Source organism: Caretta caretta, chromosome 1 (assembly GCF_965140235.1).
Source record: "Caretta caretta isolate rCarCar2 chromosome 1, rCarCar1.hap1, whole genome shotgun sequence".
NCBI classification, from domain to species: domain Eukaryota; kingdom Metazoa; phylum Chordata; order Testudines; family Cheloniidae; genus Caretta; species Caretta caretta.
In genome coordinates, this window is record NC_134206.1 from 137936102 (window position 1) to 138080280 (window position 144179).

At 40.9% G+C, this 144179-nt stretch overlaps 4 protein-coding genes and 1 long non-coding RNA gene across 10 annotated transcripts; 2 read left to right on the top strand and 3 right to left on the bottom strand.

The window, feature by feature from the left end:
- Positions 1-9907: 9907 nt before the first annotated feature.
- CLTRN (collectrin, amino acid transport regulator) lies at positions 9908-51300 on the bottom strand. Of its 2 annotated transcripts, none has more exons than XM_048861618.2 (6): positions 51189-51300; positions 36745-36803; positions 28974-29059; positions 23353-23469; positions 21402-21596; positions 9908-18227 (listed from the first exon to the last, which is right to left on the bottom strand). In XM_048861618.2, exons 1-6 carry the CDS (start codon positions 51298-51300, stop codon positions 18071-18073), a joined length of 726 nt encoding a protein of 241 aa, XP_048717575.1. In that variant the 3' UTR covers positions 9908-18070. The 2 variants fall into 2 exon arrangements, with proteins under 2 accessions (XP_048717575.1, XP_048717568.1); XM_048861611.2 differs by lacking the exon at positions 51189-51300 and adding an exon at positions 37200-37307.
- On the bottom strand, positions 40393-50722 carry LOC125641562 (uncharacterized). The gene is made up of 4 exons (XR_007358085.2): positions 50642-50722; positions 46320-49367; positions 45813-45961; positions 40393-41456 (listed from the first exon to the last, which is right to left on the bottom strand). It is a non-coding gene; the product is annotated as an uncharacterized LOC125641562 (long non-coding RNA).
- On the top strand, positions 49999-50377 carry LOC125641556 (large ribosomal subunit protein eL34). Its single transcript, XM_048861670.2, has one exon. It carries the CDS (start codon positions 50002-50004, stop codon positions 50353-50355), a length of 354 nt encoding a protein of 117 aa, XP_048717627.1. The 5' UTR covers positions 49999-50001; the 3' UTR covers positions 50356-50377.
- ZRSR2 (zinc finger CCCH-type, RNA binding motif and serine/arginine rich 2) lies at positions 51205-77857 on the top strand. 2 transcript variants are annotated; one of them, XM_048861579.2, is made up of 12 exons: positions 51205-51333; positions 52469-52548; positions 53060-53135; positions 54648-54756; positions 57557-57643; positions 60716-60754; positions 62571-62686; positions 65210-65423; positions 68935-68990; positions 69269-69378; positions 70310-70793; positions 77456-77857. In XM_048861579.2, exons 1-12 carry the CDS (start codon positions 51287-51289, stop codon positions 77457-77459), a joined length of 1422 nt encoding a protein of 473 aa, XP_048717536.1. In that variant the 5' UTR covers positions 51205-51286; the 3' UTR covers positions 77460-77857. The 2 variants fall into 2 exon arrangements, with proteins under 2 accessions (XP_048717536.1, XP_048717554.1); XM_048861597.2 differs by lacking the exon at positions 77456-77857 and adding an exon at positions 72081-72261.
- Positions 77858-77966: 109 nt separating this feature from the next.
- AP1S2 (adaptor related protein complex 1 subunit sigma 2) lies at positions 77967-115010 on the bottom strand. Of its 4 annotated transcripts, XM_075131497.1 has the most exons (6): positions 114769-115010; positions 113203-113381; positions 107507-107615; positions 106545-106682; positions 94764-94855; positions 77967-81219 (listed from the first exon to the last, which is right to left on the bottom strand). In XM_075131497.1, exons 2-5 carry the CDS (start codon positions 113379-113381, stop codon positions 94811-94813), a joined length of 471 nt encoding a protein of 156 aa, XP_074987598.1. In that variant the 5' UTR covers positions 114769-115010; the 3' UTR covers positions 77967-81219; positions 94764-94810. The 4 variants fall into 4 exon arrangements, with proteins under 4 accessions (XP_074987598.1, XP_048717589.1, XP_074987594.1 ...); XM_048861632.2 differs by lacking the exon at positions 94764-94855 and having other exon boundaries at positions 114769-115005; XM_075131493.1 differs by lacking the exons at positions 94764-94855; positions 114769-115010 and adding an exon at positions 114357-114376.
- Between the last annotated feature and the right edge of the window lie 29169 nt (positions 115011-144179).

The window sequence follows — 144179 nt, forward strand, 5'->3', positions numbered from 1 at the left end:
AGTCAGTGTAGGACTAGTGATCAATGGCTCCATGTCTAGTTGGCAGCCGGTATCAAGTGGAGTGCCCCAAGGGTCGGTCCTGGGGCCGGTTTTGTTCAATATCTTCATAAATGATCTGGAGGATGGTGTGGATTGCACTCTCAGCAAATTTGCGGATGATACTAAACTGGGAGGAGTGGTAGATATGCTGGAGGGGAGTGATAGGATACAGAAGGACCTAGACAAATTGGAGGATTGGGCCAAAAGAAATCTGATGAGGTTCAATAAGGATAAGTGCAGGGTCCTGCACTTAGGATGGAAGAATCCAATGCACCGCTACAGACTAGGGACCGAATGGCTAGGCAGCAGTTCTGCGGAAAAGGACCTAGGGGTGACAGTGGACGAGAAGCTGGATATGAGTCAGCAGTGTGCCCTTGTTGCCAAGAAGGCCAATGGCATTTTGGGATGTATAAGTAGGGGCATAGCGAGCAGATCGAGGGACGTGATCGTTCCCTTCTATTTGACATTGGTGAGGCCTCATCTGGAGTACTGTGTCCAGTTTTGGGCCCCACACTACAAGAAGGATGTGGATAAATTGGAGAGAGTCCAGCGAAGGGCAACAAAAATGATTAGGGGTCTAGAATACATGACTTATGAGGAGAGGCTGAGGGAGCTGGGATTGTTTAGCCTGCAGAAGAGAAGAATGAGGGGGGATTTGATAGCTGCTTTCAACTACCTGAAAGGGGGTTCCAAAGAGGATGGCTCTAGACTGTTCTCAATGGTAGCAGATGACAGAACGAGGAGTAATGGTCTCAAGTTGCAGTGGGGGAGGTTTAGATTGGATATTAGGAAAAACTTTTTCACTAAGAGGGTGGTGAAACACTGGAATGCGTTACCTAGGGAGGTGGTAGAATCTCCTTCCTTAGAGGTTTTTAAGGTCAGGCTTGACAAAGCCCTGGCTGGGATGATTTAACTGGGAATTGGTCCTGCTTCGAGCAGGGGGTTGGACTAGATGACCTTCAGGGGTCCCTTCCAACCCTGATATTCTATGATTCTATGATAGTGTAATGTTGCTGCTTGGCCTCTTAGGGTATGTCTACACAGCAAAGAACCCCACCCCGCAGCTGGCCCATGCCAGCTGATGCAGGCTCTCGGGGCCCAGACTGTGGGACTGTTTCATTGCTGTGTAGACTTCCGGACTTGGGCTGAAGATGGGGTTCAAGGACTCTGCTGGGTGGGAAGGTTCCAGAGCTCAGGCTACAGCCCAAGCCTAGACATCTACACAGCAGTGAAACTTCCCTGCAGCCAGAGCCCCTCAAGCCTGAGTCTGCTGGCACAGGCCAGCCATGGGCTTTTCTTTGCTGTGTAGACAGACCTGTAGGCCCAGATCCTCAGGGTTTGCAAGGGAGGAGCCAGGTATTTAGGTGCCTAACTCCTACTGAAATTAATGGGAGTTAAGCACCTAACTTGCTCATGTGCTTTTGAAAATCCCACTAAGTACCTATCTGCATCTTTAGGCACCTAAATATATTTGAAAATCTGGCCCTTAGTCAATGGGACTTACGCTTTTAAGTGACTGAGTCACTTTTGAAAATGATACTTAGGCTCCTAAGTCTCTTAAGCATTGCAATGCCTTCTTTTCTATTTGGGAAGGGCTTAGCACAGTGTGAGCACTACCAGAAACAAAGAAGAAAAAGAATAAGAGTTCATTGTTATTTTATTGTTTATTATTTGTATTAGGTCAGTGCCTAGAGAAAGGCCATTTGTAACGGAATTAAGAAGGATAAACCTGGGACATTCTAAGTGATAATATCTTGGGTTTTCCAAGGTAATTTACCAAGAGGCAGCTCAAGTCTCTTTTAGCTGAGGATCTATGTAATGTGCCACATGCAGAACATTACATATACATTTTGCACCTTGTTCTCAATCTATCAGGTAGAGTTCTGAATTATATCACAAAATGACTTCATTATGAAATCCTTTAAACTTTCTGACTTATTTATAGGATACGAAAAAGTGCACCAGTAAGTGAAAATATTTCATAATGTAGACTATTATTTGCAATGTAGACAGGAATTCCACTTTGCACATTCTACAGTATTTTCACAGAGGGTAAACCTTTATTGTGATATGAATTAGTAGAGGTTTAAACTTGAGCTTTCCCTACATTAGAGAAATTTGGCCTGACAACCACCACATTGTGACCACCCAAGATGCCTGTCCCAGATCTCAGCACCAGCTTCTTCCGCAGCATTGTTATTTACCAACAATTCTCAGGAGAAGGATTCCTATGGCTGTGCTGCCAGCTGTCCAGAGGCAGTTGTGGGGGAATTGGTGACCATCTGGGACAACAAGGAGATCCAGTCATAGCTGAAATCTGTAATTCAGAACACCCAATCTGTCACCTGGTTCCAAATCCCTTGCTGACCAAGGCATCACTCAGTTCAGCAAGTAATGCAGGAAAATGTTAAGGGCAGGAGTCAGGAAGGGATTCCGCCTTTCAGTGTATTCTGGGAACTTTTTTTCTCTCTTACTCTGAAAATTGAGGGATGGCCATGGCTGGAGATGGGACAGTCAGCAGGGTTGGCCAGGGCTTTGAGGTGGCACCGAGCATTCTCTCTCTCAGGTGCTTGGCTGCCTGGTTCTTGCTGACATGCTCAGGGCCTAACTCAGGGGTGGGCAAACATTTTGGCCCGAGGGCCACACCGGAGAATAGAAATTGCATGGCGGGCCATGAATGCTCACAAAATTGGGGTTGGAGTGTGGGACCGGGTGCGGGCTCTGGGGTGGGACTGGGGATGAGGAGTTTGGGGTGTAGGAGGGTGCTCTGAGATGGGACCGAGAGGTTCGGAGGGCGGGAGGGGGATCAGGGCTGGGGCAGGGGTGCAGAAAGGGGTGCAGGTTCTGACTGGGGGTGAGGGCTCTGGGGTGGGGCTGGGGATGAGAGGTTTAGGGTGCAGGAGGGTGCTCCAGGCTGGGATCAAGGGGTTTGGAGAGCAGGAGGGGGATCAGGGCTGGGGAAGGGGGTTGGGGCATGGGGAGAGGCTCGGGGGTGCAGGATCTGAGCGGCACTTACCTCAAGCAGTTCCCGAAAGCAGTGGCACATCCCTTCTCTGGCTCCTACGCGGAGGCATGGCCAGGCAGCTCTGCACGCTGCCCCATCCGCAGGCACCACCCCTGCAGCTTCCATTGGAGTGCATAGGAGCCGGAGCAGGGCCATGCCGCAGCTTCCAGGAGCCGCGTGGTGCGGCCCCAACCGGAGCAGGCCTGAGCTGCGTGGTGTGGCCCTGACCCAGCACTCCCCAGCCAGAGCATCGGAGCGGGGTTGAGCTGCTGGTGCTGCCCCCGCCCCGGCTGAAACACTGGAGCGGGGCTGAGCTGCATGGTGCGGCTCATAGGCCGGCTTAAAACAGATCACGGGCCAGATCCAGCCTGCGGGCCTGTCATAAATATAAAGGGAAGGGTAAACCCCTTTAAAATCCCTCCTGGCCAGAGGAAAAATCCTCTCACCTGTAAAGGGTTAAGAAGCTAAAGGTAACCTCGCTGGCACCTGACCAAAATGACCAATGAGGAGACAAGATACTTTCAAAAGCTGGGAGGAGGGAGAGAAACAAAGCGTCTGTCTATATGCTGCTTTTGCCGGGGATAAACCAGGAATGGAGTCTTAGAACTTTTCGTAAGTAATCTAGCTAGGTATGTGTTAGACTATGATTTCTTTAAATGGCTGAGAAAAGAATTGTGCTGAATAGAATGACTATCTCTGTCTGTGTGTCTTTTTTGTAACTTAAGGTTTTGCCTAGAGGGATTCTCTATGTTTTGAATCTAATTACCCTGTAAGGTATCTACCATCCTGATTTTACAGGGGTGATTCCTTTACTTCTATTTACTTCAATTTCTATTAAAAGTCTTCTTCTAAGAAAACTGAATGCTTTTTCATTGTTCTCAGATCCAAGGGTTTGGGTCTGTGGTCACCTATGCAAATTGGTGAGGATTTTTACCAAACCTTTCCCAGGAAGTGGGGTGCAAGGGTTGGGAGGATTTTGGGGGGAAAGACATGTCCAAACTACGTTTCCCAGTAAACCCAGTTAGAGTTTGGTGGTGGCAGTGGTTATTCCAAGGACAAAGGATAAAATTAATTTGTACCTAAGGGAAGTTTTAACCTAAGCTGGTAAAAGAAAGCTTAGGAGGTTTTCATGCAGGTCCCCACATCTGTACCCTAAAGTTCAGAGTGGGGGAGGAACCTTGACAGGGCCGTAGTTTGCTCACCCATGGTCTAACTGATCACCATTGGTGGGGTCAGGAAGGAATTTTCCTTCAGGTTAGATTGTAGGGTTTATTGCCTTCCTCTGCAGCATGTGGGTGCGGGTGACTTGCCAGCATTATCTGGGTGTATCTCATGTAATCATTTCCCTGCCTGTGGTACATAATAGTCTAGTCTACCGTGGGCTGTAACACTTCAGTCTAAGTTCCATTGTTGGATTTAGTGTGTGGGTGCTGGGTGGGGTTGATAGTTTGCGATACATAGGAGGTCAGACTAGATGATCGGGAGGTCCTTTCTGGCCTTGAACTCTATGACTCTATAATATGGCCTGAAACAATAACAGCATATCCAGGGCAGGGAGGAAACCTGCCCATTCTATGGCGAATTGGACAGATTTCTTGGTGATTGCTCTTCAACTTAGTTTGGGATGCTGTTCAAGAGTAAAAACACAGCTTGGCCTGCTCAAGTGAAGAACAGCAAGGGGATAGGGAGAATACTAACTTGGAGGCTCCAGCAGAGATAAGGACATGGAACATGTGATACCTGAGACCATGCTGAGATCCCACAGCCTCTTCAGAGGGTCCCAAGCTCTGGAGATGGCAAGGAGACAGCATCCAAGCAATTTGGGAGGAAGAGGAGAAGCAATTGGGTGAGAAGTTCTCTACATAACACATATTGTTATATGGAGAAATCAGGGCTGATTTTGCTGGCCCTGGGTAAGGGGGGAACATAGTGAACACGTCATAATTGTTGTGCAATGTGCAGATGAAGCCTTATATAATAGCAGATGTCTCTTGCTCCTCCAGGTCTGCCAGTTCCCCCTCACCTTCCCTGCCTGGGCTGCTACAGCATCAGTGGCAGCTCCTGGCTCCTCCCTTGCAAACCCTATTTTGTTCTCGCAGAGTCTGACTTGTCTCACAGCCCCTTCAGTAGCTCCTCGCTATAATCAGCTGAGTGGCTGCTGTTGCCATTCTTAGTGAAGTGTCCGGCTTGATGCTTACAGCGTTGGCTGAGCTGTACCATGTAACTTGACTCATGCTGGCCATCAGGCAGAGATTTTTACTTTGTATGTATCAAACAGCACCTAAATATAAACAAAATATGAGATTCTGATTTCAGTCAGCTACCTATTGGGCATGACAGAGATTCTGATTTCAGTCAGCTACAATGTAAGCCTGACAGCTTACACTGTAGCTGTCAGGCCGCACGCCAAACCAGGGCATCAGTCCAGCTATCTGCTCTGATATCTCTGCAATCACTCTTCATTCTGTCTTTCTGCTTAGTGCATGAAACACAGGCATACACATTATTAGATACTGAACTGATCTGCTGCTACCACAGGCTAGGGTAGGGAACATGGAATAATAAGGGAGAGGTCTCAGAAGTTTCTAATGGGCATGTGTCCACACATCATAGTTTGCAATATCATTTAGATACAATATCACAGAGAATGTTAATTCAAAGTTCAAAATTCCTGTTGGTCCATAGCTGATAAGAGCTACATACTGTACTAAGTGGGAATCAGAAACCAAACGGACAGACAGGACTAGTACAAATTCATAAAATAATAGCAAGAGGTAAACATTTTTCATCTTGATTTTCCAACGGATTTTTTTTCTTTTTAATTATTATTAAATCAGAGTAAATAAAATGAGCCAGTAAACCTTCAGTGTCAGCCCCGAAGAGTCATGCACCAGGTAACAAAACCCACCTAACATGGCACATAAAACAGGTAAGAGGAAAAGGCAATTGTGAGGGAGAGGAGAGAGAGAGCAGAAAAACTGAACTTTCCTCTTATGCACTCTTGAGACAAATCCAGTTCCCACTGAAGTCAACAGGAAGTTTGCCCTTGACTTTAATGGAAGGTTTTGCCCTCATTGAAAAGGGTGAATTTTCACTTGCCATCCTACCAGAGTCTAAAATGCATATTTATATGGCTACAGAATATTCAGTTATGAAACCTAAGTATATTATTATCGTCATTTTTATATGTGCATCCACAGGGTGTGAAGGCATTTAATGTACTTATACAAGTGAACATATCTGCACCATGCATAGGCACATGTGACACTAATAATCACTCAGTCACTGTACCTGTTCCACGTTGTTTGAAAACTACCAAGTTCAATCATTTAAAATAACAAGTGTATGTAACTGCTTAATCATTAATTAGCTAATGATGTTCATTAGTAATTAGTTATTAGTTCATTAGCATAATGGTTTGTTAGTTTTGAAAGTTGGAACATAATTAAACTGCACAAATCCCTTATTACCTGTCTGTTTTAAAGAAATCAAAAATACTAGAAACAAATAAGAGCAGTTCATAGAAAGGTGAGCAACGACTGCTCCCAGCTAATGGGCTGGGGACAGCCAGTTGATACATGACCTAAGTAAACTTGACACATTTAAAACAGATTACTTCATAAGCAACAGGTTATTGCAGTGAAGAACTGACCAAAAAATCCTAGGTTTTTGTTGTTTTTATTCTTCATAGTGCTCCTGTCCCAAGCTTCTAAGTGTATATTCTTTCTGATACGATGGGTTGGAGTTTTTACCACTCAAGATATGAACATGACACTAGGGTGGCTGCCAAATAGTTTTCCCATCCCAAGAAAAATTTCAAGATTTCAAAATATTATCCCGTTCTGAATTGGGACAAAAAGTTGAATATCTGAAAAATTGTTGTGAATCAACAAACTGAAAAATGTTTTGGCTAATTTTGTTTGATTTTGACCTTTTTATACTATGTTGTTTACTATAATTAACTTACATTTCTAAATGAAAAGTAGTTCTGAAGAAAAAAAAATCCAGAATTTTTCATTTTGAAAATGTCACAATGTCCAATTTCAACAATTTCAAAACATTTTTTCCAAAAAAAATTTCAAAACATGAAATTTGTTGAAACTGATCCTTTCCCACGAACAGTTTCCTAGAGCCCCAAATACAGATCTCTCCCTCTTCCTTTGCAGATAACAATATGTGAGAGAGAAGACCTAAACTGCAAAATTGTTTTCCCTCAAATTATAGAGCAAACAATGACGATGAATAAGGAATATCCAGGACTAAAGTGTTTCATCATGAAGTCCAACACGTAACAAGGAAGTTTCTTTCCCCTAGTGATGTGATGAGCAGCTCCAACAAAAATTGCTCTCTCTCTTTTGCAACTTCAGTACTGCTAGTGACATTGCTGAAGACCAGCAGGACCTTAGTTCCTTGTTAGGTATGGTGCTAATCCCCAACCCTGGTGCATCCATGGAAAGCAGAGTATTGGAACTGTGCCACCCAGCCAGGTTCTGAAACCCTGAGGTCTGTACATATTCCAAGGGAAAAAATTTTGCCCTCACAGATAGCTCTACAAGGCTTATGCAACTCCCCAACCGGTTCCCTTGCCTAGGGATATAGGTACAAACTCTGACCTGCCCATATGCACTAAAATGCACGCACTATCTTACTGACTCAATACAGAGAGCAAATTCTTTCCCAGAGGAAAGACAGCCACAGAGAGAGATTGAAAGGAGCCATTGAACCAGAGCTGTCATCTGGGAGCAGAGTCCAGGGCCCACTGGGCCAGACCTCCAAAGTGATCAAGTGGAGGGGGACATAATGTTAAAGAGATTCCTCAGCACCTGCACTATGATTATTTTGTTCTCATGGTGGGGAGCCCATTCTTGAACATATCTTTTCCCCGCAGTAGATGTGCAGAGATGAAGGACTGGAGTTATAACCCTTTTAACCGAAACTGGGGAAGAGAGAAGGCCCAGGATCCATAGAGGTCTGATTGTGGGGGATAAGAAGCTCATTTGCATAAACACCTTTCCCTCTGAGTAGCTTTGCACCTTGTTCCAGCAGAGCAAGTGCAAACCCCTTCACTCACCCATACATACCAGGCCGCAGGATAGGTCAGACCAGTAGAGAGGCACTATAAATTGTGGTAAGGGATTACTACAAACTCCCACCCAATTCAATAGCAAAATTACCTGACTAAGCATTTCCAACATCTGGTCCCTAAGTTTACACTTTTTCCTATAAATTGTTACATTTGTGTTTCATTTAAAAGTAAAGAATGTGTCTGGTGCTGCACTCACAGTTCTCTACAGATTTAATCAGTAAACATTAGCTTGTTCTCTAATTCCAGGGCAGATATCTCCAAGTTCTCAAAACTCTTCTCTAAACACTCTGAAGTAATGAGTGACAGAATAAACCATAAACTCAGTCTGTTTATGCATAATCTATGCATAATTTGCATTAGTGCTAACCCACAGGAATCAAAACTCTCCCTGATAGATGAAATTGTGACCAACTTTGGTAATGAAGTTACTGATAAACTTTGATCAACCTTTGCTTTATCTAGAATCTCTCTGAATTTTATAATTGCTTTGTTTAACTGTTTTATTTCATTTATCTGGAATTTAGGTAATGATCTATAGCCTCAGATCAAGCTCTTAGAAAAGCAAAATTCTCCTCCCAGTCACATCAGTGTTACTCCGTTTGTACCTCATGGCACTGCACTGATGTGATGCATCAGCATAATTGTCTCACTTGTCTTTAAGGAAGTGATTGAAGGCATATTGCCTTTCACTGAATTACCTATATAAAGCTCAACATTCTATGACAGGTTGCTGGGAGGAAAAACAACAGCTGCAAACAAACAAAGGTTATATAAGATAGTTGGGCTAGCTCCTCGGCTGGCGTAAATCAGCATTGTGCCACTAGTGGTGTTTAAAGGGCAGAATTCACCAAGTCGAACTCTTTGTTTTCTAGAGTTTGCAATATGAGAACGCTAGAACACAGACTGGTTTCTTCCACAGTAAATATGTTTTTGTGGAACCCAGTTTCTGATTACTATTTCAACCAGGAATCTTAAACCAAGAATAACTTTTAATGGTTGTTACGAATGATACAAGCCCATTTGCTTTATATCCCACAGGCTGTTCACTCACAGCTCCTACGGGCAACAAAATGTACTCTCTGTCTTCACCTTACGTAACTACTAAGGAAAATCATGCCAAGCCACTGTTACTTAATCTCACTGCTGAAGATCCAATTCAGGAGGAGGTTAGTGATTAACCATTTACTACCAATAACAGGCTACCTCACATAAAATATTCAGAAGAGAACCACTTTCAAAGTGCTGGCCATGGCTGAAGGCTCAGACAAATCCCCATTAAAGTTGTGTGTGGTGTAGAAAGCCTTGCCAAGGCCTCTTTGCACTTTAAGTGAATTTCACCCACACTGTAGAACTGCCTCTTTTCATCTGCACTTCCCATTTGCCGTTGTGCTATTAAGCCATTCCCCCAAAGGTCCACACTGTAGAAATCTTTCCGCAATTTCTGAAGAGATGTCACAGTACCAGCCATTCAGCACAGATCACATTGCAGTTCACTCCTAGCAATATAGAGTATGGCACCTACGAAGGTAGCCAGCCACCTACATAGGTAACAAAATAATACTGGGCTTAATCCTGAGTTCTTTAAATAAGTCAGTGCCTGAGTTAAGGACCTCAGGATGGGGGCCATGAATAATATTCTGTACTTCTACTGCATCTTCTATCCAAAGATCTCAAAGTGATGTTCTAACACTGATGGACTAAACCTTGCAATATCCTTGTGACGCAGGGGAGTATAATTATCCCCATGTTACAAATGGAAAATCTGAGACACAGGGAGATTATTATTCATTTCCATTTTTTTATTTTATTAATCCATTGCCCAAACTTGTGCTAGGAATCTCACAGCACATAGAGAATCCCTGCCCTGAAGAGCTTACAGTCTAAATTGATGGGACACACAACAGATGTGGGAAGCGGTCAGAGATGCAAGCAAAACTGAGAGCATCCTAGGCATATGTCTTGTTAGCTCTATGATTTTATTTTTATTAATTGCCTCCTTCCTCCCTTCCCTCTTCTCATGTCTCTCAATCCCCCATTGTCCTTGTTACATGTGTTGTTTCCTCTGTTCTATACCCTGGTCCCTTCTCACCCCATACCTGAGATTCAAGGATGAGTGGGAGAAACCAAAAAGGAAAACACAGTCAATGAAGGTGGGGTTGGTCTCCTGGGGGCCAGGATCAGCATAGCCAGTCCGGACCTTGGAGTTTTTGCCAGCTCTTTTCACTTTACACCTGCTCCTGTTGTAGGTAAAGAGTTTGAAAATATGCTGTGAAACACTAATGCTTAAATAATGGTTTAAATGTTCTCTTGAAATAAGAAATAATAAATGTAGTGACACTGGCCAAATTCTATCCTCAAGTGTATTACTGTATTTTTCAAAGGAATTGCGAGGACAGGACAGGACGTAGAAGTAAGAAAGCAGATGTTTATGCAGTCATGTAGATATAATTCCTCACCTCAGCATACTCATATCCTCTTTTTACAATATATATAATTCTTCTCTGCTTAGGGCCCAATTCTATTCCATTGAAGTCAATTGGACTTTTACTATGGATTTCAATGGGAGCAGGATAGTGTCCTTAATATTAATTTCTACCATGGATTATGTGTGAATGGCTCCCATTAAAACTGTCCAAGGGCAGAATTCAGGGCTTGAACCTTTAGGTGCCCTCAGCTTCCATTCATGTCAATGGGAGATTCACAGATATGAACAGGCCAACAGCATGGACCATTATGACCATCCAGTCAGATCTCCTGCATAACACAGGCTATGGAATTTCACAGTGATGCCTGTATCAAGCCCAATAACTGGTGGTCAAAGTAGAGCATATCTTTTAGACAGAAATCCAGTCATGATTTAAAGAGTCCAAGTGAAGCAGAATTTACCACATCCCTTGGAAATTGTTCTATTTTCACTGTTAAAAATTTGGGGGGAAGATTTCCAAAGGCTCAAAGAGCAGTTAAGTGCCTAGTTCCCATGGATTTTCAATGACAGTTGGGCATTTAATTGTCTTTTGTGCCTTAGCAAAGTTTGAGCTGGAAAATGAGATGCCTTGGGGATATTTTCTGACTTTCATTTCCAGACTTTGGATCCCATGCCCTTGATTGCTAGATTAAAAGGGCTTCTAGCACTAGATCTTGTCTCCCTGTTTAATACTTACAAGCTGTAATTAAGTCACCTTTGAACCTTCTCTTCCATAAGCTACAAAGGCTGCCAGCACCTTGCAGGATCAGACCCTTGGCCTTTCGCTTTTTCACAGTAAATAAAAACACCACATATGAATTCCTGTTCAAACCAAAAACACACTGCATTTCTGCATGTATTTGCAAAGACATATTCATATCCAACTCAAGACTAGTGCCAGTGAAAAGTGACAAAAAGAAAAGGAGTACTTGTGGCACCTTAGAGACTAACAAATTTATTTGAGCACAAGCTTTCGTGAGCTACAGCTCACTTCATCGGATGCATTCAGTGGAAAATACAATGGGAAGATTTATATACATAGAGAACATGAGACAATGGGTGTTACCATACACACTATAACCAGAGTGATCACTTAAGGTGAACTATTACCAGCAGGAGAGCGGGGGGGCGGGAAAAAACCTTTTGTAGTGATAATCAAGGTGGGCCATTTCAAGCAATTGACAAGAACGTCTGAGGAACAGTGGGGGGGGGGAATAAACATGGGGAAATAGTTTTACTTTGTGTAATGACCCATCCACTCCCAGTCTCTATTCAAGCCTAAGTTAATTGTATCCAGTTTGCAAATTAATTCCAATTCAGCAGTCTCTCGTTGGAGAATTGGAATTAATTTGCACCCATGGGGGGACACATCTTGAAGAACCTCAGTTACTGCACAAGATGAGTCACCCTCTTCTTCTTCGAGTGATGTCCCTGTGGGTGCTCCACTGCAGGTGACTATAAAGCAGTGTCCCTAGTTGGAAGGCTGGGGCTTCAGAGCGACACGTATTGCCAAGGAGAGGACAGCCTGCCCTAGGAGAGTGTCTGTTGAGATGTCCTGCGTAATAGCATAGCGCTGGATGAAAGTGTCTGTCGGAGCCCATGTAACAGCCTTATCAATGTCATCAATGGGGACATTATTAAGAAAGACAATCGAGATAGATAACGAATATGTGGAATGTGTACTGACTGAGATAGGAGGTTGTCTATCGTCAACATCATAAGATAAACCCATACACTGTGAGATCCACTTAGAGAGGCGTTGTTTAGATATGGCAGTGCCTCTGGAACTTTTGGTGGTAAAGGAGAATAATTGTGGAGATTTCTGGAAGGGTTTAGTCCTGTCCAAGTAGAGGCTAATGCGCACCTTATGTCTAGGGTGTGAAAAGTTGCCTCCTTTTTATTACTCTGAGGCTTCGGGAAGTTCGGTTGATTGCGATAAAAAGATGTTGGGACCTCAGGTAAGCATCTTGGGTGTGGGCACAGTGTAACTTTATCTTTATAAAACACTGTGTATGGTGGATATGCCATGAGGGCCATGATTTCGTCTACCTGTCTAGCAGAGGTGATGGAGACAAAAAAGGCCATTTTCATTTATAGGTGTATGTAAGAACAGGTTGCCACTGGTTCAAATGGGGGCTTAGTCAGAGAATGTAGGACTGGCCTGGGGTCCCAGGCCGGGGTCTGCTATCATATATGGGGATAGAGATATTGAATACCCCTCAAGAAGCACTTTGTGAGCAGATGTGCGAAGGAGTGGCTGTCAAAGGGGGCGTGAAAGGTAGTGATTGCTGCCAGTTGTACCCTAACAGAACTATTGGCCAATGCTGACTGTTTAAGGTGTAGAACGTAGTCAAGAATAAATGGCAACGGAGCGTGTGCTGCATCTACCTAATGTGAGGCACACCAGCAGTGAAATCTAGTCCTTTTGTGAATGTAAGTGTATCTGATTGTGTCACGCCTACTAATCAATTGTATCTGTTTGACAGTATCTGAGCAGATTATTTCTGGACCCTGGAACCACAGAGGAGCCAGGCTCTGAGTAGAGCATCTGTGGATTGGGATGGAAAATGTGTCCTGTGAGAGGAGCCATGGTGTTAGGTGGAGAGAGATTCGTCGGCATACCATCATGCATAGAAGGTAAGTATACCAGACCTGTAGTGGCCATGTTGGAGCTATTAGTAAGACATGAGTTCGGTCCTCTCTATTTTGCAAAGTACTCAGAATAGGAAGGAAAAAGGAGGGAAGGCATTAAGGAGTGGTGCGTCCCAGGTTATGAGGAATACATCTCCCAGCAATCCATGCCCCAGTCCCATTCTGGATCAGAATTAAGGGAAGTGGGTGTTGTGTTGAGTGGCAAAGGGATCTATGGTGGGAAGGCCCGATCAGCTGAATATGGGTTCAAGTGCTCACATATCCAGCTCCCACTCGTGATCGTGTGAGAATGTCCTGCTCAGTGTGTCCTTGGTGGTGGTCTGGTGTCCCAGGAGGTACATGACTGAAATGGAGATGTTCTTGTGGATATACCAGTTCCACAGTTTGATCGCCTCTGAGCATAAAGAGTGGGACCTCACTCTACCCTGCCTGTTGATGTAATACATGCAGGTGAGATTGTCCATCATCATTCTTTATGTTATGATGTTTGAGAAGAGGTAGGAAATATCGGCAGGCACTGCAGACCACTCGTAGCTCTAGGACATTGATGTGTAAGATGACTTCAGTGGACAACCATCTACCCTGCACTGAGCGTTTGTGTAGATGCACCCCCTAATTGATTAGGGAGGCATTGGTGACTAGGATCATAGTCGGTGATGGTTGTACGAAAGGAACTCCAACACAGATGTTGCTGGGCTGTGTCCACCACAGCAGTTAATCTTTGACTCGCCTCAGCACAGATAAAAGTTTGTGAATGCTGTGCTTGTGGGGGAAGTATACAGTACGGAGGCATGCTTGAAGACACAGCATGTGCAGTCTTGCATGCCTGACCTCAAACGTAGCTGCTGCCATGTGACCTAGAAGCCGGAAGCACATTCGTGCAGAGATCTGGGGGCAGATCCAGGCAGCAGATACTAGATCTGTTATCGCTGAGAATCTGAGAGATGGTAGGAAGGCTCTGATTATATGACATATAACTGCACATCAATTAATTCCAGCTGTTGTACTGGTGTTAGGGTGGACTTTTCTAGGTTTACGAGGAGACCTAGCTTCATGAACAGATCTGTTTTTAAGTGGGTGGCTTGTAGAGCATAGATTTCAGATGGGGTCTCCAGGAGACAGTCATCAAAGTATGGAAAAATGATAATTCCTTTTTTCCTTAGTAGGTTGAAACTACCACGAGGACCTTGGAGAACACCCGAGGTGCTGTGGATAGTCTGAAGGGCAGTACTTTGTACTCACAGTGGTCAGTGCTCACGACAAACCAGAGGAATCGTCTATGGGCAGGATGTATAGAAATATGAAAGGATGCATCTTGGAGGTTGAGGGCAGAGAACCAGCCCCATTGTTCCATGCTGGGATAATAGTAGAGAGGGTAACCATCTTGAAACATTGCAGCTTGATGAATCTGTTTAGATTGTGATGGTCTAGGATATGATGCCAGCCACCAGGCTTCTTCTAAATCAGAAAAGAGTGGGAGTAGAAATCCTTTCTCATGTGTTGGGGAGGGACCTGTTCTATGGCTCCCAGTTGCAGAAGGTGATTTATTTCTTCCCGTAGAAAGGACTTATGAGAGGGGTCCCTGAAGAGGGAAAGCGGGGGGGGGGGAGGGGGGAATTGGAAGGGGAAGGAGTATCCTTCCTTGACTATCTCTAGAATCCATTTATCTGAGGTGCTGAGACTCCAAGATGGGAAAAATTGAGCTAGTTGGTCACCAAACTATTGGAACATCAGAGATGGTGGGGATGACTGGAACAAGGGAAGGCTTCTTGGGGCCTTGACCACACCTTCAAAATTGTTGCTTTGGTGCCAGTACATGAGAGAGAGCCCCTTGAGAAGTGGGCCGTTTACATTTAGACGGAGGCCTTTGTCAGTGGCGTTGGGTGTTGTAGTGGCATTGAGAGATATATTGTTGAGTTTGGGATTGCGGTGGGAGTTGGTACTTCCCCGAGCGTCTCTTTGGTGCTGGTGTGCATATCCTGAGAGAATGAAATGTAGCTCGGGTGTCTTTAGGGGAGTGCAAAGAGTCATCTGTACACTCAGAGAATAGTTCTAGCCTTTTAATTGTAAGTCCTCTATTGTGGTTTGTACCTCCTTAGGAAAGCCCAAGAGGTGGAGCCATGATGCATGCCTCATGACCATAGCAGTTGCGATGGATCGAGCAGCTGTGTCTGCAGAGTCTTAATGAGGCTTATAGGCTGTACAGGCTAGGAGGTATCCCTCCAATATCAAGGACTGGAATAGCTCCTTTTTGGTCTTTGGTAGATCATAGCAAAGTTCCTCCAATTTGGAGTAGTTCAGATAATTATACTTGGCCATGAGAACTTCATAATTTGAAATCCTAAACTGGACTGTGGCTGAAGAGTATGTCTTGCATCCAAATAGGTCCAGACATTTCCAATCTCTGGCTGGCTGGCTAGATCAAGATTGGTACCGACGGCTCCTTTCCTACACCGCATTGACCATCAACAAATTTGGGGTGGGGTGTGAAAATAAAAATTCAGCATTCTTTGCCGGAACATATTTTCTGTCGGTGTGTTTGCAGGTTGGAAGGATGGAAGCCAGGGTCTGCCACAGAACTTTTGCAGATTCGAGACAAGCCTCATTGATTGGTAGTGTGATCTTTGAGAAAGAGGATGCGTGGAGGATATCAACAGTTTATGCTGTTGGTCTTTGACTTCCTCCAAAGGGATCTGTAGGGAGTTTGCAATCCTATGGAATAGATCTTGAAAGTGCCTGAAGTCATTGGCAGATGTAGGGGATGGAACATAATTGCCTCATCAGGTGAGGAGGAGGAAAAATGTAAAGTTGGGGGAACCTCCTTTTCCTACTCTTCCTCCTGAGTTGGTATCAGTCGTGGTTTCACTTCCTAAGGATGAGAGATTGATGGAGAAGGAGAAGTGTAGGTCTCTGGCTTTGCTTTCTGGGACGGTTCCCAAATTGTGCCCTGTACCTGGCCGAAGGGTCCCAATATGGTCAGTTTGGTGGGAATGGCACATGTGGTTGCATCCACAGTGACCCTGCCAGGACGGGGGCCAGAGGTAGTCTGCATATAGTGAGGATAAGCTGGTGCAATTTGTCCAGTAGTCAAGGGAACAATGGAGTCCTCCTTCTCCTCTTCCTCCTCCTCACTGGGGAAGGAAGGTGTTGTCCTTGACAGAGAGAGGGAGGAATGTCGTAAGTCCAGAGAGGAGGGTAGAAATGGGGGGAAGAAGCCGAGACTCGGGAGTGTCAGATACCAGAGGTCTTTAGGGTATCTGAAGTCTTGTGGAAGGGGAAGGAGCATTATCAGAGCCGTTGTAACACACAGTGATGGAGAGAGAGTGTATGTCCCTGAAGTTTCAGAAGATGGCACCAGAGATTTGGCTGGTGCCAGTGACTTGGCCGGTACCGATGACTTGCCTGATGCTGACGATTTTGGTATTGATGATTCGGTCGGTGCTGGTGACTTGGCCAGTGCCAACTATTTTGATGGTGCTGAGGACTTACTCGGTGCCAACAGCTTTGTCGGTGCCAGAAACAGTGTTGGTGCCATAGCTCCTGCAAGCGGGCTGCTTCGCTCCCCAGAGCTGGGAAACGGCGTCGAGGGCTGAAGGTGCCCAGACAATGTCTTTAGACCATTTCTTTAAGCCAGTACCAGAGCTACCTGGATGTGCCCTGGAGCTATGTCTTTTGTTGGATGAGGTTGAAGCCACCGATATAGCCAGGAATGGTGTTCTGGAGGGTTGAGAGTGTGAGGAGAAGGAAGCCTGTCTCTTGTCATCTGCATGATCACGGATGACTTTCTCTTCAGAGGGCATGGAGAGTGGGGGTCGGCAGACAATCTGGCAGAGCATTAAGGCCTCTCTGGGGAAGAATCCGGGCCCAGGTCCAATCCTGGATGTAGCGATTTCTCCATGAGGAGAAGTTTCAATCTAATATCCCAATTCTTTCTAGCTCTGGTTTCAGGCTGAGGCAGTGAGAACTTGAGGGACGTGTCCCTCTCCCAGACAGTGGATACACTGTGGGTGGATGTCCATTATCGAGAAGGTGGCCCAACAAGAATGCTCTTATACCTGGGAGAGCCGGGCATAAGGGAAAAGGGCTTCCCAGTCTGGAAGGCAGGAAGTGGGCAATACGGAAACCTAAGCTATGAGAATAATTGTAAAGATAAAGTTAAAACAAAAGAAAAAAATTTTTTTACAGATAGAAGTTGAAAGAAGAAGAGGAAAATACTAACTACTCTATCAGGTAAGGAACTATCTATGAGGAGCAGCAGGCTCTGCTAGCGGCTTCCGTCCCAGACCAAAGGTAGTAGAAAAGGAACTGGGGCTGTCTGTCTGACCAAACAGCGCTCTCTCTCTCTCTCTCTATATATATATATATATGTATATGTCCTGTGTACAGTGTGAGAGAGACAAGATGCGCATGTGCAGTCCTACAGGCACTTCTGGTGAAGATCTCCGATCCCAGGTGCAGGAGGCCCTGCCGCACCTACAACTGAGCACCAACAGGGACATCACTTGAAGAAGAACAATGAACGAGTCATAATGATGTCTTTAAATAATCGTTAATAACTAAGCATCTGATGTAAGACAGCCTTCAACCTCATTCCACCACACACTTCTTGAAAATGTTTAATGAACAATTGAGTGGATGTCCTCACATTTGCTTTAGCTTTGTAATACAGATTTGTGTGTTTGTATTTTATCAAGGAAAGTTTCTCTCAAGGGAAAATAATTGACAAGTCATATTTTTCTTGCCTTGATGTTTGAAATTCATCAGTCATGACTAGATAAAGTTAGCACAGTCTCTCTCAAAGAAGCCAAAAAGAAACTGTGACATTTCATAGTGGTGTGAACTGTTCATCATCTGCTGCGTAGACTCCATTAATCTGGCCTGCTTTTAAATCCAGTATATCGCAAGGAATCCCATTTTCTGTTGTCACTGGTGTGTCACATTTGTCTTCTAAATCGCCTATCTCTACAGACTCATTGTTATTTCTAAAAAGGAATAACAAAATTACATTACTGCAATCAAAGTGTACCATTCAACAAAGCCTGGACATAAGAAAAATAGTTTAGCATGCACTTTTATTAAGAAGTTTACAACACACTATATACAAAGAGGCATAGTCTAGTCATCTGAGGATAGGAATGGGAGACAGAAATTCCTAAGTTATTTCTAATATCACTTTCACACTGGCACCCTTCTGTTGCCTAACTTAACTTCTATACCTCAGTTTCCCCTTCTGTAAAATGGCTTGGAGGAGGGTGCAAAATAGAAAAGGAAAATAAAGAATAAAATACACATTCATATACTTAATAGATTTCAAGGCTATAAGGAGCCACCATGATCATTTAGTCTGACCTACTGCATAATACAGGCCATAGATTTCACTCAATGATTCCTGCATCTATCCCAACAACTTGTGGTTGAACTAGAACAGATCTTGGCATCCAGCTGTGACTTAAAGACACATGTTAGATGTTACAGAATATACGCACCACATTTCTTGGTAATCTATTTCAATGGTAAGTTTCTCTCACTGTTCTAAATTTGTATCTTATGTCCAGTTCAAACTTCACTAGCTTTAACTTCCAGCCAATAGATCTTTGCCTGCTAGATTAAACAGCAATATGTCTTGCATACTTTCACTTTTCCAGACTCAAACTCTGATACCAACCATACTAAAATAGCTGCTGAAGAAATGATCTAAACTGACAAACTGTAAGCAAATTTAGTCAACAATGTCTATATAGTACCTTTAATTTCCAGATTTATTTTGACCTTGATATCTGCTGATTCATAGCTGAAGAACCTGCTGTACTTTACAGACTGTAGCATCAGCAACTTAGAATGATAAGAAACTTACAGGTTAGCTACAGTATTTCTTCCAATCCCATAACACATTGTGACAACCTGACTCAGACTTATACACCAGTAATATTAACAATAATAAAACTTTATTGACCTGCGAGAGATACCTGGACTTTAGAGACCTGCTTAAAATAAATGAGAGTGACTAATCAACTCCTCTCCTCCTGCTTGTGACATGCTTTTAAAGGGAGAGGGTGCACAGTCACATGCGCAGTATGAGACAGTCCCTGCCTTGAAGAACTTACAGTCTAAGTAGACAAGACAGTCAGAGGCTGAGATACAGGAAGTATTATTATCCTAGATGTACAGAAGGGGTAATTTCTGTAAGAGTAACAGAGAGATTAAGGCTCAGATCCTCAAAAGGATTTAGGTGTCTAACTCCCATTGATTTCAGGGGAGTTGATTGATGCCCAAGATCACACAGGAAGTTTGTGGCAGAGCTAAGAACTGGACCCAGATCTTCTGAATCTCAGGTCAGTGCCTTAACCACAAGAACAAGCATTCATTCACTTGTTGGGTTTTGTTCTTGTTGTTTAAAACCTGGGATGGGATTAGATAGGGAAGAGTTTCGCAAATTCATACTAGTCTTCTGAATACAAAAAAATAATTTGAAAGCCTCACCAAACCTCCAACTCCATGGGGTTCACTCAACACTAGCAGTAAATGTTATTTTTACCCAGTTGTTTCAACCTCTTTGCCTAAAATGAGGCACTTTTATACTGGGGCAATCTCTGCAACATCTCAGTCTTCACACATAAATCCATTTACATTGGATTATTCATCAGTATTTTTTTTGCCACTGGACATTTGCTAATTTTTAAGCTATCCAGCTGTCCATAAGAGTTTGTACTTTCCCAATGTATCTCCGATTCCTGTTTGAGCCTGTAATGAAATCATAATGCTTGTGACAACATATCAATGTCCATGATGATCCAAGTCAAATAAAGGATGCTCTCTTCACTGTATGGTCAAGCAGGAGAGTCTCAGATGAGCTTACAGATGTCCTTATCTAAGTACAACTATCTGAAATCACAGCAAGTAGGAACATAATGGGAGCCGGGAGTCAAAACGAAGGCTCCATCCACTCCCTTCCCCTCTCCATCCCCACGAACTCATGGGCTCACAGCAGTAAGTATCAAGTAAGTAACCCTTACTATGACTGCTATGACTACCATGCACTCAACACTATGACTGGTGCTGCAATATGAGCAGGGTAGTAACGAGAGGGGAGACAAGTACTCCTTACTCTACAGCATAGCTGTGATAATTTAGTCTCAGGGCGAGTCCAATCTGGAATTGACCATGTGAGATGCTGAGCTCCTAGAACTCCTCATGAAGTGAATGGGAGCTGAGGCCATACACTGACTTACAGGATCAGGCCCCTTTAAAATTTCAGTCAAATAGCCCTTTGGTCATTGGTCTGGCTTGCGTGTGGCTCCTGAATCTGCACAAATCAGGAGCAGTGTTTTATATCTGCCAGTCTTAAAAATCAGTAGCCTCAATCATTGCCAGCCTTTTCCCCTCTCGCATGCCTTATCTCTGACAGGAGACCTACCTGCAGTGCGGGGCTAGTGGCAAATAAACTCCTTGTAAAGCAATCATCTTTATTAACAAGGCCTCCAAGATCACATTCCTACCTTTAGTTAATAACTCCACAGTCCAAAAGAACAACACCTGCCCTTTGAAAGGACAGATATCCTCAGCTGGGGAGAAAAGGCTGCTATTGTTTCTTTAAAAAAGAAAAGGAGTACTTGTGGCACCTTAGAGACTAACCAATTTATTTGAGCATAAGCTTTCGTGAGCTTGATTATCATACACATTGTAAGGAGAGTGGTCACTTTAGATAAGCTATTACCAGCAGGAGAGTGAGTTTGTGTGTGTGTGTGGGGGGGGGGGTGAGAAAAACTGGATTTGTGCTGGAAATGGCCCAACTTGATTATCATACACATTGTAAGGAGAGTGATCACTTTAGATAAGCTATTACAGCAGGAAAGTGGGGTGGGAGGAGGTATTTTTTCATGCTTTGTGTGTATATAATAAGATCTTCCACACTTTCCACAGTATGCATCCGATGAAGTGAGCTGTAGCTCACGAAAGCTCATGCTCAAATAAATTGGTTAGTCTCTAAGGTGCCACAAGTACTCCTTTTCTTTTTGCGAATACAGACTAACACGGCTGTTACTCTGAAACCTGTTATTGTTTCTTTGAAACCAATGTGAACTGCAGAGTGACCCAACTCTAACAATTCTAGTTCACTTAATTCACTAACAGTTGGTTAAAACAAAAGCACAGCTTACTTTTTGCGTTGTCGGATTCCTGACACAACAAGAAAAAGAATTCCAGCCACAACGAGGCAAAGAACAACACTGAACACGATAAGCCAGACAGGCACAGTGGGTTCAATGGGTGGTGATAAAGTGGAGGAAATTTTCAAGAACTGCAGCGTGTTGTCTGTCAGTAGGAAGGCACTGTTGATTCTGTTTCTGTTCATCCTTTAAAAAAATACAAAACACAACACAATGATAAACACATTTATAAATGAAAAGACAATGAGGAAAATATAGCCCTGATATAGGCAGTACAACTCTGGCAGGGCTGAATGTGGCCCAATATGAAGTTTTTAGACTGCATATATTGCATAGCCACTGTCACTGATCCATATATATCCTGTGCAGGGTGTTAGCCACAGACTCCCATATGCAACTTTTGAAAGCTCAGAGGATAAGGATGACAATTGATATTATCACTGTTTATGTATTTATTATAGTATTAATTGTTTCTACTTTGGGTCATGCATAGACTCTCATGAGATGGAATATGTACAAAACAAATGGAATCGTTGCTAAAACAAATTTTATTATTATAACTATTAGTGTAATTATTATTAAAGGAGGAATCTTGCACTTGTGAGATGTTGATTTTGATTCATAAACACTGAACAGATTTTGCATGTCATGTCCAACTTAGATTCAGAATACTGTCAGCAAAAGTAGTTGAGTACTGAGCACAGGAGTTCTCATTCTGCAGAGAATTTTGTTTCTTGTCTCTAACCTACTGATAGGAATGTAAACATTTTTAAAAGCGTATACTCTTCTTTAGTAGGTGAGAGACAACGGTTAAAAACCAAACATGCTATAACAGCATCCAATTTCTGTGGCAAACAGTGCCTATAAAAGACTTACTGTAAATCAGCTTATGCTACTGAATGTATCAAAGAACAACAGAAATGAATTTTTAAAAGGTACATTCCAACACTCTTAGCAAGTTTCAGTGAATAAATAACCTCCTTCGCCCACTAATGCACTGAAGTTGTTGCTGGGTATCTCTGTAAGAAATAGTTTAATCTGCTCAGAAGCTTAAAGTTAATCTTTCCAAAAGAACGCATACTCATTCATCAGGAATTAGGTATTATGCCTTTGCAAAGATAACATGATTTTTAAAGACAAAGTGCAGTATATTTAAAAACAATGGGTTTATTTTTCGCTTGATGCTTGGGAAACATATGTGGGTAACTCTATTTATGGGAGTTACCCTTGCAAAGCCCTTGTGAACACATCCTAAACTGTTGACGTCAGATAACCTATTTTTCTTCTCTTCCTATGCAGCTCCATATTATTGTTTTTCTAACTTCAGAGCATGATTTTTAATGGAAAAGTGGGATAACTTATGCTACTCTGTATTGTGTGCAAATGGTGCTCATCTACTACAGTGAAAGGCTTCCTACAAAGACCTAAGATAAAAAGAATATGAGCATTAGATTATTTGCTTGGTCTGACAGTGCAATATGAAACTGGAACATTCAGCACTAAAAGCACGAGCCTCTGTTCCTTGAATTAAAAGTACTAAATCTCCTGTCTGGGAGCTGTAGCAGACTCTGTGGATCAGCCATTAGAGGGGCATGTGCAATGCACACTGAACAGTGGGCTACAGTCAGAACTCATCATGTCTAGACATTGTAAGAACCCACCGTTTAAAAAAAGGACACCTTTCAAAGTTGCAGTCAACCTCCCAAAGGCGTACACGTTACAAGAGTTCAAAGAAATTGTTCTCCCTCAGCCACATATAATTCCTTTTAATCTCACATGCATGTAGGAAGAAGAGTATGGACTCCACTGTGTTTATCTATAAACTAATTGATGTAATTAAAAGACACAGAGTGCTAGTTCATACGGCCTGAGACACAGGCCCACATTAAGAAAGCATCTTTGTTTACTGAAGAAGAGTCAGAAGGAGGGCCAATTACTTTACCTTATGGCTGCCTCTACTTCACTTCCAGGAACAGTTGTCACATTTTTGGCAGAGTCTGTGACCACAAACCAAAATGACACCCTCTCTGTCATATTGCAAAGCAGCACATTGGAAATTCTGTGAACATTTAAAACAAAATGAAGTCATTGGAAAATAAGTACAAAACAGAAGTACATACTGAAGTGGTACATGTTGTCACCATATTTTGCAGTGTTTTAGTCTAAGGAGAAAAATCTTTTAGAAAAGGAAATTATTAGCTTCTGTTAATCTGACTGAGAAAGAAATACTGGTCATATTTTCAAAAAGAAAAGGAGTACTTGTACTACAAGTACTCCAAGTACTTGGACACTGGTCGCCGCTCCAGGCCAATGGGGGCTGTGGGAAGGGCGGCCAGCACGATCGGCCGAACCTGAGGATGCGGCAGATAAACAAACAGATAAACAAACGGGTCCGGTGCGCCAGGGGCTTTCCCTGAACAAGTGGCGGACCAGCTTTGAGAACCACTGCTCTACTGGATCATAGGAGAATCACAGAATTTGGGTTCTTCTGAGCCCCTTGCTCTGACATTTTGCAAGGCAGCAGACCTTTCTCCTCCCAATAGAACCTTCTGGACACTATGAGGATTTTTCTGTGAAGAGTAACCAGCAGGGCTAAAATACTCATCTTGACATAATCAGTTCAAATCTGAGAACACACGAACACTTGTCATTCCATTTCTAAATGGTCAAAATATTTTAAATACGGATGTGATCCTTGTGTGGAAGATACAGAACAAAGTTTGGTTCTGTGTGGCAGGTCAATGAAAGATACTGCAGATTTTTAAATATAGGTGTGATAAAAGATACAGCAACAACTGATTCTGCTATTTGATTGAAAGTAAATGTTCTCACATTCTTTATGTGCTAAAGATTAACTTGTCTCCAACACAAAAGAGATGCACATTATTTCAAACAAGTCACAGATTAGGGAAACTAGGGTTACCAACACAAATTACAGAGGATCAATTTTTAAGACTGCACGATCAAAGGTTGGTTTATGTAGTTCATGAATGTCTGTATTTCAGAGTGCCCTATTAAGGCCCTATTAAGCAGGAAATCAAGGATTTGTGCCTCTGTTGGAAAAGTTAAACTTTTCAATAAACATTCATTTTCTGTCTATTATTAGAGAATACTCAAATGGGTAGCGTGATTTTTCTGTCTCACACAACTTTGTAAATTTAATGTCTTTAAAGTGTTAAGCACAAATCAGTGGTTTATTTTTAAAATTCTAGTTTGATACATTTTAGATTGAAATTTGAATTTAATGGGAACCTATTCTGACATCCTGACATAAAGTAAGGTCTAAACAGGGCTTAGTAGTAACAGAGGGACAGTAATGGGCACCTACTGCTGGCCTATTGCCATCTCCTACACCAAAAGCTGGTCACTGTAGTGAAGAAAATCCTCTATTATCCCTCCTCCAAGAGTCTAGCAAGGGGTCACTTTGAATCCTAGCAGGTAGGGGGTTCTGTCTATGCTGATCCATCCACTATTCATCTCTCATGTTCTTGAAGAGTACAAATCAGGTGTGAGGGTTAATGAAGCCCTGAAACTGCTGTAGGAGCTATGGAGCATCTCTCGTGCTGATCAGTGACTTTGTGGCAATGACTCTTTCCACTCCCAGATCATCCCCCTCTGTGCACAGCAAGAATTTGGACCTATACTTGCAAGGGGAACAAGGATTTGGACCTTTATGCAAAAATGTAATCCTTCAAGCATTCTCTGGTTCCTGTGATTTCATAAATCTTTGATCAATTGTGTATGTCTCATATTGTTTAAATCTAGACCATAACATGCCTCAGTGGTAATCAGCTAGTTTTTCTTTTATGATACTGAGTAACTCATGGTGAATCTTCTACAACCCCTAATGAAAATTCATTGACATTTTGCCAGTAAAATCACTGATACTGTAAAAAGGGAATGTAAACAGGTTACCTAATCAAAAAATTAACTGGCACAAAAGTTACATTGCTAGATTAAAACAACCCTACCCAATAAAGAAAGTGGAGAGGGGAATGTTTCTGTGACTTCAACTCACAACATTTTAATTGGTCTAATATGACACATTACAATACACTGATTCTCCTTTGACAATGTAGCACCAAAGAATTATTCCTTTTCCAATGATACACAAAACCTCACCTCCAAGCAAGCAATAACACTGGCACAAAATGTCACACACCGGGGTGTCGGCAGTACGACCTCGTGATCAGAACAAGAGCCCGGCCTAGTGGTTGGAGCAGAACCAAAGGATAGAGTTGGAGGCATGGTCAGGAGACAGGCCACTGGCCAGAGCCAGAGTAGAAGCAAAAGGTGGTCAGGAGACAAGACAGTGGTTGGGGTCAGTTCTGAGGAATGGAGGGACCAGGGCTGGAGCAGGGCAGGCAAGGTTTGGAGCAAGGGCTGGTGCAGGAAGCAGGTGTGGCACAGCTGTGGGCATTGAACACATTGTGCAGCCACTGTGCTGTTGTTGCTACAAGGCTTAAATGGTGGTCTGTTGGCCCTTCTGTCCAATAAGGGAGCACAGTTACTTAGTAAGGGTTTTATTGGGCTCAGCCAAGCTCGCTGGATTCCTAGGAGGCCACACCTGGAGCCAGGTAGGTCCTGACAAGCAAATATAGATTATAATAGTTTCTGTAGGCCTTGATTCTTTTTTTCACCTACACTGGTATAAATGAGCAATAATTCAACTGAAGTGAATATGGAATTTAATAGAGAATGACAACTGTTCTACCAAGTATATAAATTAATCCACAGGACTCCATAGCAGAAATTCAATTCTGTATTAAAACTGATAGGCAGGTTTAAAAATGTCTATGGAAAAGATTTTTTTCCACAAGGGGAATTATGTTGGTGTCAAACTGGCCTAAGTGACAGGAGAAACTGTCACAGTATTTTCCTACAGACAAGCTAGAAGGGCATACTGAGTGGGGTCCCGCAGGGATCAGTCCAGGGTCCAGTTCTGTTCAATATCTTCATCAATGATTTAGATAATGGCATAGAGAGTACACTTATAAAGTTTGCAGATGATACCATTCTGGGAAGGGTTGTAAGTGCTTTGGAGAATAGGATTAAAATTCAAAATGATCTGGACAAACTGGAGAAATGGTCTGAAGTAAAAAGGACGAAATCCAATAAGGACAAATGCAAAGTACTCCACTAAAGAAGGAGCACTGAGCTGTACACATAAAAAATGGGAAATAACTGCCGAGGAAGGAGTACTGTGGAAAGGGATCTGGAGGTCATAGTGGATCACAAGCTAAATATGAGTCTACAGTGTAACACTGTTGCGAAAAAAGCAAACATCATTCTGAGATGTATTAGCAGGAACGTTGTATGCAAGACATGAGAAGTAATTCTTCCACTCTGCTACGCACTGATTAGGCCTCAGCTGGAGTATTGTGCCCAGTTCTGGGTGCCACATTTCAGGAAAGATGTGGACAAATTGGAGAAAGTTCAGAGAAGAGCAACAAAAATTATTAAAAGTCTAGAAAACGTGACCTATGAGGGAAGATTGAAAAAATTTGGTTTGTTTAGTGTGGAAGAAGACTGAGGGGAGACATGATAACAGTTTAGTTCTCTTTAACCTCTGAGGATAGGAGAAGAAGCAATGGGCTTAAATTGAAGCAAGGGCAGTTTAGGCTGGACATCAGGAAAAACTTCCTAACTGTCAGGGTGGTTAAGCGCTGGAATAAATTGCACAGGGAGGTTGTGGAATCTCCGTCATTGAAGATTTTTAAGAGCAGGTTAAACAAACACCTGTCAGGGATGATCTAGATCAGTGGTTCTCCAAGCCAGTCCGCCGCTTGTTCAGGGAAAGCCCCTGGCGGGCCGGACTGGTTTGTTTACCTGCCGCATCCGCAGGTTCGGTCGATCGTGGCTCCCACTGACCGCGGTTCGCCGCTCCAGGCCAATGAGGGCTGCGGGAAGGGTGGCCAGCACGTCCCTTGGCCAGCGCCGCTTCTAGAAGACGTCTCAAGGTCCCTTCCAGTGCTACATTTCTATGATTCTATTTGAGCAGTAGGATTTGTAAATTCCCAAGGCAGATAACTGGGTTAATATTAAAACTTAAGCCCATTTGATATCAGCATAATAATTTTTCTGCTTCCAAGTCAACTTACTATTATTTCTATTGCTATTAGCATGCAAGTAGCATTGATGTCAGCAGGGGATGGAGCAACTCCCCTGTTTTTTCCCCAGGTGGGTGAAATTGCCACAAATTTGAAGAAAAAAATTATGAAAACAGGGTTTCTATCTAAAGTAAGTAAGAAGTGAATCTTCATGGATCATAAGCTGAAAAAGTGAACAATCTTGAAAAAGCTTTACAGGTCACCTTTAATGATTTGTTTACTTCAACTCATTTTCTCTGAGAAGCACTCATGTTGTTTGCAATGACGTAAAATAATAGAAGCATGCTGTCACCTGACTTTTTCCTGTGGAACCTGAGGAAAGCAATGGTGGTACATACCAGATATGGCTCTCTAGCTTAAAGGACAGCTTCTTACAAATCAGAATGAAATGGTAATGAACCAACATCTCAGTTATGGATGGGGTTGTTCTATTTAAAACTCAGTACTGTAGCTGCAATCAAATATCATATGACTCAGATTAGTTAATCTCTTTGCAAATATGGAAAATGCTTCATCAGACTCAGTGCCAGCCAGGGCCAGTTTTGCTTAAAAGTAAATCTAAAGCCTGGTCTCAGTAAAGTAATAGACCTGCAGACATTTCTATTTAAATTCATAAACAAAACAATACAGGATACCAAAATATCTTTATATTGTTTTCATCTCTAAGGAGGAGGTGAGCATATTAAAGACATAGGAACTGCCACACTGACACTGACCAAAGACCTATCTAGTCTAGTAGCCTGTCTTATGACAGTAGCCAATACCAGAAATTTGAGAGGAAGTTATAATACTCAATAACATGGGGGAGATTTTCTCCTGACTTTAGCTGGTAATCAGTTTATGCCCTGAAGTGTGAAATCTGAAGCATTTTCCTGATTGAGTGTAAGGTAATTAGGCAGTTGTACTCTTAGCGACAGATAACCCTCCAAATTCTGATAAGTGTGCCATTGTAGATCACTCTTGTCTTCTTGCATGCTGGCCCTTCTGCCATCTTGTCTATGAGATGCAGAGTGGAGCACAGTTAACCAATGACAAAAAAGGGAACCGAGCCTCTATCATCATGCCTACCTGAGAAATAACACTGCATTTCTCATTACTGCCACCCTTGTCCTTTCTTTCCCCTTCCTTCAACTCTTGGCTGTTCAGAACCTTCACTTATGGTGTCATATATTACATTTAAAGCCAAATTCTCTGCTAGTTTAAATAGGTGCAGGTCCCCTGAAGCCGACTAACTAATTTACGGCAACAGAGAATTTGGCCCATAGATTGTACACTGCTTAGGGAAGAGATTATAAGCCGCCTAGCCCATATCAGGATGGCAAAAAAAAAATAACAGCATTGCAGTATGCTGGTTCTACACAGTGTTTATTTTTATAACTTCTCTATATCAAAATAGGTTCCATCATAAGCAATATTGTAAACAGGTATATTGGAGGACTGAGTGTGCACTTACTGAGTTGTTTCTTTGTCGGAATATCTTCGCATTGCAAAAGCCACCATTGCCTTGAACAGGTATTCTTCACTTGCATCCCAGGCATACTGTAAAGAAAGACAGAAAATTAACAGTTCTAGCACCAGTACTGGCAGGGAGGGGGTTATAAGGAGCACTAACCCTGAAATAGTCCATCATTCAAAAAGAAATAAACCTCCCTGATAATGCTATGAAAATAACTTCTTGAATATTGTTTGTTGTGCACAAAAGATTTTTAAATGGCTTGTCAGAAAGTTATAACTTTTCAAAAATCTGAATGGACTGAATGCTTATGAAAGTTGCCAGACTGAGAGCACTAGAGATCTAATTTTACTCTTCATCAAAGACTAGGAATACAAACAGAAGCTTCCCCAAGCTCCACCAAGGTGCCTGGGCCCTATCCTGGTCAGATCACCTCTATGAACAAAAGTGAAGTCTACACGCCATGCCCATTCAGTCCTTGGCCTGAACAGGCAGAGAGAGTAGTCTTCACCGTCATTCATAGAGGTAGTCTGAACAGTACAGGGCACAGGCACCTTCATTAAGTTTGGGGAAGACGTGCTAGTTGTGATGCTGGTTTCTAAGATATGGACATCTGTACATCATGAAAAGAACTCAATTCATGCAGGCAAGTGAACAGTAATCAGACAGTAGCAACTTTCAGAGAAAACAGAACAAGGCTAGATAGTGACATAGAAACGAAGGACCATTGTCTATACCTCTTTTACAATGAATACATTACTATCTGTATATACAGTTTCCCAAATATAAGTGTGTGTGTGTATATATATATATATATATATATATATATATATATATATATATATATATATAAAAACTCAGCCCTTACATAAGCTCAGCCCTTACATAAGTTATATATACCAGTTATATTCTACCAAATTAATCTTTGGCACAGGTAGGTATAATTCTAAATTAAGTTGAATGGAGTTGCACTTGCTTATGTAAGGGCTGAGTTTAACACATTGTCTTGACACCTGACAGAAAACTGCACTTAACATAATTAATGTTCTAAGAGCTAAAAACTGAAAGCTTCTAAAAACATTCCTATCTCTGAGTCCATATTAAGCAATAATTGTAACAACGTTCATTGAAACTATAGAACAAAGAGGCTTAAAGTGCAGTTAAACTTCGCAAAATGACTTTGTAAAAAAAAAAATTGTGTGGGTCCATGTTTATTATTCCTAAATAACTTCATATTGTATTTGTTCAGTTTGCTAGTACAATGATTTTTTCCTCTAACTGCCCACTTCTGCGTACCTATTCTAAGATCTGAAAGTCAAGCTGTGTTATTTTTGTTCACAAATTATCAACATTGGTTATAAAGATTCTGCAACTGGAATATAGGGCCAGATTCTCAGCTTGTGTAAAGCGGCATACCTCCACTGACTTCCCTGGAGCTATGCCCAACTTACACCAGCTGTGAATCTGAGCCGTCTTTATTAATTATTGATTGTGTGCCAAACAGAAAAGAATTCAGCTAACCCTTCCATGGGTGTATTGGCTGAATAGTGGTAAAGGGTATAAAAAGTAGTAAAAATTAACTTTGGGTAAGAAGATGTCATTTTATATAGTCAATTTGCTGATTATAACTGCACTTTGAAATGATTGCAGAATTAAAGTTAAAGCAAAGCAAATGTTAGGACAGATTAGGATATTCAGCTAAAGGAAAACATATTTTAACCACTGGGCATATTATTTTACATTTCGATACAACCACAAAGTAACCACAAGTACATTCCTATACAGTGGCTGAAATCCTAGCCCCATAACATTCAATGGCATACCTCCCAATGTTTCCAGTGGTATTGGACAGGTCTTGCCACAGGAGGGGGTGTCAGGTGCTGCCCTGAGGAGTGGAAGGCCGTGGCTGGAGGGAGTTGAGTGCTGCCCCCAGCAGGTCAGAGGCCTGGGGAGTTGCAGGACAAGCCCACCCTGCACTCACCCCGCAGCAGCGGCTCCTGTCCCACAGGTCTGGACCTGGCTCCCTTCACCATAATAGGGTAGTGGCCAGGCCAAATTTGAGTGGCACTGCGATGGGTGCCATGCTGCCCGTCACCAGGGAGGCAGGTCGAACCTGAACAGCAATGTGACCCCGTGTGCCAGGACCCAGGTCGCAATGCCCGGAGTGGGGAGCTGGGCCCAGCCAGCCCCTTGGGACAGGAGTCACTTTATCCATGACAGGAGGCTTTGGGGGTCAAAGTAGGACAATCCCAGGAAACCTAGGATTGTTGGGAGGTATGTAGTTGGAGGTTTGCTATTTACTTCAATGCAGCCTGGATTTCACCAAGGTTTTCTATATGCAGAAAGAGAAATATACTAGCATGACACAACACTTATATATATTTTCATTCACAACTACGTACAGGATAACAGTTCTTCATAGGAGTAATAGCAGACCAATGTGGTGAACGTAACATCTCTGAAAAGGCAGCTTTCAGAATCTGCTCTGGAAATACTGCTTTGCCTTCAGTGTATGATCGGTCAGTGGCTTCTATTATGATGATATAATAATGCTTCTCACTGGGTGTTTTAATGGTTGAGGCCAGAACACTGACAAACTTGCATGGACTGGTCATTGAAAGGGTGTTTTGGGTCCTATGGGCATTTCTGGAATTTTCTAAAAGGAATATAAGCAGTCACTGAGGGCTGGCAATACCAAGTTGAGAGTGGTGAACAATGAGGCAGGATCGGAACATGGTTAAGGGCATGTCTGCTAGTATTTTCAAAAGGCCTTACTGGGATTCCATACACTTACACAAGTCCTGCTGGTCTAGACATGCCTTGGGAATGACAATCTCAGCACTCACCACACACATCCCTTGGAGTAGGCTGATTCAGCGCACTTGACACTTTCGCACTGATTATAGCCTGGTTACAAAAAGCATCAAATACACTGCAGATTATTACTGCACACAGAGAGGGAGAAAAGAAAGAGGCACTCTGGCTGCTTCAGTAAGTACAAATGCCACCAAAATATAGGCTCCATCCATTTATTTTGGTTTAGTCCTCTGCTATCCTGATGAAGAAATGTTTTCACAATTTCAGGTTTTCAGGCAGCTTCAACAAGTCCAATGGGCTTTTATTTTTTGTATTTAATTCTAATCAACCACAAGGATTGCATCTATTGCCATTTCTATGACAGGTTGATTTAACCTTCTTCCAGCAGTTTGCTGGAAATTAACAATTTGTTGGAATGATAATATTGGAGGTCAGAAACTGCTTTCTACACCTAATTTGTAGCTTTCAGTATAAAATGAGCTTTTCAAAAATCCACATTATAATTGTCCCAGCAGAGCAGATACTTAGCTCTGCTGCACAGCTTGCAACTGTTTGTTTGTTTGTTTTTCTGAGGGGGCAATTTCAGTGCAAACATAAATAATAATACAGATCCAAACATAATAGTGAAAATGACCAATTTTGATTTTTAAACCCTGACAGCCACATGAGCAGGAGGAGGAAGGGTACCTCTGTGCAGGGATTTCACTCCTGCACATAAACAAGGATGTGAGCCACATGCATGATACCATCCTCACCTCCCTTGGGGCCTGGGATCCACACAGGAGAAGAGACAGGGGCTAGGTGGGTTATATAAACTATGGTATAAACTACTCATCACCAAATAAGGAGACCTTACATAGGCCATTTGAGATAAGGCTGAACTTGGACATGGAATCTGTAACAACTCAGAACTTAAGTAATGTTCAAATACAGATCCACATCTGAATGTTAGCATTTGGGCCCATTGCTAACATCTAGGACAGTGGTTCCCAACCAGGGGGTACAGCTACTCATCTAGATATTTGCCTAGTTTTATAACAGCCTACATGAATAGCACTACTGAACTCAGTACAAACTAAAATTTCATACAATGAGTTGTTTATACTGCTCTATATACTATACACTGAAATGAAAGTACAATATTTATATTCCAATTGATTTTATAATTATATGGTAAAAATGAGAAAGTAAGCAATTTTTTCAGTAATACTGTGCCGTGCCCTTTTGTATTTTTATGTCTGATTTTGTAAGCATGTAGTTTTTAAGTGAGGTGAAACTTGGGGGTACACAAGACAAATCAGACTCCTGAAAAAGAAACAGTAGTCTGGAAAGGTTGAGAGCCGCTGGTCTAGGAAATAAGAATGGTGCTAACATACAGTGGTGATGCATGCCAACATAAGAACATAGAAAGACGGAATGGTAGTCTGAATAAAGGACTCTGTCCCAAGGCCTAAACTTTCTTCCTACAGAACTGATGAAGATGTGAGACAGCAACAACAAAAAGGCTGAGACTTAAAAATAAAAGATATAGTATAAAAGAACACTGAATGTAGATGAGAACCACAAACCTATTTTTCATCATTTTAAGGACATCCGCATTCAAACAACACAGCACTGTTCACAGTGCTAAAAGAAAAGATCTTCCTCTTATTTCTTCATGGAATTACTGATTGACTCATGACTCACCATTGTGCTTTTTCAGGACAGCTCCAAGAGGAAGAAATCCCTGTTCTAGTCATCATTATACCTATGTGCCCAGCTCTCAAGACATCCACATGAGGTGCCTTGAAAACAGATGACTATATAAGCTCCAGTGCACGCTAATATAGGTAATGGGCGTAGCGCAGCATTACCAAATACATTTATTTTTAAATAGCTGTGGAGTGCAAATTTGGCTTTTTTACATACTATTTATGCACATATTGCACTGCTTTGTACAAGAGATATTCTGAACACATCACCTGCAATTCAGAAATCAATAGCACACTATCAGTGAAAGAGAACTGCAATATTTAAAACTACAGGTTCTGTGCTGATCAGAGAGCCATTGCACATACCATCTTCTGTATTCTGTAAGTAGCAGAGTTATACAGGCAGATCTAGCATTCAGAAGGCAATGTGATGCTTCAGAAGTCTGACTCTGTGGGTCAAACTGACCCTAGACCTAAGAAGGCATAACAATCATTGACTTTAACACATATTGTATTTATTTACATCCTGGCCAGTATGGTCCTGTTAATTTAACTCTGTCACTCTAAATACCTAGGTGACTGGCAGTCATCAAAAGGATTTGAGTAGTACCAGAGTTCTCAAATTATTTCATCATGTTAAAACCATTTTAATGGATTATCTTGCAGATCATCTCCCCTTCACTGTGTGATCACATTCCCTCCATTGGTGATGAAATAACATCTGTGTGTCAGTTACAGCAACTGCTTACATGGAAAAGAAATATTAGTAAAGCATTTATTGTATTTTCAGCTCCCCTTTAGTGTGATTTAGTAGCTAGAAATACAGAGGATATACAGTACCATGTGATCAGAGGCTCTCTGGGATCACCAATGGTCTAGACCAATGGTTTTCAAACAGAGGTACGTGTACACCTGGGGGTACAGAGAGGTTTTCCAAGGGCGAACAGCAACTCATCTAGATATTTGCCTAGTTTTAAAACAGGCTACATAAAAAGCATTACTGAAGTCAGTACAAACTACAATTTCATACAATGAGTTGTTTATACTGCTCTATATACTATACGCTGAAATGTAAGTACAATATTTATATTCCAATTGATTTATTTTTAATTCTATGGCAAAAATGAGAAAGTAAGCCATTGTTCAGTGACAGTGTGCTGTGACACTTTTATTTTTATTTCTGATTTTATAAGCAAGTAGTTTTTAAGTGAGGTGAAACTTGGGGGTACGCAAGATAAATCAGATCCCTGAAAGGGGTATAGTAGTCTGGAAAGGTTAAGAGCCACTGGTCCAGACAACAAAGTTTAGGAAACTCAGTAATAACCTATAATGATCTGAACTAAAGAAGTAACAATATTATCATATGTATATTACAGTAACACCAACAGGCCAGCCAGGTCCGGGCTCCATTGTGTGAGGTGCTGTATAAACATAGTAAATGACGGTCCCTGCACCAAAGAATTAACAGTCTTATTCTTGAACATGATAAAGAATGGTGTCTGTCTTTGCTACCATTACAAAATAGGCAAAAATCATTGATTACATTATTCGCTATTATTTGTTAGCTCTACAGACCTATATGCTAAACCCCTGGATATATACACCTTTATGGGTGATCCTACTATCCAAGATTTAAAATACCAGTACTGCTTATAGTCTTGTATCACTGTATATTGCACATTCATTTGGAAATGAATAAAAGAGATTTAAGTAGCAGAGCATCTAATCAATGATGCAATAGGAGACTAAGTATTTTCCATCTGAAATTTATGTGATTGTACTATCTCTCCTCCATGTTAAAACTGGAAAGATAGCATTGTGCCCCAAATTATTAAGACTGAATTAATTTTAGAGTATATTTATAAATATTTGAATGTAATTTATCTGCAGATGGCATTAGAAGTACTGTAAAAAGGTAACCATTCGTTGTGCATCTAGAGAAGAAATTATTGACCATCTGTTGATACTTCTGTGTGTCAACAAACTATTCTAAAAAGGTTGTTGATGTAAAAACTATCCTAAATCAGATTGTTGCAGGTCCTAGCTTTATTCAAACCTCTCATACTGTGAGAAATAAGCTACAATTTATTCTGTGTAAAACAACTAGAGGAATACTTTATTGTAACAAAACCCAAAATAAGGGGTACCTTTTTGGGCTACTGCTTCAGGTCTTAGGTGCTTTATGATGCAGAATTTAGTAAAACAGTAAAGAGTGATGTAACTGAAAAAATATTTATTTGACTACAGTCAGAGAGATGATGTTATTCTTAAGGGAGAAAACACTGTGAACTGTCATTTTCATTCTTTGCTCAGAATGGAAACAGTTGTAATCAAGGTGAGTGTCAGGTACAATTTCATCATATTTTCTGTTGCAGGATTATGTTATTTTAAATATATTTTAAAACAATCCAATTTAATCTGTTTTTATTAAAGTTTCTTAGCCAAGGAAAGCTGATTTAAATATTGATTTTCAAAGACAAATACTTTAACATATATCCTGAGAATCTATTCCCTATTTGTTCTGGCTGTTGCACTTTCTATCACAATCAAGTCCCTGCTCACGTAGATTTAAATTATTTCACATTTCAGTTTTATTTGGGAATAGTTTCCTGTGCCATAAAAAGAGCTTGCATATCTGAAACAAATACCTCTTACAACATGTTACTGTGGCAGTTTATTTCCCAGGCTTCTAGCATAACTGGGTTCTTGTCTTCCAATAAAGAAAAGTTCAAGACATTTCATATCTAATTCAATGTTGAACCCTGTAACATACAGCAGATATACTGTAAGTATTTGAAACTGGGGATGAATTGATGGGTTCTGTTCACTGATCTGAAGTCTGAAATAAAATAAAAACTAAAGAAGATGTAAGTCTTTTCCTGCTTATCTGCCAAAACTTGCTTGCCTTTACATTTAGCATTCTCAAGCAGAGCAGCTTTAGCCAAACTAGGAGAGACAGAATTTGTATTTACATAGCACTTTTCATACTGAAGGTACAATATCTCAAAGTGCTGTCTGAAATAATGTACATGGAACATTCTCTTTATGAAGAGGTATGCTTTATACTTACTGTTAAAGGACGTTTGTTTTAGACAAATGCTATCCTAACCTCAAGAAACTAATACCTGAATTATGACTTGATGGGCAGTTTATTACAGTGAGGACATCAGTGCAAATTGTCCGCTCAGAGATTTTACCGTTTAAATTAGCTCTACTTAGTCAGTTATTCAGTCAGAAAGAATACATGAAGATACTCTACTTACTGCATTATCTCCCAAAGCTGTTTTGATACTAATCCGTACTTTGAAAGCATTCTGTGCATCTGAGACAAAGAAAAAGAAAGCAATAAACAGAAAAATAATCTTAGAAAATTGGTTTTTAAATTATTTACTTTTCCAACTGTATTACAGATCAGAGCATAAAAGCTTCTAAATGTATCTTATTACATGATTAGGAGACCTCAACATTATTAGTGTGAACAAGCCTGGACACCGTGGATTCTCAATATGATTTTAACCATGATCTCTTCAAAATAGAATAAGGTTGGCTTTAGCAACCTATTCACAAACTCACAAAAGAGGCGAAGGCTCAGAGTATACACCCTCAAACTCTATACAGAAGTGTTACAGTCTAATAAGTCTAAGTGGCCAGCTTTGAAAGTGTTCACCAAGTTGAGACATTTAACTGATAAAGGATGAGGCTCAATTGCAAAACTTACCTGGCCTGCAGAAGTCAGAATGAGCAATGGTAACCAAGGAGAAAGCAAGCAGCAAAACCCCTAACATCCTTTCAGACTGGAAAACTTGTGGCAAAAAGAAAAAAGTCACCACAGTAAAGCAGTCTTAAACTTTCTGTGACCCAGGATTAAAGCATCAGCAGAAAAAATGAGCAACTAAGTAAAAGGTTTAATAATTAACCCCATTATTTTAGCTAAAACTGTCATTGGAAAGAACCATTTTCTATTTACTTTTTTCTCTTTAGCAAAGAGAGAGAGAAAACACATTTAATTTTCTTCCTCCAAGCTATTTCCTAAAACAATCAAAAAACTTCATATGCTAGCCATAGCTATACTTTCTGGTCTTTTTGGTCATGATCTCCAACACATACCAAAAATGTCTGAGATCATAAGGTACTTAATTCAAGGTCTATCTGCAGGTCTAGTACCTGTGTGATGTGCTATCACTCACAGGATGTGAAGTTGCATTGTGCTGCCATTGTGCAACGTTGACAAGTTCTGAGAGAAAATGCAACCAAGTTTAGCTAGAAGGTTCGATTTGCCTGACAAATGGCCTTAACATAAACAGAAGAACGGCCACACTGGGTCAGACCAGTGATCCATCTAGCCCAGTATCCTGTCTTCTGACAGTGGTCCCTGCCAGGTGCTTCAGAAGGAATGGACAGAACAGGCAATCATCTAGTGATCAACTCCCAGCTTCTGGCAGTCAGAGGCTAGGGACACCCAGAGCATGGGGCTGCATCCCTATCTTGGCTAACAGCCATTGAAGGACCTATCCTCCATGAACTTTTCTAGTTCTTTTTTGAACCCCATTATATTTTTGATCTTCACAACATCCTCTGGCAATGAGTTCACCAGGTTGACTCTGTGTTGTGTGAAGAAGTACATCCTTTTGTTTGTTTTAAACCTGCTGCCGATTAATTTCATTGGGAGACCCCTGGTTCTTGTGTTATGTAAAGGGGTGAATAACATTTCCTTATTCACTTTCTCCACACCATTCACAATTTTACAGAACTCTATCATATTCCATCTTAGTCATCTCCTTTCCAAGCTGAAAAGTCCCAGCATTTTGAATCTCTCCTCACATGGAAGCTGTTTCAGACCCTCAATAATTTTTGTTGTCCTTCTCAGTATCTTTTCCAATTCTATTATATCTTTTTTGAGAAGAGGCAACCAGAACTGCATGCAGTTTTCAAGATGTGGGCGTACCATGGATTAATATAGTGACACATTTTCTGTCTTATTATCTGTTCTTTTCCAAAGGGTTCCTCATATCCTGTTAGCTTTTTTGACTGCTACTGCATGTTGAGCAGATGTTTTCAGAGAACTATCCACAATGACTCCAAGATCTCCTTCTTGAGTTGGAACAGCTCGTTTAGCTCTGGATTATGTTTTCCAGTGTGCATTACTTTGTATTTATCAACACTGAATTTCATCTGCCATTTTGTTGCCTAGTCACTCAGTTTTGTGAGATCCCTTTGTAATTCTTTGCGGTCTGCTTTGGACTTAACTATCTTGAGTAATTTTGTATCATCTGCTAATTTTGCCACCTCACTGTTTACCCCTTTTTCCTGATCATTTATGAATGTCTTGAACACTGGTCCCGGTACAGATCCCTGGGAGACACCACTATTTACCTCTCACCATTCTGAAAACTGACCATTTATTCCTACCCTTTGTTTCCTGTCCTTTAACCAATTACTGATCAATGAAAGGACCTTCCCTCTCATCCCATGACTGCTTACTTTGCTTAAGAGCCTTTGATGAGGGACCTTGTCAAAGGCGGTCTGAAAGTCCAAGTATACTATATCTCCTGGATCATCCTTGTCCACATGTTTGTTGACCCCCCCTCAAAGAATTCTAATAGATTGGTGAGGCATGATTTCCCTTTACAAAAGCCATGTTGACTCTTCCCCAACAAATCATGTTCATCTACGTGTCTGATAATTCTGTTCTTTACTATAGTTTCAACCAATTTGCCTGGTACTGAAGTTAGGCTTACCAGCCTGTAATTTCCAGGACTGCCTCTGGCGCCTTTTTTAAGAATTGGTGTCATTTTAGCTATCCGCCTGTCATATGATACAGAAGCTGATTTAAATGATAGGTTACATACCACACTTAATAGTTCTGCAATTTCATACTTGAGTTCCTTCAGAATTTTTGGGTGAGTACTGTTTGGTTCTGGTGACTTATTACTGTTTAATTTATCAATTTGTTGAATACAAATATTTAGCATATCTGGTACGTACATATCTTGCAATCCTGGCTACAACAGTGCCATGCGAACGCCTGTTCTCACTTTCAGGTGACATTGTTATTAAGAAGCGGGCAGCAGTATAACTAGGAACTGTCTCATCTATGAATTTAATCTTGTTTTCGGAAATAGCTACCTGCTACAAAAAAACTGGTCTCCCAGTTTCTGAAGAGACTAAAGCATATTGATTCATGGATACCAGTTTACTATTTCCAGACAGGTAATTCTGTTGTCTGCTCAGATGCATATTTGTGCATATGAAAACAAAGGAACTGGTGTATTCATTTTTAATGATGGTTTAGACTAACAGGATTTATGCATGTGCATCAAAAGGAGAGCACACAAAAATTTTCAATGTCACAGTTCACGGCAACTGCACGTGTATTTCTTGCTCTGTGGTCTACCAAAGGCATCCGCTCTAGGTTCCTGGCTCCTCAGCCAACACCACTCTTGGGCAGAGACCAACATCTCTCTCCCTCTGTGACATTACCCAGTGTACAATCTGGACTGATGAACAATTGTGTCCCTTCAATTCTCCAACCTGGGGTGCCTTTTACACTGCTTTGCTGTAAGAGCTACCACTCCTGGTCTATTCACACACAGCCTCCAACATGTAAGTTACCCCCAGTTATATTGTATGACTGCTATAACCAGCCACTCATTAATTATGCTGCAAAGTAACACCAGCAAATTTGCAGTCCTGCACTTTCCCCAGAAACGTGCATCTTGTACTGCCCAGTACCCTCCTGGACAATACAAGCTCATATAAAGTTGTTGTTTTATTAATAGAAAATGATATGCACAAATCCTGTTATCCCAAATGGAGTTTCCCCACTTCTTCAATCCAAACACACTGATTTAGATGAATCTATAAAACAAATTTATTAACTACAGAAAGATAGATTTTAAGTGACTACAAGTAATGAGACATAAAAGTCAGAACTGGTTACAAGAAAATAAAAGTAAAGCAAAACTAATACCTAACTTATTAAGCTAAGTGAATTCAAAGCAGATGTCTCTTTCATCGCATGTTACAGCGGTCTTACTGGCTGTATCGCCTTCAGTCAGGATCCCTCCCCCAGTCTGATGCGGTTTCCTTTGTTCTTCAACTGTTAAGTGCCGTGGTTAGAAACAAAGGGAGGAATCATATGGGGTGTCTCTTCTTACACTTCTTACACTCTTACACTTCTTTCTCTTCTTCAGGAATCATTTCCAGCTGATGTTCAGGAGACAGAAAGTCTATGTGGACAGGAACCCCCATCTGTTTCTTTATCAAGATGTAGATTTTCACCCACATCCTCTTTCCTGCCAAAGAATAGCCACTTAACCAGGTGATGGTCCGTTTGATTTTCTTGACACCTGGCTGAGGCATTGGCTAGCCTTTTGTCTCTGAGGAACTTGTTTATAGCTCCTCCCCTCAGACTTGGATCATGTCTTAGTAATACCATATGGAGAAGTCTTATAGCTTTACATTCAATGTTGCCCAACATATTTTACCAGGGCAATAATGATCAGCAAATTATGAGTTTTCAAATGATACCTCATAAGGTATACTTTGCACAACATTTATCATCGTCCTGTAAAAGGGGTGAACACAGGGGTACAGACTGTGTCACCTTTCCCCCAGGCTGCACAGTTCCTTGCTCACATTGATATCTTCAGCAAATCAGACTGCCTAAATAGGCCAGCGTCTGTGTTTTCCTTTCTTTCCCAAGGCATGACAGCTGTAACTGCCACCCATTATAAGTTACTACACAGCACTTTCTAAGCAAGCACATTTCTTTAACACTGTTTCCTATCACAGAGATGCACAGCATCATTTTCATGAAGTGGTGGCAGCTCCCAGGATCCTGATTTTTTTGTTTTGCCCTGTCTGTTTATACATTTGCAAGTCTCCAGTGACTCTGACATCAGGCATTCTTGTTTTCAGTTTTCCGTTGAATAAAATGGCAGCAGGTGACAGCCCATTTTTATTGGTGCCCATTCTGTAATTAGACAATGTTAAATATGGGTCAGAGTCTGACTCCACATCCCTTTTCAGTAGGTGCTTTATTATTTTGACACCATTTTCCATCAACCAGTTGGACTGGGAATAATGGAACTAGCAGTTAAACGTCCAAGCCTGTACTACACTTCAAACTGCTTAAACTCACGTCCATGAATCTGTGGCCCACTGTCATACATTATGTCAAATATACCGTGGCTAGCAAAAACAGATTTGATATGTACAATCACAAATGCAAAATATTCAGTTGCAGTATTTTATAAGAAAGCTATCTCAGGGAAGAGTGAATAAACAGTCCAGAACAAGTACTTTTTTTTTTTTTTTAATATTGGCTGGAAAAAACGGACTACTTTTTTCCAAGGGGTCCATTTTTCCTGTACCACCAACATGAACTCTTATTTGACTTGCCATGTATTTTTGACATATGAAATAAGCTATAACTGCTTCCTCAGTGTCACTGCTCATTTGAGGCCAGTATAAAATGTCTTTGACATTCTCTTAGATTTTTTCAATCATGAAATGACCTTCATATACCCTTTTTAACATATTTTTCTGCAACATCTTAGGAATCACCATCCTGGTGCCTTTAAATAAAATCCCATCTAATACTGACAACTTCCCCTTAAACTGATAAATAGGGGCTCGGAATAAGCTGCCCTGGCCACCCTATTAAAACAATGACTTTCTGCACGGTCTAATCCTGAGCAGTAGCTGTGGCAATCACAGTCTACAATTCATCTGAGTCCAGACAGGGGTGTTGTTTTTTTAAAATAAGGTTGACATGTACTAACTCTAGCTCTGGACTTTGCTTCACTGCATTTTTGTCAAATGCTCTAGAGTGTGTATCTGCAACCACCTAATCTCTGTGAGGTTTGTATTCAATCTGAAAATCATACATTTGAATCTGCAAAATTAATCTCTGTATTCTCAGGAGAATGTTTGCAAGTCCTCTTTGGCAACGGCAATAAGTGGGTAATGGTCAATTTCAGCTAATGTAGGCCTCCCATAAATAAAGACATGAAACATTTTACATCCATTACCTAAGGCCAAAGTTACCTCCTCTATTTGAACATATGGACACTTAGTTTTTATTAGTGCCTGTGACACATAAGCCACTGGTCTCCAGTTTTGACTATACAGTACAACCTCAGTTACGAACACTTTGGGAATGGAGGTTGTATGTAACTCTGAAAAAAACATTATGGTTTTTTCAAAAGTTTACAATTGAACATTGTACAGTTTTGAAACTTAATACAGCTTTGAAACTTTAGTATGCAGAAGAAAAATGCTGCTTTCCCTTTATTTTTTCGTTTAACACAGTACTGTATTTCCTTTTTTTCTTTTGGTCTCTGCTGCCTGACAGTTTACTTCTGGTTCCAAATGAGGCATGTGGTTGACTGGTCAGTTTGTAACTCTAGTGTTCATAACTCTGAGGTTCTACAGTACTACTGTAAGAGGACTGCACCTACGCTCCTTGAAGGTATCTGTGGACAACTTACTTTTGTGCTTACCCTCACTGTACCTCACAGCTGAGGCTTCTTTAATTCACTTCTTCAGTTTCTCAAAATCCTTAGTAAGATTTGCATCCCATGTTCATTAGACATCTTTGCAAAGGAATATTTTCAGGTTGCTGGTACAGGCAACTAGATTAGGTACAAATTTCCCTATATAGTTCACAATTCCAATAAATTGTTGTACCTCTTCCTGGGCTACTGGGGCAGGCATGATGGTGATGGCCTCAGCCTTACTGTGATCTATCTGTTCACTTCGCTGTGCTCTCTTCTCTCCCAGATATGTTATTTCCATTACATGGCATATATATTTTGGTTATCTTTATTCCAGCAGCTCTGGTTCCTTCCAAGGTTACTTGGAGCCTCTGGTCATGCTCATCTACTATTTTTGCCCGCTCAAATCAAAACAATTATCTATGTAAACCTTAGCACCTTCTATACCACAAAAAATTTGCTGCATTTTCCAGTTAAACACCTTGGGTATCAAACACAAGCCAAATGGCAGTCGGTGGAAACAGTGTCTCCTAAAAGGGATGCTGAATGTGAATAAATGTGTCCTGTTTTTGCAAGGGCACCTGCCAGAATCCTGCTGATGCATCAAACTGAAAAACATCTGGCATCAGCCATCTCCCCAAAAATGTCTTCTGTTCCATGTAATGGAAAATGTTCCCTTTTACATATTTAAATCTTTTGGGTCTATACCAAAGTGAAGGGTTCAGTCTTTTTTCAGAATGACAAACAAGTGTACCCGCTCTGTTGATTTTCTATTTATATTATGATTCTTAGAGTAATGAGCCTATCCGGCACATCTTTTAGTTTCTGCCTGAGGTTGAATGTGGGATGCATAGGCTCTTTCATATCTATTCTGTACTCTGGTGAGAGCTTCTCTATCCCATGTAAGACATCCTCCAACTCTTCAGTTGCTTTGGCGTCCAATGAACGCACCCTCTCGATGAGACCAAGGGCTTGACACACTTTTAACCCAACAATGGGTGCTGTTTTCCTTGGTACTGTTACAAATTATATCTTTTCCAATTTGTTATTTACCCATACATTTAGTTCACATATACCTCAAGTGGTAATATACTCACCACCGTAAGCCAGGAGTGTCTCCCATTTACCCTCCACTATCTGTGGCTTTTCTTTTAGTGCTTTTATCACTGTTTCTGGCAACACATTGTCTTGTGCACCAGTGGCCAACTTAAAAGTAATAAATGTCCCCTATGCTTTCAGATTGACAGTTCAGTTGTCTTCTACTGCAACAACGTTCACTGCTCCTAAAAAGAAGCTAGTGGTGTGGTGATCGTCCATACTGTGCATACTGTGCTGGTGCTTGAAAACTCTTGCAAAGTGATGTACTCAATTTCACGCCTTGCGCCTTTTCCCATATGCTGGGCATTGTCTTGATTGTGCAGCCTCATGTACTGTTTTTGCTGGACTCTGAGCTCCACATGCTTTTTTGCCTCAGGTTTATTTTCTTTTGTATTTTGGATTCTCTATCATGTCTACAGCATCAGAGCACTGTCCATGCTCCATAAGCTTCATTCTGAACTGAGGGATTTCTGCTCCTTGGCAAATTCTAATTGCTTTGTTGAGGGTTAATTCTGGTCTTTCAGTAGTCTCTCCAATCACAATCTGGTCTCTTAAATAAGGACTCAGTCTCCTGTGGTGGGATAGGTTCTCAGCCTGGTCAGGAAGGGATTAAAGAGCTCTCTGGGAACAATCAGCCCCAACCTGTTGCACCAGGATAGGGGAGGCTCCTTAAAAGGGAGGATCCCAGCCCAGTGCAGGTGGCACTTAGAGGCAGGGGCATGTGCAGGAATTTAAATTTGACTGCTTTTGGAGGGGCACGTTAAACACCCACATATTATATACACATTAAATCCTATCAACACATACACATCATATGCATAGAATATACATGCATAGAAATACACAGCAGTACACTCACCATTTCAATGAAAATCCATGTGCTGTGGAGCCATCTAAATAAATGTATCCACAAGTACTTGGCTGCGGCAGGGTCAGACAGCTCCTCTGGCCCCGGAGCCGCAGCAGGGAGAGAGAGAGTGCTCCTCTGGCCCTGGGGCCATGGTGAGGAGAGAGAGCTCCTCTGGCCGGGGGGCCAGATCTGTGCCCCCACCACACCCTAGGGCTAGAGGAGCTCTCAGCTCCCATCACGGCCCCAGGGCTGGAGGAGCTCGCTCTCCCTGCTGCGGCCCCGGTGCCAGAGGAACTCTGTGACCCTGCCACAGCTAGGGTTACTACCTGGCCAGTATTTGACCAGCCTGGATGTTTTTTTAATGGATTTGCCAGTTGCCAGAAAAATAATTTAATCTGCTGAATTTTTTTTTAATGTGGATCTAAAGATTTGCATTACTATCCCAATACACTGGGATATCTAATGTTAAAAGTTTCTGAGTACAGCTCCAGTGTTTCCAATTCTGCAGTTTAAGCAATAACAGATCAAAACTGTTGAAAATACAGCAATCTACCCACCCACCCACAAGTGCACTACGCATGTGTGAGAGAGGGGTTTGAGTCATGTGTGAGTGAGGAGAACGAATGGTTGCAGAGTTGCCTTGTGATTGGGGGCTAGTGTTGTGGTGGGCTTGCCTTGTGTGCATGTATTGGGGGCGGGGTGATGCCAGTTTTTTTTGCATTTCAAATGTGGTAACCCTAGCTGCAGCCCTGAGGCCAGAAGAGTTCTGTGACCCTGTAGATTACTGGGGGGTTGTGCCTCTGCTTGCCCCCCTTTGTGCACACCCCTGCTTAGAGGGAAGCAGAGCTAGAGCTCCCTAGCACCACAGACCACAGCTACTTACCCAAAAAGCTGCTGAAGAACCTCTGCCACCTGAGCCCTCTGGAGAGGTAGAGGGACCATCTTCACTGTACTTTTCATTTGAGCCCAGAGTGCTCAAACTGGGGCTCTCAGACTGTTGTGGGGGAGGGGGAGCATTAGGAACCCAGCCACCTTCACAGCAAATGCAGAGAAAAGTAAGGTGAGCCTGACTGTTTTGTGGCTGCAGAATTACTTTGTTTGCCTTTTTATTTGTTTGGACTGTGGTCATGCTCGGAGGTGGGGGAGCAGGCTACCTAAGACGTACAGCTAGGAAACTGTATCCTGCACACCAAACAGGCACAACAGCAACCCCTTCAGCCAGAAAGGATGGGAGAGGTGCCCACCCTCATCCCATGAAGGTGCCCCACAGTTACAATCAGAGATATCCCCCAAAAATGCATGATTGGCTCTTTCAGCCTTACACCAGTCACAAACTCTTCAATGGTTTCACCTTCTTTTTGTACTCTTTGTTTAAAAAAAAAAAACTCACCTGTTTCAATTTTACATGGACTGTATTACTCCTCAAATTTCTGTCATACATTTTCTAGTTGGCCTCCTCTGCCTGAATTTACTGAAAACTGTGAAACACATCAAATACCTGAGGATCAGAGATTATCAAAAATAAGGCTACCTTCCTTTTTTCTGGAACTCATTACACACACACACACACACACACACGCACTGAAGCGCTGTTTAAACCAGTTGTTTTCCAGCCCAGGAAGACCTACAAAGCTTATAAAGTTGACATAATAGTCTCTATAAACCTTGTTTTGATATTGTTAGAATAAAATGCTTTGATTTTTCATTTTCAAATTACTTTTTTCCCCAATTTATTATAATTGTTTTAGAAAGCAGAAATCAAAATGAAACATTCTGATTTTGTTGAAACAAAACATTTTGAGCAAAAGACAAAAAAAATAATTCCTCCGATCTGAAATGAAGCCAAATTTTGAAATCATTCTAAATGGAACTGTCGTCATCCAGCCAGCTCGAAGACATACCAGTAAAAATGCTAGAAAAGGAGATATAGGGTATCACAAGTTCATGTCTTTTTATGCTACAAGCTGAGCATATCAGCATAACTGTAAAAGGCACACACCATTTTGGAATTATCCTTCATATGTTCACAATGAGAAATTCAAATGCATGTACAAGTCTTTTTCAAACCCACTCTTCTTCCCTTCTGATTTGATGTGTAAATCTGCTTGCACGTGTGTACTCATATGTTTACACATCATTCGTCAAAACATTCACATGACATTTTTAGATGCACATATGGTGCATCTAAAAACATTTTAAAAAAATTCAACATAAAAAGTTTTGAAACTGTTCATCTTTTGTAATGACTTTATGAGAGAAAATCCTTTTTAGCCATCTTTGAATTACAAGAGACAGCAACACAGAATCTGATATTTGATTAACTTCTTAGAAATATCATTGAACTAGTGCAAATAATTTAGTATGAATCATAGAACTGGAAGGGACCTCGAGAGGTCATCTAATCCAGTCCCCTTCACACGTGGCAGGACTAAATGTTATCTAGACCATTCCTGACAGGTGTTTGTCTAACCTGCTCTAAAAAATCTCCAATGCTGGAGATTCCACAACCTCCCTAAACATGAATATGACTGACTGGTTCAAAATACAAGATAACTGATATTTCTAAATAGTAGAATCCTCAAAAATATCTATAGAATTTATAAGTATATACATAAAATTATACCTTCATTTTGATTTTTAAGCATGTCGAGGTAAGGCTGAGATATGCATTGAAGTAGGTATATGACTTTGATTTGCAGTTATCTCCCGTGACAATTAAAGTAGATTTAGCAAGGTACTATTCTGTTTCCTCCCCACATTTAAATGCCTTTGAAATGGAAAGTCCCAAGAAACAAGTATTTATTGATATCTGTGTTGTTGTAGCCATGTTGTCTCTCTAATATCCTGAGACCAAAGTGGGTGAGGGAATATCTTTGAACGGACCAGCTTCTCTTGGTGAGAGAGACTAAAAGCTTGTCTCTCTCACCAACAGAAGTTGGTCCAAAATAAAAGACAGTACCTTACCCCACTTTCTCTCTTTATTGACAGCTGTCATATAAGTTAATTAACAACCATAGCTGTGCTTAATCCTGTTTTTTCTGTTTGACCAACTAATAGTTTTAAATTCTGAGAAAGTTAATCACTACCACTTGGGACTAAAAATTAACTCTTATGTGCAATGTGCTACTGTCAGCATTTAATCATTCACGGAAATGTAACTAAAGGCAGTATGGACCCAACCCTATAAGATGACTAGCAGTTCCACGGAGTTCAGAGGGATCACAGGGCACTCAGCACCTCTTGAAGTACTCAAAAATGTGCAGGATCAGATTCCAAGTGAACATGGGGTCCCCAAATGATAGGTCAATGTTGGAGGATATAGGGCCCAATCCAGCTCCTATTAAAGTAAATGAAAAACTCCCATTATTCAGTCAGAAGTTGGATTGGACCCATACTGACTATCATTAAAATAATGGAAATGTAACTAAACATACTGTGACGGGCTGGATCACAGAAACTCCCTTGGGGATTGCCAATTGATGTGCCGAGACCACCTCTGAGCCCGTTTTCCCTGGCAGCTTGGGACTTCGGTGCCCTGCCTGGTTTGAACCAGACACGCTTGCCTGCTACAAACTCAGACCCAGGTCTGAACCACATCCCCCAAATGGTGCAGGCTTAACTGAAAACAGCTTAAGAAGTGTTCCTGTCTCCAACACCCAGGTACCCAGCTCCAATGGGGTCCAAACCCCAAATAAATCCATTTTACCCTGTATAAAGTTTTATACAGGAAAACTCAAATTGTTCGCCCTCTATAACACTGATATAGAGATATGCACAGCTGTCCCCCCCCCCAGGTATTAATACATACTCTGGGTTAATTAATAAGTAAAAAGTGATTTTATTGAATACAAAAAGTAGGATTTAAGTGGTTCCAAGTAATAACAGACAGAACAAAGTGAACTACCAAGCAAAATAAAATAAACCACGCACGTCTACGCCTAATCCAGTAAGAAGCTGAATACAGATAAAATCTCACCCTCAGAGATGTTCCAATAAACCTCTTTTACAGACTAGCCTCCTTCTAGTCTGGGTCCAGCAATCACTCACACCTGTGTAGTTACTATCCTTTGTTCCAGCTTCTTTCAGGTATCCTTTGGGGTGGAGAGGCTATCTCTTGAACCAGCTGAAGACAGAATGGAGGGGTCTCCCAGGGGCTTACATAGACTGTCTCTTGTGGGTGGAGACCCCTTTCTCTCTCCTATGCAGAACGTAGCTACAAGCTGAAGTTTTGGGAGTCACATGGGCAAGTCACATGTCCATGCATGACTCAGAACTTTACAGGTGGCAGCCATTGTTCACATGCTATCTTGAACATCCTCAGGTAGACTTCTTATGTGGATTGGAGTCTTCCAAGGTTCCACTGTCCGTCAAGTGTTTCTTGATTGGACACTTGCAAATTCCGTTCTTAAGAAGCTGACCAAATGCCTTACTGAGGCAACTGAAAATCAAACAAGTACACAGCCAATATTCATAACTTCAAATAAAAAAGATACATGCATACAAATAGGATGAATATATTTAGTAGATCATAACCTTTGCAGAGATATGTTACATGGCATATGTAGTACAAAACATATTCCAGTTATGTCATATACACAAAATGTCCCAACCTGCCAGTGGCTTACCCTGACGGGCCGAAAGCCAAAGTTTGCCAAGCCCTGAAATATAGGGTCGGCTTATGAAAGAGTCATACAGTTTTTACCTATCCATCTTGGGGGGTCGGCTTATAAAAGAATGGGCTAATGAACGAGTATATACAGTAATTTTTCAGAGAAATTTGACTCCATTCCACGTTTTGGATTTCCTGCACATTCCCAGATCCTGCACTCAGACTTGGATATAATTATTTAGTTCCAAACTGTCTAAACAATAAATATCACCTCTTTCCCCCGTCCTAGAGAGACACTTCAAATGTAGTGTCCTACCAGCCTGTACAGAGCACATCTGTCCAGGAAGATAGAATTCCTCTGGGATATTTTGGACAGAAAGTGAGAATGCCCTGCTGGAAATTCTGGGTTCTGGGTGTGGAAACCAAGTGCATGTGTGTGAGAAATATGGGGTAATTATAAAAAATGATTCAGCGTCTGACATACTGTCGTAGGTTGTCCTACGACACAGCCTCTAACAAGACCAGGCTGTCCCGGACACCAGGTAACAGGACTGTTTACCTTTACACTAAGAAAGTTGGCAAGGCACCAAAGTCTGCATGTAGTGCGTGTCCAGGAAGACTTCGCGGTGTTCGTGCTTTGCACCCTAAAGTCCTTATAAGGTTGTCAAAAACAAAGAAGCAGGTTAGGAGAGCCTATGGCGGTTCCACGTGTGCTAAATGTGTCTGTGACAGACTCAAACCAGCTTTCCTTATTGAGGAGCAGAAGGCTGTTGTGAAAGTGTTGAAGGCACAAGCGCAGAGTCAGAAATCTAAGTGAATCTCTTTGTATTGCCTGCCTAATAAATACAAATGAAACTTCAAAAAAAGTGAAGGAGTGGTTAGCACTGGGAAGAAGCCCCCCCCCCGGCCCGGTACAGCCAGGCACTGCAGCAAGACGCGCACGGAGCACTTTAGGGCCAGGCTTCAGCCAAGCACACCTGCAAGGCCGTAACTTGGAGAGAGGGCTCCCCCGCCCCCCCAAGAGTTTTAAGGATTTAAGATCCACTCTGCGCAAACTATGCGGCCACAGGCCCCGGGCCCATCCCTTAAACTACGCAAGTCACCTTCCGTGCGCGTGACGACGGCCCCCCGCGCACCGCACTGGGCGTGGCCTGTTTTCCGCCGCTCGGCACCAGCCTCTGCCGCTCGGCGGCAGCGCCGGGCTCCTGCCTCGCTCCAGCGCGGCCTGCGCGTGCGCGCGGGCGGGGGCCGGGAGGGGGCAGCAGCAGCAGCAGCGGCGGCGGCTGCAACGGGCGCGCGCAGGGACCCAACGGCTGGACAAGCAAACGCGGGGCGGGGTGAGTGGCCGTGACGTGCCAGGGCCTCGCCTCTCTCCGGACCGGCTTGTGCCCGCGCGGCCACCCCCTCCCCAGGGGTATTTCCGGCCCTGTGTGACACGCCGAGCGCGCGGAGGGGCTCACGGGTCCCCGAGGAAAGAGGCGCGCGCACGAGCACAACCCCCCCCCGTCTGGGATCAAATCACAGCACCAATCCCGCCCCCGCGTCCCTTCGCCCCGCCCGCCGCACATGCGCACCGCAGCCGACACTCACCCCTCCGCATGCGCAGGTTTAGCCGTCGTCCCCGTGTCGTGCATGCGCCGTTTTACACACCAGTCCCTGCTTCCGCCCGACCCAGGGAAACGGAAGGAAGGCGCCGCTTTATCCTCTTCCGGTTTCGTATCATGTGACGTCCCCCTTCCCTGCACAACATGGCGGCCCCCATGCTGATCCCCGCGGGGGCCCCGGAAAAGCTGGGGTGAGTCTGGGGGCGCTGCTGTGACGACCCCTCGCCCTGCCTGACGCTGGCACCACCGGGGGCCGCTCCCCGGTGCCGGGCCCGCCCGGGCCGCTGTGCCGGTGGGAGATTCCCCCCGCCCGCCCTGTGCTGCCGTTAGCAACAACGGGGAGCCTGGGAGCTCCCCTTCCCCCCCCCCCCCCCGCCCCGCGCCAAAGTCTGCAGCGACATAAGCAGGATCCCTGCCCCGCGCTGCGCCTATCCCGTCTGCATCGTGCGGTTAGTCAGCGCCCCCTCTCTCCCCTGTAGATGTGTTGTGGAGGATGAAGCAGCAATATGTTTAGCTCGTGCCTGAATATTTGGGGCAAGAAAGAGAGAAGTCAACGAGGATTCTTCTCGCTCTCTTTCCACCAGGTCCAATTACAGGCCAGAATGAGAGGAAGGCTAGAGATGGTGGTAACAGTGCCGGGAAATTGGAGAAGGGGAGAAGTTTTCAGAAGGAAATTATCATGAGTTCAGTTTTGGCTGCAGTAAATTTACCTTGATGGAGAGCCACATTGATGCAGAGCTGTCAGATGCAGACTGAGATGTGCTATTGGCTAGAAATTAGAATTGGAAAGGTAGATCTCAGAATTATCTGTAGTATTTACACACCCAGACAATATTTAGAAGGGGTAGAAGGCAAGGACAGAGTTGTAAGGGGCCTACAGACAACAAAAGAGAGGAGGAAGAGGACCCACCAAAAGAGATGCCCAAGGAATAATAGGGGAGATGTGAGAATAATTGGGAGAAAGTGGAGTAAACAACTGTCAGTGCTAGCCTCATGTCCCTACGTGTTATAAGTCAAAGAAGAACGTGATAAGGCATGTGTGATCAGGCATGTGTGATCAACGTTGTAATGTCAAAAGCAGTAGCGAGCTTTAATTAGTAGCCTTAATTATTGGCCAGACGAAGTTCTAAAGTCAAGTTTTGCTGCTTTTTTTAAAGTAATGTCTGAAACTTTTATAGAAATACTGCTTCTGTGAATATTTGGTGTTATGTAGCATATTTGATTTTATGACTTTTGTGTTGATGACAAACTTGAAATGTTTAACTATACAACAAAAATGTTCTGATAACTTTTCATAATACAAGTGATGTACTTTACCATCTTTAGCCATAAAAAATACAAAGCTATTCTGAAGAAAGAAAAACGAAAGAAAAAGAGACAAGCGCTTGCCAGATTAAGAGATTCAGGTAATAGATAAGTCTTTTTTGTTGCTACTTTGTAAGGATGTACAAGTTATTTTTTCTTGTCACAAGGAAAAGGAGACATTAAAATGTGAGCAACGTTATCTGAAGGACCAGAAGACATACGATTTTAATGATGCTCCAGAAGAATGAGATTTATAAAATAGAATTTTTCTTTAGGAGATCTGAGCATGTAGTGCATTATTACCCACATACAGTGTCAGATGACTTAAAACAATATGTAGTAAATATTTTTGTATGTTCTTACAGGTTTTTTAAATGAATCTTAAGTTTAAGCCTACAAGAGTAAAGGAAAGCATGTACACTAACACATGAATATCTTTGAAGAAATGGTATTTTTGATGTTTAGTTTAAGGAGAAACTAATTTAAAAAAAAAACTAGGGTAGCTCTAATTTGAAGGTTTATATTATAGTATTTCTGTTATACATAGTGATGAGGACCAGGAGAAAAATTATATTTAGATGTATGTACAGGGACATGTTACTTTTTCCTCAGAAATCACAGAAAAAAGTGAACCATTGCCTGAAGAGGAGGAACTGGAAGAAGAGGAAAAACAACTTGAGGCTGAAAGGTAAATAATCTAGAGTTTAAAATAATATCTGCAGTTGAAAAATTGTTGTTTAGTCTTTTATTTAATTTCATGTTGAAATCTCTGACAATTATATTTTGTAAATCAAAATCTATTTTTGTCCATATTATGTAGCGTACAGTCAGATTTCTCTGAAAAATTACCATATATTCTCGTTCATTAGCCCATTCTTTTATAAGCCGACTCCCCAAGATGGATAGGTAAAAACAGTAAAAACTGTATGACCCTTTCATAAGCCAACCCTATATTTCAGGGGTTGGCAAACTTTGGTTCCTGGCCCAGGGTAAGCCACTGGCGGGTCGGGACGCTTTGTTTACCTGGAGCATTCACAGCGTCCCAATTTGACTGGGAACGGTGAACCGTGGCCACAGGGAACTGAGGGGCTCCATGCCTGCAGATGCTCCAGGTAAACAAAACGACAATAGATAATCAATTCAATGATTTTATAACGTTTAAAATCATCACATTTTGGTATAGACCCATTTATAAGCCGACCCCCGCTCTTTGATGCGTCACGTTTTTACCAAAAATATTCAGCTTATGAACGAGTATATCCGGTAACTGTGGATCAAACAGAGTTTTCTGTGCGCAGCAATTTCAGAGAAACTGGATTTCCTTGTGTCCATAATATATGCAACAATTTAACCAAAATCACTAAATTGGAAAATTTCAATCAGTTTATTTTGCCTAGTTTTAGCTCCTAGGATAAGCAACAAACATATGGCTGACTATTATGGCCCGCAAACATATGGCTGATCATACAAGAAACTGCTGAGCTTGAATTAATATGCAAACTAGATACCATTAACTTGGGTTTGAATAGAGACTGGGAGTGGCTGGGTCATTACAAATATTGAATCTATTTCCCCATGTTAAGTATCCTCACATCTTCTTGTCAACTGTCTAAATGGGCCATCTTGATTATCACTACAAAAGTTTTTTTCTCCTGCTGATAATAGCTCATCATAATTAATTAGCCTCTTATAATTTGTATGGTAATTTCCACCTTCTCTGTGTGTGTGTGTGTGTGTGTGTGTGTATATATATGTTGTCTTACTATGTGTTCCATTCTATGCATCAGATGAAGTGGGCTGTAGCCCACGAAAGCTTATGCTCTAATAAATGTGTTAGTCTCTCAGGTGCCACAAGTACTCCTGTTCTTTTTGTGGATACAGATTAATGTGGCTGCTACTCTGAAACCATATTAAATTATGTTCTAGTCCTGCCCAGAATTAATGTTGATCTATTGATTGGAAGCATATCCCAAGAAACTCATAATCTGGCAACAGAATTCAAAAGAACATGAATAAGCACCTTTTTGGGGAAATGTAATGTTAAGAAAAAAAACTTATAATTATTTAACACAGCAAGATATTATAACTATATTTAATAAGTCTGCAACCATGGCAGCTGAAATATAAACAAAAGTATGTCCACAGATTACTGATGAACACTGAACTTTTCTTGCTAAGTAGCATCTGATTTTATTGGTAGGCAAAAACTACATGAGGAATGGTTGCTGAGAGAAGAAAAGGCTCAAGAAGATTTCAGGCTCAGGAAGGAAAAGGAAGAGGCCACGAGAAGACTTCAGGAAGAAGAGGAGGTGAAGTATAAATTGAGAACAGTGTTTAACTGATACTGCCCATCATCTGGGAAAAATATTAATGTCTTTCTGTTGTGTAGCAGCTACACAATGCTTGGAAGTCCAGTATGTTTATTTTTTTCAGTTTTGATCTTAAAAAACATATAAACCATTCCTCACCAAAGGATATCTATGCAATGCTCTGGCCACCCTTGCCATAAATCTAAAAACTCAGTTCTGGAAAGGTTACAATGTATAACATGGTTGATGGCAGGATGGATAAAAATCAATTATTACTATTTTTTAATAAAAAATCATATTTAAAATATAAATACAGGTTTATTGTTAAAAATTGTGCTGACTTAAAACTTATATTTGAAATGACAATATGAAATATGTTAAGGCCTATTTGTGACGGGTTGGACTCCGTGGGATGTCACCTGGTGTGCTGGGACGCCACTGAGTCAGACTCTTCTGCCAGCCTGGGCCCCCTTTACCTGGTCTTGCTGTGTTAGGCTCCCCAGCCTTTTCCAGCCAAGCACACCCACAGGGCCACACCCAGCTGCACAGAGAGACAGAGATTGGCTCTGCGAAGGCTCAGTTTAAGGAGCTTGCCACAGTACCCAGATGTTCACCTCCCCTTCCCCTTGGAGTACAAACCCAAAATTGTATGAAATTGGTCTCTTTCCTCAATGAGAAGGAGGGTCTGCACAACTTCTCGCCCTCTGAGTTAGAAATCACATAAACTGGGTTATATTCTAAACCAGAAATAAATGTTTTAACTATAACAGGTGTATTTTAAGTAGTTAAGGAGGTAGCAGACAGAACAAGGCAGATTACTAAGAAAATAAAAACAGAGCACACAAACTAAGCTTAATACACTAAAGAAACTGGTTACATGTAAATTCTCACCCTAAATATGGTTCTAATAATCTTCTTCACAGGCCAGACGCCATTCCAGCCTGGGTCCAGTTCTTTCCCCCAGTTCAGTCTTAGTTGTTTCCAGTAATCATCTTGGGTGGGGTAGCAGGGGAAAATTGATTGCCTGGATTACCTTACTCCCCACCCTTAAATAGGATTTTGCATAAGGCGGGAGTCCTTTGTTTCCTAGTTTGACCCCCCTCCCCATCTTCTCCTGGAAAAGTACAGAATTCAAGATGGGTTCCAGTACCAGGTGACATGGTCATATGCCTCTGTAGGGCCCTGTAGCGCCCCTGTAGCCATTCTTCACAGGCTGATCCACATGTTCACAGGAAGACAAAGCTCTTTTACTGTCCATTGTCTCTTGCTGATGGGCCATCAGCGCTGTCTGGCTTTTTCATTGTTTTACCTGAAGTGTTAGCTGGGGCATCACCCAAAGTAGCATAGTTGAAATACAGATACATAGTCAGTATTCCTAACTTCAGATACAGAACTGATACAGGCATACAAATTGGATAATCACGTTCAGTAAATGATAACCTTTCCAGTAATATCTCACATGAGCCATCTTGCATAAAGTATATCTCAGTTATGTCACATTCATATCATAAGCATATTTCCATAAAGAATATGGACTGACACGTCACACTATAATCTATTAAAATAATTTAAATTAAATAAAAATATTTAAGCAATACATGATTGCTGTCAAGTTTTGAAGAAAGTCAACCAATGAACTGGTGAAAGTCACTGGCTGAGCATCTGGAATCAGTTTGCTGAAGTACTGAGCCAGCTTTTGATAGCAGTAGCTCTTCTGCAGATGCATAGACAATATTGTCATCATCTCAGTTTAGTCAGCAAGTTCAGTTACATTATTGTAGTTCATTCAAAGTTAAGAAGCCAATGGGGAGTTGAAAAAGCATGAAAGCTTATTTTCTTCTACCAGTCTCGGTGTGAGAGAATAAGATCGACTAGTTCTAAAATCTTGAAGGACTTGGTGATCAGTTCAATTCACTTTTTACAGATTGTTTCCTTTATTTAATAAATCAGTTTTAAATGCAAAACGTGTTTTAATTAACCTTTTTCTTATGTATCCAGCGCATTGCAGTAATAACGTATTTTAAAATGTTGTCTTTGTGCATATTTGATTGAATTCAAATATCCATCCACATAGAGCCTGACACAAATTACAGGTACAAAATTATCTAGTCAATAAGAAATGCATCACTTACCATTTTTTACCATATTAAAAATATAAACATTAAGAATCTAATATGTAAGTTAAGCCATATAATTACTTAAATGTATATAGATACATATCATGTATCCTTTGGTTTGCAAAAAGTACCCAATTTAGTGGAAAGGCTATATTTAGTTGCAAATCAACAAGTTATAACGACAGGTTTCGGAGTAGCAGCTGTGTTAGTCTGTATTCGCAAAAAGAACAGGAGTACTTTTGGCACCTTAGAGACTAACAAATTTATTTGAGCATAAGCTTTCATGAGCTACAGCTCACATCATCGGATGCTCACGAAAGCTTATGCTCAGATAAATTTGTTAGTCTCTAAGGTGCCACAAGTACTCCTTTTCTTTTTGCAAGTTGTAATGGTTACCAAACAATGTGAATCAACACTTCTTTAGGAAAATAATTAAGATGTATAAATGCAAAGCAGGATTAAAATTAAAGATTTAAATCAGCGTTTATTGCTTGGTGATTTAAAACATGATTAAAATTGACAGTTTAAGTTACTTTGATATAAATGAGTCCACCCTGGGTGATGGTTTTGGATTTACCTCTAGTTTTGTCATTCATGTACATATGTGTATGTATTGTATTTTTGAAGGAATATTCTTTTAATCATTTACCAAGAAAATGAACAGTTTCTTTCTTCTCATAAAGAGAAAGATAAAAGAAGAATGGGAAGAACAGCAAAGGAAGGAAAGAGAAGAGGAGGAGCAGAAGCAACAGGAGAAGAGAGAGAGAGAGGTGATGCCTGCACTGGGAGGATAAACACACTGCATATCCTCTTACAATACCAAATGTAACAGTCTACAATTATATATAAATGTCAAAAGACAGCTTGTCTATTTATTGGAGTTAAAAAACTGGGAGTGGAAATAATTGACAGGTGTTTTTCTGAGACCTGGAAATAGACCCTCAGTATATTATTATACTATAATGAAGCCTTATATTGGGGATAAAAATTATACAAAAGTAGCCTCAGTCCTTCAGTTTGTGTAGCGACATATGGCTTCTTGTATTACTCTTCCCTTGTAATTATTTGCATTGGGGAAATATGAAGGTATATTGCTGGCACTCATTCTCACATGTGCACTTAACATGTGACACGTTAAAGATAACTCTTAACATAGTATTGTATATTTTCCCTATCAGACATCTGAGCAGTCTTAACGTAATCATTTTTAAAAAGTTCCTTACTTTGATCTGGAATTATATTGCTGCTGTTCCTTAACAGTGTTCTTACTCAAAAGATGTTACAGGTCCTCTTTACCTGACTCATTCATCAGGATGTATCTTTTTCATAACTTGTTGGGTGGGGAAGAATACAATATCGAAAAGTGTTAACAGCTTTATAATGAATGTAACCAAAAAAAGTTATTTGGTAGAATATCTGCTTAGAATTTAGAGAGATTGTAGCTGTCCCCCTGGATTTCCTCCTACAAAGGTCCAAAGTCAAGTTGACCCATTGCTGTCATTGGGGAGGGATGATCACAACTTTCTGGAGTTCATCCATCTCATTTCAACTTCTCCAGAGCAGCAAGAGATGAAAACCAATCTGATCCTACTCAGTTTCATTCAGAGCTGCTTCACCAGAAACAAAGATGGGATTCAGCCCACTGCCATCTTCAAGTAACTGCAGCAGGAGAGGAGAGAGAACAAGTAGTTTTCCCTCCTGCTCTTAATAATGGAAGATAGTACTGAGGTTACTGTACATACAGTAATTCTTCGCTTAATGTTGTAGTTATGTTCCTGAAAATGCTACTTTAAGCGAATCCAGTTTCCCCATAAGAATTAATGTAGATGGGGTGGGGGGAAGGTTCCAGGGAAATTTTTTTCACCAGACAAAAGACATTATATACATATACAGTGTAAGTTTTAAATAATTTTAAACAATTTAATACTGTACTCACCAATGATGATTGTGAAGCTTGGTTGAGGCAGGGGCCTAGCAGGGTTAGGACACAGGGGCTTGCCCCGCTCCACCTGCCCAGCACTCCTGCCAGGGAGTGGGGTTGAGGCATGGGGGCTTGCCCTTTTCTGCCCACCTAGTGCTCCTGTCAGGGAGCGGGGTCAGGGGCTTGCCTGCTCCTCAGCTGGAATGCTGGGTGGAGCTGGGCAAGCCCCTGCATCCCGACCCCACTCCCAGCAGAAGCACTGGGCAGGCAGAATAGGGCAAGCCCCTGCTTCTGCAACCTTATAGTGGAACATTGCGTGACTTTAAATGAGTATGTTCCCTAATAGATCAGCAACCTAATAACAAAACAATGTTAACCGGGATGACTTTAATTGAGGAGTTACTGTACTTCTCCCGTAGAAGCAAAAGAGTGACACTGACAGAAATTGTCAGTCACTCTCTGGAACTACTGAGGAAGTGATATGAGTGGTGGCAGCCACCAAGATACAGATATGATCGTCTGGATAAAGATAAAACTAAAAAGTAAAATGTGGGTGAGTGGTAGAAGTGGACAGTAGACTAAGAGGATAGAAGACTGATCCAAATGGAATGAAAGAGTGGAGACTGTAAAGGAAGGAAAGGGTGGTTGGACTTGGTTCAGCAGTCAGCACTTACCCAGCTGGGGCAGAATTATGTCCCTCATTCCCTGGGTAAACAGGAGCTGGGAATACTGTGCTGTCTGGCTGCAAAAGCAGTTCTGTCCACCACTGCCCCTCTCCCTCCACCTAACAGAAAGTTGCTATGATGCATGTCTTCTGTGTATGATTCTAGATGTCCAAACCAAGATGAAGGTATGAGGAGAACCTCAAACATGGTGGGACAGACTGAAATGGAGAGAAGAGAAAACAATAGAAAGATTGAAATGATAACTAAAGGGGAAGAGAGTGGTGGAAATAAGGTGTTAGTTGTTAATTCCTGGAATCCAGTATACAGTATAGAAGAGCACTACTGAGTTGACAGAATAAATGTCATGCTTAAACTGGCCAGCAGAAATTTCTGAATTGTTAGCTAAAACTGGTTCCTGAATTCTTCGTGGTCACCTGATGGTGGGCCACAGACAACTACATGGTCAAATGGTGCTGACTCTGCACCTTGTTTCAGCTGCTAAATTACATTAAAATCAATATAAATGCATTACATACTCTCCTAAAATTGCTCTTCAATGTAAACGATTGCTGTAATTGCCCAGGAACTATATATGATCAACACTTGGAAGGGAAGGGTCCCCATGATTGTGACTGGGAGGGGAGGTGGGTTCATGAGCCATTCGTTATTAATACATAGTTCAGTCCATAAAAAAAAATTGAGAGCACCAGAGTTAAAATAAAATCCAAAACTTTTGCTATAGATGTTACTGAGTGGGCTGTGTGTATGCAAAGAGACCTAAGACTAGGAAAATCCAGAGCTAACTTATTAATATTAAAAATGCATTTTAAACTTAAGTGGTCACTTCTCTTGGCTTGTCCTGAATTCCATTTTATATTTATGCCCACTTATCAAGCAGAGCGTTAGTGCCACAGATATGTTTAGGTGTGCAAAGTAACATACAGTTCAGTGGCAGCAAAAATAGAGAAAGGAAACTACTAGCTTCAAAAGTAACTTTGAGAAGTGCTCTAGCATTTAGATATTAGAAAACGATCATCTACAGCGAAGTCTTCTCAGACGTATCCTTTAACAACATTATAGGGGGTCTGACTTACTGCAAAGCAAAATATAAATTTTCAGTGTTTTTAAAACAAACCACCACACTACTTTAGAGAGTATGGTCATTAAATATTGCAAATTAGGTTCTTAACTAAAGAAACCAGATGAGTTACCTCCCTTCAGGGTTTTCACTAGTCCTGTGTTTGCACCATTTATAGGAAGCTGTGCAGAAGATGCTGGATCAAGCTGAAAGTCAGGTATGTTCAGTCTCTTTTCAATAAAGAACTGAAAGATCACTATTCCCTACCATCTGATTTTTGTCTTCTGGCATGATATTAATCTCTTCTGAAGAGAAGCTAATGGCGTTGTATAATTTAATATGTAATGGTTTCCATGAGCCATAAACAATGTATTTACTAGCTGGAACATATAATTAAGCACATTTGTGGCTATTTGGTAGCAGTGCAGCTGAGAGTGCTTGTTGCTGTTCAGGAGAGCCAGGTCCAGAATGACTTTGGGATTCTGCTTTCTGGGCCACTGAAGACTTGTTATGATGGTATGTTTTCTTTGAATAAAAGCAGTCTGCAGCAGGAGAAAGTACTGATTCTGAAATAAAGAGGGAACCACTTGGCTACCTGGAAGAGTGTAGATCTCATATTGGTCAAAAGTAGTAAGAAAATCTGCAGAATGTTCTTAAATTAGATCTCAGTGCCTGCATTCAGTCTTTCCATTTCTTTAAAAGAAAGCAACTCATTTTATCTCACCCAGTCAGTAAAGGTTTGTAAAGGTTCTTGCACTGAATAGACTCTTGCACGTATCTAAGAAGTAAACTTAATTATAGTTACCCATTTCAGAGTTGATTGCTATTAGCCACATTGGAATAGTGTTGGATTCTCAATTATATTTAGACTGAGCAAGGAAACTAAAGTTCTAATTGACAAAATCTGGATGGAATACTTTGACTGTTTTTATTGTCTAGGGCTCTAATATACTTCTGGGAGAGAAACAAAGGGAAAGTGTAGTATATTGGAGTTTGAAATTGAAAGATACGAGGTTTCAGTTTGTGAGTTCTACCACTGCTGAAGCCCCAAATGACATTCTGCCATGGCCCCCTCCCAAATGGTGCTATCCCCAGTAGAAGTGCCAACTGTAAATAATCATAGCTTTCGCTTTATTTGGTGTGAGAAGCACTACTTCAACACTTTTCCAAACTGCTTTGCTTATTAAAATGAGTAAAATTCACCTTTTGAAGGGTGCTTCCAACTTTGCTTCAAGTCAACAAATACTTCCAATTTGGTAATCTCATGTTGCATTTTAGGAGTCCCAGGTCAGTGGCTTGAGTACAGAACTAGAAATGGGGAATTCCTGAGTTTTAATCCCAGTCATAGCTCTGACCGATTTTTTTCTGTGGCCTTGAGCCAAGTTACTTTAACTTTAGTACTTCATTATTCCTATCTGCATAAAAATTGATACTTGTTTACCTACTTCACTGGGCTGTTGTAAGGATAAATTAATGGACCCAACCCTCAGTTCCTGCCAGAAAGCATTCAGCCCAATTCAGGAAAGGGGGTGCAAAGATGTCTTTAGCCACTGTTACACACTCTCAGTCCTGGGGTTGCTTTGCTCTGAGGTGAATCTCTTCCTTGAGGATCCCCCTATGCTAGAATGGTGGGCTATCCTAATGCAAGAAAGAACATTTGTAATTCTCTTTGACAGTGCAAGTCCAGTGTAAGGACTGAGTACTGTCATTGTTTGTAAAAACTTAATGTATCCTGCACTCTGGCAAATGGAAAATTTCCATTTGTGATCTTAAGTTCCTTTTTTGTAGAGTTTCCTCGAATCTGTGTAGTTACCAAGGAAGAGCTGTCCATCTTTAGATAGATTATAAGCACTTGGATGACCATACAGGGCAGTATTTAAAATCCTTGGTTCAAACTCACCTGGGTGTCAAAGGAGATAACACTGAGTTACATAAGTATTGAATTTGACTCCTTGCTGTCACATTTATTTATTTATTTTACTGTGTTCTGCTCATTAAAGTAATGATATGTTGTTAATGGTGTTTTTAAACAGCTGGAAAATGGCACTACCTGGCATAACCCAGAACCACCAGAGAACATAGGAACGGAGAAAGATAGAGCTAATTGCCCATTTTATATCAAAACAGGATCCTGCAGATTTGGAGACAGGTAACTGGTCAAATGTTGGAAATATAACATGGTTGAAAGGGGTTTGCTCCTTTGGGATTTCTTACAGGTTTGTGATCAGATTATCTCCTCACTATTGCTGTGTGGTTTCCTGTAGACTTACTAGATAAGATTCTGTTCTCAGTTATACAGCTCTGAATTGAGAGTAAAAGCAGTGCACAGTCAGAATTGGGTTATCTTTTTTTATTAGAACATCAAACTGCCAATAGTCTGGTCCCAGTTTTGATCTGACTGACTGATTCAGCAGAAGCATTTGCAGAGGTAGATCATTATGTCATCAGAGTATATGCAGTTTCCTGTTATTATTGGTACAGCTCCAAAAGAATATGTCCAGTCAGATATCTACTTAAATTTGCATACACTGCACCTAAAACAGCTACAAAAACAAGGTAGTGTACAACTGCACGACTAGAAATGTCATGTGACTTTCCCGTATCTCATTATTTGTACAGTACACATGGCCATTGCACATGGTCCATCTAATTTAGTATCCTTTCTCCAAAAGTGCTCTGTACCAGATGCTTTACAGAGAGACATGCAAAATACCCATTGTGGACAATTCTACAACATAATTCTGGGGAAGCTTCTTTGGCAGTTAATGGCTGGCTTCAATCCTAAAAGATGAGAGTTGGTACCACTTTTAAACCTCATCCTAGCTATTTCAACTGCAGATGACATTTTTACTACTCAAAATAATATTTAACCCATTTTAATCCTTCTAAATTCTTTGTCTCAATGGTATATTGTGGCAGAGAGTTCCATGCGTTAATTATGTATTGTGTAAAAATAAAAATGTCAGTGGTTTTAAATGTTTCCTTTTAATTTCATTGGGAATTCCCCTGTTCTCATAAGACAAGGTGAACAGAACTACCTGACCTTCTAATCTCTTACTTACTGCCTCTGAAAACTTAATAAGCCCTAATGTGTTCCAATGACTTGAATCACACGTGTTTCCTTTCTTGGGCACTGTTCTATTATGAAATATATAAAATGAATGGTACAGAAGGTCAGTAGGGTGCTCTTACCATTTTGCAATACCAGAAGGGGTCGTACCATCAAATTGAAAGGCAACAAATTTAAACCTGAAATGAAGCCTTTTTGTATAATTCATAAATAAGCAGTGGAAGTCTACATGTTGAGGTTGAGCTTAGTAGGACTCAAAGTTAGACTTGTGTCAAAAATGAAAACGTATTTACAGTAGATAGGATCTAAGTATGTGTCAATCACTAATTGCTTGGAGACAGGAAAAAACTTTCTTCCTATGGACAGCCTATTCCATAGTTTTCTGTTACAGGGCTTGTACCTTTCTCTGTAGTATTTGCTCTTTGCCGCTGTCAGACATGATACCGAGCTAGATTGCCCACTGGTCTGGTCCGGTATAGCAGAATCCCGTTTATCTGATCTAATTGGGACCGGGGCCAGATTGGATAATCAGAAAGTGGGATAATCTGGAGAATGGGAGAGTGCAATGCTGCAGCACTAGCTAGCAGCACTTCTGGCCCTTGGGTCCTGGTTGTGTGGCGGAGAGCGGGAAAATGGAGGGTTGGCTAAACGGGGGTTTACGTTCGTATATCATGAACAAACCTCCTAGCTTTATTGTAACAGGGTTTCTATATTTTCCAATTTTAGTTTCCTATCATACAAGGTTTCTTTGTCTAGAGTTTTAATAAATGTGGTAGTTTGACTGCATTGTATTTAAGCTGTATCCTCTGAAGTGTGCTTCCAAGAAAGAACTAGCACATTTTGGACAGAGCTTTTTGACTCAGTTACCTGGGTGAACAGGGGAGTGTTTGAAGCAGAGATCCTAAAGCATAGTGAAACCCTTCTCATTCAGAAGCAAGACAGAGAGATTACTATTTGAGGGTGTCTCACTGAGCTTCAGGCTGTTATGGTGAACACCGTATTGCAGCATCTGAAGGCCACTTATGGCCACCAATATGATGTGATGTAGGTTAAATTAAAACTTCTGTACAGAGCTGTCACTTGTAAAATGTAGTATTTCCATAGCTGTAGATGCTCACAAGCTGGCGCCTAATTTTCCTTCCTCTTCCCCTTCCCAAAAGGATGAGAGTAGTTTCATTAACTTCAATAAGAGTTATTTAATTTTGCAAAGAAGAATGGAGGGGCTCTTACAGAAGTAAGACTTTAAAATATCTTGCAAGACCCTTCAAAAATTGAACAGACATTCCAAAATAGCAGCATTTGAATAAATGCCTTTCATCATTTTTGAAATTTCCAACTGATGATTCTTTGTGTGTTTGTGAACACTATTGGCATTTGTATATGGCAAGATGCTTTAAAACTATCAGGAAACTTGTCTTGAATTACCTGCTTTACTCCTTGAAATATGCTGATTCCCATAATTACATGAATGAAGCTCCTTTTTAGAATATGTTCTTGCAATTCAGAGCTGTTAGTGGGTCCAGAAATAGCAAATGTTTGCAGCTTTAGCAGGTGTAGCCTTTGCTGAAAGTGAGGTTTTTTTCTTTACCATAAATTATATAGGTGTTCCCGCAAACATAACTACCCAACATCTAGTCAGACGCTTCTGATCAGAGGTATGTTTGTTACGTTTGGGATGGAGCAGTGTAGAAGAGATGACTATGATACGGATGCGAGTCTTGAGTACAGTGAGGAGGAAACCTACCAGCAGTTCCTAGACTTCTATGAAGATGTACTGCCTGAGTTCAAGAATGTGGGAAAGGTTATTCAATTCAAGGTATGCATATGAACCCAGCGATAACCATCACATCTCATTGTTCCTTTGCCAGTCTTGACTAGTGTAAATCTCAGTTGTGGAATAGGTCATAGCTAAGTTTATGTACAATTTCTCAATTCAAACTGCGTATTTCTGATGGCACCTGTAAACTAATCTCTGGGTCATCACAGAGGATTATATTTCTTCAAGATTTAGGTGAAATCCCTCCCAAAACGTATTCTGGGACAAACTCACAACATATCTATAAAATTACCTTCTGAAACAATCTGTTATTTCTCAGCCCTTATCTTACTAAGCTTTTGAGCAGGCCAGCACGTTCTCAGATCATTTTACCAACCACCTACTAGCCCAAGGACTAAGCCTTTTAGCCAAAGTAAAGGTAGCAGTGCTGCCATGGCTGTGCGTCTCTCACCTTCCCCCCCTTTCCCCTGACAAACTAAGCCTGTGGTAATTTAAAGGAGTAAAATGGTTATATGCTTGATTTATTTAGAACACAGTCAACTTTCTGTTTAATTCACTTTTTAAAAATGTAACTTGCTACTAGGACTTGGTGAAGAGCAGAAAAATATTTGTTTGACAGATTGAACGAGTATGAAAGTAAAATGTTTGAATAGTACCTGACTAATTAGAAATGGTAGAATTTGTTGCAGAAACTGCAGCTGTGACCAAACACCAGCTTTTTATAGTTGCTGCAAGTTTGAGTGGCGTTGGACCTCCTGCACCAAGTTGCAGTGCCATGCAATCAAATTTGGCCTGGCTGCCCCTTTGTCCTGAGCAGGTGGGGGCGGAGGCCACTGAGGAGAAGGATGGGGCCAGGGATCCATGTGGGTTGAGGCCAGGCTTCCCAGGAGGCTTGTCCTGCTCACTACCCAAGCTCTGTGGTGAGTGCTGCTGCCTGCACTCGGCCCTGCTGGTGCTGGCCTTGCACTTTGACTTGATGCAGTTTTGCCTCCACCAAGTGATGTGGGCTAGATCCGCCAAGAAGCAGCTTCTCTGTGATCTTGAGGACTTCGCTTTCTGTGGCTGCCCAGCTGCACCAGAGGATAGGCTTGGGGAGGCCTAAGTGAACGGGGCCAGGACTTGTGCCTCCCAAAGTCACAGGGCTTGGGACAGCAGAGCCCCAGCAGTTCCAGCCTCCCACAGGCTTTCAGAGGTCTCTCTGTGCCTGGGGCCAACTCTAGAGCACAGGGGCTCAGGCCCTCCACACCAAAACCACAACTTTAAATCAACTGTGGCTACAACCTTTGAACCAAAAAACCCACGATTTTCTTTTCTTACAGCCTTAATTCTGATCTATTCCAAGAAAGAGAAGTATCTTCTCATGACCAGTCCTGATTGTTTTCCATTTTTATCCCTCCACCCTCTTTCCTTTTGTTGAACTCTCTGCCTTTCCTTTCCCCCCAGATATTTTTCTCCTGTTGTACAATACACTTGTCCATTGTTGGGAATTGTATTACAAAACAAAATTCCCACCTGAACGCTGTGAATTGCATTGTTGATAATGAGGCTTGGGGGATCAGAAAGCAAGGCAATACAATGACTTTTCAGTGGATTTCATTGCACAGTAATATATACAGGAGTTGAGTTAGCTGATGATGTGGCCAAAGTTGGAAGATCTGAAACTCAGATTGGAATGACAATGGTTGAGGATATTGATGCCTTATCAAAGAAAATATTAGCTGAAATAAATGGTTGAAAGACAAGATCTTCTGAAACCAAAGGATTTCTGAAAATAACATCCACTGTTGTGAGAGTAAGGGGACACACACTGTAGGAATGAACATCAGCAGATGGCATCTAGATAGATGCACTCTGCAAGATGTTTCAGGAGCAAGCTTTCACAACCACCTATGCCTTTGAATATAATATTGTACGGATTTGACACCTTGCATCAAGCCCTTTCAAAGAACCTTGTTGGAGTCACCTAATTCATTCTCAGATTTCATGCTGGACATTATTACTGTGGGACAAGACAACAACAAATTCCCACCAGTCCAGGTGTAGACAATGCTCCTAAGGCCAGTCCCAGTTGTACCGCCATGCAATTAAACCTGCTTTTCATCAAGTTTAACTAACATGGTGATAAACACTTGAAGCTGCAGAGCCTTGTCAACACTAAAGCTACCATTGGTTAACTTGCACTGGTAGGTATTTTTATAAAATTCCCTAGTGCGCACTCGGTTTATTTCTTGCATGTCAATGGTGTGATCTGTGGTACACTATTAGTAAAAGCTTGTCTGTATTATGCTGCCGTGGGGCCATTCTATATCTAATGGCTTGAATTATTTTACAGTGTCTGAGCCAGAAATGTTGACTGTAGCATTACTTACTAATAAGCTAATACCACATTCTCTTTATTGAAGTATTTCACCTATATCTGTCTGAAAATTCCTATCCTAAGCATTTTCAACCTGGGTAACATACATCTGATCAGTAAGTTAAATCTGAAGTAATGTACCTTTATGTAACATTTCAAAGATTAGAAAAATTTATTTGTGCAACAAAACCATGCCATCAAAAGAGCTTTTAAATCACTTTCAATGGAATGAAACCAACTTTTTGGTCCAGTACAGGAAAGAAAACAACAGCAGGGGCTAAATATTTAAGAGCTATTTGCATAGTAGCCTTCTTTCTCCTGTCTTAAACTGAGCTTCTCTTTATTCCTAGTCAGATTGAGATGCTTATATGTGAATTTAGGAATTAGTGCTTAGTGCCCACTTCAGAGCTGGAGTATCTCATATTTAAAAGGGTGGCGACCCCACCTCCCAAAATATCAAACTTTTCCAGTGTCAGCATTGCTTGTCTGTTGAAGTACATGTTGTGGCTATTTTTTCATACCTGATTTTTCACCTCTGTTTTTCTCCATCTCCTTATTCATTCTCCCCCTTGTCTTGTCAGTTTTTCCTCTCCTATAAGTGCTATTAGTGTCTAATGATGAGCATTAGCAGCTCCAACAGCACTTTTAGCCTTTATTACTACTAACTGTTATTAGCTATTAAGAGTCCAGGTGGTGTTGACTGTCTTTGTAGTATTGGTGATGCCTTCTTACAGTCCAGCTGGACAGAACACCATGTAATCAGGAGGATTAATCATGTAGTGACACATCAGTGTTGCCTACCCAGGGTGCAATTCTAGAGAATGAAACAGAACCTGATTAACAGAGCATGAGGTGTAGTATGAGATGTGTGTGTGTTTTCAACTAAAAGCTGTCAGCTATAGGGGAAAAGAAAACGCCTATGTTTAACATCAAAGCAAACCATTTTAAATGTTGTTCAAATATACCACAAATACTTTTTTTTAAACAAACTTCTATTTAATCAGAATTAAGTATTCAGTTTTATTAAACCTGTATGTGAAAACCAGGCCAGAAGAATTGATAAATAAAATACTTTTACATTCTTGTCACCCTACGTGTGAGCTAAACTGGGATGCGTATAGTTCCATCAAGAATGAACTATGTGGATCTCTCAGTATTTCAGAAGCCTTAATCTGACATTTAATCTCCTCTTAGGTCAGCTGCAACTTTGAGCCTCACCTGCGGGGAAATGTATATGTTCAGTACCAATCGTAAGTGCCTTGCAGTTAACTTTTATGACGCTTGACAGTTATATACGCTAGATCATAAGCAGTACCCAAGTAATACAATTTTACTTTTTCCTGTTGGGTTCTAAAAGGTTTAATTCCATATTCCTATTTTACTTAAATTTGAATGTCACTTAAACCCCATTTTTCTATGTGATTCATCCCCATACTGCAGTAAGAGTCCAAATTTGATAGAAAACAGAATTTAAAGGATTGTATGATATCCCAATAATGCTACAGGCTGCCTTATCTTTAAATTAAAGGGAGCGAGACTGTCAGGAAGCCCTTACTCTATTCAATGGACGATGGTATGCAGGACGACAACTTCAGTGTGAATTTTGCCCAGTGACAAGGTGGAAAACTGCTATATGTGGTATGTCAGGGATCAACCTTTATAAAAGGGAAAGTCTCTCATTACTAAAAGACTTATTAGAGAACTAAAAGATTAAGAAGTGATGTCTTACCGGCTTTCAAATCAGAGAGATCCACATAAAATTACAGGAACCTTTTGGGGTGCAAGGCAACAAACTGAAAACATGTACTAACTTGACTACACAAGCTTTGGGCAGGAAGTGTATATGGTGTCCAACTGACACTGCCGGGGGGATTTAGGAAACTGACTGTAGTTAGGATGCAGTAACACCCTCAACCTTTAGGAAGAGTGTTTTGGGATAACAGATGATTGTAAAATAGGCAGGATGTACATTTTTATATCTCATTCGAAACCAGCAACCTAACTGGTTCTGAAACATTAAAACATAGCTTCTTCATTATGATCAGTGTTAACTATATTTAGCTGACTCTTACCTCAGTCTTGCTACAATCCGAAATGTATTTATCTTGAACAGAAAATTCGCACCTCCAGGATAGCACTTAGGCTATAAGGGGCCAGTCCATGCCGATTAACTCATGCCTTTACCAGAAATCCCTGAGATTTAACTAACACCTATCCTGCCCAATTTACGTAACTAGGAAAGTTAAGTTATAAAATTACTAGCTCACTTTAGCATAAGACATACTAGAATGTTTGAAAGCTAAAACTAATATCAGGATGGATGTGTCTCATGAGTAAGATTAGAGTATAATCTTTGAAAAGAATTGAAGTGTGTTTTTTCTTTGTCGATGAGGCTGATAGGCGTGGTATGAATATCTATAGTGGAAAAGGCCAAAAGATTAAGCGGAACAAATCTTTTAAAATACATATTTAATTAAAATGGCTGACATTTCATTAAAAAATAGAATTGTTGCCTTTGTATAACATTACCAGTAACCTTCTTTTTAAAAAATAAAAATATCTGTTGCAGGTTTATTTGAAAGGCAGAAATGCCCAAGAGGGAAACACTGCAACTTTCTTCACGTATTCAGAAATCCACACAATGAGTTTTGGGAGGCCAATAGAGACATACATATTTCTCCTGAACGGACCAATCTGTCAGCTAAAAACTCTGAAAGGAGAAACAGAACAGGCCATCATGAGGACTATTACAGCAAGTCAAGAAGACGGAGCAGCCCTAGCCCAGATCATTCTTACAAAAGAAATGGAGAATCAGAGAGGAAAAAAAGTAGCCACAAGAGCAAGAAAAGACGGCGGTGTAGCAGGTCAAGAAGTTGGGAACGAAGGCAGTCACATAGTAGAGGGAAGAAGAGGAGAGGTCGTAGTCGCAGCAGAAGTCGTAGTTGTACACGTGGTCGTAGCAGAAGCCGAAGTAGAAGCTCCTCTCGGTCCAGGAGTCGGGGCAAAAAGAGGTCAAATAGCAGAGGAAGAAGTAATGAACCCCCTCCAAAAAAGTGAGAATTCTTTGAGGAGTTGCCACTTGAGCAACTGTTGTGTTACCAAAGATACCATGTGTGCAGTAGATGGCTATGTACCAAGAATAATGTTGTACTACATTAGGGTATATCTTGTATTAAAATGAGTATCTTCATAGTAAAGGACCCAAGCAGGACTTAAGAGTTTAAGAAAGATGGTACAGATTTATTGATTTAAATTTACCACAGGGTCCTGGGAATTCAATATTTTGTGTAAATCCTTCCTGTTGGACTAGACACCTGAATGTATCCTACAATTAGCTGGAGATCAGGGATCAAATTCTCCCCACCGTGGAAGAAAGCTCCCTGTGCTGCTGCTTCCACACAGTGCTTGCTCAGCAGGAATATGGGGGTGAAATTAAGATTGTGAATGTCACTTTGCCTCGGCTGCTAATGACACTGAGCAAATCCTGCATGTAGGAACAGCACGGAGGTGGTCGTGCTGAGGGAAGGAGAAGTGAAAGCCTGGAGAACAAAAATACCAAGAGGGAGTGCACAGGTGGTTGGTTCAGTGGTAGCCCACTTGATATTCAATCCTGTGCTCCCTGAGCTACCTGTAGAGATTATGTGCTTGGTTCAGCAAGTTAGCTGGGGCATAAATCAAGGCAGTAATGTTAAGGCATGGTAATCTAAAGTGGGTTGGGTTTTATTAAGTGAAGTAAGGGCTAAAGATTACTGCAGGGATACTATAAACCAAAACACAAGAGCTGCTAACTGAGGAGCAGAGTAGCTGAAGAAATGAATAAAGTATGTATAGGAGAGTAATTAATACTTATAGGGCTGTCAGGACTTCCTCATTCCAATTCCTTATACACTTTCCTATGTGGAGCATGCTGCCACTAATGAATTTGGATGAATTGTTTTGAACAAAGCGGTAATAAAATACCTTCTAGAAATCAAGGTTAATCTTGATAGATGGGATGCTATTAGTGTTTAAAATCTTTGTTAGCATTCCAAATGGATGTTTGAAACCCGTACAATCTTGGGGTATAAATTAGATACAATATTTAGGTGCCTAATTGCCCTTTGCAAATCTCTCCTCAACTCCCACTGATTTTTTTCAAGAGGAACTGGGAGCCCATCTTGTTCTTGAAAATATCCCCCACAATGCAGATACTTATAGCCACACTATTAAATAGAAAAGGAAATATTTATTCCAGCCTTGACTTGAGGGTGCAGCTTCTTCTAAAGCTTTTACCATGCATCAGTGGTTAATATCAGTAGTGCATTCAGCAGCTGCTGTTGTTTTTTTCCTCCACATTTAAGCTGTATGGGCATGCATTCAGCACCAAAAACTAGACTGCCACAGGTCTGCTGCTACAGCTTTGAGGTGTTAGCATTCATTTTCCAACTGCTTTCATACCTCATGCTTCAGTACTACCATTTCCCAGAACACTTAAGTGAGGTCTGAGTGTGTGAGGATTCAGAATCAAACAGTCATGTGCATGGCTTTTTGTAATAACACTACAGTTTAGTACATGATTATTTTTATTTGAAATCACACCTAAAGGTTTTTTTAAATGTAAGCTGAAATATTGCAAGAGAAATAGCAGAAGGGCTCAAAAAGGAACTAACTTGAGAGGATGGATTTTCCAGGATGTGTATTTCTACTGCCATTACAGCTCCTGAAGACTTTACAAAATGCAATAGTACTGGTACAGGTCCTATCACATGGTATCCTAAAGGAATATGACAGTAGGTCCCCAGTGTGCTAGGTACTGTACAAATACAGAGATAGTCCTTGCTCCATGGAGCTTACAATCAAAGACAGACACTCTCCCTCCTTCCCCCCCCCCCCCCCAAATGAGGGCATTTCAAGCAGTCTATAGTGAGTGTAGGCTATTGACAGGATCCCATCCCAAAATGACTTAATGCTGGTGGAATTAAACAGGGTTCCTGTACCGCTGCAGCATTTCTTCAGAGCACATAACTAATTTCATGGCTATACATCAGAGAAAAGCTGAAAGTTACTGAGCTAGATGCAGTATAGTGGAAAATCAGGCCCTTCATCTCTTCTGGCCCTCAGTCAGCATGGATTCACCAAGGGCAAGTCATGCCTGACTAATCTAATTGCCTTCTATGATGAGATAAGTGGCTCTGTGGAAGAGGGGAAAGTGGTGGATGTATTGTTCCTTGACTTTAGCAAAGCTTTTGACACGGTCTCCCACAGTATTCTTGCCAGCAAGTTAAAGAAGTATGGGCTGGATGAATGGACTATAAAGTGGATAGAAAGTTAGCTAGATTGTCGGGCTCAACGGGTAGCGATCAATGGCTCCATGTCTAGTTGGCAGCCAGTATCAAGTGGAGTGCCCCAAGGGTCGGTCCTTGGGCCGGTTTTGTTCAGTATCTTCATAAACGATCTGGAGGATGGTATGGATTGCACCCTCAGCAAGTTTGCAGATGACACTAAACTGGGAGGAGAGGTAGATACGCTGGAGGGTAGGGATAGGATACAGAGGGACCTAGACAAATTGGAGGATTGGGCCAAAAGAAATCTGCTGAGGTTCAACAAGGACAAGTGCAGAGTCCTGCACTTAGGACAGAAGAACCCCATGCACCGCTACAGACTAGGGACCGAATGGCTCAGCAGCAGTTCTGCAGAAAAGAATCTAGGGGTTACAGTGGAAACAGTATGCATCCGATGAAGTGAGCTGTAGCTCACGAAAGCTTATGCTCAGATAAATTGGTTAGTCTCTAAGGTGCCACAAGTACTCCTTTTCTTTTTGTGAATACAGACTAACACGGCTGTTACTCTGAAACTTGTTTGAGTGATTGGCTGAACAAGAAATAGTACTGAGAGCTTTGCTTCTGAGAGCTACTGACCTGGGACAAGAAGCAATTTAACTTGTCTGACATGCAGTAGCTGCAGTTTTTATTCTTTGAGGCAGAGTACAATAAATGACAAATATCACTGAGACAGGTGTCACTCACTGTTGAACAACTGTGTAGCCTTTAATATAATAATTGTGGTAATGCACAGGATGGTCATCATCTCTGTTGAGGAAATGACTCTTGCCTTGAAGCACGAAAGGCAAAAGTTAGAGCTGAAAGATTACCAAAAATGTTTTAAACCTTCCCTGCTACTGCTATGAACTGGAGAACCAAGAATATCAGGGTTGGAAGGGACCTCAGGAGGTCTAGTCCAACCCCCTGCTCAAAGCAGGACTGATCCCCAACTAAATCATCCCAGCCAGGGCTTTGTCAAGCCTGACCTTAAAAATATCTAAGAAAGGAGATTCCACCACCTCTCTAGGTAACCCATTCCAGTGTTTCACCACCCTCCTAGTGAAAAAAATTTTCCTAATATCCAACCTAAACCTCCCCCACTGCAAACTTGAGACCATTACTCCTTGTTCCGTCATCAGCTACCACTGAGAACAGTCTAGATCCATCCTCTTTGGAACCCCCTTTCAGGTAGTTGAAAGCAGTTATCAAATCCCCCCTCGTTCTTCTCTTCCGCAGACTAAACTATCGCAGTTCCCTCAGCCTCTCCTCATAAGTCATGTGTTCCAGTCCCCTAATCATTTTTGTTGCCCTCCGCTGGACATTTTCCAATTTTTCCACATCCTTCTTGTAGTATGGGGCCCAAAACTGGACACAGTACTCCAGATGAGGCCTCACCAATGTCAAATAGAGGGAAACAATCACGTCCCTTGATCTGCTGGCAGTGCCCCTACATATACATCCCAAAATGCCATTGGCCTTCTTGGCAACAAGGGCACACTGTTGACTCATATCCAGCTTCTCGTCCACTGTAACCCCTAGGTCCTTTTCTGCAGAACTGCTGCCGAGCCATTCGGTCCCTAGTCTGTAGCAGTGCATGGGGTTCTTCTGTCCTAAGTGCAGGACTCTGCACTTGTCCTTGTTGAACCTCAGCAGATTTCTTTTGGCCCAATCCTCCAATTTGTCTAGGTCCCTCTGTATCCTATCCCTACCCTCCAGCGTATCTACCTCTCCTCCCAGATTAGTGTCATCTGCAAACTTGCTGAGGGTGCAATCCATACCATCCTCCAGATCGTTTATGAAGATACTGAACAAAACCAGTCCGAGGACCGACCCTTGGGGCACTCCACTTGATACTGGCTGCCAACTAGACATGGAGCCATTGATCGCTACCCGTTGAGCCCGACAATCTAGCTAACTTTCTATCCACTTTATAGTCCATTCATCCAGCCCATACTTCTTTAACTTGCTGGCAATAATACTGTGGGAGACAGTGTCAAAAGCTTTGCTAAAGTCAAGGAACAACACATCCACCACTTTCCCCTCTTCCACAGAGCTATGCATCCGATGAAGTGAGCTGTAGCTCACGAAAGCTTATGCTCAAATAAATTGGTTAGTCTCTAAGGTGCCACAAGTACTCCTTTTCTTCCAACAAGTTTGTTTACATTTGCAGGAGATAATGCTGCCAACTTCTTATTCACATCACCTGAAAGTGAGAACAGGTGTTTGCATAGCATTGTTGTAGCCAATGTCGCAAGATATTTACATGCCAGATGTGCTAAAGATTCATACGTCCCTTCACGCTTCAGCCATCATTCCAGAGGACATGCGTCCATGCTGAATAACAATCCAAAGCAGTGCAGGCTGACGCATGTTCATTTTCATCATCCGAGTCAGATGTCACTAACAGAAGGTTGATTTTCTTTTTGGTGGTTTGGGTTCTGTAGTTTCCAAATCGGAGTGTTGCTCTTCTAAGACTTCTGAAAATATGCTCAACAGCTCATCCCTCTCAGATTTTGGAAGGCACTTTAGATTCTTAAACTTTGGGTCAAGTGCTGAAGCCATCTTTAGAAATGTCACATTGGTACCACCTTTGTGTTTTGTCAAATCTGCTGTGAAAGTGTTCTTAAAATGAGTATGTGCCGAGTCATCATCTGAGACTACTATAACATGAAATATATGGCAGAATGCAGTTAAAACAGAACTGGAGACATAATTTCTTCCTCAAGATGTTAAGCCACAGACTTAATTAATGCATTAATTTTTTTTAAATGAGAATCATCAACATGAAGCATGTTCTCTGGAATGGTGGCCGAAGCATGAAGGGGCATATGAATGTTTAGCATATCTGGCATGTAAATACCTTGCAATGTCAGCTACAAAAGTCCCATGCGAATGCCTGTCCTCACTTTCTGGTGACATTGTAAATAAGAAGCGGGCAGCATTATCTCCCATAAGTGTAAACAAACTTGTTTGGCTGAACAAGGAGGCGGCCTGAGTGGACTTGTAGGCTCTAAAGTTTTGCATTGTTTTGTTTTTGAATGCAGTTATGTAAGAAACAAACAAAAGCTATATTTCTAAATTGCACTTTCACGATAAAGAGATTGCACTATAGTACTTGTGTAAAATGAATTGAAAAATACTATCATTTTTACAGTGCAAATATTTGTAATAAAAATAAAGTGAGCAGTGTACACTTTGTATTCTATGTTGTAACTGAAATCAATATATTTGAAAAAGTAGAAAAACATCCAAAAATATTTAATAGATTTCAATTGGTATTCTATTGTTTACCAGTGCAATTAATGATTCATTTTTTGAGTTAATTGTGTGAGTAACTGCAATTAATCAACAGCCCTAGAACTAAAGACGCAGTTTTTAACAAGGAGGGTAATTAACCACTGCATAAATTAGCAAGGCTGTGGTAGATTATCACTAACATTTTTAATCAATACTGGATTTTTCTGATGTATGCTCTAGTTCAAGCAGGAATTAATGCAGGAAAGTGGCATGGCTTATTATACAAGTCAGGCTAGATAACAGTCTCTCAAGACCTTATCTATGAACCTCTTCCAAAAAAGCCTTAATGGAGTAGGTTATTAGCAAGCTACAGGGCTCCACTTTAGCATGCTGCAAACGTCAGCATCCCTTATAAGCTATGGAGTCTGAATGCCTCACCCTTGTTCCAGCTTCACAGGATATGAATGGGAGGGAAAGCAAATAGAGAACGCATTGGCAGAGGAGGTTGGGGGGACAAGTGGCTAAAGCAACAATTTTGGGGGGAGAGCATCGCTTTGAGGGAAGAAGAGAAGGTAGGGTGCATGTTCAGGTTCTCTAGTCAGTAAGAGATAAATGGCAGCGCTAGTTTACAATACACTGGAGAGAGAAATCTGACAACCTTGTAAAGATGCTGGTTTATCACTTCACTGAAATATGAATACAAAACAACAGCCTCCTGCTTTCTAAGGCAAGTAAAATCAAGCAGCAGAACAAAACTTTTACAGTCCTGGTACTAAATGAGATCAAAAGATGGAGTCCAAACTGCCAGGAAAACTAGATTTCCATGGTAGCTGGCCCATAGAGGTAAATTTTGCAGCATGGCAGAATTAGCAGAATCCTGCCTATAAATTAGAGAAGTGAGGTTAGCTTGAGGTTGATTTATACCCCTAAATGCTGTTTTGCAGTCTATCCTTCAACACTTGGAAAAATATTCTGCAAGGCATTCAATTTGAAAATTCTTGAAGAGTCCAATGCTCAGTATTCCAAGCACAGCACAGACTATGTGGCAATAGCTGGTGTAGAAAAGGATGAAGTAGAGAAACTTGCTCTTGCATTTAAGCTTGCTTTCATCTTATCTGTGGCAGGAACCCTTTAAAGGGAGGGTACTAATGATTTTCCACACTTCTTTCTTCCTTCAGGTAAAGCCAAGTGGAATTCAGACAAGAATCTTAGTGCTCGCTTTTTGAAAAATGTGTGGTGGCTTCTCCCAGTTAGACACACACTTCAACTGAAATGAGGACTGCCTATGCTGTACTGAACTGCCCTTTATCATAGTCAAGAAATTGAATGTTAAGCTTGTATTATCCAACACACCTTCAGTTAATGTGTTTTTGGCCTTAATTCTTAAATGAAATAGCACTATAGCCTAAACTGAATATCCATTTAGATGAAGTTTCTTTACAGTAAAGTGTTTAATGTGATTAAGCTTTCAATTACCTGCTAACTTATTGTTTTCTGTAAAATTTTTAATAGCTGTAAATAAATGGAATCCTTGAGTACACCTTACTTTTTTTTTTTAAATAAAGTTTGATGCAAATCCAGTGATGTAATGAAGTTTAATTGTGCATTTTTACCTATCAAAGATTTACCCATCCTCTTCTTCCCCTTGCAAAAATATTAAACCTTTGATTATATATAAGCACACAGCTATGGTGTAAAAGTGAACATTTATTAGAATCACATTAATTGTAAGACAGTGGTTACAGGTTTTGATACAATCACAACAAAGCTTAATCCAGCCTAGCACATACAAGTGACAGCGTAAACCTTAGAAATAGGTTTGTTTAAACACATAAAACTGCTTTCAGATTGACATTTTAAATGAAGGAAATTCAATCACTTCAACAGCACAAACAGCAGGCCATCCCATACCAGTTGTATCTCTTTTTTTTTTTTACATATTCGACAAGTGAAATGCAGAACAGGGGTCTTGTGTACCTTTTCAAACATGATATTCTAGTGATTTGAGAGGCTTGTGTTCTGTACATGAGATGAGTGGAAATGAATACTGTAAATGTGGTGTACTGCTTACGTCAAGTGAGCAAACTGAAATGTTATGGAGCCTATGGTCAGTTCCAATAGAACAAGCTTAGAAAAACACTCACCTTGTCATCACTGCAGATACACACAGTAGAACTTTGCTACTCCACATATAATTTGCAGAAAAAAAATGGCACTGACTTCTTAGCAACAGAACAGAGTTCTGTACAGAGATCTCATAAGACTAAATACTTAAAGTGTAGACTATATTGCAAAACACCTATAACTGTCAAAGTAAATGAACAAAAGTATATTTTGTGGTGTATTACCCTTGATTATTTGTTCATTTACACGCTGAAACTCACCAATTTTCAATAGGACCTCAGTGTTAATTAGTTTGGTGGTACCGTATATAAACACTTGTTTGCTTAAGCTTAGTAATTTCACAATGAATGTCACCTGCATGTATGGTGACAGGACATTAATATATAGCAATGAAGCAGGTTAATAAAACAGATTTTTAAAACCAGTGCTTATGCCCCCATTGAGCATACCATAATATACTAATAAATGCAAAGCCATTAGTCTTGTTTCTAGGGTTCAAACTAAACTTCTAAATTAGTTATATGCAGTGGTGTAGCCATGTCTGTCACAGAATATTAAACACACAAGGTGGATGAGATGATATGTTTTATTGGACGAACTCTGTTGGTGAGAGAGAAGCTTTTGATCTTCCATGGAGCTCTTCTTCAGGTCTGAGAAATGTACTTAGTCACAGCTAAACACAATGTGGAACAGATAGCGTAACAGATAACACATATTTCAATGGATCATTCAAGGTCAAGTGGCCTGTTAGCACCCCTCCAGTTCTAGGGGCGGAAGAAATATGGGGGAAGGCAGCTTGGGTAGGGGGGTTGTTAGTGGATACAAGATTGTTGTTATAAGCCGTACATTCAGTGTCTCTGTTCAGTCCATGATTTTTAGTGTCTAGCAAAGTTATGAATTTAATCTCAGAGGCTCACCTTTTGAAAGTGTTGTGCAGGTTTCCTTTGAGGATGAGGACTGATACGTCAGATATAGAGTGATCACTTTGAGAAAAATTTTCATCCACAGGTGATGTGGTGTTTTTGTCTTATAATTTTCACTGGATTTATGGTTTATCACAACAATCTATACCCCACTGACATCAGCACTGGAAAGGGGGCTATGCCCCTCCCACTTTTTGAAAGCGGATGGGCCTGGCCTGTCCACTTTTCACCACAGGCCCTGCCCCCGACTTTTGCCCGAGGCCCACCCCGCCAGGCCAGCAACTGGAGCCCGGCTGGGGAGCCTCGGCAGCAGGCGGCACTGTGCCGCTGACTCAACACTTCCACCTGCTCAGGGTGGGGGGCCAAAGAGAAGTCCCTGGCCCATGTCCCTGCCCCTGGGCTCCCCATCCAGGGCAGGTGAAAGGTCCATGCCTCCTCACAGCTGACTGGCTGTGTGGCTCTTACTACAGCCGGGCTGCAGCTCCAAGGCCCTATCCCCCGGCTGGAGCTGGGTTGGGGACACAGACCATGGGCTGCTCTAGGGACCCCCGCAAACGCTAGGCAGGTGGAGAGTCCTCGGCTCCCAACCTGCTCCAGCTTCCGGCTTGGCAGGAACTCGGGCAGAGCCACAGAAGGGGCAGGAGCCCTGGTCCCCCCCCATTTTTGGGAAGGCTGCACCAGGGCTGACTAACAACCCTCCCCCAGCTGCCTTCTCCCCCTTTCCATTTCCCCCTATGACTGGAGGAGTGTTAGTGGGGCACTTCACCTTGAATGGTCCCTTGAAATGTGTGTTAACTACTTATGCTAAGCAATCTGTTCCACCTGGTATTTAGCTGTGACTCTCAGAGTACATTTCTCAGACCTGAAGTGTAGTAAGCTCAAAAACTCTCTCACCAACAGAAGTTGATCCAATAAAAGATATTATCTTACTCACCTGCTCTCTCTAACTTTTAAATTGCACATTTTTAACTTTCCCTTTAGATTATTCCCTTCTCTCCATGAGGTCAAGTGCTACCCCAGTGTATTTTACATTATCTATCTACTCATCTGAATAGTCAGAACGGCAAAGTACATAATCTAGGTACAAGTCTACAGTGATTAAGCAATAATATTGATGTTAAAACAGGATGGTTCCAATAAACAATTACTTCTTACAACCTGCATTTCCTTTATAATACATTAACTCTCATGTACTTGTGTGAAAAATCTTTGTATTGTATACTTCCATTTCTATCAAATGGTCTGGTTGCAGCCCTGTTCCTAAAAAATGAAGCCACCTTAACAGCTCATACCAGTTTGATATACAGATCATAATAGGGTTCTTTGGTATAATGAAAAAAATTCCATAGTAAACAGTTAATTCCCAATCTTTCTGTATTAACTGAAAAAAGCAGATTTTTCACAAATGTTGACATAAAATGTAGATGAACAAATAAGTCTTTGGTTGCATAAAACCAAGTTCCATATTGTTACGTTTCACATTTAAAGTTGTCACATGTACTTTCCTTTCTGTTAAACATGACAATGTATTGAAGCTGATTCATTTGTTTCCTTAAGTCACTGGTACTTATAAAACAGTATAATTACTGAAGTCGTCACCTATGATGCTCTCAAATGCAGAGAGAGGTCTTGAATTGAAATCCCTTTCTTTTATCCTTTTTTGGAGGTTTTAAATTTTTGTTCCCTTTTTTAAAACTTTAAATGGGATATTTTCTTGTAGGCCTGAATGAAGCAACTTAGCAAAACAGTAATACTGACAAACAGCATCTTACACCATTAGCTAAACATTAAAATGATGGCAGTGAACATTTACAGTATGTGAAACACCAGGAGACTTCAGAGGAGATTTATGTGAGTCCAATTTCTTCAAGTACACTACGTGGGGTCTCTGCTTCCTGTGGAGGGAAAATTTGAGACAGTGGTAAACAGATCCTGTGCTCCTACTAAACAAGCTTATATGTGGAAAGTGCTTAATTAAAAAAACTCATAAGAAAAGTGTGAGTTTATATGTATGACATCAGATGCATTTCTAAAAGGATTAAGAAGTTTGTCATGGTTTACAGGGATGGCTTGTAAGCTTTATGACCACTTAACTCTAAAAAGAAAATAAATCAACAGACCTTCCATCATGGAACAAGTCACAACTTAGTAAAACAGACATGAATTTTTAAAAATCATGTAATGGATTAACTTTATTTCATTTTGTGATATTTTATGGAGATCCCAAAATCCCTCAAGTAAAAATGAAATGGCTGACGTACTGTACAGCTACAATATCCTTTAAACCTAAGTTTTGGAAGCAACAGGTCCTAGTCAGACAGAAACAACAGTATTAATTCTCAAAATAGCCCTCCCAGCTAGAGACACTATTGTATACTGGATAAAAACTATTTGAGAAGGATGAAATGGCCAATCTTGAAGTGAAGGGAAGCCCAAGATTTTGTGCTCTAGTATTCTAGACCAGGTATAAACTTCTGGAACCAGTTCTTTCCTAAAGGTACTGCACTAAATTTTCAATGAAGACCTTTGGCCAAATAAAACAAATAAGTGTTTAATATATTTATATATACTAAAGCCTGTATCCGACTTTCATTTTGGGAATTTGAAGAAGTATTTTTAAGCAACTGGAAGAAGATCTAGCCAATTAGAAAAACTGGGCTGTCCATTTCCACAATTACTAGCATCATCATCATAGTCAATGAAAAGCGATACTGTGTCTTTATGAAACCAAAACCAAAGTAATTTTAAAGCACCCAGAGAATGAAAAAAAAAACAAACTTACTTTAGCATCCTAAGACAAGGCATGTCATGAAGCAAGAAAAAGAAAGATTACAATTTAGCAGCAAATCCTCAGAAAGCTTAGTTTTACAGACTATTTATATGCATTTTAAAAGTGTCAGTTTACTAGTCTTGTATCTATTTGACTCAAGTGGTTTAGTATTGTAACACTAGCACTTCAGAATGAGTCATTTAACCTCTATACGTGTAATACATAGAATGATCAAGTTTTTAATCTTAGATTAACCCATGTGTATACACTGATTTACTATTAAAGGCATAAAGTTAAGTATTAAGACAGTTCCACTTCACTTGAAACAGGTGTATTTTTGTACTTTGAAAGGACACTGTTGAGCAGCTTACGCCCAACATTTGACCCAAGAGGTCCATTCTACCCTCAATGTATATAAAACTCCATCAATAATCCTGGAAATTAAGTAGGAAAAGGAGACTAAAATCACTCAATGTTATTACAATCTGATTAAGAAAATCCTGTGGATTTTTTCAGTCCACCCACTTTTTAATAAAATTAAAAATTTCCCCTTTCTAATAAAGCCAAGGACATAAAAATCTCACTTCCAACCATGTAACACCCACAGATATGTTTTCCCACTGAAGAAATATTTAAATATTCTCAGACCTGTACTGACATGGAAGCTGGTGTGAAAGAGCCTTGGCATACTATCAATTACAAAAATGTTAAAAATACTTTTGCAAATTTCTACTCCATAATAATAATAAAAAAAAGATTCTAAAATGGGGTGGGCAAACTACGGCTCGTGACCCGAATCTGGCCCCTCAGGGCTTTGGATCTGGCTCACGGGATTGCCCCCCATGGTGCTGCAGGCCCCGCGCTGCTCTCAGAAGCGGCCGGCACCACGTCCCTGGGCCCCCCGGGGGAGTGGAGAGAAGAGGGCTCCGTGTGTTGCCCTTGCCTCCAGGCACTGCCCCCCACAGCTCCCATTTGCCAGGAACGGGGAACCGCGGCCAATGGGAGCTTCGGGGGAGGTACCTGGAGATGTGGCAAGGGCAGCACGCGGAGCCCTGTGCCCCCCCCGGCTCCCTCAGGGGCCACGCTGGGTTGTGGTGCTGGCTGCTTCCCGGAGTGGCGTGGTGTGGGGCCAGGGCAGGCATGCAGGGAGCCTGCCCTGGCCCCGGTGTGCGCCGCTGCCACCCCGGAACCACTTTAGGTAAGTGGCGCCGGGCCGGAGCCCAAACCCCTCCTGCACCCTGTGCCCCCCCAACTCCCTAGCCTAAGCTCCCTGCCTGCACCTTGCACCCCTCCTGCACCCCAAGTCCCTGCCCTGAGCCCCCTACTGCACCCTGTACCCAAGTCCCTGCCGAGCCCCGTCGCACCCTGCACACCTCCTGAACCCCTGTCCTGAGCCCCCTCCTGCACTCCAACCCCCTTCCCTGAGCCCCCTCCTGCACACCACACCCCAACCCCCTGCCCCGGCCCTGCATACAATTTCCCCACCCAGATGTGGCCCTCAGTCCAAAACATTTGTCCATCCCTGTTCTAAAATGAAGTATCAAAACTGGTGAGAAAAGAAACAGCATTTTCATGCTTTGAGAATATTACAGAACAAAAAAAAATTGAAAAGTATATTAAAACAGGTTTCAGAGTAGCAGCTGTGTTAGTCTGTATTCGCAAAAAGAACAGGAGGACTGGTGGCACCTTAGAGACTAACCAATTTATTTGAGCATAAGCTTTCGTGAGCTACAGCTCACTTCATCGGATGCATATGCGTATGCATCCGATGAAGTGAGCTGTAGCTCACGAAAGCTCGGAATGCATATGCATCCGATGAAGTGAGCTGTAGCTCACGAAAGCTTATGCTCAAATAAATTGGTTAGTCTCTAAGGTGCCACAAGTACTCCTGTTCTTTTTATATTAAAACAATGAGTTGACAGTGTCTTTTTAAGTATTTGTTTCCCTGTGCACTAATTTTAAGCATTTATTATAATAAATGAGGGTTGAACTTTATTCCGATGGTTGAATTAAGAGAAATAGAACTGCTAAATTCTCATGCAAGCTGCTGGAAGCTTGATGTCCACATTTATCCTGTTTATTTTAATGCAATTTTTCAACATTTGTCAGGGATAGTCTAGGTTTACTTGGTCCTGCCTCAGGGCAGGGTGCTTGATTTGATGACTGCTAGGTCCCCTGCAGCCCTACATTTCTGTGATTCTAACTTTTAATTATAATGGATTTGAAAACCTAAAACTACAGAGGTGAAATTGATTATTTCCTAAATGACCAAAAATACTTTTCACAATAAACTACATGATAACTATAGATTAATATTGTCACTTCAATTTTTGTACACTAAGGAACTTTTCTGCCACAGTATATTCAAATTCCAGATAATCTTTAATTGTAAAAGTATTTACTGTACTCAAAATAAAGTTTCTTCCAGCTAACTGATCCTGTGTAGTTAAGTGCATTGCTTCACTCATGACTCAAATAAAATTCAATGGGATTTGACTGTGTTATTAAAAATCTAGAGCTAGACCTCACGAGTAAATCATGATGTATGCTTATTGTACAATAGCGATAAGCAATAGTCTTGACAGACACATTTTATCGTGAATTCTTACCGACTGCCTTCATCATTCCAATTTAGGATGCCTTGATATTTTTAAACATTTTGTTACGAACTATAGGAATCATTTTAAGACTTAAAAAAACATGGACAAGATCTATGCTATATTTAGTTCTATTTGTGTTTTTTTAGATTTAGAAAACATTAGCATACATTTTTATCTAGCTGTTATGGAATGCTTTTTACAACATTTTATATGGCACCTGCAATACAGAATTTAACAGAGGTAACAAATACACATTTGAAATACCAGAACCAAGAGTTGAAAAAAAAGTCATTCACATGAGACAGAAGTGCATGCAATACTTTATTTCAGACATGCCAGGAAAGCTAATTCATTATCTAGTCATTTAAAAGCAAGCAGCTGTATACAGATAACAAGAGAAACAGCATCTTGTTACAGCTCAATGTGTAGCATTTTAAGCCAACAGGCACGAGAGAATGCAGATTAAAGTAGCACATGTTCACACAAACTGTTAATGTCTTACAAAGAAGAGTAACAAACTTGGAAATGGAAAACCACCCCATGATCTAATTTTCTATAACATATTCCAAAATGCTGCAAAATCAAATCCAAAAATTCCCCTTTCATGTCCCCCAATTTTTTTAAAGTCAGATAGACATTTAAAATGTAGTGCATTACCATATATGAAATACTTTTGAAATTTTAAACTGTTTGTGGTCAATTTATTTAACCAGTTCCTTTCTATTTAAATGTATGTAATCTTTGCCTTAAAGATAAACCAGCTCTGTATAATGTAACAACATTCACTTTTAATGGGCAATATAGGGTGAAGTATATGTCTTCATCCTGGCTCTGCATCCTCGCAGGATAGTTATTTTAATAGACATCTTTAAAGCAGTCTTCCTTTTGCGATTAAATACATTTCAAACTACAAATACTGATTAATGAACATTAAGATTTTAATATGCTAGTAATGACTGAATAGTAAAAGCAAAAAGTTACAACTCTGAAGTATTAGGTTGCAAAGGAATGTACTTCGGTAACAATTTTAACCATTACTACTATAAAAGGAGGACAAGTGCTCAAGTGTACTCAACCTTTGAACACAAATCAGAGTGTTAGAACTCTGAGATTTTGTGACATTACAAAAACATTATCTATCTTAAGTGCCAATGATTGGGCATAATTTCTCCCCGCTACCTCTATACAAAACAAACAGTAAAACACCACTGCCCCCAACAAATACTTTCAAAATAAATTAAAAGTAAAGATAGAGGAAAATGCATTTTACTTTTGCAGTTTTCATTAAAGATGTATACAGTTTTACAACTAAACAAAGCTTATACATATGTATGTATATATTCTATACACACTTTAAAAAGATAAGGCTTACACTATTTCATGGGATCACTAGTTTCTCTATAAACTTCTGATGTATACTACAATTTTATATGTATATTAAAGTAACACCACAGCTGAAATATTTAAAAGATCAAGTAATGTTACAATATGCACTTACTCAAGCTGAATGACTTCCACACAAATGTTAAACAAAAGACTTGAAACTTTTCACACCGTAAGAGATCATATGCTGACAAGAACAAGTTATATCAAGATGAGACATGAGAATACACAAACAGAAGGGGAGAAGAAAAGTACAACAGCAAAGATAATGGTTGTGGTTTAGTCTAGTGTGTTCAAGATGATTGATTTCACCAAGCTGAGGATAAAGTTCTGCCATGAATAAGTCAGGTCTATCTCCTCTCTGAAATTCTGCATGCATGATGAATGAAGTCATTTAGTAAACTGGGACATTAAAGTATTCATGACGTGGCTACAAAAAGAAATGTATACATTCTTACACACAGTACACAGGTGGACAGATATACAATAAATATTTTTGCCAAAAGGTTCTTACAATACTATCTCTAATATAGAACTACACACTAGCCTTGTCTCCACTAGCCCTTCGGGGGAAATATTTTACCATTGTACTACCATTAATGCTCCTCCACTGGTGATATAATGCAGGGAGCACTAAGACAGGGCACAGGCATTTTTACCACTATATCATCTAGATCTAATATAAGTGGATCCAGAAGACCTGGGTTACAACATGTTGGAGATCCAGCTGCGTAAGCTCTTTCACCACTGCTACCAGTAGTAGCACTGCCCCAGTGAGATTTCCAAGAAAGCTTCATGTAGACACAGCACCATCATTATTCCAAGTAGGGTTATTGTTTGTTTGTTTGTTTTTTTGGGAAAAGATGTCCCTTTTTTCTTTCCTTTATATAAACACCACAAATTTCATTCATAGATTGAAGATTGCCTTTCATACTGTTAGGACAGCTCCTTTAGAAGTGGTGAATACAACATCCATGTAACAATATGCTGCTAAAATGTTTGTGTTTGGATACTGAGAGCTTTATAAACTTATCTAATCTTCTACTGTGCATTACATGTGGAAAGGACCCATATCAACTACCTTAAACCAGATTATGGCTGGTGCTACCAACACTTTATCTGCACCAGTTCCAGCCAACAAAGACTTGCCCACACTAGGGCTCCGCATACTAATACCAATGCATTTGAAACGATGATAGTGCAGATCAGAATTTTCTGATAAAATTCTGTAGTGTGAGTCCTGCCTCTGAAGGTACAAATATTTTAATCATCAGATATTCAGAAAGGAACTGTATTTCAACTAAATTTACCAAAATGATGGGTTGGTATGTTTTTTCCTTACAGTTATCATCTACAGCATAGTACAAATTGTTAAAGGAAGTTAAAGGAATATTCTACAAAAATTAGAATTCCATTTGTACTTCCAAGAGGTTCAGCTGCAACAATTCATTTTTCTGTGGTTTTAAAATGTGTATGTCTCATGAAGAGGGGCCAGATACTATCAAGATTCCCTCCTCTCAAAAAAGCACTTTTGTTTAATGACTGCAAGACTTCCCTAACTCAGGGTCCTGATCAAAAACTTTTCACAGATTAATCTTACTATTTCACTGAAAAGACTCTTGATTATTAAAATAACAGTTTGCTCTTGGACTGCATTATGAATATGCACATTAGAAAAACCACTTCAGTTGCAGTATATTGTTAAAACCCACACAGCATTCACAACACATGTTCACTTTATGCAATGCATTATGATGTCTTGAGGACATTTGGGTCAGAATTTCAAAAGCGCTCAAGGGATTTAGGAGCAGAAGCCACACTGAAAGTTGACTGGGGACATTTACTTTTCAGTCTGTCAGGCATTTTTTGAAAATCTCCCTGTCAGTTACTAACCTTTACTGTATGCCAATTAAAGACATTGTCTCACTTTCCATTCCAGGAGTCAACAAGAAATCTCAATACAAACAAAATTCTTAAAAAGGGATGGAAATACTTACAAGAAAAACTTCCGCACTTGCTAATCTTATCCGTAACACCCCCCATATAGCTGGTCTTTAAATATCTCCAATTCAGTTTCACGTCAAATGTTTTTAACAAATCACAAAGAATAAAAATGTATAATTCCCAATTTCCATGGAAACCATTCTTGAGGAAGTAACGTTACTCCGCAATGTTTGCGACCCAAACATTGCAGCCCCCCAGTTGTTTAAAAATTGACTATAAACAAGTGAATTTGACTAATTCAGCACTTCTAAAACTATGTTACATATACCATTGGTAGGAGAGCAACAATCAAGTGGCATATGGGTTGGTTTAAACTTATAATGGATTCTTATTCAGATATGAACTGCTCTGATTAAACTAGTAAAAATGCTATGGCATGATAGGTCTTGAAGTTTGAAAACTTTCTCATTGCCCAACCCAAAACAGATGTAAACTAACAAATAGTGAAGAGAAAGTTTCAGTCCTGGTCTACACTAGAAAAATCAGGCTGGTTTACCTGTGTCAGTCAGGCATGCAAAAAATCCACACCCTTAAGTGTTGTTAAACATCTCTAAGTCCTTGCCTAGACAGTGCTAGGGAGACAGAAGAATTATTCTGTTGACCTAGCTACCGCCTCTCGAGGACGTGGATTATCTATGCTGACGGGAGGGGTTCTCTCATTGGCATACATACTGTCTACACTGAAGTGCTACAATGATGTAGCTGAGTTCTTGAGGCATATTTTCAAGGAGGAGGCATCTTCTAGTGCTGGGCCCTGGTGCTGTGGCCTTTGGGAAAGGAGGCGTAGGCGCTAGCTCTATACCTACTGAGATCTCCCCCACGCAAGAGGTATTCCCTACAGGGTACTTGTGGGAAATTTCAGCTTCCCTTGTGCTGATTGAGTGGTGCAAGTTAGTGGACTAGGGGAAGCACTGCAAGATAGTAGACTGCCTATTTGAATATTTTGTTAACGAGTCTAAAGAAATTGCTCTTTAACAATGGTATATGAATTTTAACTTTACTGTGTCTCTTAGTAAGTACATTTAAACTATCTGCCCCCAATTTAGATTTGGGAAAGGTATGTGAAATAGCCTTGAATGTGTATCATTTTCTCCTCCTGGAAGGGGTCTTGGGCTCCCCTCCCCTAGTCCAGCACCTGCCACTATTCCATCTGGCTGGGCTATCCCTCATCTCACAGGTACTTGAAAGCACTTTCTGGTCAGGGAGAAGGAAGATTTACTGAACTCAACAAAAAGAACTCACCAGTTAATTTAAGATCTTCCCAGCACAGTGCCAATTTCTCTCCAGCACAGGGGGTTGCCTCTGAATAATTCAATTTCTTGCAGGATTGGTACATGACAAATAAGAATGCCCTAATCCTTCATTTGATGGTTTATCCAGTTGCTACCTTGCTGTTTTTTGTACTTTCCAAATTAGATTTATTTTTATTCTTGCCTCAGTGCCAATACGGAATAAGCCTTAACTTTTGTTTCCTCTATGCTAACCTAAGGGCTTCCTGATGCTGTAATTCCAGCTGAACAATAAAAACCCTACTCTGTTTTGAAAAGCAAATATTTGCTGAAATGCACTGGTCTTTGAAGGGAGTAAAAGTCTCTGAACAGGAATCTACTTCACTGGGACTTGCGGCACATAGCTCACAGTGAGAGAAACAGGAATGCTGGAGCCCAGAAGCACAGTTTTGGAGCCACTGAGGCTATGTAGCCTACCCTTGTGGCAGAGTGGGACCCTTTGGGGGTCTAGCACACTGAACATATCCTCCCCAGGGACTGTCTAAAGGTTAGGAAATGACACAGATCCTGTAAATCCATGACATATGGAACAATGAATTTTCTACACCTGGTTACTAGCATGGCTGATGAATCTGCAGCTTCTCAGCTTGGCCACATGGCAAAAGAAAAAACATTTAAAGAGCCATTTAAAAAGGGGTGCTGCTCTGAAGCAGGGGGCTTGACCATCACCACATGTAAGCCAGATGTGCAGGAAACAGAAGGGGCAGAAAGGACTCTGTTCAGCTTGAACACGGATAAGTTTCAGACTCTCAGAAGGAACTAGATCAGGCCCGGGAGGGATGTGTCTCAGGCCTGTTCTCAAAGACCTGTAACTTTCAAATACTTCACGAGTAGAGTAACTGTGGTTAAGAAATTCCTTTGCTAAGCTGATGTTCCTTGCTTCCATGCCACATTTTCCCTGAAGGTGTTAAACCAGAAGCTTGAGTTCCACTGCCTAGACGGAACTCTAGAGAGCGTGTCTAAGCAACTGGGGGCTCAGAAAAATCAGACATTGGTTTCAGGGCCTAGGCAGCTGCACTGTGGAGTTCCATGTCCCAAGGAAGGACACAAGGTCTGAGCCTGGGAGTGCAACCTAGAGACCCAGGACTACAAACAATTAGTAGATTCTACCCAGACCCCGTGGGCTTAGAAGCACTTGGAACGCAGCAGTTAGGTCTACTCACAATAGACTTGTATTCGTACAGTTGCAGCACAACTGTCCACGTTGTGACATCAACCACCCACTTCTGAAAGGTTTCAGAGGAACAGCCGTGTTAGTCTGTATTCGCAAAAAGAAAAGGAGTACTTGTGGCACCTTAGAGACTAACCAATTTATTTGAGCATGAGCTTTCGTGAGCCACAGCTCACTTCATCAGATGTGTACCGTGGAAACTGCAGCAGACTTTATATACACACAGAGAATATGAAAGAGAATATGGGAGGAGGTATTGTTTCATATTCTCTGTGTGTATATAAAGTCTGCTGCAGTTTCCACGGTACACATCTGATGAAGTGAGCTGTGGCTCACGAAAGCTCATGCTCAAATAAATTGGTTAGTCTCTAAGGTGCCACAAGTACTCCTTTTCTTTCCACTTCTGAAAATCACTAGTCATTTTTGAAAATTTAAACTCCAACACTTCGCCTGACATCATGAGCTTGGTTTCAGATTTCTCTTTCTCAAATACTTATTTGGAAATTAATGCATCATGAGTACTACTTCAGATGACAGTCTTTCTTAAGGGAAGGATGTTCAAAGGAACCAAAGCAAGTAAGGCTCCTCTGAAAATCCCAGCCTGTCACCAAGGATTTGTATACATTAGGAAAGTGGTTCAGATGAGATTCATGTTAGCTAAAATATCTAGCTAACCCCAATGTAACCTTAATCCTTTCCCAAGCATAAACATACAGGTTAACAACTTTCGCCTCAATTTAGCTGATTGATGTCCGTAATAGTTAACTGAGGCAATATTGTGTCTAGATCAGGGAAAAGTTGATATTAGCTCTCTAAGTACATATGCATTAAATGATGATGCATACACCATCACTGTAGTATCTGAACACCTTCTACATAAAATCAATAGCAATAGTGAAATCCCTAGTGGACTTCATAGAGTCTCTTACTGCTCCATTTTTGGGATCAATATTCTGCGTAGCGTAGAGGATGATTTTTAAGGTTGGTTTTGTTTTTCTGGTAGGGGTTTAGAGGTAGGAGAGAGAAATGCATTAAACTGTGAGTGGAAACGTCTTGGTTAACCTCAGGCCAACCTTGATCACTTTTCCTAGTCTAAACAAATACAAAACTGGAGCAACAAATCAGTAGTCAGTATAGAATTGGTAATAACTGTAGTCCATTTTTCAGTAGTGTTTTTGGTCAAAGAAGCAAACTATCTTTGGGGGAACAGTGAGAAGTCTTGATTAAGATTGAAATCTTCATTAACAACTATCAATTGGAAGAGATTTCAAGGAAAAATGCACTTGAAGATAAGATTGCAAAATGAATGATTTCCCCCCCCCCCCCCACACACACAATTTGTTTAGGAAATATTAACAGGTTTACAGATCCTAGCCATGTAAATATAAGAAACAAAACAATAATTACAACAGTAAGATTTTGTTTAAAGAGACATTATACAGGAATCCATCAGATCTTAGATCAGTTTAGCAAATAGAGGTTGAGTCACCAGGAAATATTTCATAAGAGACTTCTCTGTACAAAGCTGCAACTGTTCACTTTCTCTGCAGTTCCATCGTTAGGCAATTCAAGCATTATTTTGCAAGGATATAAAAATTTTACACAGGCACACAGTGAAGTAAAACTGTCATTTCCCTAGTCTTCACTTCACCAGCCAAGGAAAGGGTGAGACACACAACAGTAGTGACCCCTCTCCTCCTCTGCTCTCTACTGGGGAAACAGAAGTACCAGCTGAACCTTCATTCAGTGTAATCAGTCTTCAGTGGGTGTCTTTTTCCCCCCCCTCAACCTCTCCCACTTCTTCCCTGATCTGGTTGGAACAAAGGTGCTAATCCCTTTAGAATGCAACACTTCACACCTGCCAGTTAATTGATAAATGGTGTATTCCAAAGGTCAGTAATACTCAGCATCTGCCATACTGTAGCCCCAAACTACCTCTAGGAATTCTCATCCATGCCAGGTACCCTGTATCTAGCCAAGACCCATTTCCTATTTGGCAATGTAACATGGGAAAGGCAGGATGACAGCACAACCCCTAATTCGAGTACCCATGTCCTAATGAATGTCCTTCAAATATAAATTTAGTATGTATCTTCTATATCATTATAAATAACTACCCTCCTATGGCGTGTAGGACTATATAAAGGCCACACTGGAGGTTGTTTTAATAAGATACAGTAAGTGCCAATAATTCTAATGAAGGCTCCATCCTATAGGACAATTAACTGCATGAAAAAAGTGCTGTAAGGCTTTCACATGGAGCTCCACCCAACTAAGTTTCAAAAATATTCCAAACAAACAAATGCATTGTTATGAATGTTTATTCTCTATTTCCCTTAAACCAGCCTATTAATTTTATTGAATTAATCCAAGTTTTTGTTCTTGTGCCCTAAATCTTCATCCTACACAATTTATCAAGTCCCCTCCCCTCTTCCCACATGCTTTACAACGCTGAACTCCCTCACTTTCCAAAAAAGTAAAAAGACTCCCTTCCTCCAAATCAATTCCAGAGTGAAAGTCATTAATAATGTTAAATCTAGATAAGTAATAACTGAATCTATGAGGGCCACAAGATTTTTACTGTTTAAACACAGATGCCAACAATGGTATTAACGAACATGATTTTGAATGCAATTTCGTGGTCACTGTAGACCAGAACAAACTAAAAGCATTGTAGTCAGCTGACATGAACCTGATTTTTTTCTTCTTGTTTACCCTATTAAAATGCATGCAGCATCATGTAAATCATAATTGCTGGCAATCACGTTCATGTAGGATAAAACAGTGTAGTGCAATCCAGCCCCTTTGAAGTCAAAACTTTATCCGCACTCTTGGATGCCATCACAGGAGTCACCAAATGAACAGCAAGCAAAATTTTATTTAAAAGGCAAAAAAAGACTCAGATTCATAGACTTTAAGGTCAGAAGGGACCATTATGATCGTCTAGTCTGATCTCCTGCACACGCAGGCCACAGAATCTCACCCACCCCCTCCTATAATAAACCTCTAAGCTATGTCTCAGCTTACTGAAGTCCTCAAATCATGGTTTAAAGACTTCGAGGTGCAGAAAATCCTCCAGCAAGTGACCCGTGCCCCACGCTACAGAGGAAGGCGAAAAACCCCCAGGACCTCTGGCAATCTGCCCCGGAGGAAAATTCCTTCCCAACCCCAACTATAACACATCAGCTAAATCCTGAGCATGTGGGCAAGACTCACCAGCCAGACACCCAGGAAAGAATTCTCTGTAGTGACTCATATCCCACCCAATCTAACATCCCATCACAGGCCATTGGGCATATTTAAGAAAATTTAACCATTAAAATAATTATGTATCACATACATAAACCAAAATTATGACTCTAATCATAAAAGGCAAACTGAGCATCTGAACTCATTCTTTGCAAAATGTATTTTCTTAAAGATGAAATTTCCTTTCATTACTTGCAAAATTTGTGTACATTTACATTCAACTGGTCTTATGAATTAAGTCAATCTTTATATATCTGAAACTACACTTGAAATAAAACATTCCTGGTTGCATCTGTACACAATAAAAGTTGATACATTACATAAAGGTAGTTAAATATAACTGACCTTGACTAATAGGCTTTCAAAGTGACTCATTTTTCAGGTGTATACTTTCTGAAGACAGTCTTACCTTTTCTTTGTAACACTGCCACAATGTATTCCTCTCTTAGGGGCCTGCACAAAAATATGTTGCAATGCACTATATATGCAAATAAGTTTGTTCTCTCATGCAGCATCACCCAGTATTAGATATACAGTCAATTGAAGCAGCACCCATTCTACACAGGGGCCCATGTCATTTGCCTACCAGAGGTAACAGTGCAATTTCCAGTAAACATATGTTTAAGTGGGTTGCTTACAAGTAAACAAAGCCAAACATCTGTTTAGTAATTCATTTTGGTATACTACTTCTCTAAACTCCATTAACCCACTTAATTACCAACACCAAAACAAAACTCATAAAAAAAAAATCACATTTCAAACTGATGCTGTTAGTATAAAAATGAAAATAAAACAGAACACCCAAAGCACTCTCCAAATACCATCATGCAAATGTTGCAGAAGATTAAGCCCATCACCCATAATTTCTATGTATATCCTTTACTCATCAGGCAAGGAATTCATTACACGTGCAACAGTCTCTGCATAGCACCCATTTAATCCATGCCACCAAAATGGTAAATCTGGTAGTTACCAATTTAGAGGGGGGTCAAAAGGGCTAAGGCCTTAGACTGCTCTTAATCATAAGATATCCTCAGACAAACCTCCCCAGTCTTCATTCTGGCTCTACAAACACAAAATCAAGCAGCAGTGAAAATTTCATAGTTACTACTTTAACAAATTATTTGTAGGTGGCTTTGTCTAGATACACTAAAAAAATATTCTGAACTTCATACAAAAAATAAAATCAGTTACTTATAGCACTAGTATACTTCAGCTGCTATTGATTTTCAAGAAAACAAATAATTTCATTAGATTAACTAAAGTCCACTACTAGGAAAAATGCAACTAGCAAAGATGAAGAACATCTGTTTGAGGATCCCAATAAGTTGCATTGTAAGAAAAAGCTCACTATGGTTTGATTTTGATAATTTTTTAAACAGAAGCATAAAGTTTAAGGATAGAGGAGTTTTAAACCTTAAAAAAAAGAAGTTTACTGAAAGTTGTTTAGAAACCCACATTAAAAATTAACCCCCACCCAGGAACCAACTGAGCATTTTCTTACAAGAAATAACTGTAATATCAATTGTTCACTACTTATAACCGTAAGATTTATAAAGTATCAGCAGGAAGCTACAACAATATTTTGTATATATTTAATCCCTGTGGTTGTATTTCACACAGAAAACTGATTTTTTAAACCATTAATACTGCTCTGTAATTACAGCAAAATTGGTTTTATGCCTGTATAAGGCAAAAGTTACATCATAGGTTCACTTATTAGCTACCATACTCCTCTCTGTTGCAGTTTAGAGCAAGTATTTTAACACAAAATTTACTCAACCCCATTTTTACATCACTTCTCCTCTGGTTACCATTATCAACAACTAAGTTCCGTATGTTAATAATTCATAGCAATTATTTTCAGGTAGCATTACTATATACAAAATGCTAAAAACAGTAGAAGAATTAAGTACAAATGTCAATGGATTATCAAATTTATTTAGATTACTGATTGTAAAAAAAATTTTCTTTCTACATTCAATCATATAGATTCTCTGGCTTAACATCTAAAAACACTCTGCAATTATTTGTTACGGACCTTAAAGTAAAGCACTAGAATTTATATCATCTTGGTCAAAATTTCTTCTTTTGCGTAGAGATAGACATAACAGAAGCTACTGCTAAAAAGGCACCAACAATGTGCTTGGTACTATACAAGACAGAGAAAGACAGTCCCAACACAAGGAACTTACAGTATAAGACACAGAACAGGACACAATGGGAGGACAGATGCAGTGTTAACTTACTATTTTTTTCCTATTGTTTTGAAGCCTCATGAAACACATCTTTAGCAATAACGTGAACAAAGAGAGGGTGAGAACACTACATGGCAAGCTATTCCATGCAACTGGAAAGCCTCTGTACATATGAAACATTATATATTACTCTCTTCAGCATTGTGTTGATTCAAGGAAAGTATGAAATATACTGAAATGTAGATTATAAAAAAGTCACTAAACAGGAAACACAGGATTTGAGAGACAAGATGTAGTAGCAGCTTTATTGTAAAGCAGGATGTTCTCTATTTGTTCAGAGAACTTATTGTGCACATTGACGGATAACTCCAGTAGGTAAAATCCTCAAAGTAAGTATGATACATCCAATGGCAATGCAAGATTCTTCACATTGCCTTGTCACAGCATGCCTCAAGCCTGTTCTGGAATAGAGCATCTCTAGGGATGAAATGGTAGTTTAGATTGCAGATATACTGATTCCTTGGCATGTCTACAGAGATTGTTGATAATTTCATGATAATAGTTTTGGAACGTGGACGCTCTTCACTAGACCTTGCACCACAGAGGCTACTGAACAGCTATCAGATGGTAAGGACTTCCAATTAGTACTAATGAGTCTGAGAGCCTCTAAATAGGAAGTATTATCACTGGGATTTCTTGTAGTACTTTGAACACAGCTAGCTGTTCTAGAAAACTAAATCTAGCACTAGAGAGGAAGACATTTTCCAGATGGCATATGTGACATTAAGAATTTATTTTCTATTTTTATTTTTAAATATATGAAGCTTTTGAGGACACAGCTCCTTTTTATAACGTCCTTCATAAAAAGACATGTAAATTTTGAAGTCCCCTATCCAATTCCATGTGAACAAAATTGAAGGGGGGGGGAGAGGGGAAGGGGTATTGTTACACAGCTGAACAAATTTTTTGGGAGGCAGAATTGGTGAAATGAGGAGATTTTAAGGTTCTAGGAAACTGCTTGAAAACCTGCAGCAGCACACATTAAGTGAAAATTCTCCACAATCATGTTTCCTAACTAAAAAACTTATTTTCTATTTAGAGAAATTCGCATAGCAGCTTTTCATCTATCTTGGCTCCTATTCCTCCAAAAACAAGAGAAAGTTTGTTGGTTGTTCATAAAAGAAAGCATGGTTAGTGGCATTAAAAGGCTGATAACTTTTATAATATAGAAAATATAAAAATTATAACTTTTATAATATAGATTCCACACTAAACTAGCAACACCAGCTTAGCCTACCACTATTTTAACAAATTGAGAACTTGATCTCTATTCGCAAAAAGAAAAGGAGTACACTTCATCGGATGCTGTAGCTCACGAAAGCTTATGCTCAAATAAATTGGTTAGTCTCCAAGGTGCCACAAGTACTCCTTTTCTTTTTGCGAATACAGACTAACATGGCTGTTACTCTGAAACTTGATCTCTATTGTTCTAAGTAATACTAACCAACAGGGTGATGTTCCAATATTCCTGCAGTTTGCAAATATGCACACTTTTGTAATTTATCTATCACAAATCCAGCTCTACTTCTATGATATGTTTAGGACATTTTAACAGTAGCCTCAAAAACAGTTAATGGAAAGTATATTAGTGAATTTATATACTTTTTTAAAAACGTTTTACACAAATCCAACTACAAGCAGAGTAGTCAAACATCTAGCCAACCATAAAACAAACAACATAAAAACAGGATCTAAAGATTATAAATCACATTTTATGCTCAGATATAATGCTATGAATTATAATAAGTAATTATAAAACAGACACATACAAAGAATACATGATAATGTGGCACGGTTTAGAAGTTTTATTAGCATGACTTTGGGATGACCATATTTCTGCAAGTCATTGCAAACAAGTGCTGATCAAACCTCGATACCACACTACCATGTACCCCATATATGTCATGTTACCAAAGAAATTATCTTAGAACTGTTTTATTTATAAATTGCTGTACAACCCAATGACAGCACACAGTATAACTGAATGACAACTAGTTCAACCTACATTACATAAAATTTGACTAAATATGAATTTTTCATAAAAGTTATATCCATTGTTTTAGCAATCTCTTCTTGGCCCATGGGGGACAGAGACTTTAAAATATAAACATTTACTTCCATCATTCCATCAAAAGTAACTAACTGGGCAGGAAAGAATATAATAATTTATATCTATTCAAGTTAGAAGCTTGAAAACAAACATTTAAATAATTGACTTGATTTGGGTTAAGCTGTTGCAGTTTGCTTTGGAATTCAATATTTTGTAACAAGTTACCCAAATCTCAAGAAACAAGCTGTGCAAACGCTATTTTATTTCACAGTTAGAGCCTACAGAGCCTTCTATCCCAGAGGATTCCAAAGTGGCTCACAGAAAGTAATACACTTCTCCCCCAACCCTAGCACAGAGATACAGCCACATCTTGCACTAAAAGATACAAGAAAGCAAGTGAGACTTCAGGGGAAAGTTAAGTAGGATGAATGTAGCTTCCCAAACTGTGCTTAAGTATTTTATTTACATATAGGCTTTTCTACAACATTTATCACCACAGTATTCGAGCTCCTCACAAACATCAATATATCTTCACAAAAATGTATAATCAGATAGGCACAAAGATTAAACGTCTTGCTCAAGATCACAGGAAATCTATGGCACAGCCACAACAGAACCCAAATCTCATGACCCCAACATGTCACAAAACAGTTCCATAGGTATGAGATAGTCTTTCCTGTATCTGGCCAGGACACTAGGGCTAACATCTCTTTGTTTGTTGGCTATCCCTCAATACTAGGATGATGTCTGCCATGGGGATAAGTCATTGATGAAACTTAAGATGGCTGAGGAGTCCAATTCGTGCTTTACAGGTTTTTCTCACGTATGTGACAGGTGGTTGCTTGGAAAGAGTACAACTGCTGGCCTGGATGCTGTACCCTTTCCTTCCTCCTCTGCTGTTCTCAGTCTCTTGAGCAAGGTGATTCTCTTCAAAACGGGATGAGGCTTGACATATGATATGCCATCACTACAGCTCTTCCTAATTCATGGGATCAATGCCTCCCTTCTTAAGATATACTTTCAGGATGTCTTTGCAGCATTTCTTCTGTCCTCCACGGGTCCTCTTACCATGACTAAGTGAGAAAAGAGGAACTGCTATGGAAGATGAGCATCAGCCATCCATACACAATGACAAGCCCGGTGAAGTTGATGTTTCATAATCTTTGCCTCAACACTGGTGATGTTAGCTGCAGAGAGAATGTTGGCATTGGTGCAATGGTCTTCCTATCCGATACAGAGAATCTACCTAAAGCAGCACTGTTGGTACCACTCCAGAAGCTTAATATGTCACCCATGTCTCACTCCCTGAAGAAGAGTGGGGATTACTACTGCATTGTAGACTGGGATCTTAGTTTCCAATAAAGATACAACGGAGCAACTTTCCAAAAGATACGCTGGCGCAACGGATCCCATGTTCAATCTCCACATCAAGACTGGCTGTCTAGGTGAGGTGGCTACCAACATAAGGGAAATGCTCAACATTTTCCAGGAGTTCACCACCAATGACAATTTGTGGGAGAACAGGAGCAGCTTGTTCTGCGGCAGGATGGAGGAGCACCTTAGTCTTCCTAATGTTGAGAGAAAGTCCCAAGCTATGATAAGCATGTGAGAAGAGATCTAGGGCAGATTGCAAGCCAATGTGCGTGAGGATAGCACAGTCATCAGCATACTGAAGGTCAGTAATAACAGTCCTGGTGACTTTAGTTTTAGAATGAAGACGTCACAGATTGAAGAGCTGGCCATCCATGTGATATTCAATCCCAATTCCAGAAGAAATGCAGTCACAAAGAAGAATCAAGATTATGGCAAGAAAGATGGAAAAAAGGGTTGGGGCAATAACACAGCCCTGCTGTGGCTGGCTGGCACCTCTACTGTTGCTTAATATGCCTTAGCATCTCCTACAAGTACGGCTGATCGGAATGAGATGTGAAATAATTCCTGAAGACTACACCTCCAAAATGCAGAGCTTCACTCCCCTTCACCCTCCTGACATGTTGGGACACTGGTTCAGTATTACATTTAGGGGAAGACTGCTGTCCACTTAAATCAACACCACCACTTCCTACATCTCCCTGGGAGTTTAATGTCTCCCAATCAATATATAGGTTTCCATTGTTGCCCTATCTTCGGACACTTCATTAACTGAATGCCTCCCACTGACACACACAGTATTGCTTTCCCACCAGGGTTCCTACAATATAGCTTAATTTATAAAATACAAATAAAATGTTCAGTGTAAAAAAATCCTTGCATGAAATAAAGCATATGTATAAGTTTCTAAAGGATTGAGGTCTAAAGGTATGATGGTGAGATGTGTCCCATATACAACTCCCACTGATGTCAGTGGGAGTTATGTATGAAGAACACATTTCCCAATAATACTGTCATGATATGCAAGCTTGCATTAATTAGTCAAGACTCTGCTATTCTCATTAATTCTTTTGCTTTTGTGGAATATGGGCAATAGCAGAAGCACCAAATCTGACAACAGTCAAGACAACAGTATTTTATTGCTTTATACTTTAAGATTATATTCATAACTATAAGGGCTAGAAACATTTTTAAATGAAAGATCAGATTCTGCAGAAACTGAATGTGAAATCACCACATTCACACAGAAAGTGCTCCACTCACCAGTGGCTGAGTTTTTCAGCCTCTGTTTACTTGAATACAGTAAAACTATCTTAAGCAATCACTCAAGGGGGACAAACAAAAGCAGCTACTTACAGAGGTGATCTTCTAATAGAGATGGTGAAAAATTATGTTCCCACCCGCTTGTAGAGATCCCTTATACAGGTTAAAATGTTCGGGGATTTTTATTTTTAAAAATTGCTATTGCTAGCATTATTTATATGCACAACGGTTATATACACTGGACCCTCGCTAGAACATGGGATTTGGGATCCATGTGCGGTACCGTGTTAATGCAGGGACCGCGTTACAGCAGGAACCACATTAAAATGAATTCCAATTAAAGTAATTAAATTTGGGATCCGTGTCCACGACCCCCTTATATGCGAATTCGCACTATATAGACGCACATTCTAGAGAGGGTCTGGTGTACTACTGAAGGCATATTACAGCCTTTAGAACCATACACAATCCTACAGTCTACATGTAGTTGCTCTTTCCAGTCGATAAGTTCTTCCTCTGATGGAAAATTCTCATGGCAATTCCAAAATAGCCTCCACTTCCATACACAAGTTGCTTATCTCAGTGGAGAAGCAGGTTTTTAATACCAAAAAAAAAAGTATACACCTTCAAAAAAGTAGATAGAGGAATAACAGATTGAAAATACACTTATTCTTCCTCATATACAAGGACAAGAGGTCACTAACTGAAATTAGGATGCAAGATATTTTTAAAAGATGAAACAAATACAGCTAATTGTTAATTTTCATGAAGCACATCCTTTAGTAGTATTTAGTAAAGGATTAGACAATTATATGAATAATAGGGAAACAAAAAGTAAACAATTTTGATTTACCAACAGACCTTCTGGCCAAACTGTTGGAACTTCCAATGAAAACAAACACCAATATTTACAATGAAATATCCAACCTGTTCTTCTGAAGACCCATGGAGGAATAAATAACCTCCAGTGATAATATGTGGGTTGAACAAGATTTGGGAAATTCTAGTGAAAGAAAAATTCACCTACAAAAAAAGATTACAAAACTATTTTGAAATGTGGTTACTAGAAAAAAATTCACCAGCTGGCAAGCCTTTAACGGTTATGTTCGTTGTTTAGTAAACACTGATGGTAATGGTTTTGTTTAAGGAGATTAATTCTTTACGTATTATTAAATATATATATATTATATAAAAATAGTATCTGTAACTTGTATTGGGACAATTATGTAGGTTTGCACAGTGTTAGTCGGAGACAGTATCTCATACTAATGACCACCATTGTATTATTGAATGACAATTCCTATATTCCTATGTGAAAAATGGATACTTTATTATTGTTCTGTACTATACTCAGAGATACGAGGTGGGTGAGGCAATATCTTTTATTGGATCAACTTCTGTTGGTGGGAGACAAGCTTTCCAGCTTCACAGAGCTCTTCTTCAGGTCTGGAAAAGGTAACTAGAGTATACAAGGTGGGACAGATTGTTAAGAATAAAAGGTTAACACATGTTGCAAGAAACTTCTTAAAATGAAATAGGCAATTAACCTTTTTCAAACCTGAAAGAGAGGTCTGTGCAGCTCTAAAGTTTGTCTCTTCCACCAACAGAAGTTGGTCTAATAAAAGATGTAAACTTACCAACTTTGTTTCTCAAATCCTGGGATCACCATGCTACAATATCAATGCAAACTATATTGTTTGTGTTATTTATTTGTTACAGTGTCAAGTATTATTAAAAACAATTAGCAGTTTTAACTGGAATTGTTAACAATGATGAAATTGGCCACATGACCTTTACTCATCCACAAAAATATGATGCATAAGGAAAAGTAAAATTACTTTTCAGCTGTTCAATAGGAGATACATAAATGAGCACAAACGCAATAGCATTTTATGCTTAGGGAAGAAAAAAGTCACTACAGGCAAAGAGTTGAGCTATGACCTCAAAAGCAAAATGTCATCTTTTAACAAACGTATGCCTCAGTAACGGTTTTGAGTTACTAAATAGACTGGTAACTGCAATAAAACAGGATTATCAAATAAGGCCCTGATTCAGCAAAGCACTTAAACACTTCCTTAACATAAAGTGAACCACAACGCTTAAGTGCTCTGCTAAACCAGGATTTACTTAAGATTGTGCTTAAATGCTTTGCTGAATTGATGTTTACATCAGGAAACAACAAAGACAAAATATAAAATGAAAAAAGCAATATCCACACAGAAGAAAAAATTGCATACAGAGATTAGAAATTGCTTCTGGAATACTGTACTAATGTCAATGCCAACCTGAGAAAAGAAGAATAGAGGGAAGTGGCATGGAGAACTGGCTCTGTAAATATAATTACAATGCAACGTGGTTAATATCACATAGAGACCTGAAAAATTTTATTTCACAGCTCCATAATATGACAAAAAATGTATTCTTCTCAAATGGAAATGCATGTGCCCCCCTACACCTCCACAAACAGAACATCAAACTATTGTCAGGGTTGCAGCTCTTTTAAAGATGAGGGCGAGCTGTGTTTCACTGATAACTTTAGTGGACAGCACCAGATACAAAAACATTCAATGTGTTGTCAGTGGGAAGAGAGCTAAGAAGAAAACTAAAGAAAAATGAGCATCAACTACACATGAAACCATAGCATGTAAGTCTTCAAAATCAGTACATTAGTGAGATGAGCGCTAACAGAAATGAGGACTGCTCTATTCTAGGAAATTACACCAGTATAACTACATCGCTCTTGGGTGTGAAAAATCCACACTGCTGAGCAATGCACTTAAACCGACCTATCCCCCGGTGTATACAGCAATAGGTCGATGGGAGAATTCTCCCATCAACTTTGCTACTGCCTCTCAGGGAGGTGGAGTAACTACGCTGATGAGAGAAGCCCTCCTGTCTTCACTGAAGCACTACAGAGGCACAGTTGCAGTATTTTAAGTGTAGACAAGCCCTGAGTGTTTGTAAGTGACTATAACAGTACTGAAAGTGCATGATACTCTAAAAGGTGCTGTACAGTATAAAGCATCTCCAGGAAAACTGCTGGGGGAACACAAACGGACAAGCCTATAGGGGCCAATTCACTCTTCAAACAACTCTTGCCTGTGCATGTTTTCCTTTTAATATTACTCTCAACAGCCATTGCTTCCTCCCACTTAAGATCTGTAAAATGATGTTCCTTTGTGTGATAAACATTTCTGAACAGCTAGTCATCAAAATGCGTTAGAAACATTAACTAGTTAATGATACATACATAAAATTTATTACATTTACTGTATTAAAATACAGTACTTAATTTTTTTAAATGACTGTTGAGTAGCAATCCATTTAGGGCTCAAAGAAAATCTTTATCTTTGACATATATTGTGCATATGAGGAGTGGATCTGGTGAGAAAAAAGCAGTGATGTTTGAAAAAACTTGGGATTGGTAGAACTGAAGAATGTATTCTATTCTTGTGGACTTTTTCTGAACTATTCAGAGAAACAGAAATTCACTGAAATAAAAAGATTCTCCAATGGTGACACATGAATTCAACTTTTCAGTATTCTTCATTGTCAGACTCTGGACTCACTTTGCATCAACTAGCATGAAAGGAAAGATCCTACACTAAAATATATAATTTTGTGCTAAACCTCTTTAACATCCTGAAGTCCTTCAACTGAACTCCCACTGAAGTAAAAAAGCAGCCATATAAAGAGTGCCATTTCACATTTAATTGACATCATTAATCTATCAAACACTGACAAAAATCTCAATTAAATTTCCACCACCACAATGTAAAATAAACTTCAAAAGCAGCAAGAATACAGATTTTTGTTACTTATTGGTTACAATCAGGAAAATAGTTAACCCAGAGACCATAAAAGTAATCAGAAGGCGGGGGGGGGGGGGGTGAGGGGGGGATGACTACTTTCAAAGAAGCGAAGTCCAAATTTAAAAAGAAAATGGAGGGAAGGAGAAAATTTCCCATTGTAAAAAAATTTAAAAGGGAGGCTTTTTTTTATTTTGCATTATTTATTTTAGTGTCAAACTAATCTAGGGGTAGTAGAATGAAATTAAAAAAAAATTTAGGCAGAATATCAGGAATTATTTCTGACAGTAGGATACAATAAAACAACCTCCCAAAGGAAGTCTCATTGCTTGTAATTTTTAAAACTAGACTGGACAAAATGCTGCAAGACATTGTAGGGAACAATCATGCATTTGCAGGGAGACCGATTATTTCCTAGGTCACTTCCAGTTTGTAACTTCTGCAATTCTTTGATTCTAGGAAAGCAGATGCTTTAGATGAAAAACCCCATGGAACATTTTCTCTATGTCATAACAACAGATGGCATTAGTAGAGTACCAAACAGCTAAAATTTCAGCAGGCCTGTAATATCCACCACAAGAAAGGAGTGACGAGAGGAAGGTTTCAGAGCATCCTTTGAAAGGAGGAATAATTACGCTTCCCAAACCAAAAAAGGATACGTCACACAGAGGTGCTAATAAACTATCTACAAATATGAGACCTAGCTGATATGTCATCCTCTTACTTTCACCTCAAGTAATAGGATTACAAAATGCAACTAAACTATGAGAGTGGAGAATAAAGGATGGGATGATTTTTCAATCCTATAATTTAGCAAAAAGATGTTCATGGGGCAATATCAAAGATGGCAGAAGGAGAACCTCAGAACTATGGAATGCTCACATGACAGATAAACAGATCTCTCACGAGACAAAATAATAACTCATTAAAATGTTCACAGGACAAAGCTCGAATACTATTTTGCATTTATATAGCATCTTTTACCAGTGACCTCTAAACATTTTACAAGCCTTCAACTTTAACATGCATGTGAGATGGACAAGTTGTACATCCCTGTCACCAACTGGTGCACGGAGAAGTTAAGTGACTTTCCCAAGGTCTTACTAGGTGTCATTGGCAGGGTCTGAACTGCCAGTTCAATGTTCTAACCTTGAGACCACAGTTAGTAAATAATAAAATACAAAGGGGCTGTTATAGACAAGAGGGTTTTTTTAAATTTACTTTATTACTAGGGATTTTGCAGTACAATTTTTAAAAATTGCTTTCCAAATTCTGCGTTTGAGATCTGAGTTCATACTTTAACAGTTCTCCGAAGTCAGAAATGAACAGTGGAAATATTTTTATTTCAATAACTGAATAACAGGTGAAGTTTTGAATGCCTTTTCTACATCGTTCTATATATTTCTATGACTACTGACGAACTACTATTCTAACTTTATAATGCATTTCTATTTTAAAATAAATTAACTACAACATTAAGACATAATGCCTTTAGAATAGTTAATATTAACTATACCTGAAAGAGGCTCAAAGAAGAGAGTCTAGCTTCTGGATTTGAGCAATGAAACAGTAAAGAAGCACACATGCATCAGGTATGACAAAAAACTAGTGATAATTACCAAGATGATTAAAGTGCAACAAAGATAAATCTAAGGAAGAGAGATTAAAAAGAGCAAAATCTATAAATATTAGGTATATGCATGAAAAGAGCAGCTTGCAATTCTAGCAAAACATACAACACAGACAATCTCTAAATAAATCTAAAGCTTTAAAAAGAAGCTTTACATGTGTGTGTACTGAATACAAGGTGAAAAGAATAAACAAGCTGAAAGATAACATTGTGATAGTACATATACTACACAAACAGAAAAACTAACAGGAGATTACATGCTAAGCATGCTAAAAAGTGCTTTCTATCATGTTAGAAAAGTGAGAGCCTTCATTAGACATTAGCCAGAGCACAGCAGGCTGGTGCTTAGGCAGGAGAAGTACCATTTGCTTACCTCCTGTAACAGATCTGCCTGCTCAATGGCTTTAAGAACGTTTTTCTTGGAGGTCTCCTGAACTTCCCCTCCCAACAGGAACTCATCCAGAATAAAATAAGCCTTTTCAAAATTGAAGATGATATCAAGTTCACACACCTGAAAAGCACAATAAGTGTTGTGATGGGGGGAGGGTAGCACTGCCTTATTAAAGTTGCCTGACACTTCCTATTACTAGATTCTTCTTTCACTTGGTCACAACTTTGCCAAACTAACTGTTTGGGCTGAAAATTTCGATTTCAGGCATTTTCCTGAGGCTGAATTTTTTGTGGAGAATTTCAGCCAAAATGGTTATGCCACTTCTGAGAATGAGGCAAGTGAGAAATATATCTTGCCCATGTTCAAAAATTCTGGTGACCATTTCTCTGACAAGCTCTGGTCCCCCCAAGCTTTGGAGCAGGGGCTTGAAATTTGGCAGGAGGGAGGCCTTTGTGTCAGGGATGAGCCTTTCACTGTCCCCATGAGAATCCACCCAAACTGCGATTTGGCCCAAGCACCTGAAAAACCACAGTTCGCGTCTGCTAGTAGAGAACTGCTCGAATTTCATAGCTAACTATGGTTCTATCTGCACTGAGTATGCTCTAGCCTGCGGCTGCAGAGGGCTGCACAGAACTCTTCCTGAAATTGCAGCTGAAGGAAAGTAGACTGGGGACGGAGCCTGGGGGGAGAGAGGAACAGGACACACAACCACCTCCTCACTTGACAACGGTGTTGTGAAGATAGGTTAGTTACCAGGTTGGTTTGGCAGAACAAGTGATGTAAGATTTACTATATATATCAGATATCCATGTCCAGCAGCAAACATATCATTTTTAAAAATACTTTTTGTCCACTAAGCAAGATGATGATGCACTTACTATATTAACAAAAACACAATGAAATTCTGTAAAAAACTGAAACCACAATCAGAGTCACTAACTTACACTGCCAAAATACTTGTCAAGTAGTTCCACATAACGATGAATTATTTCCAGGGTTATCAGTTCGTTGTCCTGATCTTCAATAGCACAGCAGAAATAAAGGCTTGCATATCTGCAACAACAAAATTATCTTTATGTTATTATAAAAACACCAGCCCCCATGTCAGTTAAATTTGTGCTCCTGAAAGGTGAGATTGTTCTCAGTCCTGGAAACTAAGATCTGTGTATCCTCAGAAGTAACAGATTAGAAGCAGCAGCACTGCAAGCTTGCCCACATAGTATGACTGCTGTTCCTTAAAAAGAACTGAGAGGGACCACCTCCCTGGATCAAATAATGTTTCAATTTCTATGGCCTTTTTAACCATTGACTTCTCTCATGTCAAACTGAACTTGTTAGAAAATTTAAAATGCTTTTTCAATTTTTTTTTTTTTATCTTTTTTGTCAAACCCGATTTAACAGAAATAAAAACAGTAACTCCAGAGGATTTTTTAATGCAGTACAAAACCAATTATGTTTTTTATACACAGTTGTTGGGTAAATCGTTTTCTACTGGCTTAGTTTTTAAAAGAGTACAGAAAGCATCCAAAAGATAAGATTTGAAAATCTAAATTAGAAATAAAACATTATGAAAACGTCAGTCTGGAAAGACAAAAATACCAGTGTATTTTTTAGCACAACAGTTTGAAGCTTACTATAAATTACTAGCACTCAAAGCAAATCTGTCTGAATACTTCTATTCTGTTACTCAAGGCACATGACTTTCTCCACATTCATTTTAATGTCAGCTGATTATTGCTATGTTCAGCTAAATTGTTTCCCTTCCCCTTCCAATGCTTAAGGATAATTTGAATCTCATGACGATAGCAGACCTTTATTTCAAGTTAAATGAGTAATAAGCTCTTAAAAGGACTGGCCTTAAACATGATTAAACAAGCAATTTGACCGGTTTCAGACAAAACAGCTTTTGTGTCACTTTAAAAAAAAATGAACTCCCACTCCATAACACTTGGTCATAATACAGTGTTCACAACTAAATACAGATTTGGAAACTACACCCAACCCTTTCAGACAGGGCTTTGGAGCTGTACTCTGGCTCCGCTCCAGCTCCAGGCAAAAACCTGCAGCTCCACTCCTCCGGAGCTGCTCCAGCTCCAGGCTCCACTCCAAAGCCCTGCTTTCAGAGTCCGTTTTAATACATCAAATTACTTTTCAACAATACAAAAGAGGATATCACCTGGACCTTTCTTCTTAGAAGATTGTTTGTCCTTCATAACCCTATTTAAAAACAAATTTAAGGTTGGAAACCTTGTCTATGTAGTATTTTCAACTAAGTTAACGCAAGTGTTAACTAGAATGCATTTTCAAGTTCCACAGCATACAGTTTGAAGGGGGAAATTTAAATATACGTAAGTACAAAAGCTTCTAAGTTGCAACCCCCAACACAAATTGGGGGCAAAGGTACCTATAATGATATGCTGGCAGGGAAGAGAGCATTGTCCATCAAAACATTCAGCAATAATCAAATAATTGAAACAGCAGCAAGCCTGACCTCTTGAAGAAACTCACTCCCATATCCAGGCTATGAACACCAAGCACCTACACCAGATACAACCAGAATTGCAAGGGCCACATCTATAATCTTCTGAAGGAGTAAATAAAGGCACATGCCCCCATCAGGCCCCAATGCTTGAAGGCAGTCATATTGGTTCTCCTAGCTTGGACCTCAAAATATTCAAAACAAGCCCTGAGACAGGCAAGCTAAATCTCTTGGAAAGTCTAGAGTGGGCCCTCTGGAGATGAGAATGTGCAAGAGTTTATTTGTGTTTTTTCTCATGGACATATGAAAATATATTTTCATATTTTCCCTCTTAGAACACTTCATTAAGAGGAGGTCTTGCCAATACTAACCATGATGAAGGGCTACCGCCTTGGTCAAAGCATTTCAACTTTTTTGATTTGTGTACATTTAATATTTCAGGTGATGTATATATGGCACAAGATGTAACAGGGGCGGACAAACTTTTGGGCCTGAGGGCCACATCAGGTTTCCAAAATTGTATGGAGAGCTGGTTAGGGGAGGCTGTGCCTCCCCAAACAGACAGGCTTGACCCGGCCCCCACCTCTTATCCAACCCCCCACACTTCTCACGCCCCAACGGCTTCCCTGGGACTCCTGCTCCATCCAACCCTCCTGTTCCCTGTCCCTGACGGCCCCCCTGGGACTCCTGCCCCATCCACCACCCCTTGCTCCCTGTCCCCTGACCACCCCCGGACCTCCCATCCCTGACTGTCCCCTGCCACCCTATCCAACCCCCCCTGCTCCCTGCCCCCTTACCGTGCTGCCCGGAGCACTGGTGGCTGACGGCGCTGCCACCACCGCGCCCCCCAGAGCACCAGGTCAGGCTGCGGCTCTGCAACTGCGCTGCCTGGCTGCTAGGAGCACTGCACCAGCGGCGCGCTGAGGCTGCGGGGAGGGAGAACAGCAGAGGAGGGGCCGGGGACTAGCCTCCCGGGCCAGGAGCTCAGGGGCCAGGGAAGAAGGTCCTGTGGGCTAAATGTGGCCCACGGGCCCTAGTTTGCCCACCTCTGAGCTATAAGCTTACCAAATTTGTATTTGAGTTTGTATTGATCTCACAACAAAGGGATGTTAATGAGGCCCTTGGACTTCTTTTTTTAAAGCATCGATGATCACTTCAAGTGTGAAATTTCCTAGAAAATTCTCTGTAACAGAGTGGATAAAAACTGGCTTTAAAAAAAAAGTCAATTTTTTCATTTAAAACTAAACTTATTTGAAATTATGACAACCCTGTTAAGGTTAAACTTACTTTAACCTATTAAAATCACTTATATCAAATAAAAAAATTAAGCAGTGTATGTTTACTGCCAAAGTTTTAAAGAAAGTCAAACCACTGAATATGTCGTTGGCTACACACCTGGAACCAGATTTTGTTGAAATAGTAAATCAGCTTTTGACAGCAGTAGCCTCTTCTGCAGATGCAGAGAGAATAATTTCTTCATTTCAGGTTATTTAACTAGTTTAAGTTCAATGACTAGTTAATTCAAAGTTAAAAAGCATTCGAAAGTTGAAAAGTAGTAAAGCTTGTTTTCTCTTCCAATCTATGAATAAAAACTAAATGCAAGAGGATGAGATCTGCTAGTTCTAAAATCCTGAAGGACACAGTGACCAGAAACAACCAGTTCAATTCACTAACTGCAAGTAACACTTTGTTTAATAAATCAGTTATTTTTAAGCGGGTTTTGATTTTTTTTTGTTATGTATCCAGCATATTTAAGGTAGCTTTAGTTACTAATTAAAAACTTTAAAATTTTGTTTGCATTTTAATTGCATTTGAGTTCCTATCCAAAGAGCTCAAAACAAACCACAAGTAAAAAAATTAATCTTGCAAATAAGAAATGCATTATTCACCATTTACTAACATAATACAAAATGAAAAAATTAAGCATCTGAATAAATGTAAAGTAAGCTATAACTGCTTAAATAAATGTGTATAGATATAGCGTTTCCTCCTAAGTTTGCAAAAAGCAGCACCAAATTTAGCGTAAAGGCTGTATTTAGTTGCAAATTAACATGTTTTAAGTATTATCAATCAGTAAAACCACCTCTCTTTAGGAGTACAAAGGCAAAACAATTAAAATTGATTGCTTAAAATTTGCTTTGATTTAAATAAACCTACTATCTTGCTCTGTAATATCTGAAATTCTAACAATTGGGTAGTTCTAGAAGAAATAAGATTTTAGCATGCATTTCAGCAATTAAGATTATGAAATAAGAAAAACATGAACTAGCAACATGAAACTAAAAAATGTTAAATGTTTTATGTTTTTTTAACAAGTCATGGTTTTTACCCAATGTGAGTCAAACTGTCCCCAAACTATGGGACAGACGAAAGCAGACCTTGGTAGAGGACTGGCTCAGGATTCTCTGTAGCGTCCTCAACCTTGCAACCAAAATGGAGCACCTCTTGCTAAGGAGGATTGTGTCCCCTGCCAAGGTTTGTCATTGTCTGGTTCTCTTTTGGCTTCCTGGATCCCAATAAGACAAAGACTACCGCAACGCCCTGAATATGAAGGATTGTTTCCTCTGAAGGCTGCACTTGGACTGTTGGGCCACTAGATCCTGCTCCTATTGCTTCTGGGTTTCATCATTATCTTTGGAAGAATGCACTTTCTCCAAGCCCAAAGGCACTTATACCTATCAGACTAAGTGGTTTTTATTTATCACTACTTAAATCCAGTCCTCTCGGTGGTGCTCCCTCAGCTACCCATGACTACCCAAACTTGAAGAAAAACAAGGAAATAAAACAAAGGAAAAATTAAATTACTTTCCCTGACATCAACTAACTTGCAATTTTTTTTAATAAGTTCCTCAACTTGACCACACCAGTTGGTGGAGAGAGTGAAACAAGTGATTACAGTGGATGTTGCATGCCTTTGGTCAGTAGGTTATAGGACTCAAAGGATGCATGCGTACCCCCTCATCAAGTACTGCCTACAAAGGTTTCATGGCCAAGTAGCGAGGCATGAGAGGTATAGACACATGTATATATATGCTTCAGGTTATATCCTCTTTCATACTGAGGCCCTGATCCTGCAAACATAAGCATACCTTAACTCACCTGATTAGATTGACATTAATCAATGGCAGTACTGATATGAATAAAGTTATTTACACCTCTTAAGCATAGGCATTATCGTGGCCTAAGTGTCTAATTCTTTCTTGAATCCAGTTATACTATTTGACACAATGCCTCAACATTATTAAAGTTATCTACATAACAATTTCAGTTCCAGTTTTGGGGTGGAGGAAACTATCTTCTCACCAATGGAAAGAAGGCGAGAACAGTAGGGCAAGATATTTTATTTACAATCCAAGAGAGAATTACAGGAAATGCTAAAAAATATAAACCTCTGAAAGTGCCCCGATTCCCTACTTAAATCCTAAAAATGAAAGGATGGAACTCCTTTTATAAAATTAGCTTTTAGTAGGATTCATTTATTTCCTTCATCTCATTGGAATGTCAATTACAATAATTTGCGGAGAAAAGCAATTTCACAGCTGTTTTGTATTACATGCAAAAGGTCAGCAGAATGAAAACATTCCAGCTGCACAACTTTAGCATTTTGCAAGTAAACAGGTACAAAGGGAGATTTCTGACTAAGAAAATTAGACAGTACTTTCACCCATAGAAAACTGATCTTGATTTCTCAAATTGAAAAAATACTGTTTTGTACCGACAGCAAAAATCTTTTCTTATTCATATATCTGGTGCCTGAGACCAAATTATATTTGTAACCAATTTATAGTTACCCTCTGCTTGAGGTAAACATGTTTATAGAATTTAGTCATTCTAAATAGCCCTAGAATCATACATTGTTTTTCATATTTGTATTCATCCTTTTACTTAGACAGCTGAACACAGAACCGGAAAGAATCACTTTTTCTTAAGTTTAAGAAAATCTAATCTCTGTTCTTCAACAGTTCTAAACACATGAGTGGCTCTTTACATATAAATGCTTCCTAGTAGGTTATCAAACTAGATTTAAGAAAAAAAAGCTCAAAACCAGCCTGTTTTCATCATCAGTAAGGGAGAAAACATTTCACATTCATTATTTTCTTTGCTATTCATTACATTTTTTTTTGATGTCTAGTAATTACAAACTTAGTGAGGCAGAACCACCTTTTGTAGACAATCTTTAGGTCTCTCCACTCCAGGAAGCTGCACATTTTCGGTTTACGAGCCAGCACTGTCTGAACAAGTTCCCTTGTGATTTTCTTCTTCTCTTTGTCAGACAACGGGACATACCACTTCTGAAGTCTCAGCTTCCCCTGACGACTAAAAAGCAACATAAACTGCATCTGTCGAATTAACAAATAAAACTGTAATGACTCTGTCCTTCAAATGCAGTATCAAATGCAAACATTTTAAAATTAGTTTTGTTTTATTAGTTGAAATATGTTTTAAAGTAGGAAAAGAAATTACAAGTGTCAATGACAGCCATTCAAAAGCTAGTATACTCTACAAGATACTTTTAAAGGTGTAACCACTCTTTTACTAAGGCATGTTCTACACTAGAAAAAATGAAGCACTGCTGATAACAGATGTCCACAACGAGTTAAACAGAGGGCTGCACAAGATTAATGTGTAGACAAAGAAACAGTGTTCGGGAACTTCAGAAACAGAGGTTACCACCACCAGATGCTGAACCCATTAGTCTAAGCTTGCAGATAAACCATGTTCAGCGCTAGTACACTCGCACCTTTTGCTGATACTCCTTGTCCTCAACATAGCTGTTCCACTGTCGACAAATTAAGAAACTGCACCCTCATCTCCTTAATGTCAAAACCCATGATTTCTGATACCAAATTCACTGCCAATTGGATTATAGATATTGCTTTAAGAATACTTTTTTCGCCAATGTTAATTTATTCCAGAGTACGTCAAAGCACTTCAAAGACGCTGATCAAGTTTCCTAACTCCCTGGGAGGTGGCAAGCCTTTTCCCCCTTTCACAGATGGGGAAACGGGAACAAAGACGAAGAGGTTGGCCAAGGGGCTGCTGTCCCTCCCCTGGGGATAGTACGACTGTGTCTGAGGAAGCACTTGTTTTAAGCACGGTTTCCTGCACACTTGGAGGGGGGAGGGGGGGCCTCAAATGCCCACTGAACGGGAAGAGCAAGCGGGAGCACCAGCGACGCCCCATTTGCCTTTCAGGCGGGTCTGCTGCGCGAAGGGTCCCCCCCGCCCCGCCGCGGGTCGGCCTCTCCCCACGCAGGGCTCCCGCAGCCGGCCGCCTCGCTAGCGCGCCCCACGAGCGGCGGCAGGGAAACCTACCCGAGGCCGGGCAGCGCCAGCCGCAGAGCCGCCCGGGGGCAGGGCTGGCACCCCAGCCCGGAGCCGGGCACAGAGGGGCCCGCGGCAGGCAGGCGAGTCCGGTCCCCGGGGGCAGAGCAGCAGTTTAACCGTCGCGCACACCCGGGGGGAGGGGGGGCGTGAGGAAGGGGACGGTGCGCACGGCGCAGTCCCGGGTGTCCCCCACCCCGGGGTCCCGTTAAGTCACGGCGGCCACACGCGCTAAGCAGGCGGGCGGGGGCAGGGCAGGGCTAGGCTCCGCGCCCCCCCGCCCCCAGTTTGCGCAGCGGAGGGAGCGGCGCGGAGCCCCGGTATCGGCCGGGGCGAGAGGGTCTGTGCCCCGGAGACTCTCCCCGCGCACCCCCCTCCTCCGGCCGGACTGGGAGCCGCTTACCGTGCCCGCAGGAGGAGGCGGCGGCAGCAGCAGCACCTGGGGGGGAGCCGCCGGGAGGCTCCGGCTCGAGCTCTTGGCGCGCGCGCAGCTGGGCGAGAAACAAGCGCCCCCGGGCCCGAGCCGGGAGGGAGGAGCCGGGCGCGGCGAGCGGCTCCAAGAGGGAGGGGCAGGAGCGAGAGGAGGCGCCGCTTTTCTTCCAACAAAACTTTATTAGCTCGGCGAACACAGGCGCCGCAGGGGCTGCGCGCACCCGGCGAGGGGCGGCACGGTTGAAGCTGTCAATCAGCGAGCCGGGCATATAGGCAGCTCGGGAGGAAGCCTCGCAGTAGCCAATCAGCGAGCCAGGCACCCTGGCCAAGGGGGGGGGGGAATGAAAGGAGCCAATCAGCACGACAGAACCACAATAGGGGAGAAGTACGGATTACGGCAGCCAACGAGAAAATCGAACACACACATAGCGTTTTTTTTTTTTACAGTAGCCAATCACCGAGGGAGACACAGATCGGAAAATGGCCTCAGTCAATCAGCAGCCTGGAGAGAAACCTCTCTAATCCACCCACAAAGCCGGAAGTGGCTGAGAGCGAGAGGCGCTCATTACGCATGCGCCCGCGGTAGCGTTCCCTAGTGCAATCTAGACACACGCGTCCCATGGGTGTTCCCTAAAGCTCGGGCACGCTCGGCGGGGGGAGGGTCGGCCAGGCCTCCGAGGGGGACCAGAGTCAACGGCCGTGGGGCAGGAAGTGAGGCACGTGCTTCCTCTGCCCCAGGCCAGGGGCTTTTCCGCGGCTGTATCCGGGTGGCGAAGGGCAGTCGGTGGTTCCCACTGGTTCCCCCCCCGGGGGGCGGGCGCAGTCACTGAAGAGGCGTTATGGTTATTACCACCCTCGTGGTACAAGGTTTAGTTGTAGAGAACAAAGACTTCCTTGCTGAGCAGTCTTGAGTGTAACGCCTTGCACTTTTCATTAACGTGCACACACTGGTGTCAATGCCACATTAAAGTTTGCGAGATCATCTACTCATACAGTCAGAAATTCCCAAGAGTTACAGTTGTCCCTGCAACTCTATACCATCCGTGCTGTGCATCTTGTGTATTTTATAGTGCAACTGCCTCCATTTCAGTCTCCTTCCTGAGTCACAGCACGCCCTTCTCCTTTGTATCCCTCCCTAAAATGCACTTTCCCCATGTGTTTTATCCCTAATTTTTTTCCCTCCAGAAATATTAACTAAATTCCTTGAAATAAATTTTCTTGAATATAATATATTCCACTGAAACCAATTGGGTACTGGTGGTTTTTTTTTAACAAATGCATAGCTACACTGAGTCTGCAAAACTGGAAATACATTGTGTCCATGTACAAAACTGCTGAATTTAGACATGCATAATTTTAAACTTACTCAACAAATTTTCTTAAAAGTCACCTTTTTGAGTGTCAATGAGCTTCACAAAGTAATCCCAAGGTTCTCTGGTCAGCTGTTTGAATTACGTCAGAGTGCAAAATTTCTGATTAGAGTATATGGAAGAAGTGTTTTTTCCATATTCACATAGCTCAAACAGCTCAAATTATTTTTCTCACCCGCCTTTTTATGCATCTTTGGGCTGAGAGCCTACATGGAAAATTTCAGTATACAAAGAATGTGAGTAAGCAAAAATTGGGAATGATAAAATAGAGGATGGAATTAGTCTTAAACTATAGTCTATAGTCAATGTTACATGTACCTGTTGCCCTTCTAAAGCAACTTCTATCCAAGCTACTCAAGGTGCTTTAAGAAACAACTTAAATTTTAACACTCCAATGGTGTTAATAATTATTTTCCCCCAATATTAGAGATGGAGAAAGTCAGCCACACAAAGCTGTGAATAAGTTGGCCAACAGTAAATCATTAGCAGAACTAGGGATTAGAATCCAATTTTGTGCTTTGACCACTACACATCGCTCACTCCCTTATCAATAGCTTCAATCACTTTGGAAAGTGTCCATTTTTATATAGCTTTTTACTATTAACATACTTTATTTTAATAAATTACATGCTTTTGGAGAGAAAACAGTTGTAGCAGCAGAACTGTTACTGAAAACAGTATTTTAAAATGTTTCCTGCCATTTCATAAGATGTTTTAATCAAAAGTACTTGAGGAAAATTGCAAATATATTACTTTTTCTTTGTATAGCCCAGGTGGCAATCGTAAGACTAGAACCTAATGTAAGGAGGGGGAGGAATGTGTGGAACTAAACTGAATGGAAAAGTTGATTACAAGCTTGAAGACTAAACAGAAGAAGAGAGAGGTCAACATTCACAAAGGGACCTAGACGTTGCAATGGCCAGCATCACAGTGTCTAACTTTTAAGTGCCTAGAAAATCATTGAAGCAACAGTGGGATCCACAAAGCCTGAGTGAGGCACCGAGACTCCCTATACAATGAATGGGGAGAGATAGGCACCCAAATGCAATCTACAGAAGCAAGTGTAACAGATGGTCAGTGGTGGGCAGGGTCGAACCAGGGACTTCTGGAGCTTAGTGCATGAGCCTCTACTGCATGACCTAAAAGCCAACTGACAGTTAGCTAAGGCTGTAGAGCAGAGCATTTTCTCTCTCTCTCTAAGTGGTCTCGGTGCCACTACATGGGACAGAACACCACATCCAGAAGGTGTGTGGGTTACATGACCAAGCTAGACAAGGAGCTGCCTATGCTTACCAGTGGGAGATACTGAAGAGAGCAGAGTGCCCTAAGCCTTCTAAGGAGTTTGGTGCCAAAATCCAGGCTGCAGGGAGGCCCCTATCTCTGTTTGCAAAAAGAAAAGGAGTACTTGTGGCACCTTAGAGACTAACCAATTTATTTGAGCATAAGCTTTCGTGAGCTACAGCTCACTTCATCAGATGCATAAAGTGGAAAGTACAGTGAGGAGATTTTATATACACACAGACCATGAAAAAATACACATTGTAAGGAGAGTGATCATTTAAGATGAGCTATTACCAGCAGGAGAGTGGGGTGAGGGGAGAGAAAACCTTTTGAAGTGATAATCAAGGTGGGCCATTTCCAGCACATTTCCAGGAGTTGACAAGAACGTCTGAGGAACAGTGGGGCGGGGGAGGAATAAACAAGGGGAAATAGTTTTACTTAATATAATGACTCAACCACTCCCAGTCTCTATTCAAGCCTAAGTTAATTGTATCCAATTTGCAAATTAATTCCAATTCAGCAGTCTCTCGCTGGAGTCTGTTTTCGAAGTTTTTTTGTTGAAGGATAGTCACTTTGAGATCAGAAATCGAGTGACCAGAGAGATTGAAGTGTTCTCCGACTAGTTCACCTGCACATCTACCAATGTGATATATGCCATCGTGTGCCAGCAATGCCCCTCTGCCATGTAAATTGGGCAAACTGGACAGTCTCTACGTAAAAGAATAAATGGACACAAATCAGATGTCAAGAATTATAACATTCATAAACCAGTCGGAGAACACTTCAATCCTCCCCCCCCGACTGTTCCTCAGACGTTCTTGTTAACTCCTGGAAATGTGCTGGAAATGGCCCACCTTGATTATCACTTCAAAAGGTTTTCTTTCTTCCCACCCCACTCTCCTGCTGGTAATAGCTCATCTTAAGTGATCACTCTCCTTACAATGTGTATTTTTTCATGGTCTGTGTGTATATAAAATCTCCTCACTGTACTTTCCACTTTATGCATCCGATGAAGTGAGCTGTAGCTCACGAAAGCTTATGCTCAAATAAATTGGTTAGTCTCTAAGGTGCCACAAGTACTCATTTTCTTTTTGCGAATACAGAGTAACACGGCTGCTACTCTGAAACCTATCTCTGTTTGCAATCTAGAGCTAGGAACCCCTCTTCTGGAGTCAGGCAGTTTAGGTACCTAAATTGTTTCTAGTGAGAATGAGTGAGGCACCTGCTCATTCCACACAAAATGGTCAAAAGAGGAAGTGGTGACCTTATAACTTTTAGCTTATTGATTAAAACACTCCCCTGAGAGGTGGGAGACCCAGGTTCAATTCCCCCTTCCGCTTGATGGAGGCATGTGCTCAAACCATTAAGTTATGGGCTATGCTTATGTGGGATTTATTGAATCTTACCTGCTGAAGCTGTTTCACAGTCAGCTTGCATAAATAATGAAGGCATCATTGCAGCAGGGGGACTGGACTCTGTGTCACCCACCTCCCGAGTTGGTGCTCTAACCACCAGCTATGCAGGCATTCTCAACTCTGGCCCTATGACTCTGAATTGTTATTCAAAGTGGAACAGCTTCAACAGGAGAGATTGAGGGAGTCCTGTGATGCTGGTAGACCAGGTGCCAGCTCATGCCAAGGTCCCTAAGCCTCATTGAACACTGACAAATGCATAGCTGAAAACCATCCTGGCTCACCTGTGTGTTAGCATTGTTAAAATAAATGTGAAGTTGATAAGAATGTATTTAGTGTGATAAGAATGCGTTTAGACTTGATGAAATGCTTGTAGGATGCTGCATGTACTGATCTTACTTATAACATCTGTAGTGTGTAGTAGGAAGTTATATTGAGTGTTTGCATTGTAAAGCTCTCTAATTGTGTAACTCACCAAACAGGAAAGAAGCATTAATGAATGTGAAGTGGTTTCACAAGAAGGCCTTTTGAAACCAAATGAGCCATTTTGAAATATCAAAGGGCAAAGAATTTGCTGGTTGCCCTTCCCCTCCCCCACCCATATCCCCACCCTAGCACAACCAAACCCAGCCCAGCCCTCACCCTATACCCTATATCCATGAAGAGGAAACAGGCAGTAACACTTGTCCCATCAATTTGAACTCTGGAGAAAAGGAATAAAAATCACTAACCAGAAAGCACTTTATCACTGTGCTGCTTGGAATTTAGAACATAAGCAAGAGTGCCCCAAATTTACTCCCTGGGGGAATTCTGAACAATTGCGCATGCATAGGATTCAGATCCTCCGCAGATTTTTTTTCTCTGCAGAAAATATCTTTTGCTTGAGAGGCAGTACAGTTATGCCTTTTGCCCACCAGGGTTGCTGTGGTGCCAGAACAGAGGGTAACCAACTCAGCCAGCCACAGAGAGGGAGGAGGAGAGGCTGTGTTCCTCATGGTGCCCTGCCCATGGGACCAGGTAAGGAGGCATGGGATATGGGGGGACAGACGGCAGGGCACATAGGGCTGCTGGGGCAGTCACATAAACAGGGGTTCAGAAGGGCTAGTGGAGGGGACAGACTGGGGCAGGGGCTGAATGGGAGTCGGGATGCAGGGCAACATGGGGATGGGTAAGGGGCGGCTGAGTAGGGGTGCAGGGACACATGGGGAAAGGGGGGAAGGGATGGATGAGTGGGGACATAGGGACACATGGGGATGAGGGAGGAGGGGTGGCTGAGTGGGGCTGCAGGGACACATGGGGATGGGGGGATTTTGGGAGGGCACTGACACATGGGGAATGGGGCAGATGTGCCTGACTGTATGAGAGAGGCTAGGGTCAGCCAAGGTCTGGATGGGGGAGGATCCTCAAATCCCTAACAGTCCTTCCCCCCCCCCCCAAAAAAGCCCATGTTCCATACTTCTCCCACCCACACCCAACAACCCTCCAGGTTCATTCCCAGGACCCTACCCAGAAACGTCTTCCCTCTTTCTCAGCTCCTCTGATACCTCTGACTTCCCCAAGCCTTTGCACTGCTTCTGAGGGATGCAGGAAATAATTTCTGTATTGTAGTTTAAATGAATTATTACTCAAAGTTCTGTATTAATATACCTAGTAAAGAATCTATTTGTCAGAAAAAAATTCCTGAATCTTTTTTGTTGTCTGTATTGTTACAGACATACTTGCTGACAAATATTTTGAAATAAATTATCAAAATAATTGAAACTGGTGTGATTATATTGTGTTATTTTGACAAATAAAATATGCAGAATTTTAAAACATAGTGTGCAGAATTTTCAATTTTTTGGCACAGAATTCCTCCAGGAGTGCAAGTTGCTTTTTGGGTTAGCCTTCAAGCTTGCGTATTTAGCAGCTACTATTACCTTTTGGAATCTAAGACTTAGGGCAGGTCTAACTAACATCGCTCAGGGATGTGAAAAAGACACCCCTTGAGCGACGCAAGTTACAGCGACCTAAACGCTGTCAACACTGGCACTATGTCAGCAGACGATGCTCTGCTGCCGACATAGCTTCCACGTCTCATGGAGGTGGAGTAATTATGCTGATGAAGAGCGCGCTCCCATTGACATAGAGTGTCTTCACCAGACAGGCGACAGAGGCAAAGCTGCACCTATGTAGCCCTTCTAGTGTAGACCTGACCTAAGTCATTTGTGTGTAAAAAGAAAAGGAGTACTTGTGGCACCTTAGAGACTAACCAATTTATTTGAGCATGAGCTTTCGTGAGCTACAGCTCACTTCATCGAATGCATACTGTGGAAACTGCAGAAGACATTATATACACAGAGACCATGAAACAATACCTCCTCCCACCCCACTCTCCTGCTGGTAATAGCTTATCTAAAGTGATCATCAAGTTGGGCCATTTCCAGCACAAATCCAGGTTTTCTCACCCTCTGCCCCCCCCCACACAAACTCACTCTCCTGCTGGTAATAGCCCATCCAAAGTGACCACTCTCTTTAAAATGTGTATGATAATCAAGGTGGGCCATTTCCAGCACAAATCCAGGTTTTCTCACCCCCCCATCCCCCTCAAAAAACCACACACACAAACTCACTCTCCTGCTGGTAATAGCTCATCCAAAGCGACCACTCTCCCTACAATGTGCATGATAATCAAGGTGGGCCATTTCCAGCACAAATACAGGTTTTCTCACCCCCCCCCCCCCACCGCCATACACACACAAACTCACTCTCCTGCTGGTAATAGCTCATCCGAAGTGACCACTCTCCCTACAATGTGCATGATAATCAAGGTGGGCCATTTCCAGCACAAATCCAGGTTTTCTCACCCCCCCTCCCACACACAAACTCACTCTCCTTGATTATCATGCACATTGTAGGGAGAGTGGTCGCTTTGGATGAGCTATTACCAGCAGGAGAGTGAGTTTGTGTGTGTGGTTTTTGGAGGGGAGTGGGGGGTGAGAAAACCTGGATTTGTGCTGGAAATGGCCCACCTTGATTATCATACACATTTTAAAGAGAGTGGTCACTTTGGATGGGCTATTACCAGCAGGAGAGTGAGTTGGGGGAGGGGGGGCGGAGGGTGAGAAAACCTGGATTTGTGCTGGAAATGGCCCAACTTGATGATCACTTTAGATAAGCTATTACCAGCAGGAGAGTGGGGTGGGAGGCGGTATTGTTTCATGGTCTCTGTGTATATAATGTCTTCTGCAGTTCCACAGTATGCATCCGATGAAGTGAGCTGTAGCTCACGAAAGCTCATGCTCAAATAAATTGGTTAGTCTCTAAGGTGCCACAAGTACTCCTTTTCTTTTTGCGAATACAGACTAACACGGCTGTTACTCTGAAACCTGTCATTTGTGTGTGTATGTTTACCTGCTTTAACCTCGTAAATAACTCTAATTTCTTTTTCCTAGTTAATAAATCTTTAGCTAGTTTATTACAGGGTTGGCCAAAGTGTTGTCTTTGGAGAGAGATCTAGGGTATAATTGACCTGGGGTAAGTGACTGCTTGTAACCTGAATATTGTTGTGATTTTGGTTTAAGGGACTATCTATCATAAAGACAGGTTTGCTTGGGTGGCAAAATATAGAGCAGAGTACCCAGGGGGACTATCTGTGACTCCATGGTAAGGCCGTTTCAGTGCTTTAGGAGTTCACACTTGTTCCTGGGTTGGTGAAATCTAATTATAGAACACACAGCCAGTTCGGGGTTCGTGCCCTGGTTTGTAACAGTCTGCCCTGAGGTTGGCAACCACATTGGTGAACCACAGACTGGACCCTGGGTCACCCACTGCCTCAGTGGGTGCTCTAACCACCGGTTATACAGTCATTCTCACTCTCTGGACCAGTGAGTCATTATTCAAAGTGGAACAACTTTAACAGGAGAGAGCCCCATGTCAGAATATCCGATAGCTAGGGTCCTACCAAATTCACAGCCATGAAAAATACATCATGGACCATGAAATCTAGTCTCCCACTGCAAAATCTGGTCTTTTGTGTGTTTTTACCCTATACTATACAGATTTCACAGGGGAAACCAACATTTCTCAAATTAGGGCTCCTGACCCAAAAGGGAGTTGCAGGGAAGGTCATAAGGTGATTTTTGGGGGGGATGTCACAGTATTGCCACCCTTACTTCTGCGCTGACTTCAGAGCTTGGTGGCCAGAGAGTGGCGGCTGTTGGCCAGGGGCCCAGCTCTGAAGGCAGCGCCCCACCAGCAGCAGCGCAGAGTCAGAGTGGCAATACCGTCCCATGCCATCCTTTCTTCTGCACTGCTGCCTTCACAGCTGGGTGGCCGGACAGTGACGGCATCTGGCTGAGGGCCCTGCTCTGCAGGTAGTAGCACAGAAGTAAGGGTGGAAATCCTTCTGCGCTGCTGGTGGTGGTTCTGCCTTCAGAGCTGGGTTCCCATCCAGCAGCCACCACTCAGCTCTGAAGGCAGTGCTGTGCAGAAGTAAGGGTAGCAGTACTGCAAGTCTTCCTACAATAACCTTGAAACCCCCCCACAACTCCTTTTTTGGTCAGGATCCCTACAATTACAACACCATGAAATTTCACATTTAAATAGTTGAAATCATGAAATTAACTATTTTTAAAATCCTATGACCGTGAAATTGGCCAAAATGGACGGTGAATTAGTGCAGCCTTGTGAGAACTACCTGTTCAAATCCTTGCTCTCCTGCAAGCAGAAGGGGGAATTGAACCTGGATCTCCCACATCCCAGGTGATGCACTAACCATTGGGCTAAAAGTTATAGTGTTACCTCCTGCTCTCCCACCGCAGATTACTTTTTGGACAAAGTTCGATCCCTTAGCATGCTCTGAGTATGATTATCAGATCAGACGAATAAGAACTCCTCCGCCTATCTTCCCCTGGTTTGTGGATCATGCTGGGGCTTAGGCAGCAGATGGGTATGCAGAGGACTAAAGCGAAGCAGCAGTGCACATGCCAGGAGGCAGAAACATAGGTACTTGGGAAACTTTTACCTGGAAAATTTAGGCACCAAAAGAGTCTAGACAACAACAGGGTTAGGCAGCAGCCTAACAGGATTATGTTGATTGCAATAGACTCTGGCATGACTCCTGGGACTCCTGGTGCTTAAATCTGAGGCTGAGGTGATGAAGTAACTTTGTGGATTTAGGCCAGAGACACTATCTAAGGCACATGTCTCCAAAATATGTAAATGTTTATTTTGCGTTCATCAAGTCCTCATATGAACTTGTCTTTCCATGAGTCCAGGATTTATTTATTGCTGATGAGTAAAAGAAAGAGAGAAGTTATATACCGATTTGTTAAATCACGTTCTCACATTTGGAGTTATAATAAGTCACGCAGATGGCACAGCAATGACAGCTTGTTGTTATCTTGTTCTTTGGTTCTTCGCCCCCCCCCTTGGGGCGGTTGTGGGTGGATTCTGGTGTGCCCTTAGGGTTATGGGGCTATCTCACCCAAAGCATTCTTCGGCCAAACAGTCCTGGATAGTTGTTTTTCTTATTCTAGGGCTGGCACCTCAACCTTTTATTACCCATCCAAATATACATCCACAATCACACTCTATTTCACTTAACTGTATTTTCAATCACATCTACATTTTATTACCTATTCATCCTTTATCATGACCATTCTAAAGTCATTGGGGCATGACAGACTTCAATAAGTCCATTCATACCACTTGTTACATATGAAAAGGAAACAAGCAAGATAAGAATGCAAGAGTGGGGTTAACAAATCTTATTTCTGAGTCCCGGAAAACAGAGTTGTAAAACAGCTGTCTTTAATGGTTATCTTATCACTTTAGAACAGACTTTTTGTCAGGGGATGTTTTTCTACAATTAACACAGATCTTGTAAACTGACAGGCATGTTTCAATTAGCACAAACTCAGCAGGCTGAGAGACATATTTCTTTCTAATGGTCAGGCCAAATCTGGGGTTTGTTCTGGAATCATTCTTTCTTACATTTTCCCATAACAGAAGTGTATTAATTATCACTTTAATCCAACAAGTACATCCTTTTGCCGGTACAGGATTATTCCCTACAATACAGTCCCGCAGAATAGGGTTCCATCCCTCTCTTTGGGAGACTGTTCCAGTCTAATACATCTCACTGTTCAGGAAAATGTCCTGATATTGAGCCTAAATTGTCTGTTTCCTAAATTAAATCCCATTACTCCTTTTACTGTCCTATGCACTGCATAATTCTTTTCCATCCTTGGCATATATACCCTTCAAATATTTGTATTTTCTCCTTAGTCATTGTTAGGATATAGATATTCAGGCCTGTCTGTAAAGGCCTATACTATAAGAATTTAGGTGTATTCTTATCACTTGGCTAGTTATAGAGGTATAAAAAAGAATCAAAATCACTGTCTGCCGGTGTAAGGGCCTTCTCTTACTGTGACAGTCTGAGGCCCTGTGCTTAGGCTAAGGCCTTTGGCTAAGCAGCAGAGGCAGCCATAAGCTAGGAAGCGACCAGTCACATCCTCACATTCCAAACTAGTCACATTGAAATAAGGTGCTATTGGGCTGTTAGGAGTACAGTCCTGTCCTGATAATGCCTATCACCTCCAGAGAAAGGGAAGTGCCTAGAAAATGTAAAAGGAAACTTAGTTTGATAGCATCCTGTCTGGCAAGAACTCACTTATCAATACTGGGATGTGAAATCCTCACTTCTGTATTGTTTTGTCATTATAGTTCCCACTTTGCTATTGTTTGTCTGTATAATCTCTGTCTGGTTCTGTGATTGTTCCTGTCTGCTGTATAATTAATTTTGCTGGGTGTAAACTAATTAAGGTGATGGGATATAATTGGTTACATAATCATGTTACAATATGTTAGGATTGGTTAGTTAAATTTCAGGAAAATGATTGGTTAAGGTATAGCAAAGCAGAACTCAAGTTTTACTATATAGCCTGCAGTCAATCAGGAAGTGTGGGGGTGGGAATGTGTGTGGGGGAAATGGGAACAGGGAATGGGGGTGGGTGTTTGGGTGGGGGAGATGGGAACAGGGAATGGGGGTAAGGAAATTGGAATCATGTTTTGCTAACTGGAGAAATGGGAACAGGGAATGGGGGTAAGGAAATTGGAATAATGTTTTGCTAAGGGCAGGAATGGGAACAGGGACACAGGTATAAGGCTCTGTGGTGTCAGAGCTAGGAAGGAGGATACTAAGGAAGGAAACTGGAATCATGCTTGCTGGAAGTTCACCCCAATAAACATTGAATTGTTTGCACCGTTGGACTTCGGGTATTGTTGCTCTCTGTTCATGCGAGAAGGACCAGGGAAGTAAGAGGGTGAAGGAATAAGCCCCCTAACAGTCATTGCTTAAGCAAGCAATACAGTTTTCTCAGTTTTGATCTTTCCTCATAAATCATCAGTCCAACTCCTTGGTCAGTTTTGTTGCTTTTCTCTGAACACCTTCCAATGTATTAGCATCTTCTGGTAATACAGAACTCAGAAAGCAAACACACGATTCCAGTGTCACACCAGAGCCATATAAAGAAGATCTATTATCTGTCTGCTCAGCGACATATCTACGTGTGCAGACCAAGGTCCTGGTCCTACAAACACTTAGGCACAAGCTTTATCTCAAGCACTTTAGTAGTTCATTGAGTATTAGTCACATGCTTCAAATTATGTACACATATTAGTGTTACCAAGATCAGGCCCCAAAATTTCATTGACTTTTTTAGCTCTCATATCATACTCCAAATTAATGTCAGATTTGCTGTCCAGTCTGTCCATGATCTCTTTCAATGGTACTACCGCTGCTGTTTCTCACCCAGTGGATATCTGTTTGGATTATTTTCCTTTGACTATATTAGCTTGCATTTTTCAAGATGAATTTTCTTTTTTTTTTTTTCTATTTCCTGTCCTTACTTCTCTTCTCTTTAGGTCTCATTGTATTATTTCTCTATCTTGATTGATGTTTGCAAATCCTCCCAATTTATATCATCTGTAAGATTACATAATGAGATGCTGACACCCACTTCTAGTGAATAATAAAGATATTAATTAAGATCAGGCCTAATACTGATCCCTGCAATAACCAGCTAATCACTATTTCCATAACTCAGTAATTATTTTTCATAATTACTTATATAGCAGTGTGCTGGGACTTTTATAGACTTAAAGCCCAGGTCCTGCCCCCAAAAGCTCACAATCTAATTTTAGACATGGCACAATGAGTCTTCCTTTCACTTTGCTCATTTATCATTACCCTTGGTTTACCATCTCTTAGAGTATGTCTGCAGTGCAGCTGGGAGTGTGCTGGGTAGACAGATATGCTAGCTCCGCTCAAGCTAACACGCTAAAAATAGCAGCATAGCAGGGGTAGCAGAGGCAGCATAGCAGGGGTTAGTCACTTGAGTACGTACCCAGGGTGTCTGGGTGGATTTGTACTCAGGTAGCTTGCCCGAGCTGCCACCCACCTGGCTATATACCTCTTAGACCCCTAACAGTGCTAGCGCGTGTCTGTCTGTGTGTGCTGGGAGACACACTGCCTGCTGCAGCGTAGACATACTCATAGCCAACTTTAACAAGATGGATTTTTAAAAATTAGTTCAGAACCTCTCGTATTCTGAAGACATTAGTTTTATCCCTCTCTTTTATTAATGGGCCTGTTTTCTCCATAGTATTTATTTTTGTAACCCTGATATACTTGCAAAGTCCCCTGTCCCCTTGTAAAACACAAAGCAAGCCTTCAGGGTACATTCTTCTGGTTGAAGGTTGCAGACTACTGGGCAGGAACTAAAAAGAGTATATATGTAGTCACAAGATTTGGCAACACTTATGGCCCCCTCCAACGAAGCTAGTAAGGACTAAGCAGGCTGCATCTTCCAGCTCCATAAAACAATAATGGCCATACTTTTCTAAACAGTCCAAAATGTACAATCAACAAAAATCATTGACTCTCTCATTCTCGTTGTGAATTATTATGTAACATTTGCATCTGGTACCATAAGTGTACATGGTCCTTCACACGGAGAAGTACGACAGCTGGGGTCCCAGGGCCAGGGGATTTTGCTGTCTAGATTTCATCCAGCATGATGTGATGCAGGGAAAGAAGACAACAGGCCAAGGAGAGGGAGGAAGGAGGCTTGCACAAATTAAAGATGAAGTTGCTTGTTTTGCAAGGTATGCTTTATGTTAATTTTTTTAATTACAGTAGTTAAAATTTATTAGATTGGACTGGGAATGTGGGAGTTGTATAAAAATTAATAAGGAAAACTACCAACATCCTGGTATCTGGCAATTTATTACTGTTGCAATGCCAAGTCTGAGGTCCCTAATAGCATTTTGTTGTGTTTTGTTATTGGGAACAGGAATGATTGGTAAACTAAGAGACTTTTATAACCTGAGTTGCTCATTAATTCCAAATAAATGATTGCTTATTAAATTTTAATAGCTTTATTGCAGAAAAACAACAACAACAACCCAGCACTTAGAAGAGTAATGGTTCTCTTCCCTCCTCCTTCAGCACAGAATGCTCACAGCCTTGGGACTAGCCATAGACAGAGAGTATTCTGAGAAACCCTCTGACCATTATTGCTGTCCACTTGGTATAAGAAAACGAATCCATCAAACTTCAGCTAGTTCCTCCCTCTCTGGAAGTAAAGTAAAGTACTTCCTGCAGGGCAGGACCTTAGAACAGCCTAAGGGCTGTAGGTCAGGAACAAGGAGCATACCTGAGCCACATGGGGAAGTTTGTGTATTGCTCTGGCTCCATTGTTCTGGCTCTGGACAGCATCAACATTTCTTCAATTCCTACCAGACTGATTATTTAAAAAGTCCTTATCAAATACATATTTGGGGCTACATGGTGCATATTCACCACTGTAGTGACTAGCACCATGCAGGTGCTCCTCCTGTGAAACAGAAGGAAGTAGCATAACCCATGGTACTACCCATTTTATATCATGCCCCTTACATGCCATGTGCTTCAGGTTTGTTCAAGATAGCTATTATTAGGCAGTGTAGCTAGAGGACTATACTGGAACTCAGATCTGCTGTCTGTTTTCTTGCTGAATGACCTTGGGCAAATCACTTCACCTCTCTGTACCTTTGTTTCACTCTTTATCTGATTTCTCTATTTAGACTGTAAGCTTTTCAGGGCAGGGACCATCTCTCTGTTTGTTTTTGCATTGTGCCTAGTACAGGGATCGGCAACCTTTGGCCCATGGCCCACCTGGTTTGTCCGGGCGGGCTGGTTTGTTTACCTGCCGCATCCACAGGTTTGTCCGATCGCAGCTCCCACTGGCCGCGGTTTGCCGCTCTGAGCCAATGGGGGCTGCGGGAAGTGGCACGGGCCAAGGGATGTGCTGGCCACCGCTTCCCGCAGCCCCCATTGGCCTGGAGTGGCGAACCGCGACCAGTGGGAGCTGCGATCGGACGAACCTGTGGATGCGGCAGGTAAACAGACTGGCCTGGCCTGCCAGAGGGCTTACCCTGGCGAGCCATGTGCCAAAGGTTGCCGATCCCTGGCCTAGTACAAAGGGGACACTATTTTGGTTGGGGACCCTAGGTGCAACTGTAATACAAATTAAGAATAGAATCTTAATTTTCTAGTTATGGTTTCAATAAGTGGAATACAGTTATTTCAATAAGAAAATAGAGATTAATATGCAGGGTAGTTTTTTCAACTCTTAATAAAAACGGCCTAATAAAAATAGCATCTTGGAATATACAACTATTCCAGTTGACGCACTTTTATAATTGTTTCAGAGTAGCAGCCGTATTAGTCTGTATTCACAGAAAGAAAAGGATTACTTGTGGCATCTTAGAGACTAACAAATTTATTAGAGAATAAGCTTTCGTGAGCTACACTATTTTGGATGCATCTGATGAAGTGAGCTGTAGCTCACGAAAGCTTATGCTCAAATAAATTGGTTAGTCTCTAAGGTGCCACAAGTACTCCTTTTCTTTTTATAATTGTATATGTCTCAGTGTAGGAGTAGCATATGGCCATTTTATATTTCTTTTTGGGCATGATTTTAAAAACATTGGAAAGGTATCCCCATGGACACAAATATAATTTATGTGCAATTTGTGCCTACCTGAGATTAAAAGGATCTGTTTGTTATGCTACAGCCAGTTATAAAACAAATGATCCAGGTCCAATATAATGTGAACTGAAAACATGCCAGAGGGAGCCAGCTGTCACTACATTAAAAAGTCATTTTCTCAGACAACACAGATTTAAACCAGTCAGTTTAGAAACATATTTCTTTGCCCAACCAGATCTGTGTAACACTAAGGGTTTGTCTGCTGCATGGAGAAACAAAAAATCAGCTTTCCCTAAGATGATTTGTCAGAAACTTTTAATTTGGATGAACAGATGGTGCTAAACTATCAAACAAAGATAACAATATTAGCAGCATTTGAGCTACAAAATTAATTCTCTCTGCATATTTTTTTATGTTTAAAATGAGAACATAAATACAAAAATGCCTTTGGGCATACTCGAGCCAAGGTGTGCCTCCACAGAGGTCCTTCTGGCTCCCATAGTTGAGGAAGCGGTAATCCCTGATATTAAGATTTTTTTTTAAACAAAATTTCCCACCACCTAGTCCGAAGAAGGCCCGCCATCGGTTAGGGAACAGAGAGTCCCAAGAATGAGGGGTATTGAGACATAGAAGGCATTTATATAAGCTATGTTTCAGAGGAACAGCCGTGTTAGTCTGTATTCGCAAAAAGAAAAGGAGTACTTGTGGCACCTTAGAGACTAACCAATTTATTTGAGCATGAGCTTTCGTGAGCCACAGCTCACTTCATCAGATGCATGCAATTAATGGCAATGGAACAGGTTTGTTCATTAAAAGCATTCTGCAACATGCCGACCATTATGCTGAAAGTGTCAGGCATGGGTATTTTTGACTGATGGGCTCTTGCCCAGTAAAATGGACTGTGTACTTTGCCTTTCCTTGTTATTAAATGATCCAGATTGCAGTGTTGCCAGCTCTTGCAATTATTGCAAGTCTCATGACATTTGTTGCCTTTCTTCAAGCAAATGGTGGAGGCAAATGATTTTGTGAGAATCATTAAAAAAAATAAAAGCTACATTTCAAGGCTATAGGGTTGCAGAGAAAAGCCTTAAAATGTGACCTGAGTGAACCGTAAAGGCCCAGAAACTAAAGGCGAATAAAAGGATTTTTTTTTAATCTCATAATTTTTAAAGGCAATCTCATGCTTTTTCGGGTCTAACTCATGGTTTTTGAACACTCGGGGTTGACAATATTGTCCATGGAAATTTTCCTTCTTTCAAGCCAGTGTAGGTTCCACAATTTAGTCTTTGGAGTGGCAGGTGAGAGCAGAGCCCTGGTATGTTACATTAAAGCACAAAAGAGATTATTACTCTCCCTCCCCATTGTGGAAGTTACGTCATTAAAGGTAATATATATTGGTATATCTTAAAAGTATACATTATTAACACTTCTAATGATAGGAGCTAAATACACTGTAGCTAGAGCCTATAGTTCTGCTTCTTGCAGATAGCTACAGAGATATTGTTATATGAAAGCTGATGTGTCAGAGCTCTTCCATAAAGTGGCAAGGCACTGGCTCCTTCCCGTATCACTCTAGTGGAAAGATTCACAGTGAAAATCTTTTTGTCTACTGTTTGGGGTGTCTGTCTCTCTTAGAACCTGACCAGAGCGTGACCTCTTGTGCACCTCCCTCTGGCTCTGAACATGTTCAGGCAGTTTCTTCTGGGAGGTGCTGAGCTAGTCAGGCAGTCTCTTCCTAAACCTGTACAAACACATTCCTTTTTTAACCTAAAGCTGGGTCTGTGCTGGGTCTACTCTCACAACAGATCTGCTTTTAATTTTACTCCCAGTCACCAAGTAGTGAAATACTCAATTTTATCAAATGTGTTAATGAGGATTTATCAAACATACATGAAAAGCAGAAGAAAAAGAAGGAATAAAAACAACCTTGCTACCTTTCCCTCAATAGCTTGTTTTTTTCACAAATCATCTGAACTTGCTTCAATTATATTTCAACTCAGTTTAAGATTCCCTCTTTTATTATGATGCACAGCTACTGACCATGGCACCTATGCAGCAAGATGCTGAAGCATATGTATAACTTTAAGCACTAAGCAATACCATTGAAAAAGAAGCAGTGCAACTCACATGCTTAAAGTTAGGCACATGCCTAAATACCTTGCTGAATGGAGGCATCTGACCCCAAGCAGGCTGTGTAGGCTAAGGCAGATTGTGATGTGAGTAATACTCTGGCCCTAGATTGACTTGCTGGACTGAACTAATGAGAGATTTATCTGTTGCTTGCCACATGCTAACATTGGAACAGGACAATCAATTCCAAATTAAATATTTACAGAAGATTAATAGATAAGAGAGGTTCAAAGCAAACATTCATCTGTTTCCATTTTCAAACAGCTGTTCTTCATTACATTGTCTCTCTCACTTATAATGATATAATTGACTTTTTCTTCTATCTCCACTTTGTTCTCAAAAGCAGTGTCTCCCAGATGCATATAGGGATGGGATCTTTCTCTTTAAATGTATGAGTTAATTTGGTGTTCATGAGAGTGAGGAGCTGAACTGACTTGAACAACTTCAAAAGAAAGTTCCCAAGCCTATTGCTCCCATATGTCAACTGATCTAACTCTGAGGGTGAATATGTGAGGTATGAGACCTCCAGTTTGGCAAAATTAAAATAATATGAAGTCATCAGTTCTATTTATGTATTTTCTTTAGCCAAGAAAATTGTCAGATGTAAGTGTGCCACAGGCATCCAGGCTGAAATCCAAATTCACCTGAAGGATGGACTAATATTTAGATTACTCAGTTTGTGTGTTACTTGAAAATAAAAGGGTATAAAAGGAGACATATATAGGCTGATTTGATTTATCTTCTAAACATACTTCCTTACAAAGGGAGGCAGAAGAGGGACTCTTTCTAACTACAGTAGCTATTTATACACTCCCTGTTACTGTAGGAGAGGCTCTGTATTTGGGGGAGAAAGAAATCCTTCCCAAACTATTTGTTATGCACAAACCAGCACAGAGGGGAGACATCACTAAGGAGATGTTCGTGTTCAGGATATTTTTGCTTTTGGGTTGTGGAAGAGCATGTTGTTTTCCTTGTTTTATAACTGCATTTCTTTCCTTTTCTCACTGCTTCACTCTTTGACGAATTATACCACTCGTTTCTGGTAACGCACACAGGAGTGGGCTGGAGGAGGAGAGTCACTATATAAACTGTGCTGTTTGTTATAGCTTTTTAGTTTGCTGCTTTGAAGCAGACGTATTGATGAAATGCTGGAAACCATCTGTTGCCAACAACACTTGTAAATAAATAGAAGTTGATTTATATACTCCCTCTTCTGTTGCTCTGTTTCAGGCAGAGGGCTCTTTTTTAATATGTTGCAGGTTTTTGTCTTATCTACTTCTGACTACATGGATATTTTTATGGTGATTGCACATAGAGCTCTTTGACACACCTTATTTCAGCTGCTATCAAGAGTGTATAATCTATTCATTCAGTGACAAAAACTTTTTTCATTTTTGTGGGATGAATTATAAGATATCTCTACCTACAGCTCATTTCAGACGTTTGTCAAAGTGGGACTAAACTCTACCAATTACAAATAACAATTTATTATTATATTTATTTTGTATTACTGTAGCACCTAGAAAAGGAGTACTTGTGGCACCTTAGAGACTAACCAATTTATTTGAGCATGAGCTTTCGTGAGCTACAGCTCACTTCATCAGATGAGCCCTAGTTATGTGCCAGGATCCCATTGTGCTAGGCAAGGTGTAAAAATAAGGGTTGACATTTTAAAAGGTTTGCAGCCTAAGGATTTTTTTCTTACTTTATGGGTTACCAAACTTTTTTTGTGGATTGGACCACGTTTTAATATAGAGATTACACATTTTAATACATCTCCCTTGCATTCACGTTCTCATGGACACTTTCCTTCCCAACTGTGACAGTGTAACCTCACTTGCATCTTTAACGACTTCTTACAGGGAAAAGTAACATTAGGAAAGCAGTATTAGATATCAGACACTAGATGTCAGATGATAGTATTAGATATCTGACGGTAGTGCGTCAAGCACCTATCCCAAGAAGTGTTACTTGTGATCCCTGATACCATCTTGCACCATAATGTCCTAGGGAAATAAAACTCTTGGATCCGGTTTGCCATCTGACAGCCCTGTGTCCACAACAAACACTACCTCTAAGTGTTCAATGAAAAACCCATGTCTAGGGGAAAAGATTAAATGAAGAAATAAATGAGTGTCTGATTGCCGGTTTTCCAGCCAAAATGCTGTTAACTTCTGAAACTTTAGTAGTAAATCTTTGATTACCCTTCAAATACAACAAGGACTAGACACACATCGATAAATACTTTTTTGTTACTTTTCTGCTAAACATAATATTGAGAACAGTTATTGCATCTTATTTAGCATTATACACTAAACATTTTTCTGTAACTATAACATTTTTCTGCTGAATTTTAATATATAAAAATAAAAAATGCAAACTCTCTTTTTCCACCAGGTATCCTGATCTATGAGAGGCAAATACAAAGCATAGCTGTATTACTTTTCACTGACTGCTGATTATTTTTTCTTCCAGATGACTGCAATGCTTATGGAAGCTGCCAAGATAGATTAAAATCATTCATGGATCTATAATAAGAGTCTTAGGTTCAACTCAGCAAGTAGTCTGCAGGGAAAGGGGTCATTGCCAAAGGATTGATCCTTGTTAGCAGCCTACTCTGCCATTTTGAAGTACTGGCCTCCCATATTCGACCAGATAATTGAGTCTGTTTCTAACTTTCTTCTACTAAGGATGCACTGGTCAAGGCCTAGTAGCACAGGGCAGAATCATGCAGTCAGATGGGGAATGCAGTCTTCTTAATGGGACGTGCTTCCTACCAAGTTTGATAGGCTAGCGCTGGATGGCAATGAAAGGAGAGCCTTGACAATGGTAAGGCAGGTACTGAAATGGAAAGAATTCCTGAGTGCTCTTCCATGCTTTAAAGCTCTCTAAGGGCAAGGAAGGCCAGGTGCATGTTTCCTCACCTGATGGTCAATTTCCCTGGTAAAGAAGATACCATGGCTAGGGTGCAGTTGCTTTGTGCCAGGGGAGTGAGGTTATTACAAAATTGAGCTCTATTATGCAGTAATATTGACTGCTTACAGGTCTAGAAGTGACTATGTAGATAGTCATTTTGAGAGCTTGATAAAAGAAGTTCTAGTGGATTAAATTCAGTACCATGCAGAAGCCAACACAAAGTCTGTGCACCATCTAAATTCCATTTAAGACTTCAAAATAAGGAGTACTTGGTTCATATGCCTTGTGCTGCCCTACTACATGAGGGTAAATTTCACTCTCTGTGAATAGTCCAATAGGAAAGAAAAAACTGAAAATTGAAGGCATTGTGTGGTGTGTCTCCCTTGTGTATTAGTGGGGAGAAACGTGGCAAATCATTTTGTGCATTTTCTAAAAAAAAGATAAAATAAGGGAATGTTGGACTAAGTCACACAGAAGGATTTGAAATGGAAGCCAAGTGCAATCCCGGAGGATCATTTTGGAAGACTGGAAGATGTAGGAGACTGGTTATAGAATATAGAGCATTTCAGATCTGAGCTGCGAATTCAAATTCAGCCCAGGTTAGTAATGACAAAAAGCTGTTACCCCGGATGGATGTTTAGAGGCATGTGTGAAATGAGTAGGTGTTCCTAGTCCAGGTCACATGCCAAAACCACCTTCCACCATTGGTGTGCTTATTGCCAGTCTCAGAATAGGCTTGAAAATAGGACTGACCTCTTGCTCCTAGCAGTGGTTCTTCCAGATGTGAAATGAGCCACATTGGCATGTCAGCATGGAAAAGCTGGCATCATGCTTCATGTACTCTGTGGAAAGGGAACTTTACTGTTTGGGACTGTCAGACTGGCACTAAATTTATACACATGAATACAAGATGGCAAACTCTTCAGGGCAGGGACTGTGCCTACCTACATGTCTGGACAGCAGATAATTCAAGGGTCCTTCATCTTTACTAGGGACTCTGGGCTTGGGCACTACTGCAATACTAATAATGAATAACTAATAATAAAATCAATACCTACATCATACAATGGGGCTAATGCTGATGGCTAGACCAGAATAGGGAAATTTGCTAGCTGTCTCAGGTGTGTATTTCTGATCAAATGGCCACTGTGTTGTGCAGCAGGTTCAGACTAGTAAGTTTTGAGAGCAAGTGGGAGCCCCTGGGAAACAATGACTGGCAGCTGCTGTAACACACATGTATAGGGGAGATAGGGTGACCAGACAGCCCAATATTAGGGTCTTTGTCTTATATAAGCAACTTCACCCCCCCAAAAAAAGTGTCCCTATTTTTCAGACTTGCCACCCTAACGGGAGAGCTACACCAAACTCTAAAAAAATTATATATATATACCCCAAAAAATGGTATATGTGAAAACTGACACTTCAGCTTAAACTGAAACCAGTTTGTTTCAGATTCAACCTCTTCCTCTGTTTCTGAAACTCCAACATCAGGAGTGAAACTGTATCTTTGGTCCCCACTGTATTGTTGCTTCTGCCCTATCCATATAGATGATGACTTTGCAACATGTATCCCACAGCGTTCTCGTCACTGGGTCACCAATTAAATCGCTCTGGAGTAAACCGGTGGGACAAAGCTGTGCCTAATTGATAGATTGGGATTTGCTGAGGACAGCCCAAAAGGCTAATTCGCCCGAAAGTGGAAGAGGCACAGGAAGGAAGTGTTCAGGTGGGAGGAGAGAGACTAGCAGGCTTTTGACAGTCACAGCCAGGAGAGATCGCTTAGGGGGAAAGATATCTTCTGTCTCCCTGCTCCTTAGCTAAATGAGCTAAGGATCGTATGCTTGTGAATGCAGAGCTTTACATGTTTGTAAAGGTGGTAGGGAGAATGCAGTAAATAAATTGCACAATATGTTTGACCAGTATACAATCTCCAACCCATTTGTGTCTAGAAAAGAGACAGGAGCAGGACGATGCCCTGTCACACCCACTTGCAGGGATTCGCTGTTAGTAGAAGACTGATCACATTTAGGGGGAATGCAGATGTCCAGAAGCTTCCAACAACCTGCTGTGTTACATTCACACTTAAGGGCAGGGGAGATGAAGACTCAAGATGAGTATTGCAAACCAGTGAATCAGCAGATATCAGCCTACTAGTTTGCACTGAAATGTATTTCATCCTTGACAAGGAAGATGGCTACGTATAAAAAGAGATGCATGGCAACGAAGATAATACTGTAATGTATGGCCTCAGTGTATGCTTATTTCCAGCTCAGCTGAAAATAATAGCATTCCATATGAAGCATAAGGGTACACTAATAGCTTGGCCAACAGTCAGATAGTAGCTAAGTGAAGATAATTGTATATAAGATTACAACATCCTGTTTGCAATCTTAAGAGGCAAAATCTAACAGCAATTAGTCACAGAGCTAGTAACTCAGTTCTTACTGCCTTCATAATGACTGCACTGTTATTCAGGCAATGGGAATGTTGTTTGATATTGTGCACCAAGAAGATAAACTTACAGTAAATTGAGTTTCACACACACAACCAGTATCTAGTGTAGTCCAGAGCAGCAAAAAGACAATATGCACGTCAAGTATACCACCCTCCTCTTGGGGAAGGTGAGCCTAGCTAAAAGAAATGATGTGGCACAAATCAAACAAAACTAGATTATACTTTGAAAGCATTAAAATTGTATCATCAATAAAATCCTCTATTAAGGGGGTCAGAGGAAACCCTCTGGGGAAAGGAGTCTCCAGACAAAAAATGTCTGCAAGGGAAAATGTTTTGGAGGATTCCTCTCACGGGGATAGGGGAAGCCCTGCTAAATAAAATGCCTCTTGGTAGAATGATTCTGGAAAGTACCTCTTTTGAGAAACCCCTCCTCTAGCACAGTGTCTCCTGAGATTGCAAAGTACGGCGTTTATAATGTCAAACAGAGCCCAGACAGCCCACAGGTTAACTAACCATTCCTATGGCTACTTAATCTAGCCATTTACATTTGATCCAACAGGATCCATTATAAAACTCTCTTAGGGCCTGATCCAATGGTACCTTATTGTCCCTTTGCACCAGCTTGAGGCAGAATGGCTCCGGATGCTTCCCCTGGGGCAGTGCACTCAGGCTCTCCTTATCCTGGGTTCTGCTTAAATAGCACAGTTTACCTCTTTGTTAGACTGTAACCTAGACCATAGACTAGCTGTGAATTTATTAACCTGGATTTTATAACAAACATTCCTTTGAGATACTTTTGGTCTCCTCTTGGGCTATCCAGTGCAGATTATACCCACAGGCAGGGAAAACAAACTTCTGAACTATGGTAAGAAGCAGAACAGGGATCAAAAAGAACCTGACATAAAATACTTGGGCAAAGGGGTGGGCCAGAAAGAAGCGCATGCCCCTGTATTGTTGTCAAGGTGGTCTGTAAGGAGCTCAGGGAAAGCCTGGTGACAGAAGTAGGGAACCCAAAGTTACAGAGGCAATGCTATTAAAATACCACAGATTTTTCATTAAGAGGCTTTATTTTCCATGGCAGGATTTTCCCCAGCATCATGGATGAACTGGGTGTTTTAGTTCTTAACTATATGGCAAGACAGAATAACAATCCTAATATTAAAATAAAAATACACAAATGCAGAGGAAGCATATTGAGAAATTGCCACACTATTGTAAGTAAAAAAGTTAATAATTCTGAATATAGTTTTCTTAGCAGTGTTTGTGAGAAAGATCTTTATCCAGTATTGTAAACTATCGAAGGATACTCTCAGATGTGAAACTTATCATAAAGTATAGTCATTGTAGTTACTGAGATTACACTAAGTGTCAGTAATGTCACCCTAGGTGTGTTCTAATGCGGAACAGCATCTAGGAGGGTCTCTATAACAATATCATTTGGGCAGTTCTCTAACAGCAATAGCTCTTAAACCGGTAATTGTTCTGCTTAAATTGCACGTCATTACTGTCCTACTGCAAACAACAGAGAACCCTTTTTAAATGGAACAGATAAAAATGTTTAAGAATTTACAGTTTGAAAGGAAAGGGCTGTTTTGATTATTTTTCCCTGATATTTTCTAAGCAGGGAACCACCCTTCTTATGTTGCACATATTTTGACTATTTCAGCACAAAAACTGATGTATCTTTTTGGAAACATTGTCCGCCTTCCATTAGTAATAATGGGAGCTGCACACATTATTCACTGTATTTTGGGGAACAAGAAGTCCCTTATGCAGCTAAAAAAGGGCCCTTGCTTGGGAAAAGTATGATGTAGCACCTCTCCAAGCTGCATTTGAAGAAGGCTGCAGCCATAGCACCCTGTGCTTTAGTTTCTTAGATCTCAGAAGCTAATTGCAGCTTGAAATATGTCCAGTACTTCAATCAGAGACTTCAGCAAAACAGAGCTGTTACAGGAACCAATGCTGATGATGCAGTAAGTGAACCAATACCCCAGCATTTTACTGGGGAGTAAGGTGCTGACTTTTCGATGAGCCATTAAGCTGAGTTCCTGACCTCCGATGGTCATTAAAGATCTCATGTCACATTCTGAAAAAGCAGAGCCATTAATCCTGTTTTTGTTCCAGTTTGGATGATCACAGCCTACGTGGCTAAATTCTCCCCGGAGTTTCACTCGCATGCAGTGTTCTTGCTGTCCTTGTCTGTTGTGCAGTGTGCTACTGGGGGGAAAAATGTTGTGTTTCAGCTCGGAAGGGACTGCAGCTCAGTGGTGGTGAAGTGATGCCAGTTGGGGCCTTTCGCCTGAGCCGGGGGCAGTGCAGACCTGCACCATTACAGAAGTAGTGTGAGGAAGGACTTACTCACCGAGGCACAATCCTTCCCCAGGTGGCCCAGTGTGCAGGGGAGTACACAGGCTGCACCATCCTTTAGGTTGGTGCAATCTGCTTCCCCAAACTCCCACCAAGTCCTGACAGGTGCTGCAACAGTACCTCTCATGATAGAGAAGAGACAGCATTCAGGTGTAGTAAAGACAAAGGGGATTCTTTATTGATTCAGTATGACACACAGAGATCATATAGTTTCCAAGCTGGCAGACCAATACAGCTCATGCTGTACAGAGTCACAGAATCTGTCTTAAATTCTAGCCCAGATTAAATAATCATGGAATCGCACCACCACATTTAGTCCATAGTTAAAAATGTGCTTTGTGATCCTCGAGGTGCTGTATAACTATGATAGGAATAAAATGACTAGAGGCCTTCTATTTTAAACAGTGTTTAGTTTAAAGTGTATACAAGTCCCCAGATATTTATCAAAATATTAGAGCTGGTCAAAAAATTTCTCTCGGAACACTTTTCCATCAGAAAACATCAAAACATTCTGAGCAAATGTGTCAATTCCATCAAAACTTTTGATGGAAACCAGACTAGCCACCCTGGTTTCCTCCCAGCGTAGGCTCTCTGACTCCCCAGGCAGCCTGTTCCCTGCGGAACTAGGGATCACTGAGAGGAAACTGCTCAGGGAACCACTTCCCCAGCTCCTTGGCAGCTGCTTCCTGGGCTGCCTGATCCCTGGGGAGTCAAGAATCATATGGAGGCAGCTGTGCAGGGAGTTGGGCAGGTAGGAGCAAGGTGAAAAAAATCTGTTTTGCTTCTCCTGAAACAAAGTTTTGCATAGCTAAAAAAATTCAAAATTTTGATTTTTTCATTACTAAGAGACAAAAAGTCTTCCCAATTTTTTTTAAATTTCCCGGGAGGGAAATTCCATTTTTTTTTTGGTCAGGTCTAGTCAAGATAGACTTTAATAAAAGCAGCTGATCTTCCCTATTACATCAATTCAAAAGCCAGTGATATCTGGTACCACAATGATATAATTACAAAACAGTAAATTGATCTCTGTTCTACTTTACATTTCACTGCCAGTTAATGCCTGGACATTTTGCACATAAATCTGCCTAATTCATTTTATATTGGATCTGAGATTTTTCAGTCACTGAGAATTATATAGTACTAAAATATTAGGAAGTCATTGCCAGCTTTTTACTTTAGAGCAATCTATTACCACAAAGTTAGCAAATAGCTTCTAATGATCAAAATGCCTAAAAATCCTCAAAGTACCCTCATTATATTAATGGTGTGTTCAGACTGCAATTTCAATTTTTGTAAGGGTAGGAATTAAAATCATTAGGACGCTATTGCCATTAAAACAATCTCCATTGCTTTGACTTTTGTTATATTTATATTGGTAATTGCCTAGTTCTCTTTCAAAAATATATTTCCTCTTGCTAAACGTTCTGTGATAGTGAGATGCCATCTTGTGGCTAGATTTGAGAAATAAGTGACTTAATTTTGTCAAAAAGAAAAGGAGTACTTGTGGCACCTTAGAGACTAAGGTGCCACAAGTACTCCTTTTCTTTTTGCGAATACAGACTAACACGGCTGTTCCTCTGAAACCTTAATTTTGTCAGTTTCCGAGCTGCTTTAACTTGTTATGGTAAAGCAATCTAAACATATAGAGGATTCTTTTTCCTTTTTTTTTATTGGATTGCTTACAGTTTAAAAAAGAAACAATAAATTATGTGATCTGGAACCATCTGGCTCAACACCACTGGAAAGCCCTTTCCAATGCTCTTTAGATCTTGTAAGAAGAACAAGTGCTTCAAAGATCAGCCTCACCCTTTTTGAAATCCTCCTTTTTAATACATGTCCCAACATTATATTAAAAGGGGTCTAACTTATTCAAAATTCAGTGACCAGCAAGGATGCTTATACGGGGTTATTAATAACCGTGTCATCAAAATTTTAATTAGTTCCCAATTCTGAATCATTGTCAATGCAAACTACTTCTGATTATTTACAAATTCTGACATAACCTTAGTACATGTTGTGACACTGCACCCCATATTCTTCATAGTGATTATTATGATATGGCTACAGCATAATTATGATGTATTTTATGTAAGATAAGTCTTGTGAGGGGTCATTGGAAAAGTTATGATATGCTGAATATTATTATCCTATTTGTATGCATGTATCATTTTTGTATCTGGAGTTATGAATATTGACTATGTATTAGGGATGTAAAATATTAACTGGTTAACCAGTAAGCATTAGTCTTACCGGTTAACCTGCCTTAACCATTAACCCCCTGGGCCAGCCAGCTGGCCAACCCCAGCAGCCCTGCATGCGCCAGCTGACCGACTGATCCCAGCAGCTCTGTGCTGTCCAGTCTGCCAACCCCAGCAGCCCAGCACCGGCTGGCCGGAGTGGCTCCAGCCCCAGCCACGCCAGCCAGCTGCAGTGGCCCCAGCCCTAGCCACACCAGATGGAGTGGCCCCAGCCCCTCTCCCTTTAATCAGTTAACCATTTAAATGATATAATTTTAATTGTTTAAACGGTTAACTTTTTAAACAATATTTACATCCCTACTATCCGTATTTCAAATGTAGTTACACCTGAGTAATGGCCACTAGACAAAATGCTTTCAGTCTAGATAGTGGGTGGGAAAGAGCCTATTCAAGGCAATGCGCCATTAGGAAAAAACAATAGGCCTTAGGAGAAGCTTATCTCCCACCGGGGGAGCCTTCCTGAGAACATTACAGACAGCCTCCAAGTAATGGCTGCTATGACTCTACAAAGATGTGTGACCAGACCACATGTCTCTGGACTCCATCTTGGGATGTCAGTATTTTTCCACAGACTGGTCTGGGAACCAAACTTTGGGTTCCCACCATATGCAAAAGCTATATCAGGCAGGGAGTGACATCATCTGGTGTTCTTGACTCCCCAGAAGACTCCTGGAATCACCTGAGGAACAAAGATTGAACTGGGAGAAGTGCAGGACTCAGGCTAAAGAGATTTCTAGCCTGTGAATGAAATGCCTGGGGATTCCAAGCTGTAAACCAAATGCAGCTTGCCCCTTAAGAATCTGCATCCTGCTTGTATTTTTGTTTATTTGATAGGTAATCTGCTTTGATCTGTTTGCTATCACTTGTAATCACTTAAAATCTATCTTTTGTAGTTAATAAACTTGTTTTTGTGTTATCTAAACCAGTGAGTTGGAGTGAAGGGTATGGGAATCTTAGCTCAAAGGGCAAAGACTGTTGCATATTCCTCTCCACATTGAGGGAGAGGGCCAGCTTTATGAGCTTATGCTGTACAGTTCCCTGTGCAGTGCAAGACGGCTTAATTTTGGGTTTATACTCCAGAGGGGGTGCGTGCCTGGGGAGCTGGGAGTTGCCTTGCTGTAGCCTTTCTATTGTTGATTCATTGCAGGGGCTGGACAGAGAGCCTACATGTAACTGAAGCTGGGTGTGTCCCTACCAGTATGAATGCTAGTGAAACTGCAGGCTGGAGGGCTTTGCAGCTTGTCACAGCAGTACCGTGCGAGAGGGAGCCCAGGCTGGTGGGACAAGGGGCTCAGTGGTACCCCAGTTCCAGGTTGCACCCTGGGGGGAACCTGTCACACGTCTTGGTAAATGACTACTGCAGAACTGACACAAATTAATTGCAGTTATTGCAAAATATGGGGATGGTATGACTTAATCACATAAAAGTAGGAGAACTCTTGTCATCACAGTAAATCTGTTCTTTTTCTGGTTATATAGGCAGTGTTTTTGTCTGCAGTTGTTTGTATATCAAGCAGCACTTTAACAAGCTGTAAATATGTGGATGACAGAATCTAATTCTTTCAATAAACAGTGAACTAAAATGGAGGCATAAAACAAAGATGAGACTCCCATTTTTAAAAATTAATGGCTTTTATTTTTATATTCAAATAACCCACATAGTTTAATTGTGTCATCTTTATTCATTCCTTAGGCATCTATTGTAAATATGGTAATGATGTAAACTTACTTAGTAATACTGTAGATGTAACATGTAATTGCATAGGACTCAAAATATAACACTTGCTTCCCATAGGATCTTAACTACCCACTCCCTGAGTTTGCTAAAGTCTGCCTTCTTGAAATCCATTGTCTTTATTTTGCTGTTTTTCCTCCTACCATTCCTTAGAATCATGAACTCTTATCATTTCATGATCACTTTCACCCAAGCTGCCTTCCACTTTCAAATTCTCAACCAGTTCTTCCCTATTTGTTCAAATCAAATCTAGAACAGCCAATTCCCTAGTAGCTTTCTCCACCTTCTGAAATAAAAAATTCTCTCCAATACATTCCAAGAACTTGTTGGATAATCTGTGCCCTGTTGTGTTATTTTCCCAACAGATGTCCCCCATCACCACCAAGTCCTGTGTTTTGGATGATTTTGTTAGTAGTTTAAAAAAAGCCTTATCCACCT

Bases quoted from the DNA above. Each gene is read 5' to 3' on its own strand.
- LOC125641556 (XM_048861670.2), top strand. From the start codon at position 50,002: ATGATTCAGCGTCTGACATACTGTCGTAGGTTGTCCTACGACACAGCC.
- ZRSR2 (XM_048861597.2), top strand. From the start codon at position 51,287: ATGGCGGCCCCCATGCTGATCCCCGCGGGGGCCCCGGAAAAGCTGGG. The intron at 51,334-52,468 runs GTGAGTCTGGGG...TACCATCTTTAG, and splicing joins GGGGCCCCGGAAAAGCTGGG to CCATAAAAAATACAAAGCTA. The intron at 70,794-72,080 runs GTGAGAATTCTT...TCCACATTTAAG, and splicing joins AATGAACCCCCTCCAAAAAA to CTGTATGGGCATGCATTCAG.
- CLTRN (XM_048861618.2), bottom strand. From the start codon at position 51,300: ATGGGGGCCGCCATGTTGTGCAGGGAAGGGGGACGTCACATGATACGA. The intron at 23,470-28,973 runs GTAAGTGCACAC...AAATGTTCACAG, and splicing joins TCCGACAAAGAAACAACTCA to AATTTCCAATGTGCTGCTTT. The intron at 18,228-21,401 runs GTAAGCTGTGCT...ATTCCTTTTTAG, and splicing joins GGAATCCGACAACGCAAAAA to AAATAACAATGAGTCTGTAG.
- AP1S2 (XM_048861632.2), bottom strand. From the start codon at position 113,381: ATGCAGTTTATGTTGCTTTTTAGTCGTCAGGGGAAGCTGAGACTTCAG. The intron at 106,683-107,506 runs GTAAGTTAGTGA...TGTGCTTTTCAG, and splicing joins TTGACAAGTATTTTGGCAGT to GTGTGTGAACTTGATATCAT. The intron at 81,220-106,544 runs GTAAGCAAATGG...TTCCCTCCACAG, and splicing joins AGGCAGATCTGTTACAGGAG to GAAGCAGAGACCCCACGTAG.